Below are 144179 nucleotides of genomic sequence, written 5' to 3' on the forward strand. Positions count from 1 at the left end.
ATCGCGGGCTTTTCCTTGACAAATCCCCAAAATTCCCAGATTTCCCAGAATTCCTGGTTTTCCGGGACATTTTTCCCATTCAAAATGAATTGGCCATTTTTCAAACTTCCACCATTCCCCCATTTTTCAACCTATTCAAACCATTCCATTTTACACACATTCCACCATTCTGGAAATTCAAACTACTTCTTTCCAAGTTCAAAAAAAATTCCAGGATTTTCCATAATTCTTGGTTTTCCAAAGCCCTATTTCCACCTTTTTTCTGGCGACTACTCTGTCCACATTTTTCAACGCATTTCAACCGTTCCACAGTAATAAAAAAACATTCCTCTTAATTAGGACAAAAAACAAAGTTGTTTTTTGAACTGGAAAATTTCCCGGTTTTCCCAAAATTCCAGGAATTCCGTAATACCATTTCTCAATTCAACATGTCACTACTTCAACATTTCTCGACCGATTTGAAAAATTACAACACCAATCATTTCAAGTCATTCAGAACATCCACAGTTTTTAGCATTTAAAAAAAAAATTCCCTCTTTTCCCTAAATTCCCACATTTCCATGAAATTCCCATTGAAATGAATGGGGCATTTTTCCAAGTTCCAAACCAAATTACGGTTTTCCTGGAGATTCAAACTCTTCAACATTCAAACCAATCAAACTATTCTTACATTCATACTACATTCTGTCAGCATTTCAGTTCAACTTCGGCATTGGCGGGTTCACACGCAAATCCTTCGGGAATTGCCTTTTCTAGTTTAGATTGATTTAATAATTAGTAATGCATTGTATGCTTATTAGTTGTTTTTGGTTTGTTTTAACAATAGTGAAAGGTCATTTAAATATTTTTTTGCAATAACAATTTTATTATAGATTTGTCTCATGTTTGTTAATTGTAGGAATGATAAATAAAAGATAAATGGGTTATACTTGTATAGCACTTTTCTACCTTCAAGGTACTCAAAGCGCTTTGACAGTATTTCCACATTTACCCATTCACACACTGATGGCAGGAGCTGCCATGCAAGGCGCTAACCAGCAGCCATCAGAGGCAAAGGGTGAAGTGTCTTGCCCAAGGACACAACGGACGTGACTAGGAAGGTAGAAGGTGGGAATTGAACCCCAGTAACCAGCAACACTCCGATTGCTGGCACAGCCACTCTACCAACTTCGCCACGCCGTCCCAATGTCGATCTTATTGGATGGATGGATGGATTTGATTTATTCCACAAAGCAGATATCAATCAATCAATCAAAGTTTATTTATATCGCCCTAAATCACAAGAGTCTCAAAGGGCTGCACAAGCCACGACGACATCCTTGTCTCAGATCCCACATCGTACCGTGAGTACGTACGCAGCTGCGGCTTCCAAACATTTGATCGCTTGCCTGTACGTGCATGCCGCTATGTGCATGTCACGTACGTAACTTTGGGGACTTTGGGGAAATATAAGTGCTGTATGAACTTTGGGGAGGTGAACGGTACTTTGGGCTGTGGGATTGAGTGTGTTGTGCGGGTGTTTGATTTGTATGGGCGGGTTATATGGACGGGAGGGGGGAGGTGTTTGTTATGCGGGATTAATTTGTGGCATATTAAATATAAGCCTGATTGTGTTGTGGCTAATAGAGTATATATATGACTTGTGTTTATTTACTGTTTTAGTCATTCCCAGCTGAATATCAGGTCCCACCCGCCTCTCACAGCATCTTCCCTATCTGAATCGCTTCCACTGCCCTCTAGTCCTTCACTCGCACTTTCCTCATCCACAAATCTTTCACCCTCGCTCAAATTAATGGGGAAATCGTCGCTTTCTCGGTCCGAATCGCTCTCGCTACTGGTGGCCATGATTGTAAACAATGTGCAGATGTGAGGAGCTCCACAACCGGTGACGTCACACGCATATCGTCTGCTACTTCCGGTACAGGCAAGGCTTTTTTATCAGCGACCAAAAGTTGCAAACTTTATCGTCAATGTTCTCTACTAAATCCTTTCAGCAAAAATATGGCAATATCGCGAAATGATCAAGTATGACACATGGAATGGACCTGCTATCCCCGTTTAAATAAGAAAATCGAAATTCAGTAGGCCTTTAAGGTGGTATTATTAAATAGGTGCCAATGTCAAGCAGGACCGACAATCAGCATTTCCGTTTTCTTAGCGTTGAGTTGCAAAAAATGTGTAATTTCATTTAGACACGCCTCCAGGTGACTACAATCCGGCGTTTTGGTCAGCTTTAGGGGCATGTAGAGTTGGGTGATGTGGTTGCAGTGCCTATTCAAAAAGTACCATACAATGCACATGAAAACAAGAGGGGAACATCAGAGGACATAGAAGGCATTAAAAGAGTACAGAGCTGATGCAACTTGTTGCCACTTCAGTGGTGCCCTTTCTACATACGGCTGTACAGCAAACACCATTACAACGTCCACATAATCTGCAGTGCTCCACACCATCGCCTGCATGAATGGGTTGCGGGGCCGCACGGACAGAGTCAAGAACAGACCCAACAAAGATCTGACTCTGTCCTAGGCTGCCCACTGGCTCTCGGCCAATGTCCGGTCCGCGAGGATGAGCGAGGATCCGTCCAGGGAGATTAAAGTGTCTGATACATGCTCATTCAGCCAGGGCTCCGTGAAGCTGGTACATCCCCATGCATAACGCTAGCTCTGCAGCCCCGTCTCTTCCGCCACATCTCCCCCGGTCTCTCCACATGGACTCTGGTGAGGCAGAGAGACAGCAGCTGGTCTTCGGTGCAAAAATGGCCATGGCCAAAAGGATTCCCCAAAAGCCGAGCCAAAAGTTCACAAAAAAGCACCAAATAGCACCGCAAAAGTCAGAAAAAAATACGTATATTTATTTTGCTCCAACAATTCTAGGTAATAAAATGGAAATATTGTAGCTATTATTTTGTTGATGTTATTACAATATTTCCTATTGTTGTGTTTATACTGTATGTTGTTTAATTGTTCACATATAAGTTTGTTAATAAGAACATGTTTTTTTGTCATTCCCTATGTAATTATGATCAACAAATTTAAGGCAAAACCACACAATCCTTTAATGATCTTGAAACATTTCTGGTAAAAAGCTTCAGTACTGTGTAAGTATTGGCAATACTGGGCCTCTATTTACAGACAACAATGGGAAAGGGTCTGTGAAGCAAGATGTTCCTTTAAAACAGCAGGCTTTCTTAAACTTTTTGACCTTGGTGCCCAACTTTTCTACTAAAGAGGGCACTGGGGTCCAATCAAATATCAACACTGAATTAGTATTCTTACTCTTGATTTTAATCATAGTCAATAATAATATCTAACCTACTTAAAGTTTAACAGGATACACCATGTCAAATGATATGAAACCACATGTTAATCATAGAGAATATTCTCAAGTTTAAGTTTAAGTTTAATCAGCCTAACTTAAGCTTAGGCTGATTACAAATATAAGTACTAACCAAGTATACTGCAGAAGAAGGGACTCATAAAAAACTGATGAAAAATAAATTTGCTAAAAATGATGCAGAGCTAAAAGAAAGACATTATTAATAAATACTAATATTATATATGTTTCTTTAATAAACTACCAATACAAATAAAATGAAAATGAAACCTATTGTTCACACTCATTATGAAAGACATGACGACGGATGTATTTTTTTCTTCTGCAGTCTAACTCGTAAATAAATGTAATTAAAAGTCAGTTTACAATGGAGCTAATGGGAGGTCCTCTATTCTGCCCACAATACTCCATTTACATTTCACAACTTGAATATTAACCAAGTATTAGTGGTATTGGTATTATAGAGCTAACACAGACAAACTACTTATAGCAGTGCTGTGATCACTAACTTATGTGGCTATGTTGACATCTGTGGCTGGTGAGCTGCTTACTCGCCTAGGTGCTCGTGAAAGTGTATTCTAGATCATATATCATGCCTCTCACCTTGATAGTAGAAGGATGAGGGCGTAATCCGACAAGTTGGTAACTTTGGCATCCAATTTAGTGGTTTCACCCCCTCCCCTTTCATCACGAGGATTATGAATTATTGTTCATTTTAACTGCAATATAACAACATCCTATCAGTGGGCATTCTAGTGAGAGCAGACCTTGTGCTGTAAGTATTTTTTTATTATGCTTGTTGGCTCTCATGAAGTCTGCAGTGAGTAGTAATCAGCAGTGTTCATAATAATGGAGTTAGTAAATTGGTGCAGTTTCAGAAACCCCATGACGAACACAATGAATTTAGAGTTAATCTTAGTGTATCTAGAAAGCAATTAAACTTTAAGTCAAAGCCCATCTAGGATTGAACAAAAAATAAATAAAGCATAAATAAAAACGATTTTATGTATCAACTACCTCATTTATCATTTCCACACATTAATCCTGTGCTAAATCAAAAAAACATACAAACTGAGATAGAAACTATTCAAGAGGGTTGAATTACTCCCTGCCTTCTATGCATCACTGTGTATTGATAGAAAAATAAAAGCTGTGCAATGTGTGAACAATTTCAACAAACCAAAAATAAAAACTTAAAAGACTGACCGTATTGCAGTTAATCACACACCGTTTACTTTCTTTAAATTTGCACAGAAGACAAATCATTTTCACAGAACTACATCAATGTGCAGTGTCTAATGCAGCATTATAAGTGGGGTAACCAATTGTTTATTTTACGTTGGGTCAAGCGGTAGGAGTCGCAGCACCGCTTTAACATGCAACTTTTGCTTGGTATACTTGCTCTCCCCGGTATTTAGCTTGCCTAACAGAATTGCTATTGTGACATCCAGTGGACACATTTAGTACAGCAGTTTCTTTAATTTAAAATTGTAGCGCGATTTTACACTTAGCAAACTCATCTCGCGGGCCGGATTGAACCTATTCGCGAGCCTGATCCAGCCTGCGTTCCGCATGTTTGACATCCCTGTTCTAGACCATAAATCATGCATCTCACCTGGACAGAAGAAGTCTGAGTAGGTATTCCGACAAGCTGTTACTATTTGACAGCCATTTAGGACTCGAAACTGGCGAGGACGACACGAAAAGACGCTTGGTCCCTCCCCCACCCCTTTTCTTTATGAGACATTCTTCATCTAAATGGGAATATATGTACATTACAGCAGTCAGCATCCTATTGACAGCAGGCGTTGCACAGCAAGTGATGTTTTATTATGTTTGTTGTCTGTCATGAAGTCTGCAGTGAGTAATAATCAGTGATGAAGAAAAAAACAAAAACATTGTGATGCGTTTTTTAAATCAATGCGGCGCGTATGCTTAAAATTATCAAAATACGTAAATATTAAATGTTACTATAAATGTGTTGGTTACTACATTACACATATACTTACATCATGTATATAAAACCTCAATGGAGGTGCTTTTATGTTTTTTAATGGTTTTATATGCACGGCTCCCATAGGCTCAATTGTAAGCGGATTTTTGATCGTATTTATTTAATATTTAGAATGCAAAAAAACCAAAACAACATCCATCGTCATGTCTCTCTTAATGATTGTGAACGATAGGCAAAATAAATAAAAATAAAGGTGCAGTTTCTCTTTACAAAACTTCTTTATGACTTTAGCTCCAGAATTCTTCCGTTTGTTTGATATTGTTGTTACTGCCCCAAGTGGTGGAAACGTGTATTACAACTGTGTACCGCTTCGCCCATACGTACCACAGCTGAGAAACAAATATTTTTCACGGCACAACAATGGGCCGTAGCTCTATAGTTAAGAAAAACTGTTCTAGTTGCAAACTAAATGCTTTGTTTCTTCCTACCCCCTTACGGGTATGTTTAACTGGGTCAAGTGTAAATTTGTGATTAGTTTGGATTGTATTCATAATGTTGACTTCTATTGTTTTTTTGTAAATGTTTTAACATATAAGAAGTAATACGCAAACTCCACACAGTCCCGATCCCCCTGGGTTTTTCTGCAGGACTTAACAGCTTGGACACCCATGTTTTATAGTACTAAACTCCACTTATATGTTTGTTCAAATTTATAACATAAACCCCTAGTGTTGATTTTTAATAAACATACATTTTTGGACACCCACTTCTCAGAGTAACTTTTTGAAAAAAGTACAATGAATCAATCTTTTGACATAAGTGCGTTTATTTGACAATTTATACAGACGAATCAATTTCGGAGACAGTAGCATCTGCTGCATTAATTACATTTACAAAAAAAGAGAGAAAATAAATTAAAAGGAAGCAATATTGGTCATAAACTGCTATGGTCCTTCATTGAAGGGATATAGGGCTAATGCTCCCTCTCTTTTTCCTCTTGTGACATACTGTAAATGAACAGGAATGAAGACCCAACATACACATATACGTCTGGAAAAAGCGTGTTAAGATATGATTGGTAATTCAAATGAAACATGAAAATAATGTTAATTTACGCAACATGTGATAGGTATATCACATACATCAAACATACTGAATATGGTTTGTAAGGCTGCTACCTACTGCTGCAACATAACAGAAAATAAACTACTAACATGTCTTCGAATTTTAACAATTCTTGATAAAAGCTATAAAATAAATTTTACAGATCTTGTGATGTTTGGAGTCATTGAAAGGCTTACAAAGAAACCGTGCTTATTTTCTGGATTCAAAAGAAAAAAAAATCACATTAACCGCCATCAACAAATCCATGTGTGTAGAAATGAGAAGCAGTGAAACAGGAACACATGAGAAAGATTAAAACAACAACCACCTACATTGAAGCAGCCTATAGCTTGACAGTATGTAAGACGAGGTACAGTATATTTACACTATGCTGTGCATTAGTAGGTTTAATCTCTTAAACCCAGGGTCATTATGCTCGAGAAAAAAAAAGACATATCCAAAATAAATAAAGTTTTCTCTGCATGTACAAGGTCTACATGGATGATCTTGGTATCATCTTTCTGTAAATGTGAAATTGTAGATATCTTAGCTACAGGGTAAATGTAAATTCTACGTGTTCAGTGAGTTTTAGTGATAGAGGAATTATACTTATAATGTTGGAACGGCTAAGGCCAAGTTTGTCGCATTAAGTTGAAGTTAAAGTTAAAGTTCCAATGATTGTCACACACAATCATTGGATTGTGTGTGAAAATCCAATGATTGTCACACACAATCAATCATTGGATTGTGTGTGACAATCCAATCCAATGATTGTCACATCATTGGATTGTCACAATCCAATGATTGTGATTGTGTGGTGATATTTGTCCTCTGCATTTGACCCATTCCCATGTTCACCCCCTGGGAGGTGAGGGGAGCAGTGAGCAGCAGCGGTGGCCACGCTTGGGAATCATTTGGTGAGTGCCAAGCAGGGAGGCAATGGGTCCCATTTTTATAGTCTTTGGAAAGACTTGGCCGGGGTTTGAACTCACGACCTTCCAGTCTCAGGGCGGACACTCTAACCACAAGGCCACTGACTGTTTCAGGAAATTACTCATCAATTATGCACCTTTCGCTAGTTTTTGACATTTGCATCATTTAAGGACTTGTGCTTTGAGTTTTCTTCTGTTTTCCTAAAATCAGTTAAGTTCTACATGTTACGAGTGTTTGTTCGTGATAATAATAATAACCATAGCAACAGGGACGAGCCAGTGGCCCCAGCATTTTAAAAGGTCCTGTGATTTTAAAAGGTTATTGCCATTTTCCTGTTGGGTGTTGTTATTTTTTATTGATACAGTAGAACCCACTTATGTCGACTCACATCAACCTAAGTGGTTGTCCAGAATACAAAGACAATAAGGATTTTATTAAAGTGCAACTCTTTTTTTCAGCCCCTCCAAAAAATTAAATCAATCGCCGTATCTTGTTAGTTGCTGTAGCAGAATCCAAGTTAATAGTACCACGCTTTAATTATCAAGCTTACTTTTTCAATGAACAGGAAGTCACTGTGAGCACATTTTAAGGCTTTGAAACAAGACAGTAGTTATGTCACTGTTGTCATTTTACTTGACCCAATGATAATGAGGAAGTTAATAATGTGGGTATAAAAACTTAAAATCCCCCCTTTGGTTGTTAAATTTAATGTCAACAAAAACGGTTTACCATATATGTCGACGCCGACCTACGCGGGCACTTTTTAGCAATACAGTGGAACATCGATTTACAAACACCTCTAATTGCGACCTTTTCGGTTTACAAACCTTTACATCGTGCCAAGTATGCCTCTGTGTATAAACTATGTTTCGGCGTACGAACGCTTCATTCATTCATTCATTTTGCATACCTCTTGAAGGCTGCCATTTCGATTACTTTACTTTTTGTACACGCTGACATGGCCATTTTGAAGAGGCTGGGCCTCTTACGTCACATCTTGTTTACATCCTGTTTACATCCTGTACACACGGGCGCAGCCATTTCAAAGAGCTTCGGCAGCGAGCGGCACTTCTTACGTGTTTATTTCTTCAATGGTCCTACCTTGCGCCGGTCAGAGCTGTGTAAGCCTGTCTTAGAAATCACTTTGTGTGATCAGAAATGCTTTAAATGTGTCTAAACTCTCACAGTCTTGATGTATAGCTTGGGGTTTCTGGACAACTGCTTTGAGATAGCGTTTTAGATAGTTAGCCACCTTCAGTTCGAAGATTTTATCAGTGAAGGAGGCTTTGTTCAGCAAAAAAGTCTTAAATTGTGACGTCACGAGACCGAAAAATATGCCACAGCGGACCTTTATTACAGCAAATAAGAAGGCACTACTAGGACACAAGCCGATGAAGGATCGCCTCACACTTGTGCTAGCGCTGACTACGTGGAGCCACTGTTTGTTTATCACTCCGAAACTTCCAGAGTGTTCAACAATGCCACAAATATTCGCAGACACGAGGTAAAATTATTTTCCTTTTTTCTTGTTTTTATTTGCAGCAACATGGTGGTTAACGTTTTGGAGCGCACCGAGACTTTTGTGTGTGTGCGTTTTGACAAATAAGCTTGCTGTAATGTTGTTGTGTTTGGATAAAAAAAAAGATTGTAGATCCATTACCCCCTTGTTATGTTAGTTTGATACATGTGATACAGCTATTATAGTGGCTTCAAAGTGTGCAGTTTTTGTTTTTTTTTTACTAAAAAAGGGACTTTTGTCGAGGCTAGAACCAATTATTCATGTTTGATTCTTCTGGGGAACTCTGCTTCACTACATGTGTACAAACTTTTGGGTTGACCAACCATGTTCATGAACGAATTAAATTCGTAAGTTGAGGTTCCACTGTATCAATAACATGGTGGATTTAATGAGTTGTTCGACAAAGATGGATTGTTGTCATAAGCGACAGACTTAGGCGGGTTCCACTGTATATATTTAGTAAATTAAACCAACCCAAACAGTCAAATGATTGAGTTGTTCATTAGAGTGGAGGAAATAAAACACAGCACCTTCCATAAATGGCAACTCTTTACATTCCCGAGGTAGTTTTCCATTGTTTACTTCCAACAGTGGTTGTCAGCAGCCAAAAGTATCGCACGTTCTTCAGAGGCACTCGGGGTTGAAGCATTCACCGGAAACAGGCGCAGGTTTTTTAGTATGATCACACTTCTCTGGTTCAACAGTCTTCCCAGTGTAGTCTATGCAGACGATGCTGCGATGCCGGTGCCCCTGACCACAAGTTCGTGAGCAGGCGGACCAAGGTCCCATCTGCCAGATGGGGCAAAGCAGATCCCCACAAGCCCTGATGTCCAACGGCTTCAAGTCTTTATCACAAAGGCTAGAGAGAAAGCCTGTGCTGTCTCTGCACTCCACATTCCTCCTGGACCACCCAGAACCGCAACTCTTGGAGCACTCGGACCACTCCCCAAGCACCCAGTCAGAAACGCTGAATTGATGAATCATATGCAAAGATGGCAAAGAGCCCTTTTTCTCTTTAGACTTGTTAAAAGTTACATCTCTGGGGACGAAAAATGAATATTTCACTTTGGGAGCACTTGTATCCCCCGCTGTGGCCAGAAGTTGAATGATGATAGCCTCTTTTAGCTGCATGAAGCTCTGGATCCTCTCCAACATTGTTGAGGAGCCGCTGTACTTCAACACAGCACCAAGCACAGGGATGTCCTGTTCCACTGTCGATACAGAGAAGTTTCCATTAAGGATGTAGCTGCCAGTCTCTCTCATTATAGCCAGATAGTTCCCGTCATGTTTGATTCCTCTGTGGCTCCGCTGTTTGATGTCAATATTGGTTGCTCCAGCAGGAATAGTGACAATGTCGCTGTATCCATAGCTGAAAGAAAATCGAAACATTACTCAAATAGTTCATTTATTTTGCAATGCAGTCTGCTGAAAATAGGCCCTTTTCCTAGAACCTCTAGCTCCGGGAACTATGGTTTCCGGTAGAAGTGTGTGGTTTGTGTTTCCACCACATTTCACAGTTCAGAGTAGTTTATACATATCAGGCTGATGACGCATGGAGGAGTCGTTTACTATATTTCTACACTGATACCATGTAAATAAACGGACTATATTAGCTCACAGTTTTATTACTAAAAAGTTAGTAAATGAAATACAAAGCAATAATCTACAAAACGATATGATTTAAAAAATAAAGTGTACCGAATTGTTCATAAAAAGTCAGGCTTTTGTCCGCAATGTCTAACAGTAAAAAAAGTTGTCCTCTCTGTAAATCATAAATTCATGAGATTCCTTATGGTCCATTTCAGCTGTAAATAACATCCATCCATCCATCCATCCATTTTCTACTGCTTGTCCCTTTTGAGGTCACGGGGGGTGCTGGAGCCTATCTCAGCTGCACATGGGCGGAAGGCGCGGTACACCCTGGTCAAGTCGCTACCTCATTGCAGGGCCATCACAGAAAACATTCACAGTCACATGCACACACTAGGCCCAATATAGTATTGCCAATCAAGCTATCCCCAGGTGCATGTCTTTGGAGGTGGGAGGAAGCTGAAGTACCCGGAAGGAACATGCAAACTCCACACAGAAAGATCCCGAGCCCAGGATTGAACCCAGGACTTTCATATTGTGAGGCACACATACTAACCCCTGTTCCACCGTGCTGCCGCTGTAAATAACAAAATATAAATAATAAATACCGGTGTTTACCTAACGCTGACAACACGAAGACATTGGCTTTAGCGTTAGCTTGTTAGCATTAGCATTATGTTCCCTCGGGTTGAGGCTAATAACTACACAAATGGGGTGTCACTGACTACTTTCACAGCATGTAATAAAGTAAATAGTTTACAATGAATGCCATTTACCTTCATTCCACTCGTGTACTGCCTCCTTGTTTCCACATTCATCCAAAAAAGTCAAGAGTAGTACGCAACTGAGGTCATTGCTTTGAGTCCGGCTTTATACTTCCTTTGTAAATACGTTTAAAAGAGTCTGTCAACCTCTCGTAGCTTTGCGTATCGAAATGAAGTTTGTAAAAATAATAAACAACATTAAACTGCATAGATAGAGTTTAAAGACAACGACTGAGTAAAAACACTGCAAGATAAATCCGCTGATCAGCGTTCTTCAGCACACAGATGTCCCACAAAAAATTCCTGCAAGTCAAAAGCTCCTTTCGTTCTTCTTTCTCTCCGTTGTCAAGTTTGTTGTAATAGAAATACACAAGAAATAAGAAATAAACAAGTCGTCCTCGCATAACTTTACTAAAATGTTTTAGGAACGGCCTCAACGAGCTTCAAAAAGTCCCACCTAGCTAGGAGGAACTCCGAAAAGGTTCCTGAAGAACTAAATCCTACTTGGGTAGTTTTTGGTGGAAACACAGGGGGAACTTTGTCCTTAAAAAGTTCCTGCGGTGGAAAAGGACCTGATGATGGAGCGCACCACTCTACATAGCAACTGACGCTGTGGTCAAAGTTGAAATGGTCACAAAACACATTTTAAAATATATAACACTTTACTGCCAATTGGGGCCATAGGAATACACTTCCTACTGTGGTGCTGTTGGATAAATAGTCCATTGTAACTTACATTGCCTTGTTGTAGGACCCAGTGATCTTTCTACAAGTAAGGCCATTTCCTCCACATATTCCACACTTGTCCACTCTCTTATTGGATCCGATGACTTGGTCACAGCCTGCCTTCACACACTGCCCTTGGACGCACACCGATGTGGTGTCAGGACCACAGGGTGTTCCATCAATTACCTACAGAGATATATCAATCCTATTATTATACCTCACGTGAGAAGGACTTCACATTTTTAGTATAAACACATATAACAGGGTTCAGATGTTTTCGCACTTAGAGCCACATTCAGAAATATTAAAAGACATGGAGAGAACACTTTGATACATTTTCTACATAAAAGATGCCAAAGGTGTCAATATGTGCTAAATTATCTGAATGACACATCCACATATTGCCTTTGCATGACAGTTGACAAAGCTAATTGATAATTATACAGAGGAATTAGGGATCCTCCGATCGATCGGACACAAATCAATATTAGGCGATTTCCTTAAAAAAAATATTTGATTGGCAAAAAAATAGATTCACATTCAAATCCCAATTCTGATTTATTCCAATTCTCAATGGATTTTTAATGTTCAAGAATCTATAAAAAATTGTTTTGTTTTGTTTTGCTTTTAAAGAATTCATGTTTAGAAAGACATTTTTGAAGTTACTCGCTGTGCGTATACGTTATATGTCGGCAGTCAAGAGGAGCTTTTGTAACCTATTCTGAAAATATTATATTATAAATCTTACACCAAATGAAATACTGCGAGAATCGGTCTTAATTGAGAATTGTGTTGAATCGAGAATTGATTCTAAATGGAGATGTCACCCTAAGAATCGGAATTAAATTGTAAGATGTTGTCAGATTCCCATCCCTACTGGCCAATGTTGGTAATGCCTTTCAATATAGATAATTGTTTAAATTTTTCTATCATTAGCAGCTAACTGTGCATGTCCATAGTCATACACAGTGTGGAGTCACACCCCTAAATCAATAACTATCACCTCCATTGCGGCATGTAAACAACATTTCTTACAAGTATTATTATCACCGGAGGACTGAAGGACGAGGCTAAATAGGTTACACGCCAAAGCCGACAAGAAAGCATGCTAATGGCTAAACAAGCGGCTAAGATAGCTTAAAAGAACATAAGAAATAAATGCTTGGTAAACTTGTAATGTAGTGGTAGTAGATGCACCACATTACAGCAGAAAACTATCAGCTATTAAGAGATCATTAAAATTAATACCAATGGCAGTTTCATTATCTGATCGATATGATAATAAAGTGATTCGATCAATATTTTTATTTTCACAACATTTGTTTTTTTTCCCTTTTTCTCAATGTTTAGAAACGCAAGTCCTTGGACACAGGAGGACTTTAAAGGCCGAAAAAAAGGAATCAAATGTGCAGTAGATCATTGTTTTTGCTTTTGTTTAGTTATTGTGTACTATTGACTTTATTTTGTGTGAAAAATTGTATGTAATAAAAATAATATTAAACAATATTTTAAATATTAAATTACACTGTCATTGTTAGAATATATGTTTGTAAGTTATCCCAAAAAACTTTGTGTTACATTGAATTCTGTCAGGTGAGAAGACAAAAGCTGTCTTTGAAACCTACCAAGAAGAATGCTCGTAAAACTCCACTGTGTAAGGGGGAGAGCCACATGAAGGGTTTTCTGTTTTCTCTCATGTATGGTAATCAACAGAAATATATTGATCTAACCCAAGGACTTCAAAGTGGACAGATGGCAGGATCTGCCCAATTTCCAGACGAACTCTTTTTGAACTATTTTATGGACCTCTTTTTGAAGTATTTTCCGAACTCTTTTTGAACTATTTTATGGAACTCTTTTTCAACTGACCTTTTCTGTGAATTGTTTACGACCTTTTCTGTAAACTTTTTGCGACCTTTGTCCTTTGGAAACAGCCGTGGCCATGTGGTATTTTGGAGGGTCCAAAATAAAAGAAGGAGGCATACAATCTTTTGGCAGAGCGTGCTGAGATACTGTACAAGGGTACAGTGTGTCCAGGCGTGTCTCCTCAATTGAGTCTAAATTGTAATTCTGTCTCTGTTTAATTCTTTGCCTCTTGTCTTGTTTAATAGATGTCATCAGTGTTTGAACCTGACAGTCATCCTATGGTTTTTTTCTTTCGGATTATAATTGTGAACTTACAGTTAATACATGTGATCCGTATGGGTTGCTCTCACTCATGGATGATAGGTGTCGGAATTGACATAACCACATGATGTTCCTTAAAGGTGCTGTTTGCAACTTCCTCACAGTAACATTTTTCAAAGCAAAAGATACAACAAGAACACCACCGGCCAGCTTATATTATTACTATTAGTGATTTCAGAGAACACATTTGTTTCACAATTGTCTATATTTTTCACAATGAAAAAGTTTATGTAATATATTTTTTTATCAGCCCGAATAAAATGATTAGTGTTTACGGTGGTCACTGAACACTACGCGCAGGGAGCGTGTGCATATATAGAAAAGCAGTCCAAGAGAAGCAACAGACAATATGCAGTCATTTTGTTGTTATGATAGAATATATATTCAATGACAGCTAATGCTCACTATCCAAATTGCTAATATTAGCTAACAACACCTAAAGCTAATGCGCGTGCATGTGTTACATACGTAAGTAATAACGTCTGAGAAGCCGTGACAGTGCGGATATACAGTACTTGGTAAAATACATTGGAAAATTGCCGCCCTGTAAGCATCTGTGTAAATGTTGCAAACAGTCTCTTTAATGTAACATGTTAATCTATCCTTCCATCCATTTTCAACGGCTTGTCCCTTTCGGGATGGCGGGGGGTGCCTATCTCAGCTGCATTCGGGCGGAAGGCGGGGTGCACCCTAGACAAATCGCCACCTCATTGCAGGGCCAAAACATGTTCATCTGTCTGATAAAAATATATCATAACTACAACCACGTCTACATAAGTGGTTATTGACGTAACCAAAACTAGCCATTGCTTGCACAATTACGTGTGACTTTGGCCAGAGAAATACGGAGAATGGGCAATAAAGGATTTTTGAACCAACAACACTTTATTGACATTGTTTTCCTTCATCTGTGCAAATATAAATGGCTGCATTCTATTAGTTGTGGAAATGCAGATAAAGGAATGGCTGAGAAGTCTACCTCACAAAAAGAAAGGATCCTTGGTCCTGAGCTTTGAAATGGTAAATGGTAAATGGGTTATACTTGTATAGCGCTTTTCTACCTTCAAGGTACTCAAAGCACTTTGACACTATTTCCACAGTCACCCATTCACACACACATTGACACACTGATGGCGGGAGCTGCCATGCAAGGCGCTAACCACGACCCATCAGAAGCAAGGGGGAAGTGTCTTGCTCAAGGACACAACAGATCTGACTAGTTTGGTAGAAGCTGGGGATCGAACCAGGAACCCTCAGGTTGCTGGCACGGCCAATTTCCCAATAGCGCCACGCCGTCCCCTTGAAGGCAATTGGCAGTGACTTTCCTGTTGCCTCTCCCACCTATCTTCGTTTGTTTTAAATAATTTTGACATAACCACAAATCTGCTTTTGCAAGTGATAATGATTAAATTATTACTACGACACATAAACATAACACAATTTTATAGAAATTACCTAATAGGATCTCAAATTAGGTCTTATGAATGTTAATGGTTTTGTTTAGGGATGGGTACCGTTCACATTTGAACCGTTATGGTACCAATTCCTATTACCTGGGAATCAATATCGGTACTCAAGGGTGCCAATTTTTTATTACATTTGTGTGTGTGTTAACAAATATGAATTGTTTTTGATAATAAAATACATTTTTCATTGCAACATTTAAACATTTCTGAGTCTCAATTACAGTTACAAGTCCAAGACCTAAGATGGCAGTAGTGTATAGTTTATGGTGCTTCGGCTAGTCAGTTCAGTCTTTACTGTCTTTGGTTGCGCCCTAAAATTGTTAATACTGTAAATTGCATCTTATTTGTAGTTTTCATTAACAAATTTGGGGGTGTTAAAATTGCAATGTAAAATCGCTAATGCTAGCATGTCCATAGCAAAGCCAATTTATATTGGCATCAAGATAGCACATTTTTGGAAAAGTGGAGCCTTATTTCACTTACATTGGAGCGTTTTGTGAGTTATAATGTCTTTGTTGACATATAAAACTGCAACATTACATATAGGTAGTTTGGCTGAGTCCGATCTCAGTGCTGCTGGCGAGATCGCCAATAGCTGAGTCGCCAACCGGTTAGCGTAACATAGCATTGTTGGATTTTACGGGAATTGGTGTCCGTTAGGACACCTGGGATTAGATCGGTGCCAAAAAAGTACCGATTTCGGTACCCATCCCTAGTTATTGTAATTTCAAACATGCATGCAATTACAATGTGGTCCATCACATACACTGTATTTGCAGTTTCACATTTCAACATGTCCGAAAAGGACTTTGAACAAGCAGAGCCAACTTAAGAGTCAACTTAAGTGGGCATTTTTTAGTAATAAGATGAGGGCTTAGAATTGTTGTCAACACAAATGACATAGAATTTAACAAGTTGCCCTTGATAATGAATACATGTTAATTTTAGAATAAGTAAAGGACCCATGAAAAAACAAGTTGCAGGCAGAATATGGCCCCTAGGACACCCACGCTTTATTGCTTTGCAACTGAGTTGCATAAAATGCAATGTTTGTTATTGGATTATTCCAAAAGGTTCAGCTCAGTCCTCCTCATCTGCGTAAATTATATAAATACTTAATTCAAAAGTAAAACACTATTTCATGACTCAAATTCTAATCCTTATTTTTGCTTCTAATGCATTTAGATAGGCTGTGATGCTGAGTGCATATGTACCTTGGGTTCGAACACCTTAAATTCACTACTGCCCTTGGCCCGGCAGAATAGTTTGCATCTGTCCCTGGGAGACACTCCAGCGTACTTTGGTATCCAATGTTTCATGTTCCCGTTGTAGTCCAGGTAGTTTGGGCTGTTGTACTTCTCACACTGCTCCTCTCGAAAACTCTTTTCTATTAGAAGAAATAAGAATACAATTTTTTGAGTGTGATACACAGGATGTATTGCTTTGTATTCACTTCACTAAACCCAATCCAATTTGGTCAGTACATCCATCCATCCATCCATTTTCTACCGCTTATCCCTTTCTGGGTCGCGGGGGGTACTGGAGCCTATCATGTGTATGCTAAACCAGTGCTTCTTAACCATAGGGCCTGGCCCACTGTCGGGCCGCGAGAGCTTCCTAGAGGGCCGCCAAAAAATATCAGTTTCTCAGCTGTGGTCTGTATGGGCCGCAGCAGTACTCAGTTGTAATACACTTTTCCACTACTTGTGGCAGTAATGACAATCTCAAACAAACAGAATAAGTCTGGAGCTAAAGTCATAGAGCAGTTTCTTAAGCGAAAAAAATCATGACTAAAGTGGTGAAGTTGTATTTTCATTTGCACTTTAATTTGTTTTTATTTTTAGAATGTATTTATTTTAGAACTGCGTAATTGCATGTAGATGTCCCCCATTTTAAAGTACATTTGATTAGTACTTATTTTTGTAATCAGCCTGACCTAAGCCTTGATGAAAATATGCTTTTATATCATTTGACAAGGTTTATCCTGTTAAACTGTAAGTAGGTTAGATATAATTATTGACTATGATAAAAATTAGGAGTAAGATTAATAATTCAGTGTTAATATTTGAGAGGGCCACAGGCCCTTTTGCACTGGAAAAGTTGGGCCCCGAGGTTAAAAAGGTTAAGAACCCCTATCTAAACAAAATACCCACATCTTAGCTTTGTGCTATTAGGGACAAAGCAAATTAGTGTAATATTTAATAATGTATCTAATGAATAATAATTTTTATTTTCAGAATGAACTGCGGGCAGAAAATGGCACGTTGGACACCACTGCTCTAAATCAACCGCCTCATCTCTTTACCACCTATAGTTATGTCGCCATTTTACCAATTACAGTGCTTCTGGAAAGTATTTACAGCACTTCACTTTTCCCACAATTATTTATATTACAGCCTTGTTCCAAAATGAAATACATTTTTGTTCTCAAGATTGTATAGGCAATACCCATGACAATGTGAAACGTTTTTTTTTTTATTTGGCAAATTTATTAAAAATAAAAAAATCATAATCAAAAATTAGTTTTTCCAGTTTCTGCTCCATACTTTGGCAGCAATTACAGCCTCAAGTATTTTTGAATACAATGCCACAAGCTTGGCACACCTATCTTTGGGCAGTTTGCTCAAGCTCCATCAGGTTGGATGAGAAGCGTTGGTTTTCATCCAGGATGTGTCTGTGTATTATTGCAGTCATCTTAGTCTATTTAGGGAGGTGACCAAGGTGGTGGTGATGGCCACCTTCCAGAACGACAACCATCTCTGCAGCAAACCACCAATGAGGTTTATGGTATAGTGGCCAGACTGAAGCCAATTTTTAGAAAAAACATTTGCCAAAATGCACCTGACAGATTGTCAGACAATGAGAAACAGAATTATCTGGTGTGATGAGCCAAAGATTGAACTCTTCCCTACAATGAAGCATGGTGGTGGCAGCATCATGCTGTGGGGATGTTTTACAGCGGCAGGAACTGGAAGGCCAGTCAGAATAGAGGGAAAAATTAATGAAGTAATATACAGAGACATTGTGGACGAAAACCAACGCTTCTCATCCAATCAAATGGAGCTTGAGAGGTGCTGTAAAGAAGAATGGGCAAAGAGGAATGGGCGAAACTGCCCAAATATAGGTGTGCCAAGCTTGCGGCCTCATATTCAAAAAGACTAGAGGCTGTAATTGCTGCCAAAGGTACAATAACAAAGTATTGAGCAAAAGCTGTGAATACTTTTGTACAGGTGATTTTCTTTTATAAATTTGCACCATTTAAAAAAAAATAATCATTTTTTTACATTGCCATAATGGGGTATTGTCTAAAGAATTTTGAGGACAAATATTGATTTATTCCATTTTGGAATAAGGCTGTAACATAATAAAATGTGGAATAAGTGAAGCACTTTGAATACTTTCCGGATGCACTGTAGGTTGTTTTTGCAACATCAAAAAACTAAAATGGCATGTGCATCCAACATTTGTCTTGAGAACTGTTTTAGGCTGAAAAGCCTTTATCACAATTGGGCTAAGCAATGACAACTTGATTGAGGCAAGATGGCACAGGAAAAATATAACTTGAAAATATAAAATTTAGTTTTTTTTTTTAATATCAATAAGAAATTACAATACAGTTGTCCCCTGCTTCAAATATCACGGCTTCACTATATCAAAATTCAAAACCAAACAAAACACAATTTTTTTAATGTGTTTTTGGACTTAATTAAGTGTTAAATTAAGTTTTATGGGTTATATGTATTACAGTGCAGTATTTGTCTTATTTTCTATTACTCTGTCACAGAGTTTTTTTCACCAAGTAACACTTCAGAAAACACTTGGCTATCCAAGCACAACCATAATGACCAATATTAAAATACAGTAGCGTAGTAGGCCTATGTATTCATAAAAAAAGACAGAGGTTTAATTGAACAGTTATGTTAAATAGTTTTAGCCACTGTAACATTACACACAGTTTGAACAGTAACACTGCGTTTGAATATAGGAAAATAAAACACTGTAATTTCATCAGGTGATTATTTGACGTACCACGAAATGGAGGCTGCATACAACCACAGTTTGAGAATCACTGCTTTATCATATTGTGGCAATCGAAAAAGCTATTCACCAAACGGGACTTCCGTTTCCGGATTAAGGGTGAACCATGCTAACAACAACGTGTGGTTGAATCGTGGCGCTATTTTCACAGCGACAATCTCAAATTAACCAAGTTTTGGCAGAACAACTCTTTGATGGAAGTCATCTTCAACTCCTGCCTCAATGACACAGCTTCACATTGCTGAACCTTGGAGAGCGATGTCGGAAGACAACAGCAAGATGTAGCATCAGACATTCGGCGCGGCACTTCAGGTTAACTGAGACTGCTATTAGCTACCATCAACAGCTGTCTTGGCTTCGAGATACACTTTATCTTTGACATCAAAAACACAGCTTTGGTGTGAGCTATGAGGAATGACAAAGCAGGACACATTGCTAAGAAGACAGATTACTAACAAGTAAGCTAATGATGGTAGCTGCTACTGTTGACAACGCTTTTGCAAAACTCCACACACCCTTGTTTCAGCACATGGGAGCCCAGTTCTATCTTATAGGAATTAACCAAGACATGACAAAGTATTTCTACGTCTTGGCCATGTTTTAGTGGCCGGGTGATGGCCATAGACGCTTGGAGGATCCTCCAAGCTACCGATGAGTACTGTGATCTACGGTAAAACATACTCAAGGCTGTAACAAGTATAAATGTGACTACATGGATGTTATTTCATGTTTGAAGGGCTCTAACAATGTTAAAAAACATATTTAGAAGGTCGGAAAAAACTTTTATGCTCCAAATATGAAAATATTCAATTTATTAATGACAATCCTACTTTGTGAAAATTTGGTTATCAAGGTAATGTACAGTACCTTTAAAAGGAGAACTGCACTTTTTTGGAATTTTGCCTATTATTCACAATCCTAATGAGAAACAATAACACATGTCTTTTTTTCATGCATTCTACCTCGTAAATACATCTAAATAAAAGTCAGCTTACAATAGAGCCAATGGGAGCCATGACGTCATTGCGTCTCTTGGGTTTATTCCGACCATAAAACCCAATAAATAAACATCCAAAAAGCGCCAACAATACTCCATTTGCATTTGGTTACCTGAATATTAACCAAGTTATTGCGATATTGTTACTATAAGCGCTAATGTTAAGGACCTACATTGTGATTGTTTAATTATGTTTGTTGGCTCCCGTGAAGTTTGTCATGATTAGTAGTGTTGTAGTTGAAGGAAAAAGTGAACATTGTGATGCATTTGTGATATTATTGCACCGCCCTATGCTTAAAATGAGTTAAATACGTAAATATTACATGTCAATATGAATGTGCCTGTTATTACATTACACGTATATAAAACTTTAATGGAAGTGTTTGACCGTTTTTTAAACACTTTATAGGCAAATAGAGCAACTGCCATAAGCTACATTGTAAGAGGTATTTTGCTCTAATTTATTTACTAGTTTGAGTGCATTAAAAAATTGAAAACATACAGTATGTGTTCTTGTCTTACATAAGGATAGTGAATAACGAGTAAAAAAAAAATGCAGTTCTTCTTTAACTGTGATAAGCGAGGGACGACTGTGTATGGTCAAGTTTGGGCCTTATTTATTTATATGGGTTTTGCGTGTCAATTGTCAAGTACCCTTAGAATTTAGATTTTTGACTGTTGACCAATGTGTGAAAGCCTCATTATCGAACATTACCAACCCTGGATCTGACATGGCACATTAAAAAAAACAGATCTGCCTAAAATCTTTTAATTCACACTTAACATCCTTATTTAGGACTACCAGAGCAATTGTCTCCATAACAATTTTCAAAAGCTCCTTATTTCATTAGTGCCAAATAAAAATGACACATTACCGGTATATATAAAAAAATAATTAAATGTGTTTCTCACCATTGTTGCCACAGGGCTCTGTATTGCAGGACTGGTACTGAACCCTTAGTCCCTCACAGTATTTGCCCCCATTCTGAGGCTCAGGGCTTGTGCACTCCCTGTTGGAAAACTCTACTCCACCTCCACATGTCCTGGAACATTGCTGCCACGGCCCCCATGTGCTCCAGCCACCATCCACAACCACCTGTGGTAAAGAAAAAAGTAGAAAAACAGGCAGCAGTTAGAGAGCTTGGTTGACACAGGAAGTCTTAACTGTGCAGACCAGACCGCAGTCTGGAGCTTCTGGGTCTGAGGCTGCTGTGGGTTGGCATGCCGTGACGTCAGGCTAATTTTGTGTTGAAGTTCGGCACGCGTCAACTGTCTGTCTGAACCCACATTTTTGCTACATGTGTCACTCACTACTTGTGGAGCCTGCCGTGCTTCTACTTTATGTGGCAATATGTTAAGTGTGTGGGCATTTTCCAGAGGTTTACTGACTTTGGGCCAACTCAATTCCCAGCTGCCACTTTGTCTGGGTGCAATAACAGATGTCTGATGATAACACACGCAGAAGCTATTCAGTCAACCTAACTACAGTTATAATGAAAAACAACTCATGGAAAATGAATTGTAAATATGTATAACACACACATCATTTTGGTTGAACGCTGCAACATCAGAGCCATAAGGCAGAGGTGTCCAAAGTGTAGCCATTTTTTGCTCACATCTACAAATTAATACCATAAATCATCATCACAAAAATATATTAGAGATTTCACTTATTTTACTTTGTCGCTTATATCACAAAGTTAAAATGTGGGTAGGTCATTCAGATAGCTTAGCATTTTTTGACTCACATTGGATTGCCAAATTGCCAAAAAAAAAGGCATTGACTGTTTCTTTAACAAAACTTAAGGATGTCCATACTGCACATATGGGAGCATGTCTTCCAAACCATTGTCAACTCTGAAGTGCCATCACAAATGCCATTTACAGTTATGTGAAAGAAATAATCAGTGGAGGGCCCCATTTTCCTGAATGACAGGGCGCTTCTTGAGAAATTTTACTGCAAAAGTATTCAAAGCCGCTTCCTGCTTTGTCACTGATAAGAATATAATGGAAAATGTTGTGGTGCAGTAAAATAGTGCTTGTCTTGCGAAACAATAGGCCATGGGTTCAAATCGCAGTTGAAATTGTTGTTGCAAGGTGGATACATTTACGTTTGAATTATATATTTTTTTAAATTTTGCGGTAATAATTATTGAACAGTTTATTTCTAATAAATGTGTTTTAGTGCAAAACAGGCATCAAATTAGATTCCAATTTAATTGAAAAAGTAGAAAAATAGTTTTACATAAATAAAAATGTGTGTAATGGGGAGGGAGCCTCTAAATCAAATAATGCCTGTAGGGCCACAATTTAGCCTGAGGTGGCCTTGCAAAGTAGAAATAAACCGGTTCAGGCCCAAATTCTAATCAGTTGTTTCTTATCCCATTTTGGACATTTCCTGAAAGTTTCATGAAAATCTATCGGTTCATCTATTATACAATCTAAATTACTCATGTGTTAGGGTAGGGTTTCTCAAACTTGTTTCACCAAGTAATACCCCAGAAAACACAACCACTATAAGGACCAACTTTAAAATACAGTAGTGTAGTAGGCCTAAGTATTCATTAAAACATAGCAGAGGTTTTATTTAACAAGTATATTCAGCATTTTTGACCATTGTAACATTGCACATAGTTTGAACAGTAACACTGTTTAAATATAGGAAAATAAAACACTGTACTTTAATCAAGTGATTCTTTGGCGTACCAGAGTTTAAAATTCACTGTCTTAGAGTATATAAAGTGTTTTGAGATATAGGAAGAGTGTATAAGTTTGTGTAAAAGTGCTGTGGAGGGTTTATAACAACTCTAAACACATATAATATTAATAATATCAAGATCATAAAATAAATAGCTTCCCTACTTTGCGGAAACACACCTACCACGGGGCGTTCTTGAACTTTGCGACAATCAAGGGAATACTGTGGATTTTGTTATTCTTACCAGTGGCTCGTGCACCCCATGAGTTAGACTGCAAACTCCATTCAGGCATGTCCTGTTGAGACTACACGGGGTTCCATCAGCCCAGGGCAGGCTGCCATTCTTTGTGGAGCACTGTGATGTTCCATCCTCCTGACACCAGAGCTGGCTGCATATATCATTGTCTGTTGTGTTGGGACAATGGAAGAATTCCTCTCCAAAAATCTGCTGGCACTGATGGTTTAGGCTGTATTTGGTGCCTGGCAGCTCCTTTGGTAATGGCAAACTACTCTCTGGAACATCCAGCAGACAGTCCCCTGTGGTTACAAGTCAAACACAGTACTGAGTCACCATTTTTTTGTATTTTAACAACAGACAATAAAATAAATATCAAACCAAATGTGTATCCAACTTATTGAACGTTCTTTTTAAATGGCATGTATGTAATTATAATCTGAATGTGACTTTATTCATTGCTGTCTAATTAGCTGTAATTGCATTCAACAAGCATTTTTTGTCAAGTCACATTCTCAGTTTGGAATAACATGTTTTGCCACCAAAGCAGTCTTTGGAGACATATCCTGATTGATAAAGAACAGAGTTTGCCGACACCAGCTGTTTCTTTTGGCTTTACAGAGAGCAAACAGGAATATGTTTGTAGTATGATTCAGAGAAAAAAGGTTTGGCAATGTGTCTTTCAACGATACAAATACAGCCAATAACGTGAGAAAAATATTAGAGGGTTCAGAAGATAAACTATTACTGTGGCTTGTAATTTATAGGTGTAACATGTTAAAGCAGGAAAGACACCCCTGAGGCGGAATATCGGTATACATTGTTCATCTCTGAATCAGACTTAATTACAGGGTATCTGAACTTGTCAGACGTCTACAATAATGAATAGTCTTATTTTGACACTGTTGATTTATACTTTGTTTTCATCCACCTTCATATCTCTTACCATGACCACTGTCAAAGAAGTCTGTAATGTAGCGAGCACTACAAGGAGACCAAGGCATGTTTTTGTTGAGGCTAAGGAACAAAGGAGCCATCAAGTAATGCCCTCCAAGATCCCCAAAAAGCCTCTTGCAGGTTTTGGAGTCATCGTGCGGCATGCTTAGCACATGACCTACAGTAGGCAAAAGGGGGGAAATATATGAAAAACTGCAAAAAAACTAAACATATAAATCCCCCATTCGTAACAAAACTAACCAAGCTCATGTGCAGCAGTGAAGGCAGCTTGCAGACCGTTGTCCTCTATAACGGAGCAGCTTCTCTTAGGATCACACATCGTCCCGACATCGGCAACACCCAGAGTGTCACAACTCTTTTGTCCACAGATGTCCTGCCAAGTAGAGAAAACACATCACAGTACTGAATTGGCAACAATCACACATTGTTTTTCTTATTTCAAAAATGCTTAGCAAAGATACACAGAAGACAAATACTCACATGTTGACACAGATCAACATGTCCGAAAAGGAGTAGGAAGAAGCAGATCATATTTTATCCTATATCCTCTCACCACGTCTCAGCAATTACTGATAATTTGTTCACTTGCTCTGTTTAAGTCGACTCTCCTCATATTGGCTGATTCACATAAACATAAGCGGTTGTTGATGTAACTAAAAACAGCCTTCATGCATATTTTCGTGTAACTTACACCAGAAAAATAAGATTGATGGGAGATGAATTTTGAACCTACGGCGGTTGTGACATTGTTTTCCTCTTCCTTTGGTTCTAACTGGAAGTTTCGATTGTGACCGCACTTAAGTTAGCTTATCCATGGGGAGCCTTACGGCTACTACATTTCAAAACATATCTTTATGTGAGAAAAAAAAGAAAAAGAAAAACACAAACAACATTTGCATTAATGAAGCCTTTTCTGAGTTATCAAATACCTTCATGTACCTCTCATAACATTGATCATCATGTGGTTATGATTTATATGAGCATGTTATTCAATGTCTCATCAAACTGCACCAAGATGAAATGGCTGTAAACTGTTTACAATAGTTGTTTTTACTGTCTAGTGTTTAGTTTTGGTTAGGTTATTATTGACAATTTTCAGAGTTTTCTTAGAATTTTTTCATTTCTTGAAACCACATAAGTTATCATTATCCCTGCCAAGCGTGAAGGTATTGTTGTATCCCAGTTTGTTTGTGGGATTGTGCAAAAATCAAAAACAGAACACAGGAAAAAATGTCATGGTTAAGTGAGCCAACGGAAAACTCTTTACCCCGCCTTCTGCACAGGGTCAGCTGGGATAGGCTTTATCTCCCTGGTGACCCTCATGATGACAAGCGGTATACTGTAGATCAGTGGTTCTCTATTTTCTTTTACCAAGTACCACCTCAGAAAACACTTGCTTCTCCAAGTACCACAATAATGACCATGATTAAAATACAGTACCGTAGTGGGCCTTAGTATTAATTAAAAACAAGACAAAGGTTTTAGTTTGATTTCCCAATCAAAACATGTGTTTAAGATCTTTAGATTAAGAACTGGTAGTCCAGTTACTTTTACAGTCTTAAAAATGGTAATTCTAATGCCTACTGTATACTCATGGAACTTAAATGGTCTTGAAAAATGTATCCAAATATGCAATCCCACCGTGCATCCATCCATCCATCCATTTTCTACCCCTTATTCCCTTCGGGGTGGCGGGGGGCGCTAGAGCCTATCTCAGCTACAATCGTGGATATTCATGACCAAATGTCTACTGCAGGTCTGAGCAACAGAACAGCCCCACAACATGGTATGGCTCTATATGAAGTGATAATGGTGTTCCCTTCGGATCATATCTTTGACCACCACAATTTATTAGTAGAGTATTAGTAAAATGTTGGTTCTACATATTACCCTAACATTTTAAAACTACAGAACCCAATAACTAGGGGGTTGCTAGGTCGTCTATGTTTTGCTTTGGTAATTGCTAAAGATAAATAAACACATGTCCACGTGACTGGAAAAACGTCAGTTAAAAGCAAACGTAACAGATTTTAGGATAACATAAAACAATTAAATCAACCAATCTACATTGGGGCAACTGTCCAAATCAGTGAAGGAGTTTGAGACCAGCTTGAAAGCTTGAAAGCTAACACATAAACTTTACAAGTAACAGAACAAGTATGAATCCTCTACAGCTAATTTGGCCAGTAGCATTTACAGGTTCACATTTATAGTAAGCATCAACATTTCCCCTTTAATTCACTATTTTTATTATGTTTTTCAAGCAAAATGGTGCAAGGTTGATGAGATTAATGCATAATGATGAAGTGAAGTGAAGTGAATTACATTTATATAGCGCTTTTCTCTGGTGACTCAAAGCGCTTTACATTGTGAAACCCAATATCTAAGTTACATTTTCAAACCACTGTGGGTGGCACTGGGAGCAGGTGGGTAAAGTGTCTTGCCCAAGGACACAACGGCAGTGACTAGGTTGGCTGAAGCGGGGATTGAACCTGGAACCCTCAAGTTGCTGGCACGGCCACTCTACCAACCGAGCTATACCGCCCCTTGATGATGGTGTTCCTTAAGGTTCAGTTATTTAACCATTACAATTTACTAGTACAGCACAAGTTAATTATTGGCTCTATTTTACACAATTTTAATGTAATGGTGCTAACAGAAAAAGCCTTTCATTGGACATGCTTAACAATCTATTGAATATTATTATATTTGTTGTGTTCATCATTTAATTTCTGTTCAGTGCAAGATAATGCTGATAACTTATTCCACTTCTGATATTTGAGCCTCAAATATTGGCCAATACTGATATAAATCCAATATAATATCAGCATGACTTGTACATAATGTGGAATGTTAGAAAAGGCTTAATCAAGTGAAATTACTCAGCGAACAATTGTTGGTATGATTTAACTTATGGTGTCTATTGGAAATTGTTTACTGCCTTGGCGACTTATTTGTAAGTAATATGCAACTACAATTACTTGATACTTTTTTATATTGACAAATGTTGGGTTTTGGCTGCAATATTGTTCAATTAAAGACATTTTTACGTATGTCTAGTTTGTGTGCTTAACTGTTGTGTACCTGCAGTCTCCCACTAGCCTATATCCTACGATGTTAAACTTCTGTAAATTAATTTTCTAAAATACAAGAAAATACAAACGTTGTGTTTGTATTTTGTATTGGATGACATTTAGATGTTAGAGGGGAACTGCACTATTTGGGGAATTTTGGGAATCGTTCACAATCATTATGACAGACAAGACGACAGATGTATCTTAAAAAAAAAAGCATTTTAACTTAAATAAAAGTCTGCTTACAATGGTGCTAATGGGAGGTCTTCTATTGCGCCCATAAAACCAAATAAATAACCATCCAAAAACTGCCTACATTTAGATTTTGCAACTTGAATATTAAGTAAGTATTAGTGATATTGTTATTATAAGCGCTAACATAGAACAACTATTTACTTATAGCAGCGCCATGATCGCTAGATTGTGTGGCTATGTTGACATTAGTAGCTGGTAAGCTACCCTCTCGCGTCAGAGCTCGTGGAAGTTTATTCTAGATCATAAACAATTCCTCTCACCTTGATAATAGAAAGATGAGTGCGTAATCCGAAAAGTTGGTACACTTTGAAAGCCAATTTAGACTCGGAATGATGACCCCCCTTTTCTTTGTAAGCATTATGAGTCATTCTTCATCCAAACGGGAATGTAACAAGATTCTATTAGTCGGCATTTTAATGACAGCAGACATTGTACAGTAAGTGATGTTTTATTATGTTTGTTGGCTCTCATGAAGTCTGCAGTGAGTAGTAATCAGTGATGTTAAAAAAAACCGAACAATGTGATCCTTTTTTTAAATTAATGCGCAGCGTATGCTTAAAATTATCAAAATATGTTAATATTGCATGTTATTATGAAAGTGCCTGTTAATACATGACATATATACTTACAGCATGTATATAAAACCTTAATGGAGGTGTTTGGATGTTTTTAAGGGCTTTATAGGCAGAATAGAGCGACTCCCATAGGTAAGCGGAATATGTTCTTGTCTTACATAAGGATTGTGAATAATAGGCAAAACTCCAAAGAAAGTGCAGTTCCTCTTTAACTACCTTTCAAGCTCTGAAGAAATAAACGCGCTATGAGACTGCTTGTATCGAAGAGCTTGTATTGGAGATTTTAGATGGAAGCCGATATAATTTGATACTTATCTAATTTTTGCTGATATTCGGACAATATACAATGTCAATATCGGATCGAGACACTCTGAGTTTCTGGTGTCATACTGCAATTATTTAACTGGACTTTAAGTACTTGTACATTCTCTACAGTATTTTCCACTTACCTCTCTAGTGAAAAGCATGGCGGTGTCAAAGTGCTCCGGGTGTCTCTGACTTGATGGGTTGAAGAGCTGCTGCCAAGAGCAAAAGTTCCTCAGGGCCACTCCTCCATTGCTGGAGACATCTGGACCGACTTCCTCATCCTCTATGACTAACAACTTTACTACCACCAAATTCACTGAATTCTTGATGCTGGGGTGCTTGTAGAGCTGAGCAGCCATTGACATTAAAGTCAAAATGTAGTGCTGAAGACAGGAAGAAAACATGGAAGGTACTTAGAAATATTGAAAATGTGAATGACAAGTTTATTACAAACTATGGAGATATTTCTTTTTGCGGGTATAAGTGAATGTTTCACCAAATAATGGCTTGCATTTGGCTAATACAGTACTACAAATTTTGCAAAGCAGAACAATTTCAGTTGGACATTGCCATTTCTTTGCTTTAACTGTGCATTGTCAAGCAGTACAAAAAATTAAGAAAAGCTGGAGGAATTGAGACTTTGAGGCTGAACCAATGCCTTTCAAAAGACATGCAACGCTAAAGACTCTATGTAAGAAGTTATACAATCATGTGACCATTCAAATTGCTTAGATCAAGGGTGTCTAAACTTTTTCCACTCGGAGCAGCATACAAATAAATTTAAGAATGTGGAGGGCTACTTTTGTAATAATTACCTTTTTGCTAATTGAACACACAAAATCAATCTGAAGTAGTTCAAAGCATCCTAAAAAGTTAAACACAGTGCAAGTTCTCGTCCACCTTTTTATTCTGATATGTCGACAAATGTGGCTACATTTTAGAGACCAGTGGATATGTTGGTTAAACAGAAATGTGAAAGCATCATAACAAAAACACCCGGTTTAGTTGTACCACTAATTCAACAGTCTAAAGTTACTATACACAAATTGTTCAAAAACTGAATTGAGCATGATGAATGTCATCATTACTTGTGCTAGCTGTATTTTCATTCCAGGGTTGCTACATTTGTGTGCTGTCACTTAGACCGTGCTGTTGCCATCTGGAGGGAATGAGGGGAGCAGATGCCATGAAGTCTGAAAGTGATGTGGAATATTTTAGACTCTTTTGCTAAGTGAATAATTAAGATTGATCCTCTCACTGGACTTGAACGTGGAAAGACTTGCATCCAAATAGTCTTATGTCCACTGGCCATGACTTTCATTCAAAGCAGCAACAGGCATGCTCATCCCTCAAAACCAGTAAAACGCAGGAACTGAATGCACTTTGAAGGCATTGGCTATAGCTTTTCCAATGTTCCTTGTGTGGAAACATTACTGATGTTGTGACATCTGGTGTTCAAACCAAAGCCAGGTTTATTTGTCTGACCTTTGTCTATTTTACCGTGAGGTCTGTGAAACCTGTTTGACAGCAGAGAACACTGTTAAATGACAGGCCAGTAGTTTGGTCAGTACAAGACAAATGCATTATGCTAAAAATAAAATAAATAATATGTGTGGCATTTCAAGATTTTTAACCCATTAAAACCAGGACCCTTTTTTGCTTAAAGTAAAAATAATGGGGGATATATATATCACAGAACAAATGGAACACACAAAACACATTTATAAAGTGTATTTTTTCCAACAATGCTAATTAATATAAAAAATGTGTGCTAGAATATATGCGTTAATGGTGACGTTTATGTGTTAAGTTGTTCATGGCAACACATTTTTATGTGAGTATGGATGCATGTTCCTCAGGAACCAATTTTAGGTCCCTCTTTTTCATCGTTACTGTATATGCTACCTCTTGGGGACGTCATTAGAAGACACAGCATAGGTTTACACAGTTACGCTGATGATACACACTTGTACATTGCCGTGTCTCCTGATGACACAGAACCAATAGATACCCTTTTAACTGCATTTTAGACATCAAGTCATGGATGGCAGTGGATTTCCTACAACTAAACCCTGACAAAACAGAGGTTTTAGTTATAGGTCGCAAAAAAGGCCATAGGGGGAATCGGTTACCAAAATGACAAGATTTTAAACAGTCAAATCTATAAAAAAAACCTGGGCTTGATTTTTGACTCCAAACTGACTCTTATCCCACATATTAAAAATATTACAAAAATAGGTTTTTATCATCTTAAGAACATAGCAACACGAAGGTGCTAATGTATGCTTTTATTTGTTTACTTTATTTATGTGTGTACATGTGTGTGTTTGTTGTCTTTTCTCCTTTATTCTTTTTTGTGCAAAGAATAAAGGAGTATGAAAAGTGCTATACATAAAAGTTTGATTTAATATGTGTTACATTGTTCATAGTAAATATGTGTTGCATTGTTCATGGCAACATGTGTGTTTCAGACACAAAAACAGATACCCCCATTTTCCTTGTGATGAGTAAATCAATGTTTTTGGTGGCATTTTTCATAAAACCACCATTCTGCTGATGGGGGTAGCAATTGAATTGTTTCTTACAACCAAAATGAAAGTCTCAATTTAAAAAATGTGCATTTGTTACAAACATTTTATTTTGATCATTTTGTACACATTTTGCAAAAAAAAAAACAGATAACTCCAAACAGTGTTTCTTTGCAAACAAAGACTAATCTACTTAGGTCTTAAAAATACTGAAAACTGGATTTTTTTTCAGAGGAATTCTATCACTGCAATGAATAAATTTGAATTTTGTGAGTGATCCCTGGACATGGGGTCCAGGGTTTACATTGATCACTGCATCACACAACAACAACAGCAGAGTCAAGACACGATTCAGTTCGTCATTTGAGAGAGTGGTGGCTACACACATATCCCATACACTATGTGCACAGGCAATAGAGGGGATTTTTACGATCGCACTGTCAACCTTTCATGCTCACTGACCACTTGGATTTATCAGGACAGCGTCTCTTTTTGCACCCAGTACGGTAGAGCACCACACAATCACTGATTTCAACAAAGTTACTCATAATTGAGGCTTTAATTTAGTTACAATCATGGCCAAACAGACACGATTTAAATTATATGAACTAAAATTTGAATTTAAACCAAAACAAACCAAACCAAACAATGCTTGATGATATCATCAAATTGCAATGCACTGATTGGTCCTGGTGGATTTGTCTGCTTGTGCCACAAATACAGCTGGGCGCGTGTCAGTTTCTGAAGTATGAGTATTCAACAGTGAAATGCAAAAGATAAGTCGCTTTTGGGGAAAATTTGATTTTAACTCCTCGTAGAGAATGTTGTATGTAAACTATTTAGTGGTAATCACAGCTCAAAATCGGTGGAATTGCTTTCATCGGTTTCTGCGTCTGAACTCCTAATATAAGTTACATTGTTCATTGTAACATTTCTGTGTTACATTGTTTATGGTAACATACAGGTGAAACTCTAAAAAATGGAATGTCGTGCAAAAGTTCATTCATGTCAGCTTCAAATGTGAAATTGAGATGTGACATAAACAAATTACATGCAAAGTGAGATATGTTAAGCCTTTATTTGTTATAAGTTTGATGATCATACCTGACAGATTTTGACAACGTCAAATGTTCTGAGATTTTCTATTTGAGGTTTTCAAGAGCTGTAAGCCATAATCATTAAAAACATATATCAAAAGAAGGCTTGATATATCTTGAGATGCATGTTATGAACCTATGTCATATATTAGTTACACCTTGTAAATGTAATTTCTGGAATAAACAAACCTTTCGATGATATTAAAAAATTTTAGTTCCACCTGTATATGTTAAATTATTCATTGTAAATGTATTTTATTTGAACATATCTCAACTTGACATGTTTTTTACTTATCACAAACTGTACTACAACTTGAACGAAAGAACATAATAATTATAAAAAAATATTTAAACTTGCTGAATGGCCTTTTTGCAATTGCGCTATTGTGACAAATACATCACAATTGGGGGTTAAATCACCAAAATTATTCCCGAACGTGGCCACCGCTGCTGCTAACTGCTCCCCTCACCTCCCAGGGGGTGATTAAAGGCCTACTGAAATGATTTTTTTTTTATTTAAACGGGGATAGCAGATCTATTCTATGTGTCATACATGATCATTTCGCGATATTGCCATATTTTTGCTGAAAGGATTTAGTAGAGAACAACGACGATAAAGATCGCAACTTTTGGTATCTGACAAAAAAAAGCCTTGTCCCTACCGGAAGTAGCGTGACGTAGTCAGTTGAACATTTCCGCAAAGTTCCCTATTGTTTACAGTGATGGCGGCCAGAAGTGAGAGCGATTCGGACCGAGAAAACGACAATTTCCCCATTAATTTGAGCGAGGATGAAAGATTTGTGGATGAGGAAAGTGCAAGTGAAGGACTAGTGGGGAGTGGAAGCGATTCAGATAGGGAAGATGCTGTGAGAGCCGGGGGTGACCTGATATTCAGCTGGGAATGACTACAACAGTAAATAAACACAAGACATATGTATACTCTATTAGCCACAACTCAACCAGGCTTATATTTAATATGCCACAAATTAATCCCGCATAAAAACACCTAGGTGTTTGTTATGCTAGCTCCTAGCTACTAGCTCCCGTCCATATAACCCGCCAATACAATTCAAACACCTGCACAACACACACACTCACTCAGCCCAAAGGAACGTTTACCTAACCCAAGGTTCATAAAGCTTATATATTTAACCAAAGTTACGTACGTGACACGCACGTATGGGCAAGTGATCAAATGTTTGGAAGCGCGCGGGTGGGACCTGATATTCAGCTGGGAATGACTACAACAGTAAATAAACACAAGACATATATATATACTCTATTAGCCACAACACAACCAGGCTCATATTTAATATGCCACAAATTAATCCCGCATAAAACACCTAGGTGTTTGTTATGCTAGCTCCTAGCTACTAGCTCCCGTCCATATAACCCGCCAATACAATTCAAACACCTGCACAACACACACAATCACTCAGCCCAAAGGACCGTTCACCTAACCCAAGGTTCATAAAGCTTATATATTTAACCAAAGTTACGTACGTGACACGCACGTACGGGCAAGCGATCAAATGTTTGGAAGCGCAGCTGCGTACTCACGGTACCGCGTCTGCGTCTGTGTATCCAAATCAAAGTAATCCTGGTAAGAGTCTGTGTTGTCCCAGTTCTCTACAGGCGTCTGTGTATCGAAGTCAAAGTCCTCCTGGTAAGAGTCTCTGTTGTCCGAGTTCTTCGATCTTGACTGCATCTTTCGGGAATGTAAACAATGAAACGCCGGCTGTGTTGTGTTGCTGACTTCCCTCGCAAAATACTCCGCTTCGCACCGACAACTTTCTTCTTTGCTTGCTCAGCTTCTTTCTCCATAATGCAATGAACAAATTGCAACAGATTCACCAACACAGATGTCCAGAATACTGTGGAATAATGAGATGAAAACAGAGCTATTTTGTGTTGGCTTCAATGGGGGAGCCATACCTCTGTTTCACTGGCTACGTCACGCGCATACGTCATCCTCCAAAGGAGTTTTCAACCGGAAGTTTAGCGGGAAATTTAAAATTGCACTTTAAAAGTTAACCCGGCCGTCTTGGCATGTGTTGCAATGTTAAGATTTCATCATTGATATATAAACTATCAGACTGCGTGGTCGGTAGTAGTGGGTTTCAGTAGGCCTTTAAGGGTGATGGGTCAAATGCAGAGAATAATTTCGCCACACCTAGTGTTTTTGTGACTATCAGTGGTACTTTAACTTTAACTTTGACATCAGGCTTGCCATAGCATTTTTAACTTTGACATCAGGCTTGCCATAGCATTTTTAAGGCTAAAAGTATTTTTTTCTAGCTTGTTTAAGTACAATAAACCGCGCTTTTGGAATTGAGCAAACTTACCTGATAAATAGGGAAAGCCATATCTTGGAATATCACATGACTGTCACATGACCACCACTCCAAATTGTTTCTATTGAACTTGTCCCAATAGCTTACACAGTTTTTTTTTACTGTATCACTGCTGTTCCTACTGGTATTTATTTATTTATGTTTTTATTTTAATTTTAAACATGTTTTATATTGTTTGTCTTGTATTTTAACTGCACCTTAACAGAGTAGCCACCGGTATTTTCGTCATGTTTGATGACAACAAAGCGCTCCATTCTATTCTATTCTATTCTATATAATAATAAAATGCATAAGCAGTTGTTTAATAATATCATGAAGCAATTATACATTTTTATTCATACATAGTCTCTATTTCTATATATACGGTATATATTAACTGTGGTGTGGTTTAGTGAATTTTGAGTATGCTTGAAACATATACACTGAAGAACATCACGTGTTTACACTAAATGAACATGCCTGAAAGGAGTAGAAAGAAGCACATCTTTATTTCCAATAGCCTTTCCCCTTATCTCAGCAATTACTGTCGGGCTGCAGCTATCGATTATTATAGTAATCGAGTAATCTATAGATTAGTTTGTTTGATTAAAGGGGCTGTTTGCAACATTTACACATGCCTAAAGGGCACTAACTTTCCAATATATTTTAAGCGTTATATCCCGCCTTCTTACATCTTCTAGGACATAATGATGTGCACGCGCCTTCACTTTGGTTGTTGTTAGCTATTGATAGCAATTTGGATAGTTTGTGTTAGATGTCATTGAATGTATATTCTATCACAAAGACAACATGACTGCAAATTGTTTGTTGTTTCTCTTGGACTGTTTATGTATGTGTGCACGTGCTCCCTGTTAACAAGACGGGGTGAGTGACAGCCATAAACAGCAATTATTTTTTCCACATCAGAAAAATGTTTTATTACATCAGCTTAGTAATTGTGAAATATATAGACCGTTTTAAAACAAATGTGTTCTGGCAAACCTGGTAACATAAGCTAGCCAATGGTGTTCTGGTAATATATTTTTTGCTACTAAAAATTTACATGTGAGCAAATTGCAAACAGCACCTTTAATTGCAAACAACACCTTTAATCGAGTCATAAAACACACTTTATAGCCTATGTGTGTATATTAGGTAAAATAGTTGAAAAAAAACTAAATACATTTTCTTGCCATAACCTTCAATCTGGTTTTTTTTCTAACAAATACACATCATCAACATTGAAATTGCACCTTCTACATGTGTGCATTTATGAAAAAAATAAAATACAATTAGAATCTACACTGTTCACCACAGCTCTTATGTGTGTTCTATGGTAGCGGCCGTGCAGAAAACTGTGTCCAATTAGTTAAATTAATTAAAGTTCCGGGCACTCCAGGCAGTCCGTATTTTAACAATTACTGTATTTTAAGTTTCACTCATTAAACAATTAAACAAAGCAACAGAACATAAATTAAAGCTTTTTTTTCTAATCAAATTAATTGATTCAATCAATTAATCGTTGCAAGCCTAATTTAATTTTTAAACAGTAAAAATGTTTAATTTAAACAGTAATAATTGCCATCGAAAATTCGCAGCAATATTACTGGCTAATAATTGCATTACTTCCACAGTAACATTTACAATAATTTACTGTGAAAAAGATTTACTGCAGAGTTGTGATTTTACTGTTAATTCCTATTAAGTTACAACTATATACTGTAACTTTAGAAAAGTAATTATATAGTTCATTACAATAAAATGACAGCTGCTGTAACTTCACAAATCTATTTTCATAGTTAATTCCTTTCTCTGTTCAACAACATACCGCTATTGATTGTACAAGAGTGTGTAAAGCAGTCTACGGAAACCCTTTGAAGACAAATCAGTTTGATTTTACAGTAATTTGTTGTGATATTTTAGAGGACTATGATTACAGTGTGTTACTGTAAAGTAACAGTTAATTGCTGTGCAACAATAGGATATTTTAATTTTACAGTCATTCGTTGTAAGGTTACAGAAAATGTTGTTTACCGTATCATACTGGGGAAAAATAAAGTTAAATGCTTAAATACTGTACTTATCAATTGTTCACTGGTTACCTTTTTAGTAAATTAAAAAAAGGGATAAAAAGTGTAACAGTAAAGTAGATTAGCAATTAAGGTAAAATATGCTGATAAATTGTAGTTATTATTATTGTGGTTATTTAGCATTTTTTAGATACCAGAAACAAACCAAAACAAAAAACGGTACAAACCTTGATTAACCAAAAATGCACGGTGAGTTGTTTGTCTCTACCAGTGATTCTCTAGTGGTACGCAGGCTCTATGGAGTGGTACGCCAAATAATTAATTGATTAAAGTACAGTTTTAATTTTTCATAATCTATTCTATTTTCCTATATTCAAACACAGTGTTACAGGTCAAACTGTAATGTTACAGTGGCCAAAACTATTAAATATGCTTGTTAAATAAAACCTCTACCTTGTTTTTAACGAATACTTAGGCCTACTATGTTATTGTATTTAAATGTTGGTCATTATGGTGTTACTTGGAGAGCCAAGTGTTTTCTGAAGTGGTACTTGGTGAAAAAAGTTTGAGAACCACCGGTCTATACTGTGTGGTGAGAGTATTTTGACAAGCTCATAAATTAATAATAATGAAAACTACAAAACCACTTGTTCCAGGATCTACCGTATTTTTCGGAGTATAAGTCGCTCCGGAGTATAAGTCGCACTGGCCGAAAATGCATAATAAAGAAGGAAAAAAACATATATAAGTCGCACTGGAGTGTAAGTCACATTTTTGGGGGAAATGTATTTGATAAAACCCAACACCAAGAATAGACATTTGAAAGGCAATTTAAAATAAATAAAGAATAGTGAACAACAGGCTGAATAAGTGTACGTTATATGACGCATAAATAACCAACTGAGAACGTGCCTGGTATGTTAACGTAACATATTATGGTAAGAGTCATTCAAATAACTGTAACATATAGAACATGCTATACGTTTACCAAACAATCTGTCACTCCTAATCGCTAAATCTGATGAAATCGTATACGCCTAGTCTCTTACGTGAAGGAGCTAAATAATATTATTTGATATTTTACGGTAATGTGTTAATAATTTCACATAAGTCGCTCCTGAGTATAAGTCGCACCCCCGGCCAAACTATGAAAACAACTGCGACTTATAGTCCGAAAAATACGGTATTTCGGACATTTTTTTTTAATTGTATCGAAATCCGTCCTTTCCAGCAGGCACAAGACATTGATACAACGTTGATTATACATACATGTCCTTTAAAACTAACTTCGTAACATCCATCCCATCCATTTTCTACCGCTTGTCCCTTTTGGGGTTGCGGGGGGTGCTGGAGCCTATCTCAGCTACATTCGGGCGGAAGGCGGGGTACACCCTGGACAAGTCGCCACCTCATCACAGGGCTACACTTCGTAACAATGTTGCATAATAGTTGTATTTCAACACTGAGACAATGTTGATGTCTAACATTGGATCCACGTTGTTGGTTGGCAAATGACCAAAATTCAATGGTCAAATCAAAGTCAAAACCTGACATTAAAGGCCTACTGAAACCCACTACTACCGACCACGCAGTCTGATAGTTTATATATCAATGATGAAATCTTAACATTGCAACACATGTCAATAACTTATAAAGTGCAATTTGAAATTTCCCGGAGAACTTTCGGTTCAAAACGCCTTTGAGGATGACGTATGCGCGTGACGTAGCCAGTAGGACACAGGTATGGCTTCCCCGTTGAAGCCAATACGAAATAGCTGTTTTCATCTCATTATTCCACAGTATTCTGGACATCTGTGTTGGTGAATCTGTTGCAATTTGTTCATTGCATTATGGAGAAAGAAGCTGAGCAAGCAAAGAAGAAAGTCGGTGCAAAGTGGAGTATTTTGCGAGGGAAGTCAGCAACACAACACAGTCGGTGTTTCATTGTTTACATTCCCGAAAGATGCAGTCAAGATCGAAGAACTCGGACAACAGACTCTTACCAGGAAGACTTTGACTTTGTTAACAGACGCAGACGCGATACCGTGAGTACGCTTCCAAACACTTGATCGCTTGCTATAACTAGCTCGAGCTAGTAGCTAGTAGCTAGGAGCTAGCATAACAAACACTTAGGTGTTTGTTATGCGGGATTAATTTGTGGCATATTAAATATAAGCCTGGTTGTGTTGTGGCTAATAGAGTATATATATGTCTTGTGTTTATTTACTGTTGTAGTCATTCCCAGCTGAATATCAGGTCCCACCCGCGCGGTTCCAAACATTTGATTGCTTGCCCGTACGCGCGTGTCATGTACGTAACTTTGGTTAAATATATAAGCTTTATGAACCCTGGGTTAGGTGAACGGTTCTTTGGGCTGAGTGAGTGTGTGTGTTGTGCAGGTGTTTGAATTGTATTGGCTGGTTATATATACGGGATCCCGTCCATATTACCCGCTCGAGCTATAACTAGCTCGAGCTAGTAGCTAGTAGCTAGGAGCTAGCATAACAAACACCTAGGTGTTTTTATGTGGGATTAATTTGTGGCATATTAAATATAAGCCTGGTTGTGTTGTGGCTAATAGAGTATATATATGTCTTGTGTTTATTTACTGTTTTAGTAATTTCCAGCTGAATATCAGGTCACCCCCGGCTCTCACAGCATCTTCCCTATCTGAATCGCTTCCACTCCCCACTAGTCCTTCACTTGCACTTTACTCATCCACAAATCTTTCCTCATCCTCGCTCAAATTAATGGGGAAATCGTCGCTTTCTCGGTCTGAATCTCTCTCACTTCATGCGGCCATCATTGTAAACAATAGGGAACTTTGCGTATATGTTCAATTGACTACGTCACGCTACTTCCGGTAGGGGTAAGCCTTTTTTTATCAGATACCAAAAGTTGCGATCTTTATCGTCGTTGTTCTATACTAAATCCTTTCAGCAAAAATATGGCAATATCGCGAAATGATCAAGTATGACACATAGAATAGATCTGCTATCCCCGTTTAGATAAAAAAAAATCATTTCAGTAGGTCTTTAAATAAAAGTCGTCAAAGAGCATGTTGTTTTATCGTTACGTTTGAGTAGCTCAACATCAGGACCTAATTCAAAAAGTTCTCAATGTTGTTTCAGTATCTTTTGCCTGCTGGGTGGAGAGCGTGTTTTCTGTATTGGTACTTTATGAAACAAGTTTGAGAACCACTGGTTTATACTGTTTGGTGACAGAATGAATGTCAACAATAAGTATTTTGACAAACTAATATACTAATAATAAAACACAAATACTAAAGCACTTGTTCCAGGACCGATTTCAGACGTTTTCTGAAAATGTTATCTAAATCTGTCCAGCACTTATGTTGCTGACCCTGCAGGCACAACACATTAAAGGCCTACTGAAATGAAATTTTTTTATTTAAACGGGAATAGCAGATCCATTCTATGTGTCATACTTGATCATTTCGCGATATTGCCATATTTTTGCTGAAAGGATTTAGTAGAGAAAATCGACGATAAAGTTCGCAACTTTTGCTCGCTGATAAAAAAAAGCCTTGCCTGTACCGGAAGTAGCGTGACGTCACAACCGGTAGTGCTGCTCACAATTCCCCGTTGTTTACAATGGAGCGAGAGAGATTCGGACCGAGAAAGTGACGATTACCCCATTAATTTGAGCGAGGATGAAAGATTCGTAGATGAGCAACGTTACACTGAAGGACTTGAGAGGCAGTGATGGACGTATCTTTTTTCGCTCTGACCGTAACTTAGGTACAAGCTGGCTCATTGGATTCCACACTCTCTCCTTTTTCTATTGTGTATCACAGATTTGTATTTTAAACCATCTCAGATACTATATCCTCTTGAAAATGAGAGTCGAGAACACGAAATGGACATTCACAGTGACTGAACATGTAAATACACGATTAATAATTCAGCTTTGCGAAGCTAAAAAAATAGAAGCTAACCTAGCTACGTAGCCAACGTGATAGCAGCAGTCTCAAATGCAGATAGAAACTAAATAAATAAAAAACCTGACTGGATGGATAGACAGAAGATCAATAATACTATTAAACCATGAACATGTAAATACACGATTAATAATATTCCCCTTGGCGAAGCTAAAAAAACAGAAGCTAACCCAGCTGCGTAGCCAACGCGATAGCGTCAGTCTCAAATGCAGATAGAAACTAAATTAAAAAAAACCCTGACTGGATGGATAGACAGAAGATCAATAATACTATTAAACCATGAACATGTAAATACACGATTAATAATATTCCGCATGGCGAAGCTAAAAAAACAGAAGCTAACCTAGCTGCGTAGCCAACGCGATAGCAGAGCAGTCTCAAATGCAGATAGAAACTCAATTAAAAAAAAACCTGACTGGATGGATAGACAGAAGATCAATAATACTATTAAACCATGAACATGTAAATACACGATTAATAATATTCCGCTTGGCGAAGCTAAAAAAACAGAAGCTAACCTAGCTGCGTAGCCAACGCGATAGCATAGCAGTCTCAAATGCAGATAGAAACTAAATTAAAAAAAAACCCTGACTGGATGGATAGACAGAAGATCAATAATACTATTAAACCATGAACATGTAAATACACGATTAATAATATTCCGCTTGGCGAAGCTAAAAAAACAGAAGCTAACCTAGCTGCGTAGCTAACTTAGATGCGGCGGCGGGCGTTGTACGCTTTTGACGACACCCCGGCCGCCATCAGAGTCGGCAAGAAACATATATTTCCCCAAAGTTACGTACGTCACATGCACATATCGACACACACGTACGGGCAAGCGATCAAATGTTTGGAATCCAAAGCTAGACTCACCGTAGTGCGTCTGTTATCCTGCTCAAAACACAACACAACCTCCTGGTGTTGGTGTTGCTGTAGTCCGCCGCTCCACCGATCGCACCTACAACTTTCTTATTTGCAGTCTCCATTGTCCATTAAACAAATTGCTCAATCGCTTTATTAACAAGCGGTAACTGGTTGTAGTTCAAAAAGTAACGCACACACATACACGAGCTGCTGTTAGCCAAAAGTCACGCTCACACACACTAAAGTTCTCCGCCAACTCACTCGCGCATGCGCGTTCCCCAAACCCTTAAAGACACAGTACACTAATGCAAATATCACAGATATTACAGTATTGTACTTAGCCGCTAAGACACCGATCGATCCCACCTACAACGTTCTTCTTTGCAGTCTCCATTGTTCATTAAACAAATTGCAAAAGATTCACCAACACAGATGTCCAGAATACTGTGGAATTTTGTCGAAGAAAGCAAGAGGCTTTTCTATCGGGTCCGATGGGGTCCAACCACTTCCATTGCTTTTGTGACGTCACGCGCATAAATCATATCCAAAGGAGTTTTTCAACCGGAAGTGTGGCGGGAATTTTAAAATTGCACTTTGTAAGTTAACCCGGCCGTATTGGCATGTGTTGCAATGTTAAGATTTCATCATTGATATATAAACTATCAGACTGCGTGGTTGGTAGTAGTGGGTTTCAGTAGGCCTTTAAAACAATGTTGTGAACTTGTTGAGTTAAGCAACTTAACGTTGGAACAACACACTTTTTAGACAATGTTTAATCAATGTCTGGTTCTGACGTTGATTTGCCCATTGAATATTGGTCATTCCCCGACCAATATTCTGCAACACAAATACAACATTAAAACAACTTTGTTTTTTTACGTTTATTTAATGTCAGAGTTTAATGTCGATTTGACCTTTGGAATATGGTCATTTCCAAACCAACAACATGCATCCAACATTAGACATCAACATTGTTTCAATTTACAGATACAACTATTTTGCAACGTTGTTTCGAAGTCAGTTTTAAAGACGTATATGTATAATCAAAGTTGTATCAATGTCTTGTGCCTGCTGGAAATAGACGGATTTCCATAAAATTTACAAAAAATATCCGAAATAGATCCTGGAACAAGTGGTTTTGTAGTTTTCATTATTATTCACATATGAGCTTGTCAAAAATACTTATTGTTGACATTCATTCTGTCACCACACAGTCTCAAACTTTTTTCCATCTGGACTACTGGGTGTGAAGTTGGAGACAATGCAGGTGGAGGTGTCCTGGGTTGTTGATTACCTGACTGACAGACCACAGTACGTGCGACTGCAGGACTGTGTGTCTGACAGGCTGGTCAGCAACACCGGGGCCCCGCAGGGCACAGTCCTCTACCCCTTCCTCTTCACCATCTACACCACCGATTTCCATTATCACTCAGAGTTCTGCCACCTTCATAAGTTTTCTGATGACTCTGCGATAGTGGGGTGTATTGAGGATGGTGATGATGAGGAATACAGGGCACTGGTGGAGGACTTTGTCACATGGTGTGGAAAGAACCGCCTCCAGCTTAATGTGACGAAGACCAAGGAGCTGGTGGTGGACCTGGGAAGGAGGAGGAGTACTCCGGCGACCCCTGTTTCCATCAGGGGGGTCGATGTGGACATGGTTGAGGATTATAAATACCTCGGTGTACACATGGACAACAAGCTGAATGGGTCAAAACACGCTGAGGCAATCTACAAGAAGGGACAGAGCCGCCTCTACTTCCTCAGGAGGCTAGGATCCTTCAACATCTGCACAAAGATGTTGAAGATGTTCTACGAGTCGGTGGTGGCGGGCGCCTTCTTGTACGCCGTGGCCTGCTGGGGCAGCGGGCTGAGAGCGAGGGACGCAAACAGACTGGACAAGTTGGTAGAGAAGGCCAGTAACGTGGTGGGAGTGGAGCTAGACTCTCTGGCGGTGGTGTCAGAGAGGAGAAGTCTAGCAAAACTCCTAGCCATTATGAACAACACCTCCCACCCACTACACTCGGACCTTGCAGAGAGAAGGAGCTCGTTCAGTGGAAGGCTCAGACTCCCAAAATGCAACACGGAACGACACAGGAGGTCCTTCATTCCGACAGCCATCAGACTGTATAATGCATATGTTCCTTGACTGCACTTAAATGTACAGTATATGTAGTATATGTAGAATATATGTATATTATTGATATATTATATATATATATTATGTTATATATATTATATTATTTATTATTATTCTTGTCTATTGTGAGCGAACTGTGGTGCTGAATTTCCCCCAGGGATCAATAAAGTACTTTCTATTCTATCTATCTATTCTATACCACTTCAGAAACCACTTGGCTTGGTAAAATAATGTTTTAATGAAGCAACACTTTTTTCCTCCCAGAACATTCAGTATGAAAAAAAACCCAATACAAACAAGATAACAAAAATAGCACAAAAAAGTAAAATTGGAGAATAAAAGTGTATTTTAAGACATTTAACGTGTTTTCAAGGGTTACAATAAAACAGATTTGATGATTCTATGAAACCAAACATGGTTTGTCACAAGGAATGCACATTAAATATGCGAGTTATGACTCATAGGAAGCATCTCCCATGCATGCTGCCAAATCGTGACCAAGTCACAAGAAATGTCTTTCAGCATTTTTCACATTTCTCCAGCCTGACTTCCTAGCGACTTTTATTTAACAGCCTGAATACCAAAATCCCCCATTTTTTTTTAACCATCTCTTCCCATTAAATAAGTTATTTTTGATAGGATGAAGTAGTGAACGTTAACCAAAATGTGCAAAGAGCAGAGAGTGTCTGACCTTGATTTCGTCCCCGTAGAATTGCGTCATGCTGGAATCCGCCACGGCCAAAGTTTCTATGAACCGCGGCGCGGACACGAAGCGTCTGCGCCGATATTTCCTCCGTGCGTCGCTGGTGCTGCGGTGCGTAAAACTAAAACCCAACTTGCGGTTCTCTTGTCCGCCCGCGTGGTCGAAGAGTAAAGGACGACTTTGGGACAATGTCCTCCTCTTGATGACGTGCAGCTGTTCGGCAGTGGACTGAGCCCCGACGCCGCCTGGAAACTTGGGTTCGATTATGTACTCGTTCCCTTCCGTCACGAAGGAGCCGTAGACCCCGGAGCACAGACTCAGAGCCACAACCGAGTCTCGATCTTCATCTACGCTCCCCGAATAAAAACAACTTCTCAGTTGTCCTTCGCTTTCCTCCGTCTGGTTGATTAAATAGCGAATATCTTTGCCCGGCAATTGCGCACCTGAGCGTAACGCGCCCAAATATTTGGCTTGTAGGCGTTTAATTGTGAAGTAAGGCGCCATGAAACTGGTGTCGGGGATGAGATTCAGCGTCAAGTCTTTGCCGAAGGCGTTGAGGACGACTCTCGCCTGGTGCTCGCTCCGTTTCCAGAAGCGACCGCTGCGTCTTCCGAGTATCCGAACAGGCACGACATCCTCGGATTCCGACCAGGCGGCGAGCGCCGGGTGGAAGCCGCACAGGAGCAGCAAACAAAGACCAGAACGCATCTTCTCCAATTAAAAATGTTCTTTGGTCTCCTTTTAGTAGTCAAAGAAACGTCCAGCGGAAACGTTCTCACATAGTTTTGAGTTAAAGTGTTGTGTTTAATGTGATGTGTTTGTGTGTGCGCATGCGTGTGTGTGTGAGAGAGAGAGAGAAAGAGCGCGTGAGTGAGTGCGCGTGCGCGCGCGTGTGTTTGTCGGCCCTTGTTGTGCCACTCACTGCAGTCTGGACACTGCGGTATTTATACTTGCGGCTCCTCTTCAGACTGGAGGCTTGGAGGGGAGGGGGGTGTTTTTTTTTTTTTTTTTTTTTAAATAACATCGCTTGCTGGAAATCCTCCTCCCACTTACACTGGAGAAAGTGGAGGATAAAATGGACCCAATGAGAATGAGCCACACCATACCCTTGTGGAGCATGTCGACAAGCCCTCTCCTATTATTAACCCAGCAGGCTGGATGGCGTGCAGGACGTCTGCACCATGCATAGCTGCAAGTCCTGCTCGAGTTATTTCACACACTTGTTTGTTTGAGTGACGGCCACCCCCGACCCCTTGGCCCAGTGCCCCACCAATGCCTATCGAATTTATTGCTGCCTAAGAAAGACACGTAAGATTAAGATTAAGATTAGTTTATTTCAAAGGGGACAATGCAATTTCATAAAACACATGACTACACATGGTTAAAAAAGACAGAATTAGCCAGAAGGCTAGTTTTCATCTGTAGTCCCCTGGCCATGATGTAAATAAGGCAGTACAAATTACAATTTCAAAGAAAAAAAAAAAAAAAAAAGACAGTACAAGATAAAAAGCACACAATACATATACGATATAATAAAAAATATGCTAACACTTTAGTGTGAGGAACATATTCACCATTAATTCAGATGTAAATTAGTAACATATTGGCTCTTAATTAGTCATTATTAAGTACTTATTAATTCCTTATTCTGCATGGCCGTATTAAACAACCAGTAAGCCATTAACTAAGAGTCTTCCCTCAATAACCTCAGAATTATTGCTTATTAGTAACCCTAACCCTAACCCTAACCCTAACCCTAACCCTTATATGTTCCCCTAGTGTCCATCCATCCATCCATCCATTTTCTACCACTTGTCCCTTTTGGGGTCGCGGGGGGTCGCTGGAGCCTATCTCAGTGTCCAAATAACTCTAAATTAAGTCTTTGTTACTTACAAACCCCGTTCCCATATGAGTTGGGAAATTGTGTTAGATGTAAATATAAACGGAATACAATGATTTGCAAATCCTTTTCAACCCATATTCAATTGAATGCACTACAAAGACAAGATATTTGATGTTCAAACTCATAAACTTTATTTTTTTTTTGCAAATAATAATTAACTTAGAATTTCACCTGTGGGATGTTCCAAATAAGTGTTTGATGAGCATTCCTCAACTTTATCAGTATTTATTGCCACCTTTCCCAACTTCTTTGTCACGTGTTGCTGGTATCAAATTGTAAAGTTAATGATTATTCGCAAAAAAAGAAATGTTTATCAGTTTGAACATCAAATATGTTGTCTTTGTAGCATATTCAACGGAAAATGGGTTGAAAATGATTTGCAAATCATTGTATTCCGTTTATATTTACATCTAACAAAATTTCCCAACTCATATGGAAACGGGGTTTGTAGAATATGTTCCCGATACTAAAGTGTTACCAACCATAAAATACAACATCACAAAATAACATTTATCATAGCATCAAAACAGGCTCATCTTTTAGTGCTGGCAGCTGTAGGCGTTGATAAGCCACATTTTCAAATTTTTTGTGAAGGCCTTGTAAGTTGTGACCAGTTTAACCTACCACACATTTGCACTCCTTACTGACCAGGCCAACTTCCTGAAAGTGCTCCTGCACAGAGGAATATAACAGTCACCTCTGACAGAGCCTCGAGTGACACTCTCACAGCTGTTTCTTTGGCTGATGAACTCTGCCAGAGGACGTGTGTGCTCACATTGACCCTTACGTTGTTTTCAAACTTTAATGACAACCTAGTTTAGTGGTTCTCAAAGTTTTTTGTTTTTTTTACCAATTAGTATTACTTCGGAAAATACTGAACTCTCCAAGTACCACCATAAGGACCAACATTAACATACAGTAGCGTATTATGCATACATATTCATTAAAACAAGGCAGGGGTTTTATTTATCAAATATACTTAATATTTTTGGCCACTGTAACATTACACACCGTTTTAACAATAACACTGTGTTTGAATATAGGAAAATAAAACCCTGCACTCTAATCAAGTGATTCTTTGGCGTACCAGCAGGCCCGGCCCTAACCAATCTGGCGCCCTAGGCAAGATTTTAGGTGGTGCCCCCCCAACATCGGCAGTGAAGTGTATATACTCACAATTAAGAAACCGAATAGCTTTGTCTTTGACCTTTTTTTTTACTTAAAGAAAGCAAATTAACAATCAGAATAGTTAACAAGATTAAAAAAAATATGGATGAATAAATAAATACAAAAAATAAAAAATGAATATATGAAATACAATATTTTTACATACATAAACACAAAATAAAACGTTTCAACAAGTTGCATAAAATAAATTAAAAATACAATATAAATAAGGCACTGCACGAAACAAGATATCAAACAAGTATGACTTTAACAACTATATTACAAAAAAAGGGGATCCTACAGAGTTTTCTATTTGAGCTTTTTAATATTGCATTAACTAGAATGACTTACAAATTACTGTACACCAGGGAGTACTGTAATTACCTAACGTTACATTATTATTTTCCATAACAATTTAGCCCCCTCCACAATATTAACCCGACGTTAAAACAGAACTAGCTATTTATTGATTAGCAATTGCCGAATCATGTAACATTAGCTTAATGCTAAAAAGCCAGGTTACTATCACATTCTGTAACAGACAAATAATTTCATGTAGGCTAACGTTACCTACCTGCTACCTCTGTCTTTTTCTCGTTTCTCCTCTTCTTTTCTCTTTTGTCTTCCCTGGGCACCTGACAGTTTTGGCCGTTTTGACATCTTGTGTTGATTTTTTAATTATGTGGTGACGTCCAAAAAGAGTCATGATACGGGAAGGGAGGGGGCGCACCGTGCCGGGGGACGGGGGCCGTAATGTTGTAACAAATAATATTTATATTAAATAGGCTTTACTTTGCATTTTAATTAACGTGGGATTATTTTATGTATTTAGAAATAATAGTACCAACTTTTTTTTTTTTCCTCCAACATTTGTGGCACTGGCGTGGCGCCCCCTGATGGACGGCGCCCTTAGCATTTGCCTATACGGCCTATGCCACGGGCCGGCCCTGCGTACCAGTAGATGAAGCCCGCGTACCACAGTTTGAGAATTACTGATCTAGTTAAAATAGAGGTAGCTTGATACAAATATTAATAATAATAATCAAATATATTTTATATCGCGCCTTTCTATTATAAGATACTCAAAGCGCTCACAGAGAAGTGGGAACCCATCATTCATTCACACCTGGTGGTGGTAAGCTACATTTGTAGCCACAGCTGCCCTGGGGTAGACTGATGGAAGCGAGGCTGCCAGTTTGTGCCTACAGCCCTTCCGACCACCACCTATCATTCATTCATCATTCATTCACCAGTGTGAGCGGCACCGGGGGAAAGGGTGAAGTGTCCTGCCCAAGGACACAACGGCAGCAATTTGGATGTCAAGAGACGGGGAGCGAACCTGCAACCCTCAGGTTTCTGGCACGGCCGCTCTACCCACTACGCCATACCACCCCTTAATAGTGTTGATACCAAGGAGAGGTGGGCATGTTTGGGAACCTCCCGGTTCGATTATGATTCAGGGGCTATGATTGTATTATAAATATAGTATTTGGGACGGTATAGCTCGGTTGGTAGAGCGGCCGTGCCAGCAACTTGAGGGTTGCAGGTTTGATCCCCGCTTCCGCCATCCTAGTCACTGCCGTTGTGTCCTTGGGCAAGACACTTTACCCACCTGCTCCCAGTGCCACCCACACCGGTTTAAATGTAACTTAGATATTGGGTTTCACAATGTAAAGCGCTTTGAGTCACTTGAGAAAAAGCGCTATATAAATGTAATTCACTTCATTTATACATCTTTAATTAAAATATTGTATATTATTATTATATTGTTAATAACTTATATAAGTTAAAGTTAAAGTACCACTGATAGTCACACACACTAGGTGTGGTGAAATTACCCTCTGCATTTGACCCATCCCCTTGTTCCTTGGGAGGTGAGGGGAGCAGTGAGCAGCAGCATTTTGGTGATTTAACCCCCAATTCCAACCCTTGATGCTGAGTGCCAAGCAGGGAGGTAATGGCTCCCGTTTGAACCCACGACCTACCGATCTCAGGGCGGACACTCTAACCACAAGGCCACTGAGCAGGCCTTATATATTATTTTATATACTCTAGTCTAAATGTATCACATTACACATTCACAACATATTAGAGCTGTCAAAATTAACACAATAATAACGCGTTAACTAAAAGTTCCTTTGACAACGCACATTTTTTAAACTGACTCCTTTTTGACCCTCGATCCATTCCATAGTGCGTGGAAACGTAATGGCGTTCAGTTACTTTTAAGCCTCAAGCTGGAAAACAGGGAGCAGAAATGCACAAAAAAAGGGGACATTATGGAAATGTCAGATCCAAAGCCCTGGCAAAGCGTTCTCCCAACAAGACCATTTTATCTTCGATCGCCGGGAGACATCATTGGAGCGAGCGCCTGCTGGCACGCTTTGCTGCCTCAAAAGAGAAGGAGCTTTACGTCCGTGTTTACATTACAGTTGAGTGCATTAACAACATGAAATGTAGATTTTTACTTTACACTAACTGCTTTAGTAAGATGGAAGCTCAGCAGAAAAAAAGACGGTAGACAAGAAGTCCAGTCACTTTTTAGTCGAAGACTTTCGTCAAAACATGACTAGACACCTCTTCTCAAACCAATCACATACTTCTGGCTTGTGAAAAATAGCGCTACGTGTCCCATCCGGTCTACTACATAACAAAATGAAAAATCACTCTTTCGTTACAATCATGCTTTGTCAAAGATGTTTTGTAATGTAATCTGTGATATTTTTACCTACATAAACGTTTTCTGGCAGATTTAAATAAAGTGTATATTCTTTTATAACGTGTTTTGATTAATATTCCGCATTTGAATATTACATTTTATTCAGAAATAGAGATGTTAAAACATTGTCATGCATAAATATGAAGACCATTAACTTGTACAACATGTAATGTATAAAATATCAGAAGCATTTATTCAGATAGAAATGCCACTGATTACAATACCAACAGCTTTGACAGTCAAACTATGATGTTAACAATCCACATTTGGTGTTATTAATGCCTAAACCTAATTGGTATCTAAACATGGAAAGGAAGCTCCTCCAAAGAATGCAAGTGCTCCTACAGTAGGAATACAAATTCTGTAATCCTACAAAATGCTAAATCTGTTAAGACACCAATGCAATGCAGACATATTTTTTAAATTGTTATTAAGAAGTGTGTTCATGTCCTTTTTGCATTGAGCTGTTTAAAAAAGCGTAATGTTTAAAAAAATATTTAATTGTCCAGTTACAGAAATAACAACTTGCAAATGATTCTGTCTAAGGTATAATTATAAATGATGAAAAGTTGTCTCTGTGACTAATTTTAAATTAACTATGAACAAACTGCAATTAATCACGATTAAACATTGTAATCGTTTGACAGCCCTAACATTAATATGTCTACAAGGCTCCTCATTTCGCTACTGATATATGCAGTATTGCATCATTTCAGGTTTTTGGGTGTTAGCGTGCACAGCATACAGTAGATATAGATACATGAGAACTGTAGTAGCCTGCTAAGTGACAAAATAACTAAACGTAAATAACGTAATGAGCGTAAACAGAACTTAACATTTCTACTTATTTTAAGTTCCCCCAGTACAAAAAATGTTCACAGTTTTTAATCAGTGTGAAACTATTTTTATACTATTTAAATCAAACTTTAATTTAAGTTAATGCATGTTTTGTAATAAAAGAAATTCATAGGAAATAAATTGTTCAATAATTTATTTGTTGTGACTTCTAAAATCACAGAATGTTCAGACCCTTTAGACACAGTCGTCATAAACATGCGGCTCAAAGACGTGTCGTTATTATTGTCTCTCCTGACTTATTAATCACCTTGCTAATTTCTTCTTCTTAGCTGGTTACTAGGGCTGTGAATCTTTGGGTGTCCCACGATTCGATTCAATATCGATTCTTGGGGTCACGATTCGAATCAAAATCAATTTTTTTTCAATTCAACACGATTCTCAATTCAAAAACGATTTTTTTCCCGATTCAAAACGATTCTCTATTCATTCAATACATAGGATTTCAGCAGGATCTACCCCAGTCTGCTGACATGCAAGCAGACTAGTAGATTTTTGTAAAAATCTTTTATAATTGTAAAGCACAATGTTTTATCAACTGATTGCAATAATGTAAATTTGTTTTAACTATTAAATGAACCAAAAATATGACTTATTTTATCTTTGTGAAAATATTGGACACAGTGTGTTGTCAAGCTTATGAGATGCGATGCAAGTGTAAGCCACTGTGACACTATTGTTCTTTTTTAAAATTTTTATATAAATGTCTAATGATAATGTCAATGAGGGATTTTTAATCACTGCTATGTTGAAATTGTAACTAATATTGATACTGTTGTTGATAATATTCATTTTTGTTTCACTACTTTTGGTTTGTTCTGTGTCGTGTTTGTGTCTCCTCTCAATTGCTCTGTTTATTGCAGTTCTGAGTGTTGCTGGGTCAGGTTTGGTTTTGGAATTGGATTGCATTGTTATGGTATTGCTGTGTATTGTTTTGTTGGATTGATTAATTAAAAAAAATAAATAAAAAAATTAAAAAATATAAAAATAAAAAAATAAAAAATCGATTTAAAAAAAAAGAGAATCGATTCTGAATCGCACAATGTGAGAATCGCGATTTGAATTCAAATCGATTTTTTCCCCACACCCCTACTGGTTACGCTCTGCTGTTTTATTTGTCTTCTGTTTAAATGTACAAAGCATTTGTCATGTTCTTGTTTCACAACATTACATTCAAGATAGCTTAGCACCAGGGCTAGCATAGCTTGACCTTACAAGGGATGTTACGATATGAACATTTTATATCACATTTATTGTGCCCAAAATTATAACGGTTATCATTATTATCACTGTATTGTTGAATGTTCTCCAAAAGTACTTATATACACACACTGAAATCTTTAACAAACTTCTATTTTTAAAATGTTCCTGTGTCTGGTATCCTTGTTATTATTTAAGCATGCTAAAATTTATCATGGTAGCTGCTTCTCAAGGAAATGAGCAGAATCACAAAGTTTTTAATGTCTGGTAATCAATCTCGTTTTTAACGATAAATAAAATTTGAAAATGTGTTACTCAACGTTGAGTATTTTTTCATTTTTTTCAATCTTTCTAAGTAACATTGCAAATTATGTCTTGTAAATATATTGTATTAAAACCATGTTTTATTATTGTTATAATTATGTAACGTGTGTATTACATAAAAATACCTGATGTTTGTTTTATGCTATGTCAAAATTTGGACTTTTGTCTCACTGTGCTGACCCTACTGCATTAATTAATGTGACATCTGCCTCTTTATATGTGTGAGAAACACCTTTCTTCTTGCTTTTCGGTCTGTACGATCAGCAGAAATATGTGTTGCTTGTTTCGTTTCATTATCTTTCTTTATTCTCTGTTGCTGTATATTAAGTACGGACATGACATTTGGCAACACTATTGACCACATTGATCTTTATTTAATGTTGACATAGTCAGATAAAAGTCAAATGCAGCTGTGCAACAACCCTGCTGCCAATCGTTTAAAATTAATCGAAAAATGCAGAGACAAAACTGTGACTGGTTACACCGAGAAATTTCCCTTAATAATATTTTCACTGATGGAGCAGGAAGGGGCTAGGAATACGTTTATGCTAAAAGTTCCTATAAACACTCAGTTATTCATTACTTGACATTTTCCATGCAAAACGAGGTTTGCTTTGCTTTTTCTTAATTATTTTGCACTGTTTATTTTGCTGAAACAATTGTGTGGAACAAAAGGGAATATTTGTATTATTTTGTTGATATTGTTACGTGGTCTTACTTTGTAGATGTTTTATTGGTAAAGTGTTCACATTTAGGTTAACACAAATATTTTACTTTATTTGCCTATAACCTTTGTCACGTTTAATTCCGATTATAATCGTGATTAACAAAATCTCAAAATCAGTCAATAATCTTTAAAATGTGTATTTAAAAGTTATCAGCAATAATGGCTTTTATTTATTTGGTATCGGTGCGATACCAAAATTTTTAGTTGAACACATGTTTTCATTCCTTTCAAGCAGGTTTGCAACTAACAATTATTTTAATAGTCCACTAGTGAGCGATTAGCTTTAGTCAACTAAGCAAACGATTATTGGTCAGCTGTACACGGTTGAGTTTGATGTTAGGTCTGCGAGTTGATTTTAACTCATTTTTAAATTTGTTTTACTTTATTCCACGGCAGGGAAAAATACATCAACAGACCTAAAGTGTGAGATGTCCTGTAAATATGACATTCAGAGCAAAATAAATTTTATCCAATACTGTTAGGGTTATTTACAGTAGATGCAATTATTTACCTAGCGGAATAAAAGCATTAACATGAACATTCCATCGAAATTTTGTTAAGTGACGAGTTGACAATATTAAATCTTTGTCAATTAATTTTTATAATCGACATTGTCGATTATGTCGACTAATCGTTGCAGTCCTATCCTCAACTTCAGCAATTAAGGGTCGGCGCATCAATCTAATTATCGAAAATAACAGTATTAGACTGATACTAGGGTGATGAGAGCCATTGATATTTTTCATTTCTCTTCTATGTTTTTGTCCACAAAAATCTGTGTTTTGTTGGTGTTCTTCATATTTTTACATTGCTGATATTGATTTATTTAAATAATAATATTTTCTTTACAAACTCAAGGTAATTCGTCATTGTACACAGGATGGCGTTAAGGGCAAATAGCCCAAATATTTGAATATCCAAAGTCCAAACATAAACATCTTTAAAAAACAGGTAGAAAACATGGAACCCTGTATTTTAGTAGGGAATGTATGTATATATATATATATATATATATATATATATATATATATATATATATATATATATATATATATATATATATATATATATATATATATATATATATATATATATATATATATATATATATATATATATGTATATATATATATATATATATAAATAAATAAATAAATAAATATAGGGTAATAGGGTCCCTATATATATATATATATATATATATATATATATATATATATATATATATATATATATATATATATATATATATATATAAATAAATAAATAAAAAAAAAAAAATAAAAAAAAATATATATATATATATATATATATATATATATATATATATATATATATATATATATATATATATATATATATATATATATATATATATATATATATATATATATATATGCGCACAAACTTCATGCACTTATAACCATAATGTTTGAACAATTCATCTGATATCACCGTCATTACCTCATAATACCAGTAGATAGCGGTAGAGTATAAAATGTTTTCTTCGTGTCACAATCTTGCAGAAGGCAAGTCACTTTTATTTACCGACAGGTGTCGCTCTTTTTCTGCATGTCATACGCCATATACACTATGTACAACTTTTTCACGATGCAAACGCGTATAGAATAAAGAAAATATGCTGTGTATTAAATTTTGAAAGTTGATTGTATTGCACATGGTAGTTTAAAAGTAATGTGACTATAAAAAGTCGATTGATACCGGAATGTGTGTCCAAATACAAATAAAAGTTGTAGGTGCGTCAATGTTTAAATGACTTTCTTGGGGCGTGGGGAGGAGGGGGAGGGCTGGGTGGCACTACAAACGTTAGTGTCGACCTTATGCACTGCAAAATAGAGCAAATATAAAAAGACTCGATTTTATAAAAGAACAAAAAAACAAAAACATACTAAAAACTAGTAATAATTAAGTTGCTGCATGGAAAGATAACTTTACCTGATAATGCCTCCTGTAGTGTTGTATATCTGGAAATCAGCAGGATTTCTAAGGTAGAAATAAGTATTTTATTCTGAAAACTAGCAATTCTTAAAATAAGCATAATCGAATTGTTGCAGAATCTTTGAACACGAGTTTCTATGTGGGTAAAAAACAAAGGTATCTTATTTGAATAATTTTCTCAATTTTCAAATGTTTAAACTAGAATGGAAATATATAATTATTCATGCTAAAATTCAGATTAGTCAATGACTAAAAATAAGTAAATTGCTATTAAAAATAGGGACACCTATAGAAATAACATTTAAAATCTTGGCAAGTGGCAAATAATTTGCAGTGAAGCAAGTACATTCAAGTCATACTGATACCGATACTGCTCACCTGAATTGTTATCTGATCTTGAGCAATTTTGTGATTTTGGCTGTAATTTGTTGATATATTCCTCTCAAAAACCGAATTTGTGGATAATCTAACAATGAATTGGTACAATATATTACAATGTAACAATATCAGCAAATAATGCAATTGCAACATACAGTTGTTTGAGCTGTATAGGTTCAATACATCATTTGATTTTTCTGTCCCCTAGCCTATACCACATATAAATAGAAACTATCAATGTATTTATGATATCAAAACACGCAATGTTTAAAAAAATATTTTGACTTCATCACGCTGTTATCGATCCAATACCGACTCTGTGGTATCGATAAGATCGACGTTTGCATCGACCCTCTGAATGATGCTGCGGCTCGGGACACGCACGCTGCACAGCAACAATAATATTTGGCACCAAGTGGCTGCAGGAACGATGCACACTTTGAGCTGACTTCACTGCATGAGCTGGAAAAAAGTGAATTCCTGCGTGGATTAGACGGGCAACTATGGGGAGAAACCCAACTGCTGTTGAATGCAAAACGGCGTAGAAAGACGTGTCTGTTAAGAAGATGGCTATAGTTATTAGTGCTCAGCTCATTTGCATAACAGTGCTTCTTTACGTGACACTGACACATTGCATGGAATCTGACCTCTGCAAACCTGCTCGAATCGATCCCCGGACGCATGGCAAACAAGTGATTTTTAGGATGAACGCGTTCAAACAGGAGTTTTATCTTCACCTCCAACCGGATTCCAGTTTCCTGGGACTGGAACCTGCAGATCTGCAGGGGTGTTTCTTCTCCGGTGATGTCAACTCACAGTTGGACTCGTTCGCAGCGCTGAGCTTGTGCAAAGGTCTCAACGGCGGGTTTTATTTGAACGGAATGGAATATTTCATCAGCCCCCAGGACGGGAACGCAACCGGGACGCACGTAGTTCGCCGCCGTAGGAGCTCTGCGCAATCCAGCAGGTGTGGAGTGGTACCCGACTCTCAGTTGTTTAACACGTCCCTGGAAAAATACAGGTATATGAGCGAAGTGACGGCTGCAGGGACTGCGTTGGGAAGGTCCAAAAGATTCGCCTCAGTCCCCAGATTTGTGGAGGCGCTGGTGGTGGCGGACGCGTCCATGGGTTCATTTCACGGCGACGACCTGAAGCATTACCTGCTGACACTCATGTCAGTGGCAGCCAAGCTTTACAAACACCCAAGCATCTTAAACTCCATCAACGTCGTGGTCGTGGGCTTCATGGTGCTTAAGGAGGATGACAAGGGGCCCAAGGTTTCCAGTAATGCAGCCTTGACTCTGCGGAACTTCTGCTCCTGGCAGAAAAAGTTAAATAAGTACAATGACAAACATCCAGAGTACTGGGATACTGCAATCCTTTTTACCAAACAGGTAAGAAAGGTGCCATACAGTGTGTATGCATCCGCGAGCACACATGCAAAATGATACAGTCGTGGTCAAAATGTAAAGAACATAATGTCATGGCTGTCTTAAGTTTCCAATAATTTCTACAACTGTTATTTTTTTGTGATCGAGTGATTGGAGCACATACTTGTTGGTCACAAAAAACATTCATGAAGTTTGGTTCTTTTATGAATTTATTATGGGTCTACTGAAAATGTGACCAAATCTGCTGGGTCAAAAGTATACATACAGACATCACATGGACAAAGATAAGACCTTTTGGAGGAAAGTTATTTGGTCAGATGAAACAAAAATTGAGCTGTTTGGCCACAATTTAGGAGGAGAAAAGGTGATGCCTTTAATCCCAGGAACACCAACCTACCATCAAGCATGGTAGTGGTAGAATTGTAGTTTTGCTGCCAATGGAACTGGTGCTTTACAGAGAGTAAATGGGACAATGAAAAAGGAGGATTACCTCCAAATTCTTCAGGACAACCTAAAATTATCAGCCCGGAGGTTGGGTCTTGGGCGCAGTTGGGTGTTCCAACAGGACAATGACCCCAAAAACACGTCAAAAGTGGTAAAGGAATGGCTAAATCAGGCTAGAATTAAGGTTTTAGAATGGCCTTCCCAAAGTCCTGACTTAAATGTGTGGACAATGCTGAAGAAACAAGTCCATGTCAGAAAACCAACACATTTAGCTGAACTGCACCAATTTTGTCAAGAGGAGTGGTCAAAAATTCCACCAAAAGCTTGCCAGAGGCTTGTGGATGGCTACCAAAAGCGCCTTATTGCAGTGAAACTTGCCAAGGGACATGTAACCAAATATTAACATTGCTGTATGTATACTTTTGACCCAGCAGATTTGGTCGCATTTTCAGTAAACCCATAATAAATTCATAAAAGAACCAAACTTCATGAATGTTTTTTGTGACCAACAAGTATGTGCTCCAATCACTCTATCATAAAAACATAAGAGTTGTAGAAATGATTGGAAACTCAAGACAGCCATGTTATTTACAAGTGTTTGAAAACTTTTGACCACGACTGTAAGTGTATCTACCATCTTCACTTGTAAAAACTTTTTAGTAAAACAACACTATTGAGACTGAAGTACCTTGGTTTTTGTTATTAATCAGTTCCAAAATGTCAAACAATGTGAAATACACATACATGACTCTAAAATAGATACATTAAAAATAAAATATTACTTCACTTTAAGCTTTCCTCAGTCCAGTACAGTCATTCAAGTAAGGGGACATCCTTTTCTGCTACTCTCTAAACACGAGTACAGTCTCCAATAAAAGATAAACGATATAAAGATACTAGAGTTTAGAGTTAAAAAAAACTAAACATCTATTAGAGGACTGTACAATTCTTAATATCAACTCGGAACAAGGGAATGAAACTTGATAAACGTTCTGTTTAAATTTTTCGATCGCCGATTGGCTCATTTTGAAGTCATTCAAAAAGTGATTCACCCTCAGACAGATCATCCAATCATCATGCAAAAGCTCAGTGTCCAGGCCAGCTGAGGCCAAACCCAGTTTCCATACACTTCCAGAGATGCTGAGTGTCTGATGGGCGGAAAAAAGCAGAGCATTTATATAATGACTGTCCTTTGGCTGCAGTGGAACAAGCCACTCAATGCTCCCCTATTAAAGTCAATGGAAGCTCAGCTTCAACACAAGCTATGTGCACATGGCCACAATTAATCGGATTAAAAGACTAACCGGAATAAATATGCTTCATGTAAACACGCCATTTGGAATATTCTGACTCAATCACACACGTTCAGATCCAAATTTCATTCCGATCGAGACGGGTGGTTTATGCCGAGGGTCATTCAGATAGGAGCGCATGGAAACACTTCTTCTGAAGTTCGGGTCAAAATAATCCTTACTGTGCATGTCTTTGATGTCAGCTACACTTTGGTGATGGAGGTGGGACTAAATGTAATAATCTTGGAAAATCTTGGAATGAAGCGGTAGTCTTGCTGCTGTCTCCCCACTTGTACAGACGTAGCGTTACATACTGTTGAGTTTGTTGCTCTAAAACCGAGACTAGCAAAAACAAAAGTCTTGTTGCTGTCTCCCCCCATTCAAACATGTACAGAAGTAGTGTTATATACTGTTAAATTTGTTGCTCTAAAACAAGACTCGCAAAAACAAAAGTATGGTCTGGAGCAGGGGTAGGGAACCTATGGCTCTCGAGCCAGATGTGGCTCTTTTGATGACTGCATCTGGCTCGCAGATGAATCTTAGCTGACATTGCTTAACATGATAAGTAATGAATAATTCCGCTGGCAATCACAGTGTTAAAAATAACGTTCAAAATCTAAAACGTTCTCATGCATTTTAATCCATCCATCCGTTTCTACCGCGCTTGGTCAAGAAGTCGCAAAAATGGTAAAAAGTATTTTATTTATTATTGGTTATCTTCAGAATAACAATGTTATTAAAAAGAATAAGAGACTTATTATACTCGAAAAATGTTGGTCTTACTTAAAAATGCACGCATTTAGTTGTATTTAGTGTTAAAAAATATTATATGGCTCTCACGGAAATACATTTGAAAATATTTGGCTTTCATGGCTCTCTCAGCCAAAAAGGTTCCCGACCCCTGGTCTGGAGTGTCATGTCACGTGCCAATGTAACAATAAACTGAGGGATCAAATTGTCGTCTCAACGAGCTGTTTTATTCCAAGTGCTAACTGCTAGCCTCAGACACGTGCACAAAATGTCGTAATGTGAAGACGCGCGGCAACCTGTACATATGACAACATGGAGGGCACAGAACCGCTCCATTTCAAAAAGAGAGGTTAAACAAAAGTAGTAAACAGAAAGAAACCATTATAAAATAAATAACATGACAAGTAGAATGCACAGAGCCATGTTTGTGTTCAGCAGAGGTCACTGTTTCTTCTTCTTCTACTTCCATATATGGCATGCGGTGCGAATGTCAAATTAAAGTATTCCGATTTAAGGTGTGATGCATGAAAATGCACGTCATAATCGGATAATTTTTTTCAGTGTCCAAGTACACGGGAACATTCTAATCTGAATTATGATCAAGTTAAAAACATTTTTCCCATGTTCGCGTGGCTACTGTTTAATGCACTGTGACGCTATCATAATGAATGAGAGGAAGTCGCTTCAGTCATCACCATAGTAGTTAATCTGGAACAAAATGTGTTACATATTCCTGCGCATATTTAGTCAATGAAATGTTAACACAAAAGTAATTGTTTTTTCTTTACATTTTAGGGGAAGCTTCCCTTGCAGTCTGAGAGCAATTGCCATCAATTCAGTCCTTCAAGGATTTCATAGGCTTTTTTTGTGATTTTTTTGGCCTAAAATGCCTTAATGCAACTTTTTAAAAAAAGCAAAAATTGCAATGTTTTAAGGCTTATATATATATATATATATATATATATATATATATATATATATATATATATATATATATATATATATATATATATATATATATATATATATATTAATTAACATGTTTTTTTTTTTAACTTTTAACTCAATGTTGTAAGTCCAGTGTGTCGAACACGTTTTTGTTGTGGGCCATGTCACAGTTATGGCTGCCCTTTGAGGGCCGGTTGTAACAGTACATATATAAAATAAAACCAGTAGGAGTGTCAAAAAAAAAAAAATCCAAACGAATCGTAATTCTTATTTGTAACGATTCTTAATCGATTAAAAAAAAAAAAATTGATTTAGAAAAAAAAACAATATTTATTTTCTGATCCGTCCTGTCAAGCCTTCTAGGCAAATCATATTGTTGATGTAGATGCCCATATCTGCTGTACAGATTTACTTTAGAAAAGAGAATTGTTGGATAGTTATCTTGTTTCCCCATTTGTATTTGACTTTATTTAATGTTTGGGTAGACTTTTATGGAACAAAACCATTTTTCTTATAAGTAGTATACAAATTTACCAGAACTGTTCATCTATTTTATAGAGGAATGTAGTTAATCGTTGAACTGGCCCCCAATGTTATTAAAAAGTGTGGATTTTGAATCGAGAATCGCTTTGAATCGAGAATCGATTCTGAATCTAACAGTTACCCCCAAGAATCGAATCGAATTGAATCGTGGGGTGCCCAAATATTTACAGCCTTTAAAACGAGTATGAAACCAACGCTTCCCATCAAATGTGATGGAGCTTGAGAGTTGCTGCAAAGAGGAATGGGCAAAACTGCCCAAAAAGATAGGTGTGCCAAGCTTGTGGCATCTTATTAAAAAATAGTTGAGGCTGTACTTGATGCCAAAGGTGCATTAACAAAGTAGTGAGCAAATGCAGTGAATACTTATGTACACGTGATTTTTTTTTTGTTTTAATTTTTAATACATTTGCAAATGTATGTACAGGTATGTCAACTTAGCACTTTGTGGTAACAAGAAGAACGTGGTGCAATAGACTTTGATGATTTGGTCGACACGCACAGGTTGTCGTCTTACTTGGGACTGACTTGAAAAGGGTACAACAGCAACATTTCTAACTAGATAAGGCAGTTTGTGTTGAAATCATGCGTGATTGCTAAAGAGCTCAAGCTGGACTAAACTGATGTGTGGACAATTGAACATCATTGATGGTCAATGTTTTATAGTTTACAGTTCAAACTATAAATCCCATATCCTTTATTCATGTATATTCTGGGTGTATTGTTTAGTAAAAAAGTTTTTGAGTTATCTGTCATTAAACCCTGGTATAACACTTCAGGCATGCAGTAATTCAAAACAAAAGCCACATGTTAAAAAAAAGTAGTTTTGAAAAAAGGGACAAAAGCATGCTATAATGACAGACTGAATGTGACTTCATAGTGTTAAAGGGGTCATATTATGATATTTTTTTCTACATTTAAAAAAATTCCTTGGTGATCTACATAACATGTAATGGTCAACATTTTGCTTAAATTATGTTTTACAGACCGTTTTCAGGTCGCTTTCTGACTGGCTCTTCAGGATGCGCTATTTTGTGGGCGGTCTCATTTACGTGCTTTCACTTTGACTGCGTTTTCTCCCCGCCAGCCATGTTGTAGTTTTTAGCACTTCCATAGCGAGTCTATTGACAGATTTAAGTTCCAACTACAAACCCCGTTTCCATATGAGTTGGAAAATTGTGTTAGATGTAAATATAAACGGAATACAATGATTTGCAAATCCGTTTCAACCCATATTCAATTGAATGCACTACAAAGACAAGATATTTGATGTTCAAACTCATAAACTTTTTTTTTTTTTTTGCAAATAATAATTAACTTAGAATTTCACGGCTGCAACACGTGCCAAAGTAGTTGGGAAAGGGCATGTTCACCACTGTGTTACATGGCCTTTCCTTTTAACAACACTCAGTAAACGTTTGGGAACTGAGGAGACACATTTTTTAAGCTTTTCAGGTGGAATTATTTCCCATTCTTGCTTGATGTACAGCTCAAGTTGTTCAACAGTCCGGGTGTCTCCGTTGTGGTATTTTAGGCTTCATAATGCGCCACACATTTTCAATGGTAGACAGGTCTGGACTACAGGCAGGCCAGTCTAGTACTCGCACTCTTTTACTATGAAGCCACGTTGATGTAACACGTGGCTTGGCATTGTCTTGCTGAAATAAGCAGGGGCGTCCTTAGTAACGTTGCTTGGATGGCAACATATGTTGCTCCAAAACCTGTATGCACCTTTCAGCATTAATGGCGCCTTCACAGATGTGTAAGTTACCCATGTCTTGGGCACTAATACACCCCCATACCATCACAGATGCTGGCTTTTCAACTTTGCGCCTATAACGATCTGGATGGTTCTTTTCCTCTTTGGTCCGGAGGACACAACGTCCACAGTTTCCAAAAACAATTTGAAATGTGGACTCGTCAGACCACAGAACACTTTTCCACTTTGTATCAGTCCATCTTAGATGAGCTCAGGCCCAGCGAAGCCAACGGCGTTTCTGGGTGTTGTTGATAAACGGTTTTCGCCTTGCATAGGAGAGTTTTAACTTGCACTTACAGACTAGCGACCAACTGTAGTTATTGACAGTGGGTTTCTGAAGTGTTCCTGAGCCCATGTGGTGATATCCTTTACACACTGATGTCACTTGTTGATGCAGTCCAGCCTGAGGGATCGAAGGTCACGGGCTTAGCTGCTTACGTGCAGTGATTTCTCCAAATTCTCTGAACACTTTGATGATATTACGGACCGTAGATGGTGAAATCCCTAAATTCCTTGCAATAGCTGGTTGAGAAAGGTTTTTCTTAAATTGTTCAACAATTTGCTCACGTATTTGTTGACAAAGTGGTGACGCTCGCCCCATCCTTGTTTGTGAATGACTGAGCATTTCATGGAATCTACTTTTATACCCAATCATGGCACCCACCTGTTCCCAATTTGCCTGTTCACCTGTGGGATGTTCCAAATAAGTGCTTGATGAGCATTCCTCAACTTTATCAGTATTTATGGCCACCTTTCCCAACTTCTTTGTCACGTGTTGCTGGCATCAAATTCTAAAGTTAATGATTATTTGCAAAAAAAAAAAAGTTTATCAGTTTGAACATCAAATATGTTGTCTTTGTAGCATATTCAACTGAATATGGGTTGAAAATGATTTCAAAATCATTGTATTCAGTTTATATTTACATCTAACACAATTTCCCAACTCATATGGAAACAGGGTTTGTATTAGCTACTTTGTATTAGAAATGGAGACAGCGGAGGATGTATGTGCATGTATGAGCCAGTCTGCCCCACAACAAGAGGATAGAGAAAAGGAAGAAACTCACTCACCACAGCATTGGACTACAATGGCGGACTTTGGATAACATTTCTACCATACACGGAGATATATGCTGATGTCACATTTGGGAAAAACGTCACAAATTGGGCAAATTCCAAAAAACTCGTTGAGAGGAAATATGAAGTAAGGCAAGATTGTTTTATAAATATCTCCACCATGTCTCCATTAGTTGATTTCAAATTATGCAGATTCCAAATACACAAAAACAGAGTCTAATGGGTAAGAAAAGTTGTTATTTGTGTAATAGGTCCCCTTTATAAAAACAAAAAACAAAAGATGATTTATGAAAAATACTGTATGTTAAAGGCCTACTGAAATGAATTTTTTTATTTAAACGGGGATAGCAGATCTATTTTATGTGTCATACTTGATCATTTCGCGATATTGCCATATTTTTGCTGAAAGGATTTAGTATAGAACAACGACGATAAAGATTGCAACTTTTGGTATCTGATAAAAAAAAGGCTTGCCCCTACCGGAAGTAGCGTGACGTAGTCAGTTGAACATATACGCAAAGTTCCCTATTGTTTACAATGATGGCCGCATGAAGTGAGAGAGATTCGGACCGAGAAAGCGACAATTTCCCCATTAATTTGAGCGAGGATGAAAGATTTGTGGATGAGTAAAGTGCAAGTGAAGGACTAGTGGGGAGTTGAAGCTATTCAGATAGGGAAGATGCTGTGAGAGCCGGGGGTGACCTGATATTCAGCTGGGAATGACTACAACAGTAAATAAACACACGACATATATATACTCTATTAGCCACAACACAACCAGGCTTATATTTAATATGCCACAAATTAATCCTGCATAATAACACCTGCGTGTTTGTTATGCTAGCTCCTAGCTCCTCTGCTAGCTCATAGCTCCATAGAACACGCCAATACAATTCAAACACCTGATCAACACACACAATCACTCAGCCCAAAAGACCGTTCACCTAACCCAAGGTTCATAAAGCTTATATATTTTTAAAAAGTTACGTACGTGACGCGCACATACGGTCAAGCTATCAAATGTTTAGCAGCCAAGGCTGCATACTCACGGTACCTGATATTCAGCTGGGAATGATTACAACAGTAAATAAACACAAGACATATATATACTCTATTAGCCACAACACAACCAGGCTTATATTTAATATGCCACAAATTAATCCTGCATAAAAACACCTGCGTGTTTGTTATGCTAGCTCCTAGCTCCTATGCTAGCTCCTAGCTCCATAGAACACGCCAATACAATTCAAACACCTGATCAACACACACAATAACTCAGCCCAAAAGACCGTTCACCTAACCCAAGGTTCATAAAGCTTATATATTTTAAAAAAGTTACGTACATACGCAAAAAAAAGTTGCGCACATACGGTCAAGCGATCAAATGTTTAGAAGCCAAAGCTGCATACTCACAGTAGCACGTCTGCGTCTTTGTCATCCAAATCAAAGTAATCCTGGTAAGAGTCTGTGTTGTCCCAGTTCTCTACAGGCGTCTGTGTATCGAAGTCAAAAGTCCTCCTGGTTAGAGTCTCTGTTATCCGAGTTCTTCCATCTTGACTGCATCTTTCGGGAATGTAAACAAAGAAGCGCCGGCTGTGTACTGTTGTTGCTGACTACGTTCGAAAAATACGTCCATTTCGCACCGACAACTTTCTTCTTTGCTTGCTCAGCTTCCTTCTCCATAATGCAATGAACATGATTGCAACAGATTCACGAACACAGATGTCCAGAATACTGTGGAATTATGAAATGAAAACAGAGCTTTTTCGTATTGGCTTCAATGTGGAAGGCATACCCGTGTTCGCCGGTCTACGTCACGCGCATATGTCATCCTCAGAGGCGTTTCGAACCGGAAGTTTAGCGGCAAATGTAAAATGTCACTTTATAAGTTAACCTGGCCGTATTGGCATGTGTTATAATGTTAAGATTTCATCATTGATATATAAACTATCAGACTGCGTGGTCGGTAGTAGTGGGTTTCAGTAGGCCTTTAAAACTATATGCATACTTGTTAATTTCACCTAAAGCAACAACGTAATGCTGTACATATCCAGATATTACATTTAAGGATGTGCATAATTTGATGCCATAATGTGCAAAATATCAATGAGTTCTACAGTATGTAGACTCTGGAGCATTTATTTTCTGGAGATCATCATTGTATGATAATGTTAATCATCATTGGATCATCATTGTATTTTAATGTTAATAATTGAAAAACATATCTGAAAATGTCAATACACTTTGATTTGCAAACATGAAAAAACAAAACAAAAGAAAAACCCCCAAAATAATACAAAACAAAAGAAAACAAAGAGAAAGGGATGACATATCTGTCATGGCATGACATGACATAGTGCTGTTTGGCATGACCCCGGGATGCAAAGACAGAACGCGGCATTCAGGTAAATTGTTTAATTCTTTAAGTAGGAAGAAAAAAGGACTACTGCAAAGCCTGTAGTAACAGTGAGAGAACACATGCAAAAATGAAACAAAACACACTGTGGCATACAAGAAACAATGAACCAGTGTTGAGAGACAGGCTACGCTGGTACAGAAACCCACTTGATTGACAATCAGAGACAGGTAAGCCTACTAATTGCCAACCAGGAACAGGCGAGGAGAAAAGCCACTGCAGAGCCAACCACAACAAAGAAAGTAAAACAAAAGGAAGAGCGTTAGGCAAGAAGAACCACTGACTAAACAAAAGAAAAAGAACACAAAACCTGCCACACAGACCGAGACAATATAAACATAGTTATTATGACACACCAGGCTACTAATACTGAACAAATAAACAGGATAGAGGCAAGAATAACAAAGTAAAAACTGTTCCTTATACAAAAACATTTAAATGGATCTGTCAGTTGGTTTAAATCTCGAAACGATTCCACACAACATAGGTGCAGCTCAGTGGTTTGCCACAAATTGGAAAAAGACAAATTTGAGTTCAGCCATAACTTTTGATGGATTTAGGAATAGGAAAACTATCCAACACACCTTAATCTCCATGGAGGTATAACAATACATTGTTGGCCAACTAAAACAAACAATATAAAATATTCAGAACCAACTTGAGTGCAAAAAAAAAGTGCACACTCTAGCCGGTGTCGACATACTGTACATGCTTTTGCCGACAGAAAATCGGACAACCACCGGGATAAAAATTTGGTCCTTTTGTTTTGACATGTGTTGTAGTGTTAACTTCTTCAATATTGCTAAGCAGCGTGAAATGACAAAAACAACATACCTACAGTCCTTCTTGTTGCAAAGTAAGCTTCAAAATAGAGATGTTCCGATCAGGGTTTTATGCTGCTGATTCCTATATCGATCATTCACGAGTAAGATAGGCCGATACTAATCATGTGTATTAACTATACATTGTTTAAATGTATTTATGTTGAGTGTTATTGACAGTTTTAACACAATATTTAACTTAGTTCCCAATGTAATGCCTTGGTAAGAATGAGGACTCAGTTGCAGACGGGGAACGATTGACGCAGGCTTTTATTCTGCAGTTTCTATGAACTCTTCAGACAGAGCGAATAAACAAATGGCTATAAACTCTAGACTCGATACACTAGAGTAACACTCAAAAGAAACGTACCACAGGGCGCAAAACAATAAACAGAACATCACTCCCGAGGGAGGAAAAATGGCGATAGCAAAATCTACACTGATCTAATAACGAAAAACAACAATCTAAGATTAGCTACACCAAAAGAAAATCGCTCACGAAGAGGAAGAGACAAAAAGCTATAAACAGAAACTACACTATAAAGAGCTAAGAAAACTACAAATTAAAGCGCTCCAAGAGGAGAGAAAAATGAAGGCAGAGCACTATGAAACTAGCTCCAAAAAACTGACCAAAAAATTTAGCAAATCAAAATCACTCTTCTTCAATACTTAGCGACTTGGACAACACTGTGGAAGACGGCTGGCGGTACACGGTGAGACGATATAATCTGGCAACAAGACAGGGGAAGACGAGGACTATATACGGGTGACACAGGTGGGCACAATCAGGCAATCAGGAAAGACATCAGACCAGTGACACAGGAGGAAGGGCAAGTGGCCTGAAACGAGAGGAGGATTAGACTTTCAACATAAAACAGGAAGTTCGTCAGACAACCCCAAAACAGGACTTCCCTCACCGCGGTGTGACGCCTTATTCACATTCTCTGTGTGTAATACTGTATGTTTAGCCTCGTCCTACAGTGATGACTGATACTTGATAATGATACTTAAAGAACTGCAGTTTATTTGCCGTAGTGGAAGTGTTTATTATGAATATAGAGGAGCGGCTCAACACTGTGTATGGAGACAAATAATTACCTGCTAGCTGCTTGTCAGCCGGGGGATTATGATAAGAAAGGATCAGCGTTTGTGATCGACAATAAAATACATAGATTTACAATGGTGATCGTATATATTTTCTCGAAATGTCGCAGATCGATCTGCACAACACTACATTAAAATTAAAGCACAACAGTATTAACCAGGATTTTACCACAACAACAACAAAAAATGCACCGATGTAAATGTTCAACCAAATGGCTAGTATTGGTTTCGGTAATGTCAACCATCACTGATGTTGCCGTCAGTCAGCCAGCCTGAGGGGCGTTGACATAAACGGGTTCCACTGCAACTGCATTGTGGACTACATACAAGTAATCATCTCTATGCATCAACAAACTGTTAAAGACAAAGATAGACCATCTGCCTTTTATTAGTGTCTGCCACTACTTTTTCCTTCTCTGGCTCATGCTTCAGATATGCAAAACCTAATATGAGTAAGATTACGATTCCTTCACAAAGCAAACCTTTTCATAATAAACTCTGTTACTAACCAGAATCTTTGCGGGGCCACAACCTGTGATACCTTGGGGATGGCCGATGTTGGGACAATGTGTGACCCCAAGAGAAGCTGCTCGGTCATTGAAGATGATGGCCTGCCGTCAGCCTTTACAACAGCCCATGAACTTGGTAAGAGAGATCTATGTACTGTTGCAGATAGTTTTGTGTTTGGGAAAAAAAGGTTGATACGAGTGGTTATGTGACAGAAAATATAAAGAGTTTTTTAAAGAAGACCTATAATGATTTTGATCTAAATTTAAAGGCCTACTGAAATGAATTTTTTCTATTTAAACGGGGATAGCAGATCCATTCTATGTGTCATACTTGATCCTTTCGCGATATTGCCATATTTTTGCTGAAAGGATTTAGTAGAGAACATCGACGATAAAGTTGCAACTTTTGGTTGCTGATAAAAAAAGCCTTGCCTGTACCGGAAGTAGCGTGACGTCAAAGGTTGAAAGGCTCCTCACATTTCCCCATTGTTTTCAATGCAGCGAGAGCGATTCAGACCGAGAAAGCGACGATTACCCCATTAATTTGAGCGAGGATGAAAGATTCGTGGATGAGGTTACGTTAGAGTGAAGGACTAGAGTGCAGTGCAGGACGTATCTTTTTTCGCTCTGACCGTAACTTAGGTACAAGCTGGCTCATTGGATTCCACACTCTCTCCTTTTTCTATTGTGGATCACGGATATGTATTTTAAACCACCTCCGATACTATATCCTCTTGAAGCCCTTTGAGACACTTGTGATTTAGGGCTATATAAATAAACATTGATTGATTGATTGATTGAAAATGAGAGTCGAGAACGCGAAATGGACATTCACAGTGACTTTTATCTCCAATACAATACATCGGCGAAGCACTTTAGCTACGGAGCTAACGTGATAGCATCGGGCTTAACTGCAGATAGAAACAAAAGAAATAAACCCCTGACTGGAAGGATAGACAGAAAATCAACAATACTATTAAACCATGGACTTGTAAATACACGGTTAATGCTTTCCAGCCTGGTGAAGGTTAACAATGCTGTTGCTAACGACGCCATTGACGCTAACTTAGCAACGGGACCTCACAGAGCTATGCTAAAAACATTAGCTATCCACCTACGCCAGCCAGCCCTCATCTACTCATCAACACCCGTGCTCACCTGCGTTCCAGCGATCGACAGCGCGATGAAGGACTTCACCCGATCACAGATGCGGTCGGCGGCCCGGAGACGGAGGAAGTCAAGGTGAGGTCGGCGGCTAGCGCGTCTGCTATCCATCTCAAAGTCCTCCTGGTTGTGTTGCTGTAGTCCGCCGCTAATACACCGATCCCACCTACAACTTTCTTCTTTGCAGTCTTCATTGTTCATTAAACAAATTGCAAAAGATTCACCAACACAGATGTCCAGAATACTGTGGAATTTTGAGATGAAAACAGAGCTTTTTGTATTGGATTCAATGTGTCCGCATACTTCCGTTTCAATGATTGACGTCACGCGCATACGTCATCATACATAGACGTTTTCAACCGGAAGTTTAGCGGGAAATTTAAAATTGCACTTTATAAGTTAACCCGGCCGTATTGGCATGTGTTGCAATGTTAAGATTTCATCATTGATATATAAACCATCAGACTGCGTGGTCGGTAGTAGTGGGTTTCAGTTGGCCTTTAAAACTCTACATTGCTGTCTAGATAATATATATTGGATATGCTATGGTGTGAATCTTGTATAACTATTTCTCCACAGTCACGTTTATAACACCTTTTTTGAGTCTGTCTGCAAGATTTTGTAGGGGTTCCTAGATTGCAAATGAGACAACACCCCACCCACTCCAAAATAATCAAATTATCTTGTAATGATTTACACTGTTTAAATATATATATATTAAAACTGTCACCGCAATTTATTTTTCAAAATAAACTTCATGAACATTATAAAAATTCACCTGGTCACAACATTATGTACACCTGCCTACTCGCCGATCGAGTCAGACTCTGCATAAAAAAAAAGCTTCTTCTTCCAGCATTTATGTCCTTGCATGTCTGTGTTGTATTGCACATGCCAAGATTTGAAGAAAATAATACTTAATTTTTAATTTTTTGTGTTTTCTCATAGACTGAAGCAGAGGGAGAGGAGCTCCTCCCCCTCTGGTTGAGAGCTTGAAATAATATCTAAATAAGTACGTCCACATTGTGGCGACATCACAACGTAGCGAGACTCAAGACCCCGCGAACGGACATCCAGAACTGCGTGCAAGGTCACGCCAAAATGCATGAACCCCATGATTTTAGCATTGCTTAACACAACTATCCAATTTTGTAACAACATTCATAAGTCAGAAAATACAAATTCATAATGTGTCCTTATCTGATTTATATAGGATTATTTTAGCTTTAATCTAAAATCTGAAAAGCGCTCTAATACAAAAACTAAATGTCCTCCAATAATCACAGAAGGCCGTTTTTTGCTAGTATTCTAGTGAAGTCCTTTGTAAATATTAAAGATGGAAGGCTATATAGGCTACCAGAAGATAACAGCTACACAACAGCAAAGCATACTGTACAATAGCACACTTAACTGAACAATATTGCAGTCTAAAACATGAAATTTGTCATTTTAAACAAGTTAAAAACAAATTGCTGAAACACCAAGCTGAGAATACACTCAGCATGTGTAATCAGCAGAATGCAAGTACAATTATATTTAATATCAATTTAGGTCAGTGCATCCAGGAAGTGCACAATTAACAAAGGAAACAATCACTGAGAAAAGTGAACTGAGAACAGCGAACAACCGAACATGATACTTGAGTCACGATAGGATACAACATTGTGATATTGTGAAACGGCGATATATTGCGATATTCTACATAGTTCACTGATACATTTAAAATGCAGCTTAGTATCAAGTTGTATTAATATATACTAGATGACAATAATAATTTGTTGTCCATAATTGGTTGCCAATTAAATGTAAAAAACACCCTGTACTTCTTAACTGCCTATTTCTTGTACCGCCTTGTGTTGTATTTTGGGCCTGGCATTGACCCCAGGATGCAGATACAGCAGGCGAATGCAGGTAAAATGTATTTGATAAAGCCAAAAACAAGGGAGCACCAGCGTGTGCATCACGGGTGACGAGACATAAACAAACAGACAGAGTAAAAAGCTAGCTTAAATAGATTCCTGAAAGGACACACCTATTTCTGGTTTCAAGATTGCCAATCAGGGACAGGTGAGAAAGCCAACACTCAGATCAGAGGAGAAGTGAAGGCAAATGGAGGCAAACAGGAAGTGGAAACAAAAATAAGAGCGCTGGACAGGAAACATATGGCAAGAAACTAAATAAACAAAAGTCCAAACTAGTGTTTACAGGTCATGACAGCTTGCTCATCACTAACCCTGAACTGCAACATAGCTGTACAGCTACACTTAGCTCCACTGCTGCCATTATTTTTAGTTAGTTACTGTCTTTCTGCTTTGTAGCCAGGATGGCGACAAGTACGGGCGTCCAGCACTGCACACTCACCATTTTGAGTGCTAAATCCGGGTAGTGCCAGTGCAGTGCATTTTGCCGTATTTCTCAGTGTGGACGCACTTATTGACTTAAAAGTTGAGCTGAATCCCATTTCTCAGTCCTTTCCCATAACCTGCACCCACACAGACTAAGCACCCCCATATTTCAGTTCTAACATCTTTGGTTAGCTGTAACAGAAACAGGCATCATGTCAAAACAACACATTTTATGTAAAGGCCCCTGGAGAGGCTCCATTCCTCCAATATATGTAATGTAATAACTAATTACACAATTTCCCCCGACCTTTTTGTCTCATAGTTATAATTGAACACACTCAAACCACAGCTCTGTTTTTCTTTTGCAAAGTTTTTCATGTTCATATGAAGGGAAAGCAATTGTTTCCTTGGGAACTGAATTCCCCTGTCAGGCATAGTTAAGTACATGGATGTATGCCATACTTTATATTCCCAGGCAACGACATTCCGGCCTGCTATGACATCAGCTCCAATTAAAGCCTGACTTCATACATATTAAACAAATGGCTTGGAAAATATGTTTTATGTGCCACAGTGTTGCCTAATACAGCGAAACCCGCTTAAGTCGGCCTTGTTTATGTCGATTATAACTGTCGACCAACTCTTTTGTTACACAGCACAAGTTCAATGCAAACAATGGCCAGTTTTGGTTTCAATTTCGGTAATGTGGATGACTGCTTAACTTGACGTAAGTCAGCAAGTCACAGGGTTTCCACTCAGAGCCTTGTATAAAGAGAGTATGGACAACGAAACAACCGTCACCGTGTTTGCTACCAAGGACGTGTGCGGCTGTGCCCGGAATCATGAATTACAGTCGGATGACATTAGTTTTCCTGATAAAATAAACCATAATATTTTGGCTATTATAGTTCTCAACATACTACAGCTCATAAACGTACAATAAAACATGCTATTTTTTCGTCAAAATATAATTTTGCGGTACTTGATGCACTCAGCTGTAGACATTCATGCAGTGTTTGGTGATCAGCAGGCTGTCTGACACGCTCTCAATGTTGCAACAAATGTAAAAAAATACACAGAATGACCAAAAAACCCTCATTATGCCAAAATGCTCATTAGATTTGGACCAACAATTACTGCGCTATTATTTAATTTATATATATATATATATGTGTGTATTATTATGCACTATTATTTAATTGTATGTATAATTGTATGTATATACAGTGGGGCAAAAACGTATTTAGTCAGCTACCCATTGACAATCAATGGGTGGCTGACTAAATACTTTTTTGCCCCACTGTGTATATATATATATATATATATATATATATATATATATATATATATATATATATACATATATATATATATATATATATATATATATATATATATATATATATATATATATATATATATATATATATATATATACATTTATATATATATGTATATCCATTTTCTACCGCTTGTCCCTCTTGGGGTCGCGGGGAGTGCTGGAGCCTATCCCAGCTGCATTAGGGCGTAAGGCGGGGTACACCAGGGACAAGTCGCCACCTCATCGCAGGACCAACACAGATAGACAGACAACATTCACACTCACACTGACATTCACACACTAGGGCCAATTTAGTGTTGCCAATCAACTTATCCCCAGGTGCATGTCTTTGGAGGTAGCAGGAATCCGCACTACCCGGAAGGAACCCACGCAGCCACGGGGAGAACATGCAAACTCCACACAGAAAGACCTCGCAGTACACACACATGCACACGCACGAACACACACACACACACACACGCATACACATCTATATGTATATATACAGTCGTGCTCATAAGTTTACATACCCTGGGAGAATTTATGATTTCTTGGCCATTCTTCAGAGAATATGAATGATAACACAAAAACCTTTCTTCCACTCATGCTTAATGGTTGTGTGAAGTTATTTATTGGCAAACAACTGTGTTTACTCTTTTTAAATCAAAATGACAAAAGAAAGTACCCAAATGACCCTGATCAAAAGTTTACATACCCCAGTGACTTTGATCTGATAACATGCACAAAAGTTGACACAAACAGGTTTGAATGGCTAATCAAGGTTCCAATCCTCACCTGTTACCTGTTTGTTTGTAATTAAAGGCCTACTGAAACCCACTACTACCGACCACGCAGTCTGATAGTTTATATATCAATAATGAAATCTTAACATTGCAACACATGCCAATACGGCCGGGTTAACTTATAAAGTGCAATTTTAAATTTCCTGCTAAACTTCCGGTTGAAACGTCTATATATGATGATGTATGCGCGTGACGTCAATCTTTGAAACGGAAGTATTGGTACCCCATTGAATCCAATACAAAAAAGCTCTGTTTTCATCTCAAACTTCCACAGTATTCTGGACATCTGTGTTGGTGAATCTTTTGCAATTTGTTTAATGAACAATGAAGACTGCAAATAAGAAAGTTGTAGGTGGGATCGGTGTATTAGCGGCTGGCTGTAGCAACACAACCAGGAGGACTTTGACTTGGATAGCAGCCGCGCTAGCCGACGCTAGCCGACGCTAGCCGCCGACCGCACGGATGATCGGGTGAAGTCCTTCGTCCTTCCGTCGATCGCTGGAACGCAGGTGAGCACAGGTGTTGATGAGCAGATGAGGGCTGGCGTAGGTGGAGCGCTAATGTTTTTATCATAGCTCTGTGAGGTCCCGTTGCTAAGTTAGCTTCAATGGCGTCGTTAGCAACAGCATTGTTAATCTTCGCCAAGCTGGAAAGCATTAACCGTGTAGTTACATGTCCATGGTTTAATAGTATTGTCGATCTTCTGTCTATCCTTCCAGTCAGGGATTTATTTATTTTGTTTCTATCTGCATTTGAGCCCGATGCTATCACGTTAGCTCAGTAGCTAAAGAGCTTTGCCGATCTATTGTCGTGGAGATAAAAGTCACTGTGAATGTCCATTTCGCATTCTCGACTCTCATTTTCAAGAGGATATAGTATCCGAGGTGGTTTAAAATACAAATCCGTGATCCACAATAGAAAAAGGAGAAAGTGTGGAATCCAATGAACCCTTGTACCTAAGTTACGGTCAGAGCGAAAAAAGATACGTCCTGCACTGCACTGTAGTCCTTCACTCTCACTTTCCTCATCCACAAATCTTGCATCCTCGCTCAAATTAATGGGGTAATCGTCGCTTTCCCGGTCCGAATCGCTCTCGCTGCATTGTAAACAATGGGAAAATGTGAGGAGTCCTTCCTCCGGTGACGTCACGCTACTTCCGGTATAGGCAAGGCTTTTTTTTTATCAGCGACCAAAAGTTGCGACCTTTATCGTCGTTGTTCCCTACTAAATCCTTTCAGCAAAAATATGGCAATATCGCGAAATGATCAAGTATGACACATAGAATGGATCTGCTATCCCCGTTTAAATAAAAAAAAATCATTTCAGTAGGCCTTTAATGTGTGTTTATAAAAGGTCAGTGAGTTTCTGGGCTTCTGACAGACCATTGCGACTTTCATTCAGTGCTGCACAGATATTTCTGGATTCTGAGTCATTGGGATGGCAAAATAATTGTCAAAGGATCTGCGAGAAAAGATAATTGAACTGCATAAAACAGGAAAGGGGTATAAAAAGATATCCAAGGAATTGAGAATGCCAATCAGCAGTGTTCAAACGCTGATTAAGAAGTGGAAAATGAGGGATTCAGGTAGACCAGCAAAGATTTCAGCCACAACTGCCAGGAAAATTGTTCGAGATGCAAAGAAAAATCCACAAATAACTTCAGCTGAAATACAGGACTCTCTGAAAAATTGTGGTGTGGCTGTTTCAAGATGCACAATAAGGAGGCACTTGAAGAAAAATGGGCTGCATGGTCGAATGGCCAAAAAGTTCAATTTTGGTCTCATCACTCCAAATTACTTTGTTCCAGAAGTTTTGAGGCTTGTCTCTGTGCTGTTTGGCGTAAGCGGGATACTTTGTGACATTTTCGCAGAAATGGCTTTCTTCTGGCGACTCGACCATGCAGCCCATTTTTCTTCAAGTGCCTCCTTGTTGTGCATCTTGAAACAGCCACACCACAATTTTTCAGAGAGTCCTGTATTTCAGCTGAAGTTATTTGTGGATTTTTCTTTGCATCTCGAACAATTTTCCTGGGAGTTGTGGCTGAAATCTTTGCTGGTCTACCTGAATCCCTCATTTTCCACTTCTTAATCAGCGTTTGAACACTGCTGATTGGCATTTCCAATTCCTTGGATATCTTTTTATACCCCTTTCCTGTTTTATGCAGTTCAATGACCTTTTCTCGCAGATCCTTTGACAATTCTTTTGCCTTCCCCATGACTCAGAATCCAGAAACATCTGTGCAGCGCTGGATGAAAGATGCAATGGTCTGTCAGAAGCTCAGAAACTCACTGACCTTTTATACACACACATTAATTACAAACAAACATGTCACTGGTGAGGATTGGAACCTTGATTAGCCATTCAAACCTGTTTGTGTCAACTTTTGTGCATGTTATCAGATCAAAGTCACTGGGGTATGTAAACTTTTGATCAGGGTCATTTGGGTACTTTATTTTGTCATTTTGATTTAAAAAGAGTAAACACAGTTGTTTGCCAATAAATAGCTTCACACAACCATTAAGCATGAGTGGAACAAATCATTCATATTCTCTGAAGAATGGCCAAGAAATCATAAATTCTCCCAGGGTATGTAAACTTATGAGCACAACTGTATATATATATATATATATATATATATATATATATATATATATATATATATATATATATATATATATATATATATATTACGGCTGGGCGATATGGCCTTATATTAATATCTCAATATTTTTAGGCCATGTCACGATACACGATATACATCTCGATATTTTGCCTTAGCCTTGAATTAACACTTGATGCAAATAATCACACCAGTATGATGATTCTATGTGTCTACATTAAAACATTCTTGTTCATACTGGATTAATATATGCTAATTTCAAACTTTCATGCAGAGAGGGAAATCACAACTAAATCAATTTACCAAAACTATACTTATTAAATAGTTATTAAGAAGTGGCACAAACATTCACGTGAGTTGAGTTGAGTTGAGTTGAGTTTTAGTTTATTTCGAACATGCAAGCATACACACATGATACATCACAATTTCCAGTTTCACTTTTCAACATGTTCGAAAAGGAGTAGGAAGAAGCAGAGCTTATTTAATCCTACCCCTTTTCTTTTACATAACAGTTTCTAAAACTTTTGTTCACTTCCTGTTCTCAATTTATTCACAATATACTCCATAAGTAATCACAATAAAGATAAACAAATAAAAAATAATTGGTGAAGTAAGTCATATTACATATAATGAGATACGTAAGATTATTTTGAGAATGAAAGAATTAAAGAATGAATGAATGAAAGAATGGATGGATGGAATAAATCCATATGTTGTTGTATGTGTTGATGTGAAAATGGAAGACTGCAGCCTCAATTGGGTCAGTGCTGGTTGCTTTGGCATTTTGTTGGGTGTGTCACCGACCGGAGATGTTGACACGCAGAGTTTCAAGCACTCCTTATTCTCTAGTGGGTGACTTTTCAAATGATGCTACAAAATAGTAGTGCTGCTACTTTTTGTGACAACGCTTTTGCCGCATACTTTACATATTACGGTGTCTGTTCAACATCTTCCCGCTTGAAGCCAAACCACCGCCAGACGATGGACCCCGTGCTGTTTTTCTTGCACCACCTGCCACTGCTAACGTTACCATGTCGCTACCTCTCTGCTCGGCGAGAGGTATGACGTTGCACGCGCGACAGTATGTGACGTATGTAAGAAGGTGTGCTTGTTTTATCTCTCTGTGAGAAAAAGAGACAAGAAAGAGAGAGAAAAGCCTTTAGTGTAATGCCCGCAGCTAAAAGCAACTGTGTGAGAATGTATACTCGAATACTCACGAAATAGTAATTTTCTATATTGCACAGAGACAAACCCGCGATATGTCAAGTATATTCGATATATCACCCAGCCCTTATATATATATATATATATATATATATATATATATATATATATATATATATATATATATATATATATATATATATATATATATATATATATTATATATATATACATACACACACACACACACACACACACACACACACACACACACACACACACACACACACACGCACACACATATATATATATATATATATATATATATATATATATATATATATATATATATATATATATATATATATATATATATATATATATATAATTAATGGATTTGTAGATGCACTGAAACAAATTCTAAGTTCATTGTGTTGACGAAACTTCATCGAGGTTTCCCTCAGAATTTTCAAGTTAACTCAAAATGTTTTGCCAGAGAATTATTTGTAAAATGTAAATTTTCAGAATATGTTTTTTCTATTTTTTGGCCAAAGTAAAACAAAGAAAACGACCTGAAGTTGTCTTTATTTTTCAGTTATTATGCCATGATTTTAACAGTCTGACTGACTTCGAAAAAAGGTTTTCCTCCTTGTGGCCCCTGATCTTAAATGAGTTTGACACCCCTGATTTATATATTTTTGTACTAGATTATTGCCGTGTACAATCCATAATTAATTTACTGTTGACATTCTCTTTATACACAACTCTGTTTCCAATGTAACTGCATGTGAACTTAAACTACTATAAAAACTAACAAAATGCTCCAATTGGACCTTTTTAAATGATAAGCAATGACATTTTATTGTTATTGTATTGAAGACATTAAACGGAACCACCATAGCAGCTCGTTTGATAAGAATACAAAAACTACAAATTTGAAATATTAATAGGCCCCAATGGAGGAAAACTACATCAATAAACTGTCATACGTTCAAGAAGAATCCTTCATTATCTCCCAATCTCCGAATGTTTCTAAAGAAAGTTACAAATAAATGCGTGAGCAATGACTACTTTTGGTTTCGGTAATGTCGACAACCGCTTATGTCGACATGAGTCAGCAAACCCGGACATAAAAACGGGTTCCACTGCAGCACAAACAGAAGGCAAATCTTGTTTTCCCATGAACTAAACATGAAATACTTCTTCTCTCCCTTTTTAACCCAATCCTCATAGGTCACGTCTTCAACATGCCCCATGATAATGTGAAAGCATGCGAGGAGGTCTTTGGGAAACTCCAGGAGAATCACATGATGTCACCAACTCTAATTCAGATCGACAGGAGTCGTCCCTGGTCTGTGTGCAGCGCGGCAATCATTACTGAGTTTCTGGACCGAGGTCATGGTTAGTGAAAACTTTGTTGTATGGACCTAGACACTGAAGGTCTACTGATTGTGTGCAGGCCTTTCTTCTCAGCTGGTTATGATCTAGTTGTATATCTTTCAAAGACAGACATTGACTCCTTTTGAGTAAGGCGTTGTTTTTTGTACTTTCAACTGCAACTTATAACTCTCTGACTTTGTGGTATCACACAACAATATAAAAGCTTTATAAGCAGTGGTACCCACGTTTTACAGTAATCAAAATTATAATCAAATGTGTTATAACAAAACCCAAACCCAGTGAAGTTGGCATGTTGTGTAATTCGTAAATAAAAACAGAATACAATGATTTGCAAATCCTTTTCAACTTATATTCAATTGAATAAACTGAAAAGACAAGATATTTATTGTTCGAACTGAGAAATGTATTTTTTATTTTTTGCAAAAAATCATTAACTTAGAATTTAATGGCAGCAACATATTGCAAAAAAGTTGGCACAGGGGCATTTTTACCACTGTGTTACATGGCCTTTACTTTTAACAACACTAAGTTAACGTTTGGGAACTGAGGAGACCAATTTTTGAAGCTTTTCAGGTGGAATTATTTCCCATTCTTGCTTGATGTACAGCTTAAGTTGTTCAACAGTCCGGGGTCTCCGTTGTCGTATTTTACGCTTCATAATGCGCTACACATTTTCAATGGGAGACAGGTCTGGACTACAGGCAGGCCAGTCTAGTACCTGCACTTTTTTACTATGAAGCCACGCTGTTGTAACACGTGGCTTGGCATTTTCTTGCCGAAATAAGCAGGGGCGTCCATGATAACGTTGCTTGGATGGCAACATATGTTGCTCCAAAACCTGTATGCACCTTTCAGCATTAATGGTGCCTTCACAGATGTGTAAGTTATCCATGCTTTGGGCACTAATACACCCCCATACCATCAAAGATGCTGGCTTTTGAACTTTGCGCCTATATCAATCTGGATGGTTCTTTTTCTCTTTGGTCCGGAGGACACGACGTCCACAGTTTCCAAAAACAATTTGAAATGTGGACTCGTCAGACCACAGAACACTTTTCCACTTTGCATCAGTCCATCTTAGATGAGCTTGGGCCCAGCGAAGTCGGCGGGGTTTCTGGGTGTTGTTGATAAATGGCTTTCGCTTTGCATAGTAGAGTTTTAACTTGCACTTACAGATGTAGCGACAAACTGTTGTTACTGAAAGTGGTTTTCTGAAGTGTTCCTGAGCCCATGTGGTGATATCCTTTACACTGTCGCTTTTTGATGCAGTATTGCCTGAGGGTCCAAGGTCACAGGCACTGCCGCCTACGTGTAGTGATTTCTCCAGATTCTCTGAACCTTGTGAAGATATTACAGACCTTAGATGGTGAAATCCCTAAATTCCTTGCAGTAATTTATTGAGAAATGTTGTTCTTAAACTGTTCGACAATTTGCTCACGCTTTTGTTCACAAAGTAGTGACCCTCGCCCAATCCTCGTTTGTGAATGACTGAGCATTTCATGGAAGCTGCTTTTATACCCAATCATGGCACCCACCTGTTCCCAATTAGCCTATTCACCTGGAGGATCCAAATAGGTGTTTGATGAGCATTCCTCAACTTTCTCAGTCTTTTTTGCCACTTGTGCCAGCTTTTTTAAACATGTTGCAGGCATCAAATTCCAAATGAGCTAATATTTGCAAAAAATAAAGATTTCCAGTTCGAACGTTAAGTATCTTGTCTTTGCAGTCTATTCCATTGAATATAGGTTAAAAAGGATTTGCAAGTCATTGTATTCTGTTTTTATTTACCATTTACTCAATGTGACAACTTCACTGGTTTTGGGGTTAGTTTTTCCAAACTAGTAATCAGATTAAAGTTACTAACTCAAACTCACTGTTCTTTACTATTTTTGTCATTTTCTTTAGCAAAATATTTGCTTTCCTCTAGCGTCTTGGTCATGCCGCCAGTTCCCGAGTCATGTTCCACAAATTATGTTTTCAGCACAAGGACAATTCACGTGTAAAGCGGTCATTAGACCAAGGAGCGAATGTACCTTTAGAAAAACAGGATCATTTCTAGGGGCAACTGAATGTCTCATGAAAACAATTGATAATGTTTTCTTTTATTTAGAAATATTATCTCCATATTTTGTCTTAATTTGTGCGAATAACATCGAACATCCAAATTCCTAATCAATTATGATATATTTGAAATCTTCTCCCTCCTTTCTCTTGCAATGGACCCATTCCATATTCCTCACATGTACAGACTAGATTCAGGGAGACCAAAACAAAGTTGTTGTTTTTTTTAATAAAAATTAAGTTACCCAAGTAGGACGGAGAATATGCGAAGGCGAGTAGAAACCAACGCTTTTGATTCACTTTAAAAAAATTTTTTTTACCAGGTACCACCGAAGAAAACACCAAGTACCATAGTGTTAGATCCACTATGGACTGGACTCTCTCACAATATTATGCTAGATCCACTCGACGTCCATTGCACCGGTCGCCCAGGGGGGTCCCCACATCTGGTCCCCTCCAAGGTTTCTCATTGTAATCCCATTGGGTTGAGTTTTTTCTTGCCCTGACGTGGGATCTGAGCTGAGGATGTCGTTGTGGCTTGTGCAGACCTTTGAGACACTCGTGATTTAGGGCTATATAAGTAAACATTGATTGATTGATTGATTGATACCACCATAATGACCAACATTAAAATACAGTTGCGAAGTAGGCCCAAGTATTCATAAAAAAAAGGCTGAGGTTTTATTTAACATGTATATTTAATATTTACTATCTCTTTTAATTTGTTCTTGTCATCGGTTGATGAAATAGTTTGTATAGTATTACATGTTTTTAATATTTTTTTATTTTATTTGTGCAGCTGGGATAGGCTCCAGCACCCCCGCGACCCAAAAAGGGACAAGCGGTAGAAAATGGATGGATGGATGGATGTTGTAACAGAGTGGGTACCATGTTATGTTACGTTCCATATGTAGTTTATTTAGAGTATACAGATGTGGTTTCCCATGGCCTTAAATGCATCATTGTTATGTGCAGGTTTCTCTGCCAATGTTTGTCTTCGTAAACATGTGTTCAGCGTGTTAATTGGCTAGGAGGCTAGGAAAGGGTGGACGCAAGCGGAGAATGTGGAGAACATTCGGTTCCCACCTGTGTTGAGTGAAAGAAATGATGGAGTAAAACAGTTTTTTTTGTGTCTTAATTGTATTTTTGGCATTGACTACGGCACAGTCGTCGGATTGTAACAATTTCCATTGAAGGCTGATAGACCTTTGATAACGGCTCCAGTCAATGGTTAACTATACTAGATGTTGATTATGTCAGAGTCTGTAGGTGACGAACCCCAAGATGCAGAGACAGCAGGCATTGAATGGGAAAACATGATTTAATTCAGCTCTATAGCAAAAAAACAAACAAAAGGGAACAAACAAAAGGCGCGCACAAGGCGGAAAACAAACTAAGCTATAAACTAAAATAGCACAAAGCTAACTGTGGACAATAACCAAAAACACTTACTGTGACACGAAGGAACTATGAGTAAAGCGGAGTGGACAAAAGTAGACGGAGCTACAACGACAAATAGGTAGAAGGTAAGTGACAAGGGACAAGTATTGTAATGACAATGATCCAGCAGTGACTGGAGGGCAGGACAGGTTTAAATAGGCAGCTGGCTGACTGGCACCAGGTGTGGCCACGTGCCAATCAGCCACAGCTGAGGGGACAAAGCACTTAGGGAGACAATCAGGAAATGAAGACAAAATAAAAGCACTGACAGGAACTAAAGACAGGAAACTAAGATAAACGCAGAGGAAAACTAAAACTTGATCAAACTGTCAGGGACAACCCTGACAGATTAATGCTTTTGTTACATTACAGTAACATTTGGGTAAGGTGATACTCGTACAGTAATGTGCAGCAAGCATATAGTTTGTGACAACATGGAATATTAAAAGTTGGTGGTTATTTGGCGAGCCCCTATGCCTAGGTTTGCTTTGGGCTTCCAAATATGCCTCTGATCAGACCATAATTGTCTACCATGACAGAATATTGATTTCATTTGGAATATGTTCAGTTAATGAAAGGGGACATGTTTGTGGGTCCTCCATTGAGTCTGCTTCCATTGTTTGACTGCACAATTACTTCTATATTTTTACCATTACTTATTACTTCTGTAATTTTGCTACGGTATCAGACTTTTTTAATGTATGTATGTAACCGGAGTTCTCTTCCTCTGCGTTGTGTAGAATTGAATGAACACGACCGACACCAGGAGTTGGTGCTCAGCTGTACTTTACTGACAATACAGAGAATACAAACGTTGTCAATATGTTTCTGCCATCGTCGAGCCCCTACACAAATATAATAGTACACAACGAGAAAAAGTGAACTTAAAGTTCTTAACAAAACAATAAATGCACTTTTCGGTCGTCGCATGTACACCTTCCTCTCCCGTTATCGTGGACAAAAGGGAAGTAGAAAGGCGTGTCCAACACATTGACAAAACATCGAACAACCTTCAGGTATTTTTTTATGTAACTTACACATTTTGTGTAATTATAACAATAATACTACATTATAAAATACATTACATGACATAATTGACTCCGTTACATCCATACATCCATCACGTCCACATGGATGGATGGACCCCGTTACATGTAGAGCACATACCTGTATGTTGTTTACATTGTAGTTATTATAAAAATGTTTAAACAAAACATTTTGATGAAAGCATGGAGTAGAAAAACATCTCACTGAGTTGAAATCATTTGCTGACACTTTGGTCCCCATGAGTTTAAAAATCCCATCTGCGCCCCTTATGTAATACATACTTACACAAATAAAACATTATGAAGGGAGGAGAGAGACGGGCCTTTTCTAGCTGAAAATAGACTTAGACTTCCTTTTTATTGTCATTCAAATTTGAACTTTACAGCACAGATAAGAACGAAATTTCGTTACATAAGCTCATGGTAGTGCAGGATAAAAAAAAAAGCAATAAGGTGCATATATAAATAAATAAATATATATAAATAATATATAAATATATATATAAAATAAATGAATATATATAAATATATATACATACATAAATAGATCACTGTACAGATAAATATATTGCCCTTTTTTACATGCGTCCACGTTTATGGATGTATGTTATATTGTCTTTTTTATTCCAGCGAGTTAATCCATTTGGGAGGAGTTGAGGGGATAATTTAATTATGATGCGTTCAAGAGTCTTACGGCCTGAGGGAAGAAGCTGTTACAGAACCTGGAGGTTCTGCTTCGGATGTGCGGAACCTCTTTCTAGAGTCCAGCAGTGAAAACAGTCCTTGGCGGGGGTGGGAGGAGTCTTTGCAGATTTTCTGAGCCCTGGTCAGGCAGCGTTTTTTTGCGATCTCCTGGATAGGAGGAAGAGGAGTCCTGATGATCTTTTCCGCCGTCCTCACCACTCTCTGGAGAGACTTCCAGTCTGAGGCATTGCAGGCTCCAGCCCAGACAGAGATGCTGTTGGTCAGCAGGCTCTCTATAGCGCCTCTGTAGAATGTGGTGAGAATGGGGGGAGGGAGCTGTGCTCTTTTCATCTGACGCAAAAAGTGCATGCGCTGCTGAGCTCTTTTTACAAGAGCTCCGGTGTGTAGGGACCAGGTTATATTGTCAGTTATCTGCACCCCCAGGAACTTGGTGCTGCTTACTCTCTCCACCGCTGTGCCGTTGATGTAGAGTGGAGCGTGGCTGGACTGGTGCTTCCTGAAGTCAACAATGATCTCATTGGTCTTGTTGACATTCAGGACCAGGTTGTTGGTTCTGCACCAGTCAACCAGATATTTCACCTCCTCCCTGTAGTCCATGTCGTTGTTGTCACGGATGAGGCCCACTACTGTCGTGTCGTCCGCATACTTCACAATGTGGTTAGTAGTGGACCTGGCGCAGCAGTCATGAGTCATCAACGTGAACAGCAGCGGACTCAGGACGCAGCCCTGGGGGGAGCCGGGGCTCAGGGAGATGGCACTGGAGGTGTTGTTGCCCACTCTCACAGATTGGGGTCTGTCTGTGAGGAAGTCAAGCAGCCAGTTGCAAAGGGGGGTACTGAATCCAAGGGGGGCCAGTTTGCTCACCAAGTGCTGCGAGATGATGGTGTTGAATGCTGAGCTGAAGTCCAGGAACAACATCCGCACGTGTGTGTCCTTTCCTTCCAGATGTTCTAAGCTCAGGTGGAGTGCAGAGGAGATGGCGTCCTCTGTGGAGCGGTTAGGGCGATAAGCAAACTGGTATGGGTCGAATGTGGGGGGAAGTCTGGAGACAATATATTCCTTTACCAGCCTCTCGAAGCACTTCATTATGATGGGGGTGAGTGCAACGGGGCGGTAATCATTGAGGGAGGAGATTGTGGTTTTTTTTGGCACTGGAATAATTGTGGCCGTCTTAAAACATGATGGTAACACAGCCTGGGTCAGCGAGATGTTGAAGATGTCTGTGAGAACCCCAGCCAGCTGGTCTGCACATCCCTTAAGCACCTTGCCCGGAATGTTATCAGGTCCTGGTGCTTTCCGGGGGTTCACTCTCCTCAGGGTTTTCCGGACATCCGCTATATCCAGGTTGAGCGGCTGCTCATCAGGGCGAGGGATGGATTTTCTTGCTGGAGCGGTGTTAAGTCCCTCAAACCTTGCAAAGTAGCTGTTAAGGTCATCTAGGAAGCTGATACTGTTGTCACAGGGACAGGGGGCAGCTTTATAGTCCGTGACGACCTGTATGCCCTGCCACATTCGGCTAGTGTTTGCAGGGTTCTCGAAAAAGTCCTGCACTTTCTGACTGTGAGCACGCTTTGCAACCTTAATGGCACGGTTCAGGTTAGCTCTGGCTGATTTTAATGCCACCATGTCGCCAGACTTGAAAGCCTTGTTCCGAGCCTTCAGCATTGCACGTACCTCACTGTTCATCCAGGGTTTCTCGTTGGCCCGTGTGGTGATGTTCTTGATCACACTGACATCCTCCATGCACTTCTGAATGTATGCGGACACAGACTCTGCATACTCCTCCACACGTGTGGTGATTTTTGGTGGCGGCTGCTTTGAACACGTCCCAGTCTGTGGTTTCGAAGCAGTCTTGTAATGCTGACATTGCTCCCTATGGCCAGGTCCTCACTTGCTTCACTGTAGCTTGCTTCCTGATCAGCAGGGGCTTGTATGCAGGAATTAGCATCACAGATAGATGGTCTGAGGAGCCGAGGTGGGGGCGTGGTGCAGCTTTATACGCCTGTTTAATAATATTACTATTACACCAAGTCCAATCTGCTTCCACCCCTGGTTGCAAAATTCACATATTGATGGAAATAAGGGAAAACTGTTTTCATGTTAGCTTGGTTAAAATCCCCTGCCATGATGAAAACTCCCTCTGGATGTGTAGTTTGCAGTTCATTGATGGAGCAGTACAAAGCATTCAAAGCTTCTTTGGTGTTAGCACTGGGGGGAATGTACACTGCTGTGAAGATCATAGCACTGAATTCCCTGGGTAAATAAAATGGCCTGCATTTTATAATTAATAGTTCAACATCAAGAGAGCAGTGATGTGTTACTATCTTCCCATTATTGCACCAGTCATTGTTGACGTATATACAAACACCACCGCCTCAGGATTTACCAGTGAGAGATTTGCTCCTGTCCGCCCGAAACATAGTTAGCCCCTCGATGCTAACTGCCTCGTCTGGAATGGTTGGTTTCAACCACGTTTCTGTTAGAAATATGGCGCAGCAGTCTCTCATCTCGCGTCTTGCATTTAAGTCCAGCTTCAGGTAGTCCAGTTTGTTCTCCAGGGAGCGGACGTTTGAAAGCAGGATGGAAGGAAGCAGCGTTCTGTGGGGATTAGCCTTTAGCTTTGTTGTTAGCCCCGCTCGGCATCCCCGCTCGGCATCCCCGCTTCTGCTTCCGATCACACCGCTTACGTGTCTTCCGTTGACGGTCCCCGCTGGTACTTGACTCCGCTGCGTCAAAGGCCGCTGGATGTAGCCGGTGAAGTATTCCCATGCTAGCGAGGAGGTCCAATGTACACGCATCTTTCAGTCCAAAACGGCCCGTTCTGTCCACATCCAGAATTGTCTGGCGGTTGTATGTGACCACGGAGTGTCCACGCTGTAAGCCAGCCATGAAATGTAAAGAATTGTCCGGTATTTTTGCCAAATTGTTCTATACTACCATGAGCGTCTGCAAGCCGCAGCCCGTCAGGGCGCCGCCATCTTGAATAATACTATAATAATTGAATAATTGAATAATAATTAAAAAATACAACCGTCATTTTGATTTTTTGTCAGTTAATGGACTATCGTTTTTGTCTTGTAAATTCAACAAAGCTATATTAAAGAAAATAAAATACTATCTATCTATCTATTTGTTGGCCTTGTCTGTTGGCGCACGTTAAGCCTTCCCCAGATCAGATGTTGCTGCACAGTGTGTCATGTACACACAGGAAGAACTGAGGTTTGTTATTATTTGTTATGCCTTGGCGAGAATGAGGACTCAGGTGCAGAAGGGGGCCATTTGACACAGGCTTTATTAAAACTGTTTTCTTTGAAATCTCTTTGAACAGAGTGATTAAAACAAAGCGGCTACAGAATCTAGCTTTGATACATTAGAGTAACAAAAGACATAGGCATAAGGCAATAAACGGAAAATCACTCCATAGGGAGGAAAAAGGCAATAGCAAAATTACACACGATTCTAATAACAAAAAAAACAACAATCTATGATTAGCTACAAAAAGGTAAATCACTCATGCAGGGGAGACAAGAAACTATAAACAGAAAGTACGCTATAAAGAGCTGAGATAACTACAAACTAAAGCGCTCCAAGAGGAGGAAAAAAGGAAGGCAAGGCACTATGAAATAACACACAAAAAACTTGACCAAAAACTTTAGCAAACGAAAATCACTCTTTCTCAGAGGAAACAAAGAAATCAATAAATAAGGCGAGGCAATACTTAGCAACTTGGTTCGAGACTGTGGACGAAGGCTGGAGATACGTGACGAGACGATATACTCTGGCACAGGACAAGAGGAGGACGAGACATTTATACACATGAGGGAGGGTGACACAGGTGGGCACAATCAGGCAATCAGGAGAGACATCAGACCAGTGAAACGGGAGGAAGAGCAAGTGACCTGAAACGAGAGGGAGAGTTAACCTTTCAAAATAAAACAGGAAGTTCGCCAGACAGCCCCAAAACAGGACTTCCCTCACCGCTGTGTGACATTATTATGATGCAAAACCAACTTTTCTTACCTGATGGCACCTGTCTTTGTGTATTTGGGATCCCCATAACTGGAGGAGTGGTGGAGATATTAATAAAATACTTTTGCCTCTTTCCAACAAGCCGTTTACATGGAGTTTACATGAAGAGCTTTGTGTTACGTACGACAAGGAGGAAGGAGACGGCACGACAGCAGAAGGTCTAGCTCAACAGGTTTTATTTGAGCTTTTGACGAATACGTAGGGTGTGTATGCTACTATGTGTGTGGATGCAAGGCTATGTGTGGACGTTAACCAAATATGAATTACCTGGGGTTGTTGTAAGTGCGTGTTGGTTGTGGCAGCAAACACGTCCAGAGGGGTGAAGTAAAAGAGGTCCGTGATCCGAGCGAGGTTCGTGGGGCAGAAGAGAGGCGTCCAGAAGTCCAGGTCCGAGCGCGGGGGTCGAGGATCGAGGAAGGCAGTCAGAGTCCAGGGGGAGATCAGCTGGTGAGGCGCACGGCTCACTGCTGAGACACGGAGGTACTGTGGGAACAGGAGACGACAAGGACAGATAAGGACTAGGCACGAGGGAGACAAAGCGAGCAAGAGAGAGAGACACAGAAGAGGAGCCAGAGACGTGAAGCTTACTGAACCAGGGCTACGTTCCGGCGTGGAGTAGTCAGCGGAGTGAGCCTTTATACTGCTCCCTCTCATCAGATCCAGGTGTGCAGATTGGAGATTGCCTCCGGCTGCGGAGGCGTGTGGGCGCGGTCTGCGCGTCACGTGCAGGGGCGTGTCCTGCGGTTTTCACCGCGAAGCCTCTAGGTACTCCCGCCAAGGAGGGGAAGCAGAATGCGCGTGCGCCGTAACTGTGCCCCTCCTCTTATGCGAGGCTCCCGACGAGCGCCACAGAGTTCCAGGGTTGGCCCGATAGAAGTCCTCCAGAAGGGAGGGGTCAACAAGATAGGAGGCTGGTATCCAGGATCTATCCTCTGGGCCATAACCCTCCCAATCAACCAAAAATACCAGATCCCTACCTTGTCGACGGACCCCGAGGATCTCCCTGCCGGTCCAAAGAGGGTCACCGTTATCCAGGATTCTAGGAGGGCGGGTGGGTAGGGTCAGGGGAGGAAAGTGGAGAGCTAGAGATAGGCTTGATCTGGGAAACATGGACCACCGGATGTCGCTTCACTGAGGGATGCAGGGTTGATGATGGCTTCTACTAGGTCCCACAAACCGGGGTGAAAGTTTACGGGAAGGTACCTGAAGGTGGAGGTCTTTAGCTCGAAGCAGAACTTGTTGGCCGGGAGTGTAGGCAGGAGCTGGAATGCGTCGCCGGTTGGCACTGCGGCACATCCTTTCGGAAGCCCTCAACAGGGAAGCACGGGCGGTCTTCTAAATTTGGTGGCATCTTTTGATGTGTTTGCGTGAGGAAGGGACAGCTGCCTCGACCTCCTGTCGGGGAAACATAAGGGGATGGTAGCTAAGGGAGCACTCAAACGGGGACAAACCAGTAGCAAAGCTCTTCATTGAGTTGTCGGCGAATTCGACCCAGGGCAGAAACTTGCTCCATGAGGCGGGTTGGCGGGCGGCAACACAACGCAGGATGGTCTCCACACTCTGGTTTGCCCTCTCCGCTTGCCCGTTACTCTGAGGGTGATATCCTGACGTAAGACTGACCGTAGCCCCAATCCCTTTGCAGAAGGTCTGCCACATCCGGAACGTGAACTGGGGGCCACGGTCAGACACAATGTCCATGGGAATACCATGCTGCTTGACTACGTGGGCTGTGAGGAGGTCCGCCGTCTCGGAAGAAGAGGGGAGTTTAGGCAGAGGAACAAAGTGTGCGGCCTTGGAGAAGCGGTCAATAATGGTGAGGATGGTGGTGTTACCTTGGGATGGGGGAACCAGTGATGAAGTCCAGGGCGATGTGTGACCAAGGACAACCGGGGACAGGTAGAGGGCACAGTAGTCCCACCGGCGGTCTGTGGGAAGACTTGTTGCGAGGACAGGTACTGCATGCGGCGATAAACTCACGGGTATCGATGGCCATCGATGGCCACCAGAACCGCCGGCGGATGAATGAGAGAGTGCGCTGGAATCCCGGATGGCAGAAGACGCTGGAATTCCCCGAGTCCAAGACTCTGGGGCGTAGCTCTCGGGGAACAAAATCTTGTTGGGGGGGGGGGGGGGGTCGTCCCCCTGGTCCGGGATTGGCCTACAGGGCGGCCCGAACCTGGTTCTCCACTTCCCAGATGACCATGCCGATTATTCTGGGAGGAGGGAGGATGGGTTCCTCAAGGGCGGTGCAGGCGGGCTCCTCTGAGAACTGTTGGGACAGGGCATCAGCCTTGGTATTGCGGGAGCCCGGCCTGAAAGAGAGGAAGTAGTCAAAACGACAAAAGGATTGGGACCATCGGGCCTGTCGGTCGTTGAGCCTTCTGGCTGACCGGACATGCAGGAGGTTGCGGTGGTCTGTAAGGACCTGAAACTGGTGCTTGGCCCCCTCGAGCCAATTCTCCACTCCGCCAAAGCGTTGTGTAATTCCCTGTTACCGGCATTATAGTTCCGTTCAGCGGGGGATAAGCGTCTGAAGAAATACGCACATGGGTGGACGCTGTTGTTCAGCTTGGAGCGCTGGGAAAGTACCACTCCAATTCCAGAGTCGGAGGCGTCCACCTCCACAATGAATGGGCAGTTAGGATCTGGGTGAACTAGGATAGGCGCAGAGACAAAGCTCTTCTTAAGGGTTCAGAATGCCATCCCGGCTTCTCGGGTCCACTGAAAAGGAATGTTGGTTGAGGTGAGAGCATGGAGAGCTGCGGCCATCCTACTGAAGTCCTTGATGAAGCGCCTGTGGAATCCAGCGAATCCCAGGAAGCGCCGCAGCTCCGTCCGCCACTCCACCACCGCCTCCACCTTCTTGGGGTCAGCCTTGATATGACCCTTCTCAATAACAAAACCCAGGAAGTCAACTGATGGTGTGTGGAACTCCCATTTTTCGGCTTTCACGAAGAGGCAGTTTTCCAGTAGTCGTTGAAGGACGAGGCGGACGTGTCGGTGATGCTCCTGCAGGGTCTTAGGAAAGATAAGGATATCGTCAAGGTAGACAACAACGAAACGGTCTATCATGTCCCTGAGTACATCGTTTACGAGGGCTTGGAAAATGGCAGGTGCGTTGGTCAGTCTGAACGGCATGACCCGGTACTCAAAGTGGCCCAGGTGGATATTAAACGCCGTTTTCCACTCGTCACCCTCCCTGATGCATACCAGATGGTACTTGTTGTGTAAGTCCAATTTGGTGAAGATGGTGGCAGGGGCGAGAGGCTCGAAGGAGGAACTCAGGAGGGGTAGTGGGTATTTATTCTTTATGGTGATGCAGTTGAGTTGTCGGTAGTCAATACAAGGTCTCAGTGAGCCATCCTTCTTGTTGACAAAAAAGAAACCTGCTGCCACCGGAGACTTGGATGGGGTGATGATTCCGGAGGCGAGAGACTCGAGATGTAGTCCCTCATGGCTTGGTTCTCAGGGAAGGACAGATTATACAAGCGGCTGGATGGAAGGACAGCGTTGGGGAGCAGGTCGATCGCACAGTCGTAGGGTCTGTGGGGCTTGTTCCTTGCTAAACACAGCTGCCAAGTCATGGTAAGTCTCAGGGACTCGGGAGAGATCTAAATGAGGTGAGTCTGGTTTGGGTCTGCAGGGGGAGCCACTACCGATCTGTGGCAGTGTGCGTAGCAGGGGGTGCTCCATGCCAGGATCTTGCCAGTTGCCCAGGAAATGTGGGGGTCATGTTGACACAGCCAAGACCGGCCGAGGACGAGAGGGGCTACTGGGGCGTCCAGTACCCACATGCTGATAGTCTCAGTGTGGTTGCCGGAGAGAGTCAATGATAGGGGAGTTCTGCGGTGCTTGATGGGACCCAAAGGATGTCCGTCTAGGGCTTGGGCGGGGATGAAAGTGTTGAGGGGAACTAAGAGAATTCCCGCTTGTCGGGTGTACTCCAGGTCGATGAAACTCTCATCGGCCCCGGAGTCCAAGTAGGCCCCCACAGACAATGTTCTAGCGTCCCATGTCAAGGTTGCGGGAAAAAGGATTTCAGGGTTCCTCTTCTTCTGTATCGTGGGGATGGTAGTATGGCTCACCAGGATCTCCTTGACTGGTGAGCCAGATATTTTGGCTATGAGGGGCAGTTGCGGATGATGTGGTCCGCGAGGCCGCAGTAGAGGCAGAGGCGATGTTGAAATCTTCTCTCCCGCTCCTCGAAAGACAATCGAGATCTGCCTATTTGCATAGGTTCCGTGGTGGTGGCAGGAGACAAAGTTGTGGTGTATGTCTGTCTCATGGGGAGTCGGCCGGTAGGTCGGGGGAGGGTTGCCGACGCAGAGCTAGCGGAGGCAAGCTCTCTCTCTGCTTCACGTTCCACAAGTCTTTGGTCGAAGAGCAGGGCTAGCTCGATGAGCTCGCGGCAGGAGGATGGTCTATCCCGCAGCAAGCCGTCCTTGATGGTCTCACTCAGGCCTCTCCTGTAGGCGCTCCGGAGAGCCTTGACACCCCATTCACTGTCTACTGCCAGTGTGCGGAACTCCAGAGTGTAAGCGGCCATGGAGCGGGAGCCCTGTCGGCAGGGTGATCGAAGACAGCCTGGAACTCCATTCGGAAGGCGGCATAATCGGAGCTCAACCCCAAAGTCTTGCTAAGGGCTGCAGTGGCCCACCTTAATGCAGGTCCCGTGAGTAGGGAAAACACAAATGCTATCTTAGCCCCATCAGTAGCATAACAAGAAGGTTGGTGTTGAAAAATAAACTCACACTGTACAAGGAAGCCACGGCAAAGCTCAATATCCCCCTCAAAAGACTTAGGGCTGACTATCTTGGGTTCTCGGAGTTGAGACTGTCCTCCGGTGACAAGTAGGGGGTGTTGCCTGGCTAGGACTGAGGGTGTCCAACCTAGCCAACAGGCTGGCGAAAGCGACGTCCAGCTTGTCCTCCAGGTTGGAGAAACGAGTCTGGTGTTGTCGTTGGACAGACTGCATGGCGGACAAGTCAGTAGCAGAGGAAGCTCGGGAAAGGGGGGTGGACTTGGACCTTGGTGTACTGTCTGGTTCCATCTTCGCTGGAACGTACTGTTACGTATGACAAGGGGGAAGGAGACGGCACGACAGCAGGAGGTTTAGCTCAACAGGTTTTATTTGAGCTTTTGATGAATACGTAGGGTGTGTCTCCTACTATGTGTGTGGATGTAAGGCTATGTGTGGAAGTTAACCACCACATAATCTGTTTAACCACCATCGAGGAAGGCAGTCAGAGTACAGGGGGTGATCAGCAGGTGAGGCGCACGGCTCACTGCTGAGACACGGAGACAGTCACGTCCGTTGTGTCCTTGGGCAAGACACTTCACCCTTGCTACTGATGGGTGCTGGTTAGCGCCTTGCATGGCAGCTCCCTCCATCAGTGTGTGAATGTGTGTGTGAATGGGTGAATGTGGAAATACTGTCAAAGCGCTTTGAGTACCTTGAAGGTAGAAAAGCGCTATACAAGAATAACCCATTATTATTTACTGTGGGAACAGTAGACGACAAGAACAGATAAGGAATAGGCACGAGGTGTCAGGGTTGCCTCTGACAGTTTGGTTGCGTTTGTCTTAGTTTTCTGTCAGTGCTTTTATTTTGTCTTCATTTCCTGATTATCTCCCTGAGTGCTTTGTCCCCTCAGCTGTGGCTGATTGGCACCTGGCCACACCTGGTGTCAATCAGCCAGCTGCTATTTGAACCTGCCTTCCCATCCAGTCTGGGCTGGATTATTGTCATGAATACTTGTAGCTCTTACCTGTTACTTGTCTCTGTTCCTGTATGCCGTGGACTGCTTTCTGTCTTTTTGTTCCTAGTTCCTGTTTGCTGGATCCTGTTTCCCGTTTTCCAGTTTGGCGTTCCTGGTTTGTGTCTTTTCTCTATTTTTACTTTTGGACATTAAATAATGTTTTCCTGCTCAATGCCTGCCGTCATCTCTGCATCTTGGGGTTCGTCACCAACACAAAGTGACAGAATAATCCAGCCTTCTAGCACGAACCCCGCAGAGATTTCCATGACGGAGAGGCTTAACAAAGCGTTAGAATTGATGGCTAAATCGAGGAAGAGCTTTGCCTCGTTTTGCAATCCTTCCCACCCATCCCTGTCCTATGTTGGCTTCTCGGGGGACGTCTGGGATCCGTCCCTTGCAGTTGGGGAGGCATAGCTACTTCTCGCCCCAGTGGGTCTGCAAGAGATGGCGCCATCATCTCCGAGGGGTCTGCAACCGACAGCGCCATGCACTCCGGTGGTCCGGCAGACGCCGCCATGCACTGCGGTTGTCCGGCAGACGCCACCATCATCTCCGGTGGGTCTGCAACCGACGGCGCCATCATCTCCGGTGGGTCTGCAACCGACCGTGCCATCGTCTCCGGTGGGCCAGCAGAGGGCGCCACCACCATCGTCTCCTTTGGGACAGCAGAGGGCGCCACCCCACCACCATCGTCTCCGGTGGGCCAGCAGAGGGCGCCACCACCATCGTCTCCGGTGGGCCAGCAGAGGGCGCCACCACCATCGTCTCCGGTGGGTCCTCCCACGCCGGTGGTCGAGCCGCCTCGCCAATTGCGGCGGCGTTCAACTCGCCGTCGCCACCTGACTCTTCCCCGCTGGTTGCGGGGACACTTGGCCTGGCGGCCCACCTTCTTGTCCTCCCTCCACCCTCCCTTGACTTTGGACTGGTTTTGTTTGGGGGGGGGCGGGATTTTTTAATACGTCTGGTATCCGTTATGGGAAGGGGAGCTACTGTCAGGGTTGCCCCTGACAGTTTGGTTGCGTTTGTCTTAGTTTCCTGTCAGTGCTTTTATTTTGTCTTCATTTCCTGATTATCTCCCTGAGTGCTTTGTACCCTTAGCTGTGGCTGATTGGCACCTGGCCACACCTGGTGTCAATCAGCCAGCTGCTATTTGAACCTGCCTTCCCATCTAGTCTGGGCTGGATTATTGTCATGAATACTTGTAGCTCCTACCTGTTACTTGTCTCTGTTCCTGTATGCCGTGGACTGCTTTCTGTCTTTTTGTTCCTAGTTCCTGTTTGCTGGAGCCTGTTTCCCGTTTTCCAGTTTGGCGTTCCTGATTTGTGTCTTTTCTTTATTTTTTACTTTTGGACATTAAATAATGTTTTCCTGCTCATTGCCTGCCGTCATCTCTGCATCTTGGGGTTTGTCACCAACACAAAGTGACACGAGGGAGACAAAGCGAGCGAGAGAGACAAACACAGGAGAGGAGCCAGAGACGTAAAGCTTACTGAACCAGGGCTATGTTCGGGTGTGGAGTAGTCAGCGGAGTGAGCCTTTATGCTGCTGCCTCTCGTCAGGTCCAGGTGTGTAGATTGCAGATTGTCTCCGGCTGCGGAGGGGCATGGGCGCGGTCTGCGCGACACGTGCGGTGGCGTGTCCTGCGGTGCTCACCGCGGCGCCTCTAGGTACTCCCGCCGAGGAGGGGGAAGCAGAATGCGCGTGCGTCGTAACACTTTGTGTGTGTCCGCCATTTTTATTCAGCTGTAGTCCAAAGTTGTATTCAAAAGGTTCCTTATTTTTTTCTAGCTTCTTGTTGTGTGTTGTGTTCAATTTGCTGCCAATGGAACTGGTGCTTTACAGAGAGTAAATGGGACAATGAAAAAGGAGGATTACCTCCAAATTCTTCAGGACTACCTAAAATCATCAGCCCGGAGGTTGGGTCTTGGGCGCAGTTGGGTGTTCCAACAGGACAATGACACAAACACACGTCAAAAGTGGTAAAGGAATGGCTAAATCAGGCTAGAATTAAGGTTTTAGAAGGGCTTCCGAAAGTCCTGGCTTAAACGTGTGGACAATGTTGAAGAAACAAGTCCATGTCAGAAAACCAACAAATTTAGCTGAACTGCACCAATTTTGTCAAGAGGAGTGGTCAAAAATTAAACCAGAAGCTTGCCAAAAGCTTGTGGATGGCTACCAAAAGCGCCTTATTGCAGTGAAACTTGCCAAGGGACATGTAACCAAATATTACCATTGCTGTATGTATACTTTTGACCCAGCAGATTTGTTCACATTTTCAGTAGACCCATAATAAATTCATAAAAGAACCACACTTCATGAATGTTTTTTGTGACCAACAAGTATGTGCTCCAATCACTCTATCACAAAAAATAAGAGTTGTAGAAATTATTGGAAACTCAAGACAGCCATGACATTCTGTTCTTTACAAGTGTATGTAAACTCCTGACCACAATTGTATTTATCGTATACATTGTCCAGACTCATATGACAAAATATTTGGAAATTTGGAAAAACAAAGTACCCTCTTAGAACCGCTGTTTAGCTCTTTAGCTTTAGTGAAGTGTTCAGTGTTGCCAAGTCTGTTAATTTTTAGCGACCTTTGGCTTTTTTTCAAAGTTGCTTGCAATTCTCCTGAGTCGCCGGTTGCATTTAGTTATTTTTTTGGGCTCGCTTTACTGTCTGTGTGGGAAGGTAAGGTAGTTAGTTTTTTGTTCACCAATGTTTCTTGGAAATTGCGCCAGCCCGGTCGACTCAGCACACCCCTAAACACATTCACACACGGCACGTGGCTCTTTGAAGGAGCTGGTGTTCTGCGGCCTTGCACTCAAAGAATCATTTAAAAGACTGGCTTGTTGTTTTGTTCTTTTTAGAAGTCAACCAGTGGTAACTCGTTTTTTTCATGGAAATAATCATTGGTGGTGTTAGATTTGTTCTGAATGCAATAATACCTTGGCTTGCGAGTGCCCTACCTCCTACATTTTTGAGATACCAGCTGTTTATCGACTAATTTTTGCATTAAGTTGTGTGCAAACATTTGGGTTATAAGACAATTGAAGATACCTCCCTATCACTACTTGGCATAGCGAATGCCACAGTGAACCTTGTAAGATTCACCCAACATCTGGTGTCTGACTCATTAGCATTAGCTAGTTAGTTAGCTAGGAGATATATGTTTAGACAGACAAACTTTTGGCTCTGAATCCAGACAGTGACCTCGATCAGCACAGACATTTATTGACTTGTTTCTTAGCCTATTTCTGACATTGAAAGATAGATGAAAATTCAATAATACCATTTTGAGCTATCGATTGCGTGGATTTACATGACGTCATGTCCGGTTCATTAAATATGCGTGGTGGTCAAGCCAACGTCTGTCCTCAATGGGTACAAGGCACCATTTAGCCTTTCTCAAAGAAAAATGCTTTATGCTCCGTTAGTTTCAGCTGTATGAACCTTTCAAATTGCAAAAAATATGAAAGTTTCTTCAGAGTTTCTTGCGAGGTAAACAAGAAGGGCAAACGAGTGCGCAAAATTTTATAAAAGACGACTACAAAAGTGGCACGCACTCCAGTACAAGGGAGCGGAGTCGAGGAACGCACAAGTTTGCAGTGATCACATTGTTAAAGATTTGTTTGATATACTTTTACCTTTGTGTATTTCCCATTGAAGTTTTATCAGGATAATATGTGTATTTGATGTTGTTTCGGAGTTCTTAAAACACATTTTTGCTACAGGTTTTTCATAATGCACCATGTCTAAAAAAAGGAAACCAATTGTGAGTAAAACCTCAGAGACAAGTTTTTTTGCCAACGACAGCAATCATAAATAAGGCTTTCAGCACATGAAATATGTTGAAATCTATAGTTATATTTTGATAAAGACGGAAAACACACACATACTTGTAAAATGCGCGTGCAACAACAACAACAAAGCAACAAACACGGCTGTAAATCATGAAATGCAATCTTACCCAAGCAAAACCAATGCATGATTTAACTGGGAGAGTCTGAATACAAATTTCCTTGACCCAGCCACACACAACAAAGTTGTAGACCTCCATGTTTTTTCCAGTTTTCATCCGTTTTGTCGTGTAGACTGACGTCTGGAGCACAAGATAGTTCGACATATCTGGGAACTCGACCGATAGATAATCCTTGATAACGGCGTGGCGAAGTTGGTAGAGTGGCCGTGCCAGCAATCAGAGGGTTGCTGGTTACTGGGGTTCGATCCCCACCTTCTACCATCCTAGTCACGTCCGTTGTGTCCTTGGGCAAGACACTTCACCCTTGCTCCTGATGGGTGCTGGTAGCGCCTTGCATGGCAGCTCCCTCCATCAGTGTGTGAATGTGTGTGTGAATGGGTGAATGTGGAAATACTGTCAAAGCGCTTTGAGTACCTTGAAGGTAGAAAAGCGCTATACAAGTATAACCCATTTATCATTTGTAACCTACTCAGTGGCCTAGTGGTTAGAGTGTCCGCCCTGAGATCGGTAGGTTGTGAGTTCAAATCTTGGCCGAGTCATAGCAAAGACTATAAATATGGGACCCATTACCTCCCTGCTTGGCACTCAGATCAAGGGTTGGAATTGGGGGTTAAATCACCAAAAATGATTGCCGGGCGCAGCCACCGCTGCTGCTCACTGCTCCCCTCACCTCCCAGGGGGTGAACAAGGGGATGGGTCAAATGCAGAGGACTAATGTCACCACAATCATTGGTATTTTAACTTTAACTTTAATATCACTCGACAAATATTTTTTGATAACGTATAGGCATAGATGCCATTGCATAGTCTTTCTGCACATATCTGCTTTTTGCAGAAAGTTCTAGGCCCCTTGCATCCTCAGAGTGTTTGCGCACTGCTTGCTGCACAACAGACATTTTTGTTTAATTGACTACCAGTGTTTTTAACTTCCGGGAAGACGTCAGGTGACGGAATACAAGCAACGGCGGAATGAAAGAATCAGAGTGAAGCCTCTTGTCAGTCATCCAGAGTTTTTGTCTTTGTTGAATGAAAGAATCAGAGTGAAGCCTCTTGTCAGTCATCCAGAGTTTTTGTCTTTGTTGAATGAAAGAATCAGAGTGAAGCCTCTTGTCAGTCATCCAGAGTTTTTGTCTTTGTTGATGTCCACACGCATACACATACACAGAAATTGAAACTTGCATCCTAAACGTGAGGTAACGTAGGATAAATGATATGGATCAGCCCCAACAATAATGACATGTTCCTTAACCCATTTCTGATAGTTACTGAAAGTTTCATGAAAAGCCGCCTATAACTTTTTGAGTTATTTTGCTAACTAACTAAGTAATGAACAACAATTGTATACATAATAGGTAAATAGTCCCAGGTATTTTGCTTTCTGAATAAATTACCAAGTAAACCTTTTAGATTTTTTTTTTTACAAATATGGCATTATATCAAATAACTTGTAATACGAAAATCATCATTCTTTGTGATTATGCTACAGAGAATTTTCGGGAACTCTGCAATTCCCCGAGTCTTTACATAGCTTCACCGAAGTTGTGCATGCCGCACAGCTGCGCTTGTACTGTTTCAGCTCTTGAAAGCCTATTGCACACGTTGATCAACAACGTTTGCAACCAGCTGGTGCACAAATGGAGCAATTACCAACTAAACAGCCATAGATTTATTTTAGAAAACCAGTGACATCATGCATGCAATTCAAGAATCTGCAAATCAGTGTGTGATCCAGTATCCACATTTAATATCATACTATTTACACTTAATAGTCATTTGTCTTTCCTGTGCTGCTTTTTTAGGCCAAGTTTGTCTCAGTGTAAACTCTTTTAGTGGTGTCTGTTTAAAAAAGACAATTAAACAGAATGATTTACTACCCTCTTTTACTGTGAACACAACTTTGAGTTTAGCGTAACGTAAATCATTTGTACAATATCAATATTATTGCTTGCTATACAAACAATGTGATATTAGTCATATTTTTTGACAAGATAGTGTTATTTGGCCTATTTTTTTTTCCTTCAATTTTTTTTCTCTCAGTTCATTGATATAATACAGTTCCTACCACTCTGACATGGACAGGACAATACAGGTACATACAATACTTTTTGTAATAGTACACTGAAACCCTTTTACCTTACCTGCCTTAGTTAACTACCTTCTTTGTGCCTTTTTGCACATAAGGTCTCTGAACGCTTCTGGTTTCCTTAGTAAATGAGGAACTACCCCATTGCCCAACCTCCAAACTGGAGGACCAGCTTGACTACTCTTCGTTTGGCTTCTCTACCTGTCGACCTGTTTGCCTTGGGTGGCCCTACCAGGAGTTCTAGACTCCAGACGGCATAGCTCTTCAGGTCATGGAAGGACACAAGCACCCTCACCAACGACAAGGTGGTAGCGCTCTCTCACATTTGAGAGAGCGAGGATAAAACCCGCTTCATTTTTTACATGTTGTTATGTTCTAACCTTATTCCAAAATGGAATACATTTATTTTTGTCCTCAAAATTCTACACACAATACCCCATAAGGACAATGTGAAAAGTATTTGTTTTATTTTTTATTTTTGTAGAAATTTTGCTCAAAAATGCTTAAAAATGAAAAACTAAGATATCACATGCACATTTCAGCCTTTAACATGAAGCTCAAAAGTGAGCTCTGGTGCATCCTGTTTCAACTGATCATCCTTGAGATGTTCCTATAGCTGAATTAGAGTCCACTTGTGACGATCTGTATGTTTTGTGTTTATTTCATATCAGTGCTCTTATTTTGATTTTCATTTTCTGCATGTCTCCGCTGAGCTCTGTTTTCCCCTCACCTGCTGCTGATTAGGCAGCCTTGCCACACCTGGTGGTAATAGTCAGCAGGCTTCTATTTATGCCTGTCTCGCGTGCTCCTCAGTGCTCGAGGATAGATTGATGCTATGGACCTTACACGCACGACTGCTTCATCCTCTGTTTGAGTGAATTAAAATCATCTTACCTGATCTTCACTCTCCTGGTTCCTGCATCTTGGGGTCACTAATACCGCAGCCATGCGAGTTTGTGACACCACCTGTATTAAATTCAGTTGGTTGGACTTGATTTGGAAAGGCACACATTTGTCTATATATAACAGACCTGGGCATTCTGCGGCCCACGGGCCGCATCCGGCCCTTTGTGCGTCCCTGTCCGGCCCGCGTGAGGCCAATTATACATTACAAAATAAATTTTAAAAAGTATCTATGTCGAGTGTGCAATACAACGGTGCTGCTTTTGTTTTGAAAATCGTTATCTGTATTACTTCCGTGTGGACGTATGCGTGTGCGTGATTGTGAGTGAATGTGAACAGCTGCAATAATTAATTACAAAATAAAGTTGAAAAAACATCTATGTCGTGCGCGCAATACAACTGTGCTGCTTTTATTTTGAAAAGTATTATTTATGGGCGTGTGTCCGTGTGTAACCTGCGAGTGAAGGTGCACATGCAGCGACAAGTGATGCACGGTTTACACCCGAGACGCTAAAAAGAGAAAAGTTGATGAAGAATGGCGTGTTTTCAACAAGACATGGACTGCCATGCAACGTTCCCTCTAAGGTGCGTGCCTGCGCAATTTCGCACTGCTCAAGCGTTTGCTGCGCGCAGCAAATATATGCCGCGCACCAAATCAAATCCCATCTGAATTCTAAACAAAATAAACATATTTATTCTATGTAATTTTGCAATGCAACTTTGAGTGACAGTGACAACAAGCGGCCCTAACGGTGTTCGTCAACACCGTTCAATTGAACACCGTTCAATTATTGTAACGTCTATCGAGATGCTTCGAGGCCAGGAATTATATCGATCACTTTATTGAGCAAAACTGTTTATATTCGGCCATAACCACACCAAAAACATAAGTAAAACACTTCTATCTCGAAAAACTAGTCATTTTCTGCCGTACAAACCAGGCCAAAACCAACTTGTCATCTGTCACCAACACGCATAGCACTAAACCACTGGTGCGTTTATGGCCACACAAAAAGTCGGACAACTCAAACACCACACAAAGTTACACTATGACTCCTCAGTCATACGTGTGCTTATTTTACTGTCATTTATTATTAATGTTAATTTATTTATATTAGTCATGGAATGCTGTTACACACACTATGTTGAAGTATTACTATTATTATTAATTATTATTATTATTATTATTTATCTTACGGTATATATAAAAAATAATATTGAGCAAAATTTAATTGAAATATTGTCGATGTGGCCCTCCAGCAGTGCTCGGGTTGCTCATGCGGCCCCCGGTAAAAATTAATTGCCCACCCCTGATATATAAGGTCCCACACTTGACAGTGCATGGCAAGGAATTGTCTGTAAATCTCCAAGACAGATGTGCATCGAGACATAAATAAATTTGGGGAAGGGTACAGAAAAATATCTGCTGCCTTGAAGGTCCCAATGAGCACTGTGGCCTAAATTATACGTAAATGGAAGACGTTTGGAAAATGAGCACTGTGGCCTAAATTATACGTACATGGAAGAAGTTTGGAACCACCAGGGGCCTCATGCACTGCAAGTTGCGTGGCTTTCGTACTAAATATGGAGGCATGATCAAATTTCAGAAAATGGCGTAAGCCAATACAAATTCAGATCAATGCAATTGTTCACTCACACAAATCCAAGCACGTTACTTTTTACCTCGCAATCGACTTGGAATCCTTTGCAGACGTGTGCACGGCTTGGCGCGCCCATATAATGCCCAGACCACGTCCCCATATACGTATGCAAATCATATTGAAAATAGACTTGTGCTTGAGCTCGGCACGTTCTGACCAATCACAAGTCAGTGTGTTGGAGCAAACCGCAGAGCGATTGTCAGCCTGTCATTAATTGCCGTGTCTGGGAGAACTGAACACAGGCTGAAATCAAAAATGGAAACGGTCGTGTCAGGAAGAAATTGAATCATAAGATATATTTGCGTGGCCAAAACTGACCCGGGGAAATTAGTGCTGCACCACGTTTGAAAAGATTGTCACTACAATGATACTTAACCCCCCGTCCCCACCCCACCACAGCAGTCCCAAGAGGGACAATTGTGGTAGAAAATGGATGCATGGACTTGCTTCAAATCTTTTAAATGTAAACATGCCAACATATCACAAAGGATACAAAATAGTTGGACTCTTGTTTGATTACTCAATTTATTAATACAATACAGGAGATTCTTGCTGGAATGTCCTGTATCTCTCCTGAATCTCCAATTTATTAATACAATACAGGAGATTCTTGCTGGAATCTCCTGTATTGTATTAATAAATTGAGTAATCAAACAAGAGTCCAACTATTTTGTATCCTTTGTGATATGTTGGCAGAAGCAGCAGACCGAGGAGGTCTGCTGCTGTCCGCGTGACATGGCCAATGAGTCACAGGATTACGTAACAGCAGTAGATAGCAATATGATCGCCGTGATAAATTAATAGATGTCCTCAAAAATATTAATATGAATATGAAACATTAAATGCATTGGCAAAACAAATATTTTGTGCCTTTGCCTTTATTATATTGTTAAAATCAAATGTGGCCAGTCGGAATGTGTGTGTGTTGCTTAGTGCCAGTGAAAGGGATACAGACCCCCTCAGGCCAAGACAAAAGTGTTCAGTTTCAGTTCAGTTCAGTTTCAGTTTATTTCGAACATGCATATGATACAATGTAGTGCATCACATATTTCCAGTTGTTTCATTACAGCACATCCAAAAAGGAGTAGGAAGAAGCTGAGCTTATGCAATCCTACCCCTTTCATGCCATAGCAATTTTATACAGTTTCCTTGTTCTCTGTAACAGAACAGGGAATGAATAATAAATAAATAATATACAATAGTAAGTAAACAAATATTAAATACATAAATAATCTTTATCTAAAAAAAAAAAGTCATTCCATTAGTTGTAAGTCGCAGTATCATCTCAAAAGTTATGAAGATATTTTATAAAGGTTGAAAAGTTACTTTATTTTAATTGCATGCTTTTGACCCCTGGTCAACCATTACTTCAGAACTGGTACGGTTAACATTATGAGCAAAAAAAATAAATAAAATAATCACCATTTTTGGATTTCCCTGCTCTTCCATCTTCTTTTCCATAGACACTATAGCCTGTGTTTCCTCATGCTCTTTCAGTATTTCCTTGAGCATCTTAAGGAAAACATCAGTAGAAGAGAACACACAATAGAATACTAACGGCAAAGACTTTAAAATTGGGACCCATTACCTCCCTGCTTGGCACTCAGCATCAAGTGTTGGAATTGGGGGTTAAATCACCAAAGTGGCCACCGCTGCTGCTCACTGCTCCCCTCACCTCCCAGCGGATAGAACAAGGGGATGGGTCAAATGCAGAGGGTAATTTCACCACACCTAGTGTGTGTGTGACTATCAGTGGTAATTTAAGGGATGATGTTTGTCAAGAAATTATCGAGTTCGAGCCCATTATCGAATCCTCTTATCGAACCGATTCCTTATCGAATCTCTTATCGAATCCAGATAGGTTGTTGTGTGTGCATTGAGTTCCAAAAGCCATAGATGTTATATGACTGGGCCGGCGCGCTGTTTATATGGAGGAAAGGCGGACGTGACTGAGGACAGCATGCGGATGTTATAGGGTGAAGGTTTCAGGTGAGAGAGGACGCTAAAGGCACGCCCCCAGTGAGCATATAGTGCTGTTATGTGCGTTGTAAATAAAAAAATTGCAGACAAACACATCACCAACATGGACGAGGTGCTGCTCACTTTCGACATCCCGGTGAAGCACACTGGAGAAGAAGGGGACCAGCACGCTAGTGAATCGATACGCACAACGGAGCAAGAGAAGTCGGCTTTTACTCTTGTGCTAGCTTGCTATGGTAATGGAAAACGAGACTGACTTTTGAAATGACGAGAGGGAATCTGGCGTGTTTGATGGAGAACTTGCCCAGCTGTTCATTTCGGACACAGAAGATGAGGACTTTGATGGATTTGTGGATGAGGATTGATCAAAAAATAAAGTGAGTACATTGATAAATACTTCAATAAAGTACAACCGAACTCAGCTTTTCTCCTGCTGCCTTTTTAAACAGTGTCCATGCATGCTAGCGTATGTTTTAAGCTTGCGTATGTTTAACCATGCCTTCGCCCAAAAATACGCTGCGCCTTATTTATGCGTTAAATACAGAAATAGCACCCGCAACTGACACAGCGCCTTTTAATACGGTGCGCCCTATCGTTGCGAAAATACGGTATAGTGGCTTCGATAACGGGAACCGGTTCTCAAAAAGGGATTCGAATCCATGGAATCGGTTCTTTTCTTATCGAACAATCGGGAGAACCGGTTTCGAACATCATCCCTACTTTAACTTAACTTTAACTTCGCTTTTTTGATTGCCTCATCTCCTCTTCTTTCCCCGTTTTTCTACAAGTTCCGACTCTATCCTTCTCTCTACAATAGTGCTCCGGATTTTAGGGATCGCATTTTGCTTGAGTCTTTTACATATTTCCTATCCAAGCTTTGACCAAAAACCTTCTTCTTCGAAGTCAGAATTATTAAAATGATCGCTGCTAATTCCACTATTTTCGCTTCGTCCGTCACATTTTGTGCGAGTGAATTTCACTGGAGAGGTCCATATTTTCCTCATATGCTCATCATTTGGAAATGTATGCAGGGTGACCCCATCTTTAGTTGTTTTGTTACAACCTGCAACAATGTAGTTGCTAACTCCTTCAAATGATTCGGGATGAAGATGCCACGAAACCACATATTACACAATATGAAAATGTCCCAAAATGTGATGAAACTCATTAACAAACAAGCCAAATCACTATTGTGTCGATTTTGGGGGAGATTTTACCTTTAGACATACTTTTTTAGGTCCAGAACTATGAAATAACTGGCCATGTTGTCAGCATTAGAGGGCCTTTTTAGCGACAACCAGATATTTTTTTGTACATGTTGCTCCGAAAGTTTTTTCTTTTAGTGGATTTAAAAATAGTGCTTTCACAGATGGGAAGAACAGGAAAAGATACATACCGGAAATAATGTAGTAAAAAGCAGACCAATCAATGGCACAAGATGAGAATTATTTTCAGAGGTGCATGTCAAGCTCCACCAGATGCTTTGGAGAGGCCGATAATTATACCATAATGAAGCCTTTAAACAGGTTCTACTGTTTGTTGAAAAGCGACAGTTGGAATTAATAGAATTTTTTGGGGCTGTTTTATTTCCAGGAGACTGTTTGCTGGATCAGCCCCAAAGACAGTTGGCTCTTCCAGATAACCTTCCTGGCTACAGTTACAGTCTTCATCAACAGTGTGAGCTGGCTTTTGGGGATGGCTCCAAGCCTTGCCCATACATGCAGCCATGCTCCAAACTCTGGTGCACTGGGAAAGCCCGTGGACAGCTAGTCTGTCAAACCAGACACTTTCCTTGGGCGGATGGCACCGGCTGTGGCACAGGCAGGGTGTGCTACCAAGGGGCGTGCACTGAGAAGAACATGACGATGCATATCAAGGTGAGACATTGCAGAAAGCATTTTAGTGCTATGAACTTGAAGCCAAAGTGTTGGCTGTACATGTTTTTTTGCCTTCTCACCCACTTGCAACAAACAATGCACAAATTCCAGTTGCACAAAGTACCTCAAATTGTCATGAATCTGCCAGGACTGACACCAACCCATTTTAAAAATCTTCAATAGTTGGAAATCATTAAAGACAACTTCTAACGTTTATTGTGTGTAACATTTAAACAAAAGTAATACAACAGAACAATGGTACCTTGGCTTATGAATTCACTTTGTTCCATGACGGAGCTTTGCAACCCAAAATACTAGCTCAAATTAACATTCCCCATTGAAATGAATTGAAATTTTAATAACAAACATTTTAACATGTTTTTTTATAGAAGAAAACAAAGTTCTAGCTAACCAATATTGTATCAAAATAATACAATAAAATGTACGACAAATACGTTTTCTGAAGTAATGCAAGAATAATGTACATTTATCCTGGAAAGCGGACTTCTACTGTATCTTCTTTGAGCTGTTTCTCTGTCAAACACATCAGCAGCAGGTTCTCCATATTTTCCTGGACAAATGTATGCCATTTACAAATTACTTCAGCACCCTTAAATGGCGTTATCGATTAATTTTGCTTGAGTATAGTGAAAGTTGTAGCAGAAAATATTCACTTCGATTGCACAAAATCCTTGAAATTGCCACAAATGTGCCACAACTGAGACCTACTAGAATTGAAACCATAATTACTTCTGTAAACACTGCAGCACGTGTGACGCCATGTCTGCATGCAGGTCACTTTGCGTTCACACTAGACGTCGCAATAATTTTGTAATGTGAACAACTACATAAAAATATTGTATTTGACAAAAAAAAAAAATCTGAATTAGACATCTTATCCTGCAATGTAAACATAGCCAAAGTCCACCGTCCTTCACATTCACTTTCTTTGTTCCCATGGTTGAAAAGACAAAGGCTATGCTCACAATGCAGGTCAGTTCCTGTTTTTTTTTTTTTTTACTCATATGTGACATGTAAACCTGGCACAAATATACAGAGAGGTGCACTAGTAAACAGTGGGCAAAGAAGCAGAAAACAGTCAATAGTGAAAATATAATGTTGGAGAAGTGTAAAAACTATAAGAGGACCTACATATATATATTAGATACAGTATATGTTATATTTTATATTTCTACTACGGTACATTTTTAGTCTACTTTATATCCTTATTCTTATCCTTTCCATTATTTGTAACTGAGCTACTGTGTGGAACAATTTCCCTTGTGGATCAATAAAGTTTGTCTAAGTCTAAGTCTAAGTCTAAGTCTACATTAGTGTCCTAATGCTTGGCCTGCTCACCCACATGCAACAAGTGCCCGGCATCTCCACAAACTACCATAGCTAACATTATTGTCCTATTCCTATTCTCCTACATGAAATAATAAATGTCGATTCCAGTTGAACAAACTTCCTCAAATTGTCATAAATCTGCCAGGACTGAGGCCATCCCAAATCAGGGCACATTCACATACACAGTCACATATTTTTTTGGTAATGTGAATGACTACATTAAAGATCTGATTTCATTGAGCATCATACCTTACAGTGTAAGCGTAGCCAAAGTTTGTTGTCTTGCTATAGCTAATGCTAGCAAGTGAGACATTGGGTGTTTTGATTGGATCTTATGAGGTTCACTGTGACATTCGCTATGTCAAATCGAGGTGTGGACGCTCTTAACCAGAATTTTTGGTCGCAGCCTTAAGCATGAAAATTAACGGAGAAACTGCTTGTATCCCAAATAAGCTTGTAAACTGTAACTTTCTTAGATTTATGTCTGACATTGCTGACTGCAGCATCACTTCTCGACTGACATTTGATATCTGTTGACCAGATTTTTTAGGCAGACAGTCACCAAATAGTCCATACGTAACTCATTGACTATTTGTCTATTGCAGGGGTGTCAAACTCATATTAGATCGGGGCCACATGGAGAAAAATCTACTCCCAAGTGGGCCGCACTGGTAAAATCATGGCACGATAACTTAAAAATAAAGATAACTTCACATTGTTTTCTTTGTTTAAAAATAGAACAAGCACATTTTGAAAATTTACAAATCATAATGTTGTTGGGTTTTATTTTTACACTTACATATTGCGGTTAATAGTATTCTATCTTTATTTGTCGTTATCTATACTTTCTGAATAAATTATGTGATAATGTTCATCAGTCAACTCATTGGTGTTCATTTTCAATTTATCAAGATAAAAAAAGAATATATCAAAATCAAATTGCAGGATGTTATCTATGTAGTTTGCTCATTTTCCTCAACTGGTGCACTAACATCATGTGGTTTATTTTTTTTTACATATGTAGCATCATCTACAAATATACAAATACTTGCTATTGCGACATCTAGTGGACACATTTAGAACAGCAGTTTCTTTCAATCAATTTCAATTTCGGCTAATTTTTATACTTAGCAAACTCATCCCGCGGCCCGGATAAAACCTGTTCGCGGGCCTGGTCCGGGCCGCGGGCCGTACGTTTGACACCACTGGTCCAGTGGACAGAACACGTGTGGTAACATATTACCCAAATCATTTTGTAGCAGACAGGTGTAGCAGGTATAAATGCTGTATTTGTGGTGACCCGAATATATTTTCTAAATTTCTCCTAGGTGGATGGTAGATGGGGTAAGTGGGGTGCATTTGTAGAATGTTCCAGAACTTGTGGTGGAGGTGTCCAGCTGGCCAAAAGAGAGTGTAACAATCCAGTCCCTGAGAATGGAGGCAAATATTGCTACGGCCTTCGAATTAAATATCGTTCCTGCAACCTGAGTCCTTGTCTTGATACAGGTACAGTGACAGTCTACAAAAGACCTAGTAAAGGACACTCAATGTCACACATGACAAATAAGTTGCCATTATTTGTTTACCGTGTTTACGTGTGACTACAGGGAAGAGTTTCCGTGAAGAGCAGTGTGAGGCATTCAATGGCATTAACCTGAATACAAACAGACTGGGCTCCTCTGTGGTCTGGGTTCCCAAATATTCTGGCATTTCCCCCAAGGATAAATGCAAGCTCATCTGCCGTGCCAATGGAACCGGTTACTTCTATGTTCTTGCTCCAAAGGTATGTACTGTAACTAATTGTAACATTCTGCTGCTCATTTCTTTGTCTTCCTTTGCAAAAGTTGAATCAAGGCAACTTATTTTAACATATTAACCCCTACACTTTGTCTATGATAGGGAAAGTGCCATTTGTTTCTGGTCAAAATAATTTTACACTAACCACAAAAAAATGGACTAGGGTTGTACGGTATAACGGTAGTAACGAATTAAAAAAGGGACATTGCTGTCTTTGAAAAGTTACGGTAGTTTTTTTTCATATGCCTGATGACGCTCTTGGCGTATGTCGCGAGTGAACATAAACACACGCACATACCACTTGCAAGCAGTAACACTGTGGAGACAGAAGAGAGAGAATGGATGTATTTTGTCTCTAAAACGATAAAGGTGGTGGAGCTATAAACATTCAAGCGCTGCTCTGAAATTGGTGGCTAGCTAGCTAGCGGTTAACGTCCGTCCACACAGTGTTTTAGCATCTTCCAAAAAACACATTTTTCCTCCATGGCAACAAATAAAGTATGTTTCTTACACATATCATTCCTGCAGGAGGGGAGGAATAGATAAACATGCTTTACTAAACATATTAGGAGGATACAATAGCTAACCGCTAACAGCAAGTTAGCGCTCCGAATGTAAACAAATAGGTGGATCGGCACAAATATCGACTGGAACGTTGAGACGTAACGAGTGGGTACTACAATGATTACATCGATATTTTTATTTATCACAAAATCCTTTGTCTTTTCTGTTGTTTAGAAACTCAGGACATTTTAATTATGACCAATGTATGGCCCTGTAACTACAGTACTTGGTATTTGATTTATACCCAAATTTGTAAAGTTATATAAAGTACCCAAACAACAGTAGAATAAGTGATTGTTGACATTTTAACAGAAGTGTAGATTAAATATTTTAAAACAGAAAAGTAAGCAGACATTAACAGCAAATAAACAAGTACATTAATCCATCAATCCATTTTTACAGCTTGTCCGTCATAACTTTGTAACTTATTTGTTTACTTACTTCTAAAAGAGAAGTTGTCTAGTATGTGCAATATGGTACAAAACCCAAAACCAGTGAAGTTGGCACGTTGTGTAAATGGTAAATAAAAACAGAATACAATGATTTGCAAATCCTTTTCAACTTATATTCAATTGAATTAACTGTAATGACAATATGTTTAATGGTCAAACCGAGAAACATATTTTTTTTGCAAATAATCATTAACTTAGAATTTAATGGCAGCAGCACGTTTCAAAAAAGTTGGCACAGGGGCATTTTTACCACTGTGTTACATGGCCTTTCCTTTGAACAACACTCAATAAACGTTTGGGAACTGAGGAGACCAATTTTTGAAGCTTTTCAGGTAGCTTTTTCAGGTGGCTTTTCATTCTTGCTTGATGTACAGCTTAAGTTGTTCAACAGTCCGGGGTCTCCGTTGTCGTATTTTACGCCACACATTTTCAATGGTAGACAGGTCTGGATTACGGCAGGCCAGTCTAGTACCCGCACTCTTTTACTACAAAGCCACACTGTTGTAACACATGCAGAATGTGGCTTGGCACTGTCTTGCTGAAATAAGCAGGGGCGTCCATGAAAAAGACGTTGCTTAGATGGCAACATATGTTGCTCCAAAACCTGTATGTACAAAAGTACACAAAGTGGCACTTTATTCATATGAAAGAGAAAGCAAAGTTAAGGCAAGATTCCTAATCATGAATTATATATTTTTTTGTAGCATTCTCGTTTCATTTCCAGTGACTTTTTATGGTAAAGAATATACATGCATTGTTCAGAACTGCTACTGTTAATTTCAAACTAAGAAATCGTAGAAATTAGGGAATTCTGATTTTAGCTTTTTACCGATTTCCAATATACCGATGCTGTCCAGTCCTTCATTTAAAATACTGATATCAACTGTTACAGATATTTGCAGCAGCTTTTTTTTTGGTCAAACTAACATCAGGTCACACGTTGTGTAATGAACAAACATATTAAGCTTCTTTTGCTTGTAGCAAATAAACGCTGCGCAAAATAACACAAATATGGCACTTTTGATACACCGCAGTATCTAAATTGAAGATTTTGTGGCGTACTTTGTTTGGCAGTCTTTGAATACACCATAGATGTGTGCTGTGAAGCAGGAAAACAATTTATAACTTTTCAATGTTGTCACCGATAGACTTGTACTTTCTAGGTTTTTTGTCCGTGTTGTCTCTTGTCTCCATTTTAACTGGCAATTGCTGAGTTTTTTTTTTTTTTTTTTCAACACTGCCGGTCGCTTGTCCGTGTTTTGCTGCATAAACACTGCCTGTGATTCTGATGGATTATTTCTGAGGTAAAATGTTGGATTAGGAGCATTGAAAAAAGACGTGTCTTACTCAGCCCTTTGCATAACCAGCGCTTTACAGTCATTGCAAATTGCTTATTTACTATCCGATGGCGAAATATGGAAATAATTCCAGACTGTGGACTGTTGGCAAAAAACAGCAAAAACAATTATATGATCCGGTATCACATTGGAAATAATATTGGACAGCCAATATTCCATACCTTGTGATTTTATAGACGTATTAAGGTAACTGTTAATCATTTTGTAGATAAGTGTACCAGATACAAGAACTGGTTGCTGCTACACCATGGACTGAGTTTCTACAGAGAAAATTAATAAAAAAAGTTTTCTCAGGCTTTTTTTTTTTTTTCTGTATTTTTTAGCCTTAATGATGCACTATTCAAATTCTGCAGGTTGTCGACGGGACACCTTGTTCTCCAGACTCCAGTGCGATTTGTGTTCAAGGGAGATGTATTAAAGCAGGCTGCGATGGGAAGCTTGACTCCAAGAAAAAGTTTGACAAATGTGGTGTGTGTGGCGGAGACAACCAGGGCTGCAAGAAGGTCTCAGGAATGTTCACAAAACCCATGTAAGTAATTCTGTTTGCACATTTGAGTCTCGCAATCCAAACAAGAGGGACACAAAAACAACTACTTTTAAGGAGAATTTTCTGCCTAAACATTATTTTACATTAGGGGTGGGCCATACTTCACAATTTGTTCTCATTCGATTACAAGTTAAGTACATAGTCAGCATTGCTGATACCGAAAAAAATACTTTTTATCTGAACATTTTTCAAGACTATTTTCAGATTTATGATTTTTTTCTAAATCGGGATTATAATCAGAATAAAACGGAGGAAAAATTCTAGGCCAAATAACAACAAATAACATTTTGTGTAAACAATATTAAAATGTAGGCATGTGATTCTTACAACAATTTCATTCCAATTCTTAGGGTGACGATTAGTTTCAGAACCAAATCTTAATTCAGCACGATTCTCGATTGAAACACATTCTCACAATATATTATTTGGTGTAAAAATAATAATAAAACCTTTTAAAACAGGTTTTTAGGTTACACAATCTCCTATTGGCTGCTGACGTATGGCATATACGTGCAGTGAGTGTGGAGATGGCCTAAAAAACGTATTTTGTACATTCTTAAGAAAAAAAAGTTTGGAAAGGAAATAAATAAGGATCCGGATTTGTATGTGCAAAGATTTATTTCAGCACCCCTATGATAAACACAACAATATAATACAATGTTACAATATCACCAAAATAATACAATTATTCCCTTTTATTACACACGATTGCAAAACAAAGACAATTGTGCAAAAAAAGTAAACAAAAGCAAAAACTATTGGCACGCTAATTCTTTGACATTTTGAAACTGGAAGTAAGATTTGTGCATGTACAAAAACGTTGTCATTTTAGTCAAGCTTCACAGTGAAATTACTTCAGCTCTGTCAGACAAGGGCAACAAATAGCATATAGAAACACAATAACAATGAAAATATGCAGAAATGGATGAAAACCATATCAACAAACTACTATAGGTTAAAACAAATCGTTTATTACCACCCATTCTCCAGTGCATCCGTAAAGTATTCACAGCGTGTCACATTTTCCATATCTTGTTATATTATAGCCTTATTCCAAAATGAAATACATTTATGTTTGTCCTCAGAATTTTACACACAATACCAATAATGACAATGGGAAAAGTATATATATATAATTTTAAAAATGTATTGAAAATATTAAAAAAATCATGTACATAACTATTCACAGCCTTTGCTCAATACTTTGTTGATGCAACTTTGGCAGCAGTAGGTTGTATTCAGTCATGTGACTTTTGAGCTGAAGTAAACAAAGTGGTGGGCCACCAAACCAATATGTCTACTGTGCAGCAAACAGAGTGCGAACTATGTACGCAGGGGGCCTAGATCTGACCACTAAAAGCAGATACGAGCAAAAAATTCAACTATGCAATGGACTTTATTCCTAATAATAATAATAATAGATTTGATTTATATAGCACTTTTCTATACACAAACACTCAAAGCACACACACGTGATTTTTAAATGTTTTTATTTTGAAATGTTTTTATTTTTAATAAATTTGCTAAATTTTCTTGATAAAAAAACCCAAAAACGTTTCACATTGGCATCATGGAGTATTGTGTGTATTTTGGAATAGGGTTGTAACATAACAAACTGTGGAAAATGTGAAGCGCTGTATGTCTCCCTCCAAAGTAAATGTGCAAGTAATGGCTTGTTTATATTTTTGGTTCTGTTGACAACCGCTTATGTTGACATGAATAAGCCGATAAAACAAGCTTCTCTGTACATTTTCACATCCATTAATTTTGACACGAAGATCTGCAAAGAATAATTTTCTTTTGGTCTTTTTTCTAACAAAAGAAGGCATTTCCACTCATGGCCCAGGGGCCAAATCTGCCCGGTAATGACACCAGACCGGCCTGTGGGTTCAGTTCAAAAGTTTCTTGCAGCTTAATCCTACAACCTCTGGCATGCTCATGTGGTACAGAGGATCTTGGACCAGTGTAAACACATTGGCAGATCCTTGTATTCACATTTTAACCTCTTAAAAGACAGCGTCCACTGCAGTGGACACTTGTATTTTGGGTAGCACGGCCATTTTCTTTCTGCAATTTGTAACTCTGACAAAAAAATAGACCAAAAACAAATGGCCACTCCAATGGATGCTGTTTCTCAAAATAAAAATGAACAATGAAGGGAGAGGTTCGGCTCGGTCCTTAACTTTCTGGACCAGTGCCCACTAGAACAATTTATTTGAATAGACCTGGTTTAGGAAGTTCATATATATTTTGAAGTCAACTCGACTGCAATGGCATTAACCTGTTAACATCTATGCTCTTTTCCAGTCACGGCTACAACTTTGTTGTGTTGGTGCCTGTTGGTGCCTCCAACATAGACATCCGCCAGCGGGGCTACCGAGGAATTGTCAGTGATGAAAACTACCTAGCGGTGAAAAACAGGCATGGGAAGTATCTACTGAATGGAAACTATGTGGTGTCAGCCGTAGAGCGTGATCTGCTGGTGAAGGGCAGCCTGTTACGTTACAGTGGCACTTCAACGTCTGTAGAGATTCTTCAGGCCACCAGACCGCTGCAAGAGGCACTGACAGTGGAGGTGCTCTCAGTGGGAAAGATGACCCCTCCCAGAGTGCGCTACTCCTACTATATTGCCAAGGAGAGTAAAGAGGAAAAAATTCTGCGGAAAGAGGAGAGGGGCCACGTGGCGCACAACAGCGTCTTATTGGATAAGAACAAAGTAGAAGCCAAGAAAAAGGTGATGGGGAAGCGGCCGATAGAGCACTGGGTGACAGGAAACTGGGATGCGTGCACGGTGACCTGCGGTAGCGGTCTGCAGAAAAGGTTGGTGCAGTGTCAGAGTGTGGAAGGGCATCCTGCAGTCGGTTGTGACAGTGCTGGCAGGCCTGTTGCTCTGAGATCATGTGGGGATCCTTGTCCCGTCTGGGATATTGGGGCCTGGTCGCACTGTTCCAAGTCCTGTGGAAGGGGCTTTAAAAGACGGCCAGTACGCTGCATGACAGAGAACGGTCTCGGTCTGCCAAGAGACCACTGCTCTGGGAGAAAGAAGCCTCAGGAACTGGACCTTTGCAATCTGAGGCCGTGCTAAAGCTGATTAAAACAACATTTGACATCAGTGGGTTTTGTGGGATAATGAAAACAAAAGCCATTGATGACAATTTTTTTCCTTTCCTCAACTGTCTAACCAGCTGAGGCAAGTTGGACTTTGGTAAGTCTACCTCTTCCTGGATGTGTGAAATATGACACATTTTGCCTGAAGCAAGCGCAAAGAGAGCAAAAAACAAACTGCCAAAAAAGACACTTGTGAGAGTTTGCTTCAATCCTGTGTTGTTATCAAGTAGCAAACTTTTACCTGTGTCTTGGTGCTCATTTCACAGAAGAACTGGCATTAATGTGAAAGACAGTACTGTAAAGGAAATATTTTACTGGAATATATTTTTCTGTGGTAAAATCATCTTTGTAGTAAATTTAAACAAAAGTTCAGTTACAATCTGATGATAAAAGTACTGTCATGATCATGTCTTACCTGTGTCCAGTCTTGCTGTTCTCTACGTTCTCTTCTCATGCCCATGTTTGGAGTTTCCTGGAGCACACCTGATTGAACTCTGCAAATGCGGCCTGAATAAGCAATGTGGCTGCGGCAAAAAGATGCACGACTATTTCTTCTGTCTTTCTCAAGCTTACGTACCGTTACGAGTCAAAACTAACAAATCTTGGACCCTAAAACAAAGGCGGATAAGCTGAGCAGTATAACAATGTTTTTTCAACAAAAAACACACTCTAGACAGTGAGTTTAACAAAATATACAATAATGATATCGACATGAATAAAAATACCATATTTTTTGGACTACAAGGCACACCTAAAAACGTTGCAGTGCGCCTTATAACCCGGTGCGCCTAATGCAGATAAGTATTACCAGTAGATGGCAGTTAGACATAAGAGATATGTGTGGACTGGAGGTTCAATAAATGACGATAGCAACACCAAAACGTTGATGTTTCACTGAGAATATAAAACATCACAAAATCTGTCGAAATGTTTTAGTGCGACTTTGGTAAGCTGCGAAGCCACACCCCTTGATGAAATGCAGAGCATTAGGGCGACCGTAGTCAGCCAAACTGTGCTTCAACATCCATCCATTTTCTACCGCTTGTCTCTTTCGGGGTCGCGGGGGGTCGCTGGAGCCTATCTCAGCTGCATTCGGGTATTATTATTATGTGTATAACAGGACTCCAAAATGGCACCTATTAACAGACATATTCCCTGGAATTTTGTTTCACAATATTATGCAAAACAAAATTTTCTTACCTATTGGTACCTGCTGATGCGTATTTGGGATCTGCATAAGTCCCGAAAAAAAAGTGTGCGTCTGCCATTGTAGTCCGCGCCGTAGTCAATAAGCTCCTTTTTTTACTCCATCCTCTTGTGGTGAATTTATCCACCAATGTTGCCATTTGTAATCCACAGTAGCGTACAGTTCTAATTTATATTTGTCAGTAGCCTCACAACGGAAGCGCTAAAAACTACCGGTTCAACAAAAATGACGGGGAGAAGACGCCGTCGAATTGAAGCCACAGAAATATGACCACCCACAAAACGTTGCATCCTGAAGAGACAGCTAACAAGCGACTTGAAATTTAAAACATAATCTATGCAACGTTTTGACTAAAGAACCAACATCACATGTTATGTAGCTCACAAGAAAGTGTTGTAAGTGTAGAAAAAAAATCTTAATATGACCCCTTTAGTGCGCCTCATAATCCGGTGCGTCCTTTATATGAAAATAGACCTGAATAGACCAGCCTATCGGCAGTTCGCCTTATAGTACAGTGCGCCCTATGGTCCAAAAATATGGTACATGAAGAAAGTGACACAAAGTAAAAAGAGGACAAAACAAGTGCAATAATGCCAATTTTGACATTGATCCAATACCAGGTAAATACAGGGCTAGTATTGCTGACACCAATAGAGATATTTACACATGATTTTCAAGATCATCAGAATGCTTTTGTTATTTTGTCTTTCATTTGTTGATCATCAGAAATGTTATGGTCAAACTTATTGCTATACAATTCAACAATATAAAGTGGGAGTCTACCTCTTCTTACGAGTGCCGCAGCTCACAAGTTTTTTGGGGGGATTAGAGCTGTCTCTCTGCTAATTGTTATGCTTTAGGTTTCAGGTTACAAGGCTCCTCGCTGCTTGTTGACATAGTGAATGCCACAGTGAACCCCTTAAAATCCGACCAAAACATCCGGCGTTTTTTATCTAATATTTAGTAGGACAAAAACTTAATTTTTTGACCACAGGAAAAAATAAATCAAGTGTGAAGGACAGTGCTGAGAAGAAGTGGATAATATTCACTGAATTAAAAAAAAGAAATAAAAAAACTAAGATGTGCGCAGAACTGCATAGAACTGCTACAATAATCAGCACCATACTGAAGATGAAGGAGTTGGTATTGTAATGCAAGTAAGGGTGTTAAGATGTGTTTTTTAAACAGCAAACATTTATCCTGTAAGGCAATAGTTCTCAAATGGGGGTACGCGTACCCCTGTGGGTACTTGAAGGTATGCCAAGGGGTACGTGAGATTTTTAAAAAATATTCTAAAAATAGCAACAATTCAGAAATCCTCTATAAAAATATTTATTGAATAATACTTCAACAAAATATCAATGTAAGTTCATAAACTGAACATCAAATCAAGTAGGCTATTCCATTCATTACCAAAAACCCTGAGTTTCCCCCATGCCATGATGGTTTGACCCTCACTAAAATGTCTGTCAAAAAGAACTGTGAAAAGAAATGCAACAATGCAATATTCAGTGTTGACAGCTAGATTTTTTGTGGGCATGTTCCATAAATATTGATGTTAAAGATTTCTTTTTTAGTGAAGAAATGTTTAGATTTAAGTCAATGAATCCAGATGGATCTCTATTACAATCCCCAAAGAGGGCACTTTAAGTTGATGATTACTTCTACGTGTAGAAATCTTTATTTATAATTGAATCACTTGTTTATTTTTCAACAAGTTTTTAGTTATTTTTATATCTTTTTTTCCAAATAGTTCAAGAAAGACCACTACAAATGAGCAATATTTTGCACTGTTATACAATTTAATAAATCAGAAACTGATGACATAGTGCTGTATTTTACTTCTTTATCTCTTTTTTTCAACCAAAAATGCTTTGCTCTGATTAGGGGGTACTTGAATTAAAAAAATGTTCGCAGGGGGTACATCACTGAAAAAAAGGTTGAGAACCACTGCTGTAAGGTGACCAGATGTCCCTCTCCAGTACTTTTCACATGCATGTCACGTAAGTTGACCCCAATCTTTGATCGTTAATTAATTAATCAAACGATCAATGACCAATCGAACCTCTGTCTTTGTGGGCGGAGGCGCGTTTGCTATCATAGACACACGGGGCACAGCGACAAAGTGTCTCTAGTGAGAAGCACCGGAATAACATCGTAGAAATTATGAGGAAAACAGATGATTTCTGTTTGTCAGTTTGCAGAAAACAATATTATACACCATGACTTTCATTCAGTCTAATGTCATAATTGTAGATGGCAAGGCGCCCAATACTCTAACAGGTGCTTGTCACTGGTAAAGGTAAAGAGGTAAAGTGGCAAAGAGACATTTAAAACTAAAAGAAAATACGGACAAAGCAACCTGGAGGATAAGCACATGGACTTCCCGAAGGAATTTCCAATCCCCCACAACAGACGTAAACAACGGGTGTGAAGAAGGTATGGCCAATCAAGGGGTTGGAAGCTGATGAGGCGCTGCAAACAACGCAACGGCACATGAGGAAACAACCCAGCATATTCCTGGCACTCTTTTTAAAGGAGACCTTTGATGATTCTAATCTACATTTAACACAGCTTCTTGTAGCATAAATAATGTATTGACTATGCTTTAGTGTAAATTTTGTTCCACAGTCACGTTTTAACCCGCTTTTTGAATATTTCTGCAAACGGTTCGCATGTGGAGACAATGGACCCCATTCAGCAACCGTTCTTAATAACACATTTTGTTCTTAGGCCCACTTACGAAGTTTTTAAGAAGATTTTTGTTTTCACCAATGTTTTCTTAGCTGGGATTTGTTCGTAGGAAGAACAAAATCAACGAGTGCTCCAGAGCACTCTTAGGGTCGCCTATTTGTTCTTAAGTTTGACATGTTCCCTTACTTCTATTGTCTAATGTTAAATTAATATCATATATATATATATATATATATATATATATATATATATATATATGTTTGTGTGGGAAAAATCACAAGACTATTTCATCTCTACAGGCCTGTTTCATGAGGGTTTCCTCAATCATCAGGAGATTTTAATGGAAGCATTCACATACCATGGTTTATATAGGGCACAGAGCGGGTGGGTACAGGCAGGCGTAGGGGCGTGGTGATTGGCTCATGTGTTACCTAGGAGGTGTTTCCTTCTGTGACGGCATGCTGATACAATTTCGCTGCGCTTGTTGAGGGATGACAAGTCTGGACTGTATATAATGAACAGTTTCTCTTTTAAGCATAGGTTGCATCTTTTATTACCACTGTTGTAAGGTGTGCTGGATGCAAGAATTTGCCATGGTATCAAATATTCAACATTATTGTCTTTGAGATTCCAAATGTGTTTACTGAGTTCTGTAGTGTTCCGCAAGCTTTTGCTTCTGAACGAGGCTTTGTGATTGTTCCATCTGGTTTTGAATGTTCCCTCAGTTAATCCTACATATGTGTCGGATGTGTTAATGTCCTTGCGTGTTACCTTTGCTTGGTAAACGACTGATGGTTGTAGGCACCCCCCCCGTTGAGAGGGCAATCAGGTTTCTTGCGGCAGTTACAGCCTTTGTCGGTTTTGGAGTCGTTCTGCCTGGTGGTGGACGGCTCCTTTTCAATTGCTTTATTGTGGTTTGAAATGGGCCCTGTGATGAGGTGGCGACTTGTCCAGGGTGTACCCCGCCTTCCGCCCGATTGTAGCTGAGATAGGCTCCAGCGCCCCCCGCGACCCCGAAGGGAATAAGCGGTAGAAAATGGATGGATGGATGGTTTGAAATGATTTGTCGTATGTTGTTCATGCAGCTGTAGCTCAATTTAATGTTGTTCTTGTTGAATACTTTTCTTAGGGTGTTGCCTTTGGGGAAGTGTTTGTCGATCAGGGTGAGGAATTTGTGGCCAATATTAGTTGAGACGTTTTTGCTGTATGGGGGGTTGTACCAGATAATGTTGTTTCGTTTTCTGCTCCTTTTTGGTTGGTTTCCTGGCGTGGGTTCGTAGGTGAGGGTGAAGTTGTATCCGCATTCATCAAGTGCTTTTTGGTACGGGGGGGTTGCTTTGTCGAATCCAGCTTTGCTAGATGACAGCATCGATAATCTTTTATTAATACCGGTAGGTATTCTTTTCGTGGTGGTGGGTGGGTGGTTGCTGTTATGGTGCACGTATTGGAGTGTTGTGTTGGGTTTCGTGAATGGTTGGTAGCTGTTATTCCTCAGGTTGAAAGTGACGTCGAGGAAGTTGACGGTTTGCTTGTTGGCTTCAATCACTACGCCCCTACGCCTGCCTGTACCCACCCGCTCTGTGCCCTATATAAACCATGGTATGTGAATGCTTCCATTAAAATCTCCTGATGATTGAGGAAACCCTCATGAAACAGGCCTGCAGAGATGAAATAGTCTTGTGATTTTTCCCACACATACATATTACGCTCTACCACGGTATCGAGCACTATTTTTTTTTTTTGATAATCCAATTAAGACATATATATATATATATATATATATATATATATATATATATATATATATATATATATATATATATATATATATATATATATACATGTATATGTATATATATATATATATATATATATATATATATATATATATATATGTGTGTATGTGTATATATATATAGAGAGAGATAGAGAGATATAGAGTTATATAAAGATATATAGATAGATAAATAGATAGATATAGATAAGACAGACAGACAGACAGACATATAGCAAAATGGGCAAAATATAGACATTTCAAAATACCGTGTGCGTGTACGCACACACCATTTCTTTTTAACGCCCTCAACTGCGCGGACCTCGCCGCTTGACACCATGTTTACTGGTTACAGTGCCCCAGATCTTAGCTTTGTTGTACTCCACCTCCTGCAGTAGAACCTCCATTTCTGAACTCGACCAGTATTTCTTCCGCTTCGGGCCTGCCCCAGCTGTCCCCCCTTTCTTAAACTTACGTTTTGACATTATGTATTTCCCCCGCGGGATAATACGAATTTCTCTTCTGTAATCTGTTTGTGTTTTCTCCGTGTGTTTGATGTCTGGCTTTTCCGCCGGAATTGTGCCCTTATATGGGGAATTAATGGCGTTTACCTATGCAAATTACGGAATTAAGGGTGTTTACATATGCAAATTACGGAATTAAGGGTGTTTACATATGCATATTGGGCAAATAAGGGCATGTTTATATGCAAATTATGATAAGACACGCACGCGCTAACCATTTGGCATTCAGCAATTTAAGAACAGCAGGTGGGAACAATTTGGCTGTTTAAGAACACGTCATGAATTTGAATGGAAATCACTTAGGAAGAAAGATAAGAGGAAACGTTAGGAACTTATTGCTGAATGAGGCCCATTGCCCTTATATTGCAAATGAAACCCTCAACTGCCTTTTTAAAAAATGTAACCATTTATTTTGGGAAAATGTACACTAAACCTAGTTTCTTTTCGTGTCTTTCATGCCACTTTTGGGTGCAGCAAGCAAGGAAGCGAGAAAGCAGCAGACCCCTCGATGATGTCAACATAGGCACACACAACATTGATCACGGTGTCGCTAGAAAACGTTTGTCTGCATTAGCACTTATAATAACAATATCACTAATACTAGGTTAATATTCAAACCACGAAATGTAAATGCAGTATTGTTGGCGGTTTTTGAATGGTTATTTATTGGATTTTATGAGCGAAATAGAGGAGCTCCCATTGGCTCCGCTGTAAGCGAGCTTTTATTTAAGTTTATTTACAAGTTAGAATGCATAAAAAAAATAATCCATCAGTCTTCATGTCTTTCATAATAATTGTGAATGATAGGCAAAATTCTAAAAAAAGTGCAATTCCCCTTTAAATGGCGATCTTATGATACGTTTCCCTAACAATACTTATAATACTTTTTAAAACATTACGATTCGATGTAGATGGAAGCTTTTCATGGTGAAAAATTTTTGAATGTATCATGTATCATCTCAGAACAATGTCATTGAGTAAATTATTTTAATAGACACAGACAAAAAAGGCGGTTCCTGTATTAATTATGAACAAATAGTAGAACTAACAACTTCAGTGCATTAGGAAAATAAAATGTAAACAAAACACTTATGGAAAAGTGTAACTGTTCTGGGTCGGCACAATGACGAGGCTTTCTCCACTGTTCACAGCTTCATTTATTTTCCTTCCAACCTGCGGGCGACAATCAGACAATGTCGGTATCCCGTCTTTCTTTGGCTTACGCCCTCAGCCATGTGAAACTTTTCTGTCCACATATACATCTTTAACCATTTACAATGAAAAAGCCAGATGCAAACAGTCTGTAAAATATTGAAATGTACATTCTAAGCGCCATTCTGTGGCAGAACAAAACATGCAACATTTGCTATAATTAACACCTTAGAAAATAAAATAAAACCACAAACCTGCGGGCGACAATCAGACAATGTCGGTATCCCGTCTTTCTTTGGCTTACGCCTAAACACACAGAATAACAGTTACCTACACACGTAAGCATACACACACGCACACACACACACACGCACACGCACGCACTGAACAAGTCTCATTACCTACACATGTAGGCACACACACACGCACGCACGCACACACTGAACAAGTCTCATTACCTACACTTGTAGGCACACACACGCACGCACGCACACACTGAACAAGTCTCATTACCTACACTTGTAGGCACACACACACACACACACACGCACGCACGCACGCACGCACACACTGAACAAATCTCATACAACAAAGAGTGGCCATTTGGCGCCAATGTTAGCGATGTAATGTTACCTGGAATCTGAACTTATAACTAGAGGACAACACAGGTAAACATATTCATATTCTTGGTACACACATTCATTCATTAAAGACCTAATTTCTACCGAAAAACAAACAAAAGGTCGGTGGGATCGTCCGACCTAGACTCACCTTCAGCCATGTGAAACTTTTCTGTGAGGGGAAAAGGGAGGGGCTCCACAACCCAGGAGGAATACAGGAAATCAGGAGGGACAAACATATATCAAACTGCCCTTTCACAGGTGAGCAGAAAAGAGAACTATTTGGAGATAAAATTCACAAACAAAATATAATAAATAACAAAGGTGTATTTTAACTCCGTTACACCAGCAAACAGGTATTTCCTGTTATTTGCCCAGGTAGCAACAATTAAATACAGCAAGCTGTCCATCAAGCAGAGGTGTTATAATATGGAAGTATTATTGTCGCAAAATTATTTGCAAACTTGGATCTCAATATTTGTGTGTTTATCAATCCCAGTGTGTGTATTCAGATCCGCGTACGTGTGTTTTAAGTTGTCTGCCTGTCCCCAAGCAGAAAGAGCTCTCGATAGGCATTAGGCAGGCACTGAATTTAAACCAATCAGAAACAACGTACAGCTGATGGTGTGAAAGAGAGACGCCAAGATCCGCCTTACGTTGTTTCTGATTGGTTTAAATTGCGTAGTTTCCTCTGTGGTTGGTTAAATGTAGGCACACCTCAGATACACGCAAGCAAATTGTATTACATGCACGCACTTCTGAATGCACGCGCACACATGGTATTACACGCTCACGTATCTGGATGTGCTCGCTGAAATAGTACACTGCATAAGTGTCGCAAAAGTCACACGTTATATCGCCTATCGAGGGTTCTTTCTGATGAAGACACACAAATTAGTCCACAAGCACGCAATTTGGATTACACGCGCACAGATCGAGATACAAGTTTGCAAATAATTTTGCTATAATAATACTTCCATATTATAACACCACAGTAACACAAGTGAAGGATACACACAGGTGCCACAAAGTACCGTACTCTAAACTGCAGCTTTAGTGTAGGGATCAAATACTTTTTAAAGTGCCGTTCTGCTGGTTATTGTGCAGCTACGTCTTTATCTTTAGCACAATAAACAGTGTAATAGATGCTGTGATTATCTGAGACTATGTTGTGTCTGCTAGCATTAGCATCCCTAGCCGACTTGAGTGTATTCATGCCGTCACAGGTGGGTGCTCAGATTATTCCTGCTGCCGCTACTTTATCGCTACTTTTTATGCTTTACAAATGGCCATCTTTTTATCCAACTATCCAGTCTTTTGTACAATCCGAAAGTTTACCGCACTTTAGATTTAGGATTCAGGAGTACATTGTTTGTAAAACTATTTCGGTGCAGACTTCCATGTTGCTCTGTTGCTGTCAATGAACGTTACTCTCGTATAACGCCATCACAAAAATCTCGCAAGATTAGTGCGGCCATATTTTGTAACAGAGCTCCAATCAACCAATTCATGACTTTTCAAACAGACATCAATGAATCCATACTGGATATAGATCAATCCAGACGCTTGCCAAACGATGTATTCATATCTCTTAAGTTAAATTCTGTTGTCGATTTGCAGCAATACTTTTTTACACCCCTTATGAATATACATACATACTGTATATACTTACATACATACACACACACGCATATATATATATATATATATATATATATATATATATATATATATATATATATATATATATATATATATATATATATATATATAAGTTCTTTGTGGCTCCCGAATCAAGAAGTTTTGGGATCCCGGGCTAAACCAACTTCGTACTGGCCAATGTTGACAAAACAGCTGGGTAGAAAATGTTGCGGACAAATAACGTGGAAATATTTCACATCGGATCTGTAATTGTTCACATTAAATCAAACGCACTCACACAATAATTCAGTCAACCATTAAGTGTGTTATGGACTCACTCTCATCATTGAAAATAATCAAGAATTGCACACGACGCAGCCCCAAAGCTGAAGAAGATCAACATGACCATCAAAAAAGGAAAAAGCTGCCGCATGGAATGAATATCCACCACTACTAACGGACCCCGAAAGTTCGGAATGCCACGTGCATATGAAGACAACTTCAGCTGTTTCACCACGCATGAGAAAGAGAAAAACGAAGACCACGTTCAATGACTTCTCCGTTAGGCTACTGTATGCTGTGTTACAGGTACTGTCTTTGGTTAAATATGTGAATGAACACAAGCGCCTGTGTAAATATTTCATGTGTACACCTTGGGCTTATAGACTTGTGCGGCCAATTTATGTACGGAATAACATTTGTCCAAAAATCATGTGGGTGGGGTTTATGTTTAGTTGTGTTCTTTAGCCCGGAAATTATAAAACGTCTGTCAATCTTTGATGTGACAGTGTGCCCACTGTTAAAAAAGACACAGCTTTCAGAGACATCCAAAACGGCGTGCAAGCTAATGCACCAATGCATGAACCTTATGATTTGAAACTTTGGCAATGTTGAACATGACTATCTGACATTGTCAAAACATTTATAAATCAGAAAAGAGGAAACTCATCATAGGGCAGGGTCCAACATGAGTATGATATAAAATTTTAGTTTGGGGTTTTTCAGAAAACATCCGCTTAGCCGCCCACCAACTCCTTTCCTGGTCCTTGCTTTGAGATACCTTGGAAAACCATTATCTGGATGACTAAAACATTGCTCTGAAAGTTCTCGAGTAAGCCAGCAACATTCAAAAAGCAGATGCTCTTACCTGAATGCAAAACATGATGTAATGACACACAACCAAACTATCTGACAGATGGGTGACAGCATAACCAAGCCGGGATGAGCAAGACTAAGATACTGAGGGATACAACTAGATTTATTATTATTTAGAGCGCAGGAGGTCCTGGATCTACGTACAGGTACCGTACATACAATGGCGATCTAAGTCGAGTTTCAATGTTAGTCAATAACTTATAACTACATTTTATTTAATATATCATATTTTCTATCAGCCACCAATTCCAGGTGACTTGAAAGGTGGAAGGCAGACAACAGCCATGTGACCCGTTGCATTACCGATGCCCTGTGTGAGAACTCTCATTCAGTTTGTTTAAATTTAGTACAAATTCACTTTCATCTTGAAAAGAGATATCAGTTTTGTAGGGTTACAAGAATGTATAAAAAGTAGGGTTTTTCCCATCTGGGTTTTACTCTGCCAGTTACGATACTGAAAACAATACCAATCACATGTACTGATTGTACATTTTCAAATCTATTTATGGTGAGTGCTATTGACAGTTGAACAAAATCAACACAATATATCATCTAGATGTTTATTCTCTCTTTTATTACATACAATTGTTTAATCAAAGCAAAATCGCTAGTACACTAAACAAAAACACAACTACTATCAATCAATCAATCAATCAATCAATCAATCAATCAATCAATCAATCAATCAATCAATCAATCAATCAATCAATCAATCAATCAATCAGAGTTTATTTATGTAGCCCTAAATCATGAGTGTCTCAAAGGGCTGGACAAGCCACAACGACATCCTCGGCTCTACTACTACCTACTAATCTTTTAAATCCTTTGGTTTTTGCTCTCAAAGTCCCGTCTGTGTCAAGGGATGTATTCCCTGAGTTTTTAAAACAAAAAAAAAAGGAAAAAAAAGGACTTTGAGAAAATAAAGATATTGACTTAATCGCTGTGATGAGGTGGCGACTTGTCCAGGGTGTACCCCGCCTTCCGCCTGATTGTAGCTGAGATAGGCTCCAGCGCCCCCCGCTACCCCAAAGGGAATAAGCGGTAGAAAATGGATGGATGGGCACTGTACTTTCAGTCACATACTGATATTACACTTGTTATCGATGACTGGCTGTCACAAATGGATGTCAAGAAGATGGTTGGTACTGTCCTGATTGACTTTAGTGTGGCATTCGATGTCATAGATCACAACATAATGATCTCCAAACTGAGAAAATATGGTTTTAATAGTATGTCACTTTCTTGGATGTTGAGCTATCTATCAGGAAGATCACAGAGAGTGTGTTTTAATGGTAGCCTATCTGAACGCAAGTACAATTACTGCGGCGTGCCTCAAGGAAGCTGCTTAGGGCCTTTACTTTTTATTATTTTTACTAATGATCTTCCCTGTGTTACAACAAACACCAATATGGTTATGTATGCAGATGACACAACTCTATACAGTACTGCCTCTACCTTAAATGACCTAGAAAATAACTTAAATCAGGACCTGGAGAGAGTGTCACGCTGGGTAAATGATAGTAAACTTGTGAATATTGACAAAAGAAAAAGCATTCCTTTTGGATCCAGGCATATGCTTGTTGATGACCCACAGCTTCATATTTCAATGTCAGACATACCTATTGAGCAGGTCAAAAAAGCAAAACTGCTTGGTGTGCTATTAGACAGTCAACTGTCATGGTCCGATCATATTGATGGTATTTTAATGAAAATGGGAAGAGGTTTAGCCATGGTCAGGAAGTGCTCCACCTTCTTGGCATCCTCAACAATGGCTCAAGTGATACAGTCCTTGGTTTTCTGTCATCTTCCTTACTGTCCTATAATATGGTCCGCTACGACTAAGTCTGACCTGAACAAACTGCAACTTGTACAGAACAGAGCGGCTAGACTGCTACTTAAATGTTCTTTGCGCACTAATATTTCATATATGCATTCACACCTGTCCTGGTTGTCTGTTGAACAAAAGATGCATTGTAGTCTCCTTATGTTCTTTAGAACTATCATTTTAGATCAATCACCAGATTACTTTTACAAACAGTTTTTAAAATCAACTAATACACATATTCATGGCACTACGAATGCCAGCAATGGCTATTTGACACTTCCTGCTCCCAGGACCAATCTCCTCAAACATACAGTCATGTATGGATGTACATCATTCTGGAATCAATTGCCATCTCACATTAATCTCTCACAAAGTAAATTGTCATTCAAGACAGCTTTGAAGATACACCTATTGCAGCTGCCCACATGACGTGAATTTTTAATACTGGTTTTAACTAGCTTTTTATCTTATGTTGTATTTTTCCATTGTATAATGTCTGGTAATGCATGTATTCTTTGTATTTTAATTTTGTATGCTCCTATATGGACCCCAGGAAGACTAGCAGTCGCCTTGGCGTCAGCTAATGGGGATCCATTCAATAAACAATAAACAATAAACACCAATTTATAGATCGAGTCGCCTTCGTCTTACATAACAGTTGCTGTTATACTATCATCTTTCTAGACTTTAATACATTTCTTAAATTTATGTTAATAGTTGCTTGGATTGGGACTTTATAGCCATTGCACTTAAAAAGTACAACACAATGTTCTGTAATGCAGTCGCATCAACACTTCTTAAAAGTCTTCTAAGCACTTATTTCTTGTTGTTTTAATCTACATTAGTTGTTAGGTTAGCTATTAGAATGCTTACTCCTGGTTTGCCCTCAATGTGTAACATGTTAAGCCTCGTTTGCCAGTGATAATCGTACTTAAGATACTAAGAACTGCAGTTTATAATCACGGATGTGATTATTTTAACTGTGGAGCGGCTCCACACTGTGTATGGAGACAAATAATTAGCTGCTAGGATTTTAACTATTTCCTATATAACTGATTAAATAGTTGATTAATATTAACCATATATTCAGGATCGATTAATGAACTTATTCCACTGGCCAACTTAACTTGTTTACTTGAGTAATCTTCTAACATTGTGCGTTTTAAAGGACAGTAAAGATGCATCCTTTTTGCAGTCTTCCTCTGTCTTCAGCACTACTTTCCCTGGCACAGATGATACACAGTGCATCTTGAATAGAAGCTGGTCTCTGCTGCAGAAAATAAACCTCTTGCCCGGAAATCACATTATCTGCCTTACAGACTGTGGCCTTGGCAAGAGTGGATTCTGATGTACAGCCCCCACCACCTCTCCTTTCCAACTGGAGGCCTTTCCACATATTCAATCCACACTTATGTGGCTAATGGGCATGAAGTGCTAACGCTTCAAATCCATGGGAACCGCTGAAGCCTTTACTGGGCCTTTCTTTACATTGAGTGAAGCACAAAGTCAAAATGACCAGCGTTACAGAATTAAATGCATGTGGAGGGCTGTGAACAATTGGCTCATCCAAGCCGATACATCCGGAAATGCATCAAGGTTACCCATTCAACTAAAACTTTTGAACTGTGTCAAAACAAATTAAACTAACCTTTGTCAAAAATCTATCACCTTTAGAGGGTTTGACCCAATGACATGACTTTTCCAACACTTGTAATTGTCATATAAGTGGAAATTAAAGTTAATAAAAAATGGAAAAACTAGGGATTCTCCTTTTGATCGACCACCGATCAGTATTCATTTTAGCAGCGAACTGTGCCCCGAAGGCAGCGTAGGGATATTGGCACTACGGATGGATCAGTGTAGTGCTGACAGTATTCAGATTTAATGTTATAATAACTAGCAAACATGCATAGCCTCATACACGATCAATAAATCAATCAAAGTTTAGTTATTTGTCTAGCCCTTAATCGCAAGTGCCTCAAAAGGCTTCACAAACCACAACAACGACATACCGTGATTTGAACCTGGCCAAAGAAAAACTCTAAAATATCAAAATGGAAAAAAGATGAAACCTTGGGAAGGGGCCACAGATGTGGGGACCCCTCTCCTGGTTGACCGGCTGCAATGGATGCCAAGTGGGTGCAATTATTGGATTATTAAATGTATGATAATGTAGGAGTCCAGTCCATCGGGAAGCGATGAGCGGGTGGTAGCGTCTCCTTCCATGTGGAAAAGAAAATTGTGGGGGGGGAGGTCCTCTGTCTTAAGAAATGGGCTGCCAGCGTTTCTCTGTTGCTCCTCACTATCCAGTAATTAATTTTTTCTAAGTCTTTCTGGTAGCAGCAGTATAGTAGTCAATGGCGTGTAAAGGTGCCAATCGACCTTCCTCAATAACCCAGTCAACATCTCGTATGCTGCCTCATTAATAGGGATGGGAATTGATAAGATTTTTTCAATTCCACTTTCCGATTCACTATTCCACTATCCTCAATTGTTAATTTCAACCTATTTCTTTTATCTCTGTTTGGAACAGAACTGTAAATAAATAAATGAGTAAATCAATTAATAAACAATGAGTAAGTAAACAAATATTAAAACATAAATAAATATTAGACATATAAACATTTACACTATCTCATAAATAAATATTTAAGTGATTTATGGTTCACCTAGGAGATGAATGATATTCTCTAATAGTTTTTTTTTTAAAGGTTTAAGATCCATCCATCGATCCTCTTCCGCTCATCCTCAGCCACTTCATCCAGCTCCACCCGGGGGATCCCGAGGCACTCCCAGGCCAGCCGGGAGACATAGTCTTTCCAACGTGTCCTGGGTCTTCCCCATGGCCTTCTACCGGTCGGACGTGCCAAGGGAGACGTCCGAGTGGCATCCTGACCAGATGCCAGAACCACCTCATCTGGCTCCTCTCAATGTGGAGGAGCAGCTGCTTTACTTTTAGCTCCTCCCGAATGACAGAGGTTCTCACCCTATCTCTAAGGGAGAGCCCCGCCACCCGACGGAGGAATCTAATTTCAGCCGTTTGTACCCGTGATTTCTTCCTTTCGGTCATAACCCAAAGCCCATGACCATAGGTGAGGATAGGAATGTAGATCGACCAGTAAATTGAGCGCGGCTCAGCTCCTTCTTTACCACAACGAAACAATACAGTGTTCACATTACTGTTTATGCCGCACCGATCCGCCTGTCGATCTCATGATCCACTCTTCCCTCACTCGTGAACAAGATTCCAAGGTATTTGAACTCCTCTACTTGGGGCAAGATCTCTTCCCCAACCCAGAGATGGTGCCCCACCCTTTTCCCGGCGAGAACCATGGACTTGGACTTGGAGTTGCTCATTCTCATCCCAGTTGCTTCACACTCGGTTGCGAACTGATCCAGTGAGAGCTGAAGATCCTGGCAAGACGAAGCCATCAGGACCACATCATCTGCAAAAAGCAGATACCTAATCCTGCAGCCACCAAAACTGATTTGTTTGATCTGTGCTTAGAAATTCTGGCCATAAAAGTTATGATCGGAATCGGTGACAAAGGGCAGCCCTGGCACAGTCCAACCCTCACTGCAAAAGGGTCCGACTTACTGTTGGCAATGCGGACCAACCAATCATACAGGCAGCGGACCGCCACAATTAGAAAGTTCGATACCCCATGCTCTCTGAGCACTCCCCACAGGACTTCCTGAGAGACACGGTCGAATGCCTTCTCCAAGTCCACAAAGCACATGGAGACTGGTTGGGCAAACTCCCATGCACCCTCAAGGACCCAGCCAAGAGTTTAGAGCTGGTCCACTGTTCCACGACCAGAACGAAAACCACACTGCTCCTCCTGAATCCGAGGTATGACTATCTGGCGTAGCCTCCTAACCAGTACACCTGAATAGACCTTACCAGGAAGGCTGAGGAGTGTGATAACCTGATAGTTGGAACACATCATCCGGGTCCCTTATTAAAGAGAGGAACCACCACCCCGGTCTGCCAATCCAGAGGTACCACCCTTGATGTCCACCCCAGCCGGTTGCCTATCACTGCGTGCAACAGAGCATTTCCTGTGCATTGAAGTGAGACCGACTATATCTAGACGGAACTTTTCCACCTCGCGCACCAGCTCAGGCTCCTTCCCCCCAAACGAGATGATGTTCCACATCCCAAGAGTTAGCTTATGTAGCCAAGGATCGGACCGCCAAGTGCCTTGACTTCGGCTGCCGCCCACCTCACACTGCACCTGACCTCTATGCCCCCTCCTGTGAGTGGTGAGCCCATTGAAGAGGGGACCTACGTTGTTTCTTCAGGCTGTGCCCGGCCGGGCCCAATGGGGACCCACCAGGCACTCGCCATCGAGCCCCACCTCCGCGTCCGAGCGAGGAAAATCAGAGTCCTCATTTTTTCTTCTTCATAAAGTTCTTTGAGCTGCTCTTTGTCTGATCCCTCACCTCGGACCTGTTTGTCTTGGGAGACCCTACCAGGGGGTATAGAAGACCCCAGACCACATAGCTCCTAAGATCATTGGGACACGCAAATTCCTCTACCACGATAAGGTGGCAGCTCAGAAAGGAGAAGGTTCAAGATGTTTAGCATCATTTTTCTTCTTTGTACTTTGTGAATACTTGTAGTTTGAACAGTCTCTTAAACTGAGACATACTAGTGCTTTATTTGATTTCTTTTCTTAATCCATTACATCATTTATTTCCACATACTGAAAAGCTAAAGGCCTTAAAGGCCTACTGAAACACACTACTACCGACCACGCAGTATGATAGTTTATGTATCAATGATGAAATCTTAACATTGCAACACATGCCAATACGGCCGGGTTAACTTATAAAGTGCAATTTTAAATTTCCCGCTAAACTTCCGGTTGAAAAACTCCTTTGGATATGACGTATGCGTGTGACGTCACGAGGGCAAGGGAAGTATTCGGAGCCTGTAGAATCCTATACAAAAAGCTCTGTTTTCATTTCATAATTCCACAGTATTCTGTACATCTGTGTTGGTGCAATTTGTTTAATGAACAATGGAGGCTGCAAAGAAGAACGTTGTAGGTGGGATCGGTGTATTAGCGGCTGGCTGTAGCAACACAACAAGGACTACTTACTTGGATAGCAGACGCCTAGCCGATGCTAGCCGCCCACCCCACAGATGATCGGGTGAAGTCCTTCGTCGCGCCGTCGATCGCTGGAACGCAGGTGAGCACGGGTGTTGATGAGCAGATGAGGGCTGGCTGGCGTAGGTGGAGCGCTAATGTTTTTATCATAGCTCTGTGAGGTCCGGTTGCTAAGTTGCTAAGTTAGCTTCAGCGTCGTTAGCAAAAGCATTGTTAAGCTTTGCCAGGCTGAGAATTATTAACCGTGTAGTTACATGTCCATGGTTTAATAGTATTGTTGATCTTCTGTCTATCCTTCCAGTCAGGGATTTATGTATTTTGTTTCTATCTGCATTTGAGAACGATGCTATCACGTTAGCTCAGTAGCTAAGTGTGTCACCGATGTATTGTCATGGAGGTAAAAGTCACTGTGAATGTCCATTTTGCGTGCTCGACTCTCATTTTCAAGAGGATATAGTATCCGAGGTGGTTTAAAATACAAATCCGTGATCCACAATAGAAAAAGGAGAGAGTGTGGAATCCAATGAGCCAGCTTGTACCTAAGTTACGGTCAGAGCGAAAAAAGATACGTCATGCACTGCCTCTAGTTCTTCACTCCAACGTGCCTCATCCACGAATCTTTCATCCTCGCTCAAATTAATGGGGTAATCGTCGCTTTGTCGCTCCGAATCTCTCTCGCTCCATTGTAAACAAAGGGGAATGGTGAGAAATAATACTAACTTAAAATCGTTTGTAACTTTACAAATGCCATTTATATAGAGATTGAACAATTTTGGTCCTAGTATTGATCCCGAGGTAGACCACAGGATATATTTATCGTTGTAGACGTGTGTTCGCCTAGCTTCAGGTATTGTTTCATGTTCATTAAATAACTTCTAATCCAGTTTAAGACCAACCCTCTGATGCCATACCATTCTAGTTTTTTGATAAACATATTGTGATTAATTGTGTCAAATGCTTTAGTTAGATCCATCAACACTGCTGCCGCACATTTGTATGTGCGGCAGCATTAGCTCTGTATCCATATTGGTTCTCAGCGAGTATTCTATTTTTGTTTGTGAAACTCTCTTTTTTTTTTTAAACTTAAATTTTTATTCTGTCACATGCATACATATATCAACAGGGTCAACATCTTACAATATATACATAGTCAATTTATATTCCATATCAAGCATTTGTGGTGTCATTTTCCTGAGTTTTGTATTCAGTCCATTTTGTCCATTTCTCAAGAAATAGTTCCTCCTGTATTCTGAGTCTATGTGTAAATCTTTCCATTACATATAGTTCTTCCACAATGCACAGCCACTGTTCACAGGTCGGTGAGCTGCTACTACGCCACAGTCTTGTAATTGCCTTTTTGCTGGCTGCTAACAAAACCTTGACTAAATAGAAATCATCGAATTGCATATATTCCTGCGTCAAGTTTCCCAAGTATAGTATCATACTTGTTTTTGGAATGTCATATTGTAGTACTTCTTTTATCACTGACCACACGTCATACCAATATTTTTCAATATTGGGACAGTTCCAGAACACATGTTCGTGGTCAGCGTCCATATTTCCACATAGCCTCCAACATGGTTGTTTCTTTGCTGCGACTCTTCCGCTTATTTTTGGAGTTATAAAGTATCTAGTCATGTTTTTCCAGCAAAACTCCCTCCATACCCTAGAACTCGTGGCCGTGCACTGCGTTTTACAAATATTATACCAGTCCTTTTCAGTGATCTGCTCCCCAAATCCTCTTTCCCATTTCTCTTTAATGTACATGGTTGAAGTCCCCTTGCTTGTCATCAATCCCTGGTAAACAGCTGAGATCACTCTACATTTTTTATTATTATAAGCTTGTACCATTATTCTAATTAGCGGGTTCATTGATGCCCTTTTAATTTTTTTAATATAGTAGTCCCTTATCTGTAAATACCGGAAGAACTCATGTTTGTCTAGATCATATGTCGCCCGTAGGTCTTCGAAACTCCTCATCTGCCCATCTTCCAACAGTGTGCACATTGCCGTCAAGCCTTTTCGTTCCCACTGTTTAAACCCATGATCTTCGAACCCAGGCTTGAAATTGGGATCACGTGTCAACCATCCTAGTATCTTTCTTTCGTCCTCTAATTTGTATTTTTTTGAGATATTATTCCAAATTCCAGTTGTAAATTTAGTAATCGGACTCAGTTCTGCCTCTACTCTCTTTTCTATTGTTTTATTTGCCAACAAGTTTTGGATAAGATCTCTCCCCTGGTCTAATTCAATTCCCTTCCATTTCGCTTCGTATTCTGGTCTACACCAGCATACTAGATACCGAAGTTGGGCTGCATGGAAATATTCTTTCAGATTTGGCAATGCCATTCCCCCTTTTACCTTGGGCAGCTGGAGAGTTTCGAACCTAATTCTGGGTCTTTTACCCCCCCATATGAATCTCGATATATTTTTATCCCACTCATCAAATTGTATTTGTGGTACTGCTACTGGTAGGGATTGAAACAAGTACAAGAGTCTCGGCAACACATTCATCTTGATTATTTCTATTCTTGAGCTTAAGTCCAGACACAGCACTGACCATCTCTCCAGATCCATTTTAAGCCTCAGATTTATCGACCCATAGTTGGCTTCATATAGTTTATCTCTTTCCTTTGTTATATTAACTCCCAAATATTTGACCATTTCCAGGTCCCAATTTAGTTTATACGTCTCTCTAATTTCTAATGAGGGGTTATAGTTTAACAATAATATTTGTGTTTTTGTGACATTTAACTTATATCCCGAATATCGTCCATAATCTTCGAGGGTTCTCATTAATCTAGGGAATGTTTCTTCTGGATCTCGGAGATAGATCAGTACATCGTCTGCAAAAAGCCCCACCTTGTGTTCATTATGTCTAATCTGTATACCTTTAATTTCCTTGTTTTCTCTAATCAGTTGGGCTAATGGTTCTATAAATAATGCGAATAACGTCGGGGATAAACAGCAACCCTGCCTGGTAGACCTCTCCAATTTGAAGCTTTTCGAAAGACTTCCATTTATTTTAACTCTAGCTGATGGTTCTTGGTATAGTGACTTTATTATCTGTACTGATTTTTTGTTAAAGCCTAGTCTTTCCATTACTTTATACAGGTATAACCAATTTACACTGTCGAATGCTTTGTGAGCATCAACACTCACGAGCATAGCACTTGTTTTTGTCTTCTGTATTTCATCAACTAAATGTAAGGCTCTCCTTATGTTATCCTGAGTTTGTCTTTCCCTAATAAATCCAGTTTGGCAGTCCTCTATTAGATCCGACATAAAGTTTTCAAACCTTTTTGAAATAATAGATGTATACAACTTGTAGTCCACATTCAGTAGCGAAATAGGTCTATAATTGTTACAGTCTTCTTTATCTTTACCTTCTTTATGTATTACTGATATAATCGCTTCTTTCCATGAGGGGGGAATTTTTCCTTTTTTAAGGGTGTAATTAAAGGAGGTCTGTAATAAGGGAATCAACTCTTCTTTAAATGTCTTGTAAAATTCGGCACTAAAGCCATCTGTCCCCGGGGATTTGTTATTTTTGGTCCTTTGTATTGCTTCTTCAATTTCCCCAATTGTTATATTAGCGTTTAGCATCTTGTTTTGGCTAACTCCCAATGAAGGCAGGTCCAATGAATTTAAGAGAAGTTCCATTTCCTCCTCTCTTGCCGCAACTGGTTGTGTATATAGTGTTCGATAATAATTTTCAAATACGTTTTCAATCGCTTCTGGATCGTATAATAGGTTGTTGGTCTTGGGGTCCCTTATTTTGTGAATATTATTTAATGTTTGTTGTTTTTTCAGTCTCCTAGCTAACATCTTTGTTGCTTTAGAGCCTCCCTCGTAGTATGTTTGTTTCACAAACCTGGTCTTTTTTTCGACCTCATCCATAAGCATTTCGTTTACTTTTTTTCTCATGTCTTTAATCTGATCCATTATCTCAGAGGTTCCCACTGTTTTATGTTGTTGTTCCAAATCTTTCAATTTTCCGATTCGTTTTTGATATAATTCTAATCTTGCCTTTTTCATAAAAGATGTTTGAGCTATCAACTTCCCCCTTAAGACCGCCTTCAGAGCATCCCATAAAATTGTCGGCTCCACCTCCCCGTTATCATTCTCTTCTAAATATGAGGTTATATCTTTTTTTGTTGATTCTATCACACTTTCACTATTCAGGATGCCCACATTCAATCTCCATAACGTGTTTTTCTTCCTACTATTTAGATGAATTGTCAAGTATATGGCACTATGGTCTGAGAGATCCGTTACTCCTATGTTGCACTCCTTCACTCTGTGTATTTCTTCTTTGTTCATCAGATACATATCTATTCTACTGTACATTTGATGTGGTGCTGAGTAATGAGTATAGTCCTTCTCCAACGGGTGTAGTTCTCTCCATATGTCTATTATTCCCAATTCCTTCATCATTATGTTCACATATTTGCTAATGTGTTCCTTACTTCTAATCGTGCTTGTCGTGTCTAAGTTATAATTCAAAGTCAGATTAATGTCACCTCCACACAGCCAAACCCCCTCTGCTTCTTTGTTAATAACATCAAATATTTTCTCATACGTGGATTTACCGCTATCTGGGGGGACATAGACATTAATTAACGTTACTGTTTGGTTTTCCAATTTCCCTTTCACTATTATATATCTCCCCTCTTTATCACATATTTCCTTGATTAATTCAAATTTAACTGAGTTCGATATTAATATGGCGACACCCCTCCTATTACTCTGTTTTAAGAATGTACTGTAAAATGTATTGTTGTACCCGAGTTTCCTGAATTTTTCATGTTCCTGTTTAGATAAGTGCGTTTCCTGTAAATATATTACCTGCATCTTTTCCTTTTTGAATTTAGCCAAGACTTTGCTTCTCTTAATCGGATTGTTTAACCCATTAACATTCAATGACACCACCCTTACTTCATTACTTTGCATAAAGGTTTTCCTTTCGTACTTTTTCTGTCTTCCCTGTATCACGTCTGTTGCATGTTTCAGTTAAATTTTTTTGAATAATGAAGAAAATAAAAATAAAAATAAAACAAGAAACAAAAGATGACCCCCAAGGTACAGAGGCTCGCTCGCGTGATCCTCTCCAATCCTCAACCTGGCTAGCTTTAACCATTTCCTATCTCTATCGCACAGCGAGCGACTCTCCTCTACACAGGTCCCTCAACCATAACATTGTGAGTTAGAATAAAAGAAAAGATAAACAAAAACCCCTAAGAGGGTATATAGGAGAAAAGTCAATGTTCCAATAAGAAAACAAAAAGTATCAATATCCACGGTTCATGATTCTATATCAAAGTTAAATCTCTGGGATTATATCTATATCAGGACAGAGAGCATATTCCTAGTTATACTACCTAGTAACCAGTGTTCTTTTTTGAACATGAGAGACAAAAAAACAAAACAGAAAAAAACCGGTAATATATATGCGGACCTATATGTGCACATACATGTAAATACATATACGCACTCACCCACAACCACGCATATATTCACTTGAAAAAAGGAATGTGGTAGTATTCATTTCGCATATCAAACTACTTCCATTGCACCAGGGTACGTATAGACCTGTCTCCCGAGCGCCCCAACGGGCGCCACCGCAGCACCACAACACTAAACCGGCTGTCGACCCAGCTACGGCAGCACCCACCACAGCGCCCCGGAGACAAGCCCACCGGGAACGAGGACAGGGGAGCCCCTCTACGCTAGCATGTCCAGTGTAAAACAAAGTCAACAACTTATCCATAATATTGATGTATATATAGATCGGTCTCATCCTCAACATATATGCAGTACAACTGAGTAATAAAATAGAAAATAATAAAAAATATAAACAAATAGAAAAATATAGAGGGAGAGAGGGAAATAGGTGGTGAAAGCAGAGACAACAATCGAGCTGAGACGAAGGGGAAATGCCTTCCAAATCCCTCTTTTAGTACACAAGAGTATGAAAAGATATTCAAGTTGAACCCTGTACAGATCAGGTTCCATAATGTTTTGTCGCCTGTATGATATCCAATGTTCAACCAATTTAGTCCCTTAAATATTATACATTCTCCCTTATACCGTCATCTTTCCTCTCTCCCTCCGTGGAAAATATAAATAAAAAAGGTTTACAGTAAAATACATAAAGGATCATTACAAACATGTAGTGCTTCTAAATGTTTATCAGATACCCACGTAAAATCCCATTCACACATACATATGCATACAAAAACATGCGAACTTGCCCACATTCCCACAAAAGCACCCACACACGATCCATGTCCTGATGTGGATACTCACGCACGCACCCACACACATATGTATGAATGGATACACACACACGCACACACCCACACACACACACACCCACATACACACACACACACACAAACAGAACAAAACAAAAAAAAAAGGTTTGTATTCTATCTGATTCCAGATCTAATATCTTATAGAATGAGAGTTCAAACATAGACTAAACCAATAAACCATACCAGCGTTTCCCTTATTTCCCCTGACCATCCCCCTCCCCCCCGTGAGTCCCAAGTTCTTGCAAAAGTCCAAAAGAAAGTAAATCTCTGTCCGTTTCCCATCAGTCTATTCCCTTCAATGTGTCCATTTCCTTGGCAGGCAACCGTGGATGTGTCTATTTACATAAGTGTCAGTTGTAGTGGTGTTCTTACCCCATTTCTCGGATCAATGCTACTCAGTACCGTCATGTTTGTGAAACTCTCTAATCTGTTATTGAACAGTTTTTCAATGATTTTAGAAAATTGTGGAAGTAAAAAAACAGGTGTATAATTTGTAAATTGGTGTTTGTCTCCAGTCTTATAAATTGGTGCAACTTTAGCTATTTTCATTTTAAAGTTAAAGTACCAATGATTGTCACACACACACTATGTGTGTTATCCTCTGCATTTGACCCATCCCCTTGTTCACCCCCTGGGAGGTGAGGGGAGCAGTGAGCAGCAGCGGTTACCACGCCCGGGAATCATTTTTGGTGCGTCAATCCCCAATTCCAACCCTTGATGCTGAGTGCCAATCCGGGAGGTAATGGGTCCCATTTTTATAGTCTTTGGTATGACTCAGCCCGGGGTTTGAACTCACGACCTACCGATCTCAGGGTGGACACTCTAACAACTAGCACTGAGCAGGTTTGTTTGGGAATTTACCTCTTTGAAATGATAGGTTACTAATATACATTAATGGTCCTGAGATCTCTTCAATAACCTTTTTTATCGTTTCCATATCAATTCCGTTACAATCAGTTGAAGTCTTAGATTTACATTTTTTCACGATTTGAACTATTTCCTCCTGTGTCACATTATTGAGGATCATTGAGTTTGGATTTCTCTCTATGGTATCATAATAGTCCTCAATTGAAACTGGGTCTGGAATAATTTCCTCCAATTTTGGTCCAATATTTCAAAAGTAACTATTGAAGCTTTCAACTACTTCCTTTACGTTGTCATTATTTCTGTTTCCGTCTAAGAAGTATTGGGGGTAATCCCTCATAGTGCCATTTTTAATAATGATATTGAGGATGCCCCATGTTGCTTTGTTTTTGTTCCGGTCTAATAATTGACTGTAATATTATTTTCTACATGTTTATAATGGGTTAGTTAGCTTGTTCTTATACTTTTTGTACTTATTTTCTGCCTCTGTAGTTCTTTGTGTTATACATTTTCTATATAATGTATTATTCTTATTACAAGCATTTTTTAATCCTTTAGTCATCCATTGTTGATTATTATTTCTCTTTCTCTGCTTTCTACTGAGTTGTTTCCATGGACAATGTTTTTCATAAAGTATTATGAACTTGTTTAAGAAATGTTCATATGCTTCATCAACCTCTTTTTCTTTGTACACATTGTCCCAATTTTGCTTTTCGAGCTAATTTTTTAAAGCAATCATCTGCAAAGTCTTCGAAATGTATTTTTGTTTTCCATGTTCTTCTTCTTGTAGTTTCCATCATATATTGTGAAAACTGGCAGATGATCACTGACGTCGGTTATAAGTAGACCACTTGTAGTGTTATTATCAAAATCATTGGAAACAATATTATCAATAAGCGTGGCACAGTGTCCTGTGATTCTGCTTTGTGATTTTAGGATATAAACTGATGCTGTACATTGTATCAATGAAGTCATCAATGAAGTCATCAATCGACTTACAATATTAAAGTCACCACATAAAAAAAATATTTTTTGACGATTGTTCATGTAATTTGCCTTGATCCATTCTTCAAATGTTTCTATACTTGACTTAGGTGATCTATATATACAACTGATGAATTTTTTTTTGCTTTTTTCCTGACATATTTCAATGGTTATACATTCTAAGATGTTATCTATAGCAAATGACATGTTTTTTTACTACTTTGTAGTTCAGGTTCTTTCTCACGTACACAGCTACTACTCCTCCATTTTTGTTGGTTTTGTTTATGTAGTTTAATTCATATCCTTCCAGATCAAAATCTATTCCTTTTTTATCATCAATCCATGATTCTGTGACAGCAATCACTTTGAAGGGTTCGTTGATGTGTTTCAAAAAGTTCTTCATGTTGTTGTAATTTGCATACAAGCTTCTGCTATTAAAATTAATAATTGACAATTTGTTATCACATTTAATGTTGCTATTATATTGTTCATCCGTATAAAAAAAACAATTATTACTGATGTGGGAGAAAAAAATTGTATCTGGATCTATATCATTTTCCAAATCCTGGTTTTTGGGATCTTTGTTGCAGAAGTTTTTTAGTTCCATATTTTCTTATTCAACAATATTTGATGTTGGTTCAATAATCTCTATAAGTGTAGGTAGATGCATTCCTGAATATAGGTCTTCTTGTTTAGGGGTCTCTTGGAACATAGTCGTGTTGGTGTTGAATTTAGGTGTTTGTTTTCTGTCAGACTCCATTATCATCGTTGTTGTGGAAGCAGTGTAAACTTTAAAAATTGTCCAGGTCCTTGATGTCATGGACAACAAGTACTCTTGCTTCTGGACTTCCATTCAGCTTGATGTAGATTTTACAGTTCACCCTCCAAGTTCGCTGGATTTTTCCCTGCTTTCTCAAGTCTCGTGCTTTCTTGGCGATTCCAGCATTACGTTTTGTGAGATGCTCATTCATGTACACATTTGTTCCCTTTAGCTTCTTTCCCTGTTTCAGCAAGGCCATTTTAGATTTTCTGTTTACGAGTTTCACAAGCACGACTGGAGTGGCGTTGTTGTTTCTTCCGTTCAGTTGGATGCATGTGTCGATGGTATTAATGTCGATTTCAATTTCAATTTCCTTTTGATTGCAGAAAGTTGACCACTTGCTGTTCTGCTGAGACAATATCCATTTCATTTAGTTCACCTCCATTATTCACAGCTTTCACATAGGATCTTGGTTTAATTCAGGACCCTGTCACGATGATATCATTAATTTGTTTATCCTGATCCATTTCATCTATGATATTTCACAGCATGTTGTTGTCTTCTTGAAGGGTCCTCATTTCTTGGCGCATTTCATGGAAGTCCTTTCTTATGTTGTTATTCAGAGTTTGCAGACTTTGTATATTTTCCTGCAGACTTTTCAGGTCTTGTTTGTATTATGTTTTGCTTTTCTCAGACCTTCTTTAAATTATTTAATTTCTTCTATCATTTCTTCTTTAAATTCTCTCATTGCTTTTTCCACTTTTCCAAAGTCATGGATTAGTTTTTGTAGTATCCCGTCTGATTCCCATCATGTCCTGTGTCCAACCTCAAATCTTGCTCCCCCTTGTGTCCTGTGTCAGCTGTCACCGAACGTTTTGGGATTTCAATCGATCAATCAATCAATGTTTATTTATATAGCCCTAAATCACAAGTGTCTCAAAGGGCTGCACAAGCCACAACGACATCCTCGGTACAGAGCCCACATAAGGGCAAGGAAAACTCACCCCAGTGGGACGTCGATGTGAATGACTATGAGAAACCTTGGAGAGGACCGCATATGTGGGTAACCCCTGGATGTCGAGTGGGTCTGACATAATATTGTGAAAGTCCAGTCCATAGTGGATCTAACATAATAGTGAGAGTCCAGTCCATAGTGGGGCCAGCAGGAAACCATCCCGAGCGGAGACGGGTCAGCAGCACAGAGATGTCCCCAACCGATGCACAGGCGAGCGTCCACACCGGGTCCCGACTCTGGACAGCCAGCACTTCATCCATGGCGGAGAGGAGGGCAGAGGAGAAAGAAAAGAAACGGCAGATCAACTAGTCTAAACAGTGAGGGCTATTTAAAGGCTAGAGTATACAAATTAGTTTT

General features: G+C 39.5%; 2 protein-coding genes across 2 annotated transcripts; one reads left to right on the top strand and one right to left on the bottom strand.

Moving 5' to 3' along the window:
• Positions 1-6104: 6104 nt before the first annotated feature.
• adamts8a (ADAM metallopeptidase with thrombospondin type 1 motif, 8a) lies at positions 6105-45275 on the bottom strand. The gene is made up of 9 exons (XM_062067882.1): positions 44359-45275; positions 28858-29097; positions 24745-24877; positions 24494-24661; positions 23557-23849; positions 21527-21710; positions 16794-16966; positions 11937-12112; positions 6105-10215 (listed from the first exon to the last, which is right to left on the bottom strand). The coding sequence occupies exons 1-9, from the start codon at positions 45076-45078 to the stop codon at positions 9471-9473; spliced, it is 2832 nt and encodes a 943-aa protein (XP_061923866.1). The 5' UTR covers positions 45079-45275; the 3' UTR covers positions 6105-9470.
• A 10693-nt stretch (positions 45276-55968) lies between these two features.
• LOC133663422 (A disintegrin and metalloproteinase with thrombospondin motifs 15-like) lies at positions 55969-116908 on the top strand. Its single transcript, XM_062067883.1, has 8 exons — positions 55969-56996; positions 68657-68789; positions 79304-79471; positions 106714-106997; positions 109676-109853; positions 109955-110130; positions 112872-113047; positions 115373-116908. The coding sequence occupies exons 1-8, from the start codon at positions 56169-56171 to the stop codon at positions 116148-116150; spliced, it is 2721 nt and encodes a 906-aa protein (XP_061923867.1). The 5' UTR covers positions 55969-56168; the 3' UTR covers positions 116151-116908.
• The last annotated feature ends 27271 nt before the right edge of the window (positions 116909-144179 follow it).

This window comes from Entelurus aequoreus, linkage group LG13 (genome assembly GCF_033978785.1).
Source record: "Entelurus aequoreus isolate RoL-2023_Sb linkage group LG13, RoL_Eaeq_v1.1, whole genome shotgun sequence".
Taxonomy (NCBI): Eukaryota; Metazoa; Chordata; class Actinopteri; order Syngnathiformes; family Syngnathidae; genus Entelurus; species Entelurus aequoreus.

Bases quoted from the DNA above. Each gene is read 5' to 3' on its own strand.
- adamts8a (XM_062067882.1), bottom strand. From the start codon at position 45,078: ATGCGTTCTGGTCTTTGTTTGCTGCTCCTGTGCGGCTTCCACCCGGCG. The intron at 12,113-16,793 runs GTACATATGCAC...ATATCTCTGTAG, and splicing joins TTAAGGTGTTCGAACCCAAG to GTAATTGATGGAACACCCTG. The intron at 10,216-11,936 runs GTAAGTTACAAT...ATTTTCTTTCAG, and splicing joins GGGTCCTACAACAAGGCAAT to CTATGGATACAGCGACATTG.
- LOC133663422 (XM_062067883.1), top strand. From the start codon at position 56,169: ATGGCTATAGTTATTAGTGCTCAGCTCATTTGCATAACAGTGCTTCTT. The intron at 56,997-68,656 runs GTAAGAAAGGTG...GTTACTAACCAG, and splicing joins CAATCCTTTTTACCAAACAG to AATCTTTGCGGGGCCACAAC. The intron at 79,472-106,713 runs GTTAGTGAAAAC...TTTTATTTCCAG, and splicing joins GTTTCTGGACCGAGGTCATG to GAGACTGTTTGCTGGATCAG.